We start from the raw sequence: 144,179 nt of genomic DNA, 5'->3' as shown, positions 1-144,179 counted from the left end.
AATGCAGTTTTCGGCATAGGAAATGGGTTAGACATGCATGGATGGATGAATACCATCCCTCACATTCGATGTGGAAGTCCTTATAAGCCGTCACATCAAGTTATTATGGATTTTTCCCATCCTCCTCTGAGTTACCAAACGGTGAAGACTATATCAACCTAAAGCCCAAATAAGCGTTAAGTCGTTGCTTCCACATTTGTGCACTATCATAATTAATGAAGCCCAACCCATACATTTGTGCAAAATCATAATTAATGAAGCCCAACCCATAAAGTAATGGGCCTTACAAGCAAGACCAAGCCCATACTAATCTAAAAGCGACGTGTATCTTGAAAAATCAGTCTGTTTATACTTGAAAGGACCCAGTTTCTCACTACCCATGGTGAAGAGAGAATCTCTCCACCCATCTAATTTGTGCTTTTGATTCGATGAGAGGAGGATATTTCAGACCATACATATGAACACTAGGGGGGAGTTGATGATGAACCCAAAGTTCAATCATCGTAGTGGCACATCATCATTGGTGGAGAGATTCTCTCTTCACCCTGAGTGATGGAAAACTTAATTGATATGTGAATGGACATTGTATTCATGGAAGATGATGTGTAAAAATAGAACGCTAAATGAATGGATTTGGGTTTGGAATTTGACAGATGGTCGATGTAAATCACCGTACCCCTTCGATATCTAATGGTTGGAATTAACACATCACTCTTCCATGTGGTAGACCTCGATGACTGTCTAAAGTTTCACTTATACGTATCTTCATCAAGGAAAGTGTTTATAATGTTTTAAATAGAAAAATAAAATTATAATAGCCTTCATACAATTTTATCTATTTTACTGAATAGTGACCATTCAATATGAGAACTTACTTTATCATTAAGACATACACTGTAAGCATAAATATTTCAAAAAATAATACATTTTTGTGATGTATTTAATCTAAATCAAAGTTTTTAGAGGTTAAGTAACATTAAATTCTCTAGGCTTTGCAAATGTGTAGAGGTTACATATCATTAAATTCTCTATCATCGCGCCTCTTGATATATTGGTGGCTGCCAATGCATCAGAGCATTGGCCTAATCCCAAGGAGAGGTCGCTTGTTCGACTCTCCCCCCCCCCCCCCCATCAAATGTGTTAAATATGTTATTCCCCCTGCTCCCCTCACACCCCCTGGCCGCCCTTCCTTGAGTTGGACGCCAACCCCTAGTGGCCCTCGATAGAATTTGACAAAAGAAAAAAAAATCTCTATCATCATTCAAAGAGTTTTTTCAATGAACGAATACATAATCTAGTAGATATGTACTCAAACTACTATGACAACAATACCTAATCTCTATTAATGATTCATGCTTTAAATTTTGTGGTATGCATTAATAGATGTATAAGGATAATGTTAACAATGATTTGTCAATCTTTATGCCTTTTTATACAAACCAACCTTTCTTCCTCTTCTCCATATCTTCTTTTATTTTTTAATGAACACTTTACAGACCTAGCTAGATAGATTGTAAATGCTTTTCCCATTCATTCTTGACATGGATTCTTGGACAAAGATTAGTTTCATTTCAACTTCAAATCCAAAATACTAAGAGAAAAAAAAAGGGGGGGTATTTGTCAAAATCTACAAATCATGTAGGTATGATGGCCACTACCTACTTAACCACGTACTTGTACATATTATTTAAGTAGATATATTACTCAAATAGTTGCTTGATTTGTCATAAGTCATTAGTGCAAAGCACTTTAATTAAGCTTCATTAATTAGTCTTTCATATCTTTATAACTTCACCTTTAAAATCTCTAAAGACCCTAAACTGATTGCTCTATAAACAGAAAAGTACTACTTATTGATATCTCTAGAGAAGTTAATAAGAATCTTGAATGGAGGAAATAGTTAGATTCTTCATTCTTGGTACCTGTGGATAGAGTGATAGACTCGATAGATCGATCCCTTTTGGATCATATTTCCTTATGAGGAATCCAAATTCTCACCAACCCATCAGGGACCGCCACATGTCCAAACCCAATAAGGAGGATCGATTCAGGACAAGAACCCAAAAATGAAGAGCCAAATAAGGATTGGACCCAACCCAGCATGGGCACCCGGGGTGCGGATCGTGGGCGCGGACCCGGACTCAGGCATGATGTCCCCGGCACATGTCATCTCCAAAGCACGAATTCCCTCGGATCGCCATCAACAAGACAACATCGCCAAGGACTCTAGTAAGGGTGTCAATCAGTTCGGTTTCTGGTATTCGGTCCGGTTTCGGTTCGGTTCCATGCATTGTAGGTGTGACCCGAAACCGAACCGATACCCGACTCGGTTTAGTACTTGCAACCGAATTCGAACCCCCCTCGGTTCGGTTCGGTCTCGGTTCTATTTCGGTTTCATAAAACGGTTTTCATTCGGGTCTCATTTGGTTTTTACTGCAATATAATTCTGTTCTTGTATATGGTTCTTTTTTTTTTATGGAATGACAACACCATCAAACCTTCAAATTGACAATACTACTTTGTTTTTAGTAAATTTCAAAATGCCTTGCCGATTAGATATTTGGATCGTTCGGACTTAGGAGAAAATGGAACGTTTGAATTTGAAAGAATTATAAGATTAACTTGAAGTAAAAGAGTAAGACTAAAATACAAGCAATAAAATAGGAAAGGGAATATGAAAAGCCAATCGGTTAGAGAATTAGAGTTATAGTGATAAACAATTACCAAAAAACAAATACGGTTTTGATTACTTACTTACTTTAAATCTTTAATTATTTAATTATCTTATTAAATATCATTTACCCAATTAAAAGAAATAGGGTTTGGGGATTAAATGGGTATTCGGTTCAAACCGATGGTTTTGGACATGGAACCGAAATCGAACCGCACTGAATTAATATATCCAATATTTGAACCGAAACCAAACCGAATTAATTCGGTTCGGCTCGGTTTCGGATTCGGTTTTCGGTTAGATATTGACACCCTTAGACTCTAGGCCACTGCCTATCGAGTCACGTAGTCTGAACGGACTCATTTACTAAGAACTTCATCTACCACGTAGATGAGGTCTATCTACCAAGGATGCCAAGTCTACCATAACACTACTTCTTATGAGAAGACAACTACCAAGTCTATCAAGGACACTACGTCTTACAGGAAGACGACTACCAAGTCTATCGTAACACCACGTCTCACGGGAAGACAACCTATCAAGGAGGAGCCCTGCTACTCAGGGACTCTATCACCTACGACAAATACTCTACATCAACGGGGACTCTCCACACCGCCATACACTACTATAAAAGGCAAGGTACACAACCCCATCAGGGGACATCTTAACTCATATTGAATACTATTATTCATTTGTTTGCTCAGAGAGATCTAACGTAGGCATCGGAGAGTCCTAGGCTGGAACCACACCGGTTCTCCTTTGTCACCCCAGGGTCTTTTGCAGGTTACGGCACTCGAAGGACCGCTGAGCGATTTCTTGACGCAACACCTTCTTATGGAGAATATCGGTGCTCATAAGTGGTAACCATATCTTCCATTATAAAACATATATGCTATCCCATAAATGGAGGTGTTTAAAGTAAGAAAAAGAGGAAAAACCCACCATGGATTTGGATTCTAGAAGCAGAAAGGATCTCTTCTCTCTCTTTCTCTCTCTCTCTTGACTCTCAATCTTCCATGAAACTTAGAGTTTGATATGTGAGGGGATGGAATGGCACCTTAGGATCCATTCCTTTTGATTTTGCACATGTAATCGAACTTGGGTTTTGGAGAATCTAAGGCCTTAACCACAAGGTTAAAGCAAAAGTAGAGACCCTCTTTGGCTCTTTTACCACAATAATAAAATAAATATTTTTTTTCCTCTTTGACAATGGTTGTTAAAGAACTATTAGCTAACTTATAACAATATTTTCTTCCAAAAATCATTGTGATTTGAATTATTAAAGGGTCATAAGATAAATGATTCTAAGGGGATCTACCTATCATTTCGAATCTTTTCATATACTTTTTCTTCCTTCTCCTCCAACCTACATTCTATTAGATCTTAGATAGCAGCCCATAGCATTACTCATTCTTGTCTAAGATTTGGATCTGAGAATCCTTTTACATGTAAAGAACCAATTGCAATAAAAGTAATGAAGTGGACCCAAGACTCCATTTCCCAGCTAGTTGGGACCGCTAAAGTCAAAAACCCATGTAGGTGAGACTTGCATAGGCCAAGTGTGTGTTGTGGGAAGGAGAAGAATCTCAACCTGACCTCAAAAGAACCCAAAAAAGGAAAAAAAAAAAAACTGTTTTTTTGGCTTGACTTGTAGGGGCTGATTGGATTCTGTGATGTGGAATTATTCTTCAACCATCCCCCTCCTTCCTCATATTTGGTTGTTCTTGAAAAATTCTAAAGCCACCATACAACCAATGGCTGCAATGTGCTATGCACTTTATCTAATTCAAAATTAAATCTAGGTTTGAATTGAAAGAATAGAATGAAATAATGCTTATGAGATGATCTAATGCCACCGGCCATACTAAACCAGTGGGTGATATCTGCTATATGTACTTGTAATTCAAAAAATCTTGGTTTGAATTCAATGGAATACTTGTAAGGCTTTAAGTAGAACCCAAGAACTACTTTTATATAATGGGAATGGTATAGTATTGTCCTTGTAAGTTGAAACCCTAAATACTTTATTTCCAGATGAAAGTTCTCCATTTTAAGGACCAATATTTTATGCCCATAGTAGGGTTGGAACCCTAACTAATTATGCTTGTAGAGAGGGAATGGCAGTGATGCCTCTGTAACCATAATGCAGATTCTTATGGGCCACAAGGGCATTGAGGGTGGTGTCCCATCTTTTGACATGGTACCCAAAAAATAAAGCTGATGATGGATGGATGTCAGTAGAGTAGTGAGCCCATCTCTCTCTCTCTCTCTCTCTGATTAGGGCTAGTTCATGTATCTAAGCATGAGGAATGATTCATGGAAGAGGTCACTTATAGTAACAACTAATATGTAGCTATGTCTTTTAATTGTCAATTCCTCTTGAGAACAAGCATACTACTTTTAATCTCATGATCAGACAAAAGTACATCCTTCCTGCTAGTGTTTTTGATTCAGTAGTTTCTGGTAGATTTTTGGAATTTTAGTTTATTGCATGAACATAAAATTGTAATTGAATTTGAAGGGAAGAAAATGCAAATAGCCCAAGATTTTTTTTTATTTATCATAATTGCAAATAATGAGCTGAGAGGGAAAAAAAAAAAAAAAAAAAGATCCAACAGCCAATATTTACTTATTATCTATGGTTACTAGATTCATTGTTGTAAAATTATTTTTATAATATTATGGGTGAAAATAATGGTGTCGGGAGCCTCTTGTTGGGATAGATGCTCAAAAATGAAAAAAGAAATCAAATAAATAATTACACATAAGTACAAGGATTTTAATGTGGTTCAGCATGAATGCATACATCAACTTGAAAGAACCAGAGAATTTCTATTAACCAAAAAACATTGCATCTCTCTTTACCAAGCTATGTTATATTCTTATACCTAGGTTTTTTTCCACATAAGCAATATATAGGCACCCTAGTTAAAAACCCTAATTCTCCCATAATTATAATTTTATTAGTGTACATATAATGAACCTAACATAGACCCAATAATAAGAATTGTGCGGGCTGATATACAACCTCAATAATAACTACGTGAGCACTGCAGAGTACGAGATATAAAATCCTAACACCATAATATGATAACAACATCAAAAAAAAATAAAATCCTCTGTAGTGCTCTAATCTAGCGGTGCACTACAGTGCGGGCTTGAGAGCTCGACACATAGAAAATGCGACAACCAACGGTGCCGAACTTGAGAAAAAAGAAAAGGAAAAAAAAACTGTCTTGCATCGAGCTTGCACAGTTGGATGTTGCATCTTCTTCGTGTCGAGCTCTTAGGGCCTCATTACAGTGCACCGCAGATGCCCGCACTGCAGAGGACATCACTTGCAACTGTACAACTTTTGTCAAAATGCATGAACCGAAATGATGAAGGTCCACGTTGATGTTACAACTTTGATGTGCCAACACCATGATTTTGCAGCTTGAAACTCCTTCATGTTCTGAGAGCAACCTTGCACTTCATGAAGTTAACTCCAATGTCCCAATGTATGGTGACTGATGCCATAGTCAAGCTCACTATTGTATGATACAGTTAATAGTTTGATATGCATGCATGAACCCAAAGTATGTTACTTAGTATATATATAGCTACAGTTACCCAAGGTTGAAGTAGGTAATTGGTTTCAAACTTCCATTACTTTGGTTGAGCTTGTGTTGGAAATAGGAATTAATGCAAACAATCCAATCCATCAAAGTCTCATGTACGGTCATGGTGACTATATATGCTTGGGTAGAACTCATCTTTAAAAGCTAGCCATTCAGAAACGGGTACCCAAGTTCTTATAAATTTTCACATTGAACTATTCACATCTGATGTGAAATAATTGATACAAAGGTTGTACATCCGTACATGAAAAATGTTACAAACCCAATCCTTGTTCCTTCCAAAGGAAGGGAGAGAAAAGGAAGGGAAAGGAAAAGAGCCCTAATTAAGAGAGAGAGAGGAACCTTTGAGGGATCAAATCAACATCATGGGCTTAGCTTTAGCATCTCATTGGATTTGCATTCATGGGCTTAGCTTTAGCATCTCAGTGGATTTGCATTCTTTTTTCAGGTTGGAAGGTATAGTAGGGGATGATTTGATTAATTGATGATTGTCTACGTGGGTTAATGGGTGGATTTTATATTTTCAGCTTTATCTCATTAGCACGTGGAAGTCCATCATGCTTACTTGGATTCTTCTAGGCAAGGTACCCATCAACTGTTTCGGTTAAATTATGGTTAAAAAAGGGGTGGAAAAAAAAAAGATTAAAAAGAAGGCTTTATCCTGTCCAATTCCGAATCCAAACTTATTCCTCATCTGCTCTTTTCTACTTGATAATAATGGTGGTTTTGATGATACATATGATCATATGATCTACACTTCTTTAAATCACAAACAAAAAAGTTCCCTGTCAAGAAAAAATGATTAAAAAGCAACCAAAAAAAATAAAAATAAAAAATCCTGGTGGGAGATTAATTGGAGATTGATACTCTCAAGGAACCCCACCAAGACTTTGAGTAGGACCAATTGGGTTGTGTGTGGGTCGTTTCATGTCTCATGAACCTCTTGTGCTTCCAAAGTTTCCTTTTTTCCTTCAAAGTTTTGAACTGCAATTAGGGCGGATGAACTAAAATCATATGGAGCTTTGAACATGCTTCTAAAACATCCCCTTGCAGGTGGGGCTACTAGCTTCCTTCCTTCCTTTACAAAGGCACAAATCATTTTAGAACCAAGAATCCAATGCGAATCCCTATACTGCTCTTCTTAATATCTTGTAAGTCTAATCTCATTTTTTTTTTTCAGAATTCAAGAATGTTGGGAGTCGGGTTGAATTCATCCTTAAAAGTTAGCCGTTAAAGAGAGGATGCCTAAGTCCTTATAAGTCTTCATATCAGTCTATTCACACCTGATGTGGAATTGATTGCTTTCATGTGGAACCCCAACAAAGAAATTCATGCCTGCCTTAGTCTTGAATTGCTTGCTAGGGTTGGGCCCAAAGAAATCCAATCCTACAAACATCATTTTTTAAGTTGTGTCTTCCACCTAAGGAATGGGTTCTTTATGGCTCTAAACAAGAATGAAAATGAGCACAAAGCATATAAAGCAAAAAAACATTGGCCATTACTGTGCTTTCTGTGATTTAATTAAAACCTAGTAGAGCATTTTGGCACCCTAACTTGATCCTCTATGGTTACACCCTCAACTCTATAACTATAGAGAATCAATTTCTTTGTCATTTACATACTAGGCTAGCCTATTCTATATTACAGAAATTAAATTAATGGCAAAGTTCAAGTTACAAGATCATGGAATAACCCAACAAAGATATTCCATGACCTTGTAGCTAGGTTTACTCCATGATCTTGTAGGTTTATATATATATACATAAATATCCAGGGAACTTCAACTTGAAGCATTAGGAATGAATCTAAGAATAAATCTTTGATGTCTCACTTTGCTTATGAGAAACTGCAACCATTCTCTATCAATGGTGGGACTTTATCAAATAGTGAGGCCATTCTCTTCCTTCTTAATTCCATCCAAGATTTAGTTTTGTACTTTTCACACAAGAACAACCTATCTATTCCTTTAGGGCTGTCCTGCATCACAAGGTCTCTACATCCATGTAGGTGGGCTAGTATGCATTGATCTGATTTTTTTTTTTTTCTCTCTTTTCTTGATTAACCCCAACATTTGGTTTAGGTGGAAGAAGAAACTTCACTATTTCATTGTGGAATGAATCTAAGAATAAATCTTTGATGTCTCACTTTGCTTATGAGAAACTGCAACCATTCTCTATCAATGGTGGGACTTTATCAAATAGTGAGGCCATTCTCTTCCTTCTTAATTCCATCCAAGATTTAGTTTTGTACTTTTCACACAAGAACAACCTATCTATTCCTTTAGGGCTGTCCTGCATCACAAGGTCTCTACATCCATGTAGGTGGGCTAGTATGCATTGATCTGATTTTTTTTTTCTCTTTTTCTTGATTAACCCCAACATTTGGTTTAGGTGGAAGAACAAACTTCACTATTTCATTGTGGGATATTATAATTCTTTTGGGGCCTAGCTATAGTTGAGTAAGATATGGTGTCCAAATGATCAAAGTACATGTAAGATCACACTTTATAGTGTAAATTCTTAAAAAGGTGGTTCTTTTCTGTTAAAAAAAATAAAATAAAAAAGAGAGACAAGGATTAAAGATGAAATGATAAAAAAGGAAAGGAAGATAAGGAATATAAATATGTGATTGAAAAAGCCATGAAAACTCAAACTTTAACTTGATTTTGATCTAGATATGGATTGCCCATTCTACAAATTTAAGGTTGAGAGAGAGAGGGAGAGATGTGCGTGGCGTGCATGCATAGAGAGCGCGCATTAGGAGGGAGGGAGGGGTGGGGGCAAGATGAGTCATCTTCCAATACAAATCGTCACATCAAGCCATGATATGGTGTGTGTGGTTAAGGGTAGTGGGCCTTGGGGGGGAGTTAGGTGTGGTGGAGGTTGTGCGTGGCGCTGCGGCTGCGCGAGTTCGTCTCTCTTTGGGACCAAAACCAAACCGAAAGTTCACTTACCCCATATAGTTAGCGTGGCAGTTTTCCGTTTTACCAAACTCTTTAAGTCCAACGCAACTAACACCACTAGTCTCTATGAAAAAAAAAGGTCAGAGTCAATACTCTTATGTGTCAAGAGCACGTGTCGTGACCTTGTTGACTAGGATTTCAAAATTAGGGTTTGGAAGGTATTCTCTGATTCTGTGAATAGAGTCTTCCTTTGGGTGTAATTATCAGTTCTATATGGTCTTTGCATGGAGGAGTCCATTGGATATCACGTGTTTGAAAAACTGCTTTTCCTTTTCTTCCTAAAAATCAAAGCTTTTGTTTGAATGAAAATTCAATTTTTTTTAAATCTTTTTATGATGTTTGGGACCAGTATTTTATTTTTATTTTTATTTTTATTTTACCTTTAATAATGTTTAGAAGAAAACAAACTAGTTCTTTAATAATGATAACAAAGAAAAGAAATGCATATAGACTGTTAGTTGAATGAAGTCCTTCCACAAATAAGAGACATTTTTAGTATCATTCCGGTGTAGGGTTGCTTTCATCTCTTTGTTTTTATGGAATTTTGTTTGATGGAAAGGGTTGCTTTCACACACACACACACACACATAAAAATAAAATGCTCCAAAAGCTGATGATCTTCTTCAAAGAAACATAAATCATTCATAAAAGGAATCAGTTTTATTTATGAAGCTCACTTTTTTAGCTGAGAAATTCCTTCTTCTCCCTTCTTAGTTTTGGTGGATTCGATCATCACTCTTCATATGCGTTCTCATATGCATGCTACCCTATTATAGTGGTTTTCGTTGCATCCTTATCAAGGTCTAAATTATTTGTTTCTTTTTCATAATGAAATTGCAAACAACAACCTCATAGACGCACACTAAGATTTGCGTGGTTTGGTAAGATTGCCTATGCCCACAGTAAATTGAGATCTATTTTACTATCAGTGGAGAATAGGTTTATAAACGCTCGTCCTCACACCTCTCTTAGCCTGCTTATAGAGAAAGAACCCTCACTACAAATATGCACCGAAATTCTATACATAAAATTTACTGAAATACCCATATAGTTTGATAATGTACCCCAACATGAGAAATCAGCCCACCTTTGCAAGCGACTGAATACAAGACATTTGAGAAATCAAGAAAAAATAAAAAAAGATCACCATTTCCAACCATAGGAAAAAACTTCGACATCAACGTACTATAGAAGACGTAGGAAAAACCAATGCAAAATCAATTCTGTCAAAACACTAAATAAAGTCATAATTTGGTTCATTTTCATAAAACAACTCAAATACTTAACTCAAGTCTTCTCACAGGAATATAATTGAAAATTAAAATAAAATAAAATAAAACTCTCCTTCCATGCAACTTTCAACTGGTTTTTACATAGTTGAATGAGTCTTTAGGTTTTGTTTTCAACCTCTATATCATTATTTTTTTTTTTTAAATTTAAGAGATTTGTGGTTGAAGGATTAGAAGAAGAACAGTGAAGGCATGAGTGGAAATCAAGACCTAGCCACAACAATCCAAGCTGCTCCTTATGTTGTTTTGGAGCTTTGTATTGTTGGGCTAGCTTCATTTTTCATTAATTGGCTTTGATTCTAATGATTTCCCTTCCTTTTCTTTATAAAAATCTAAAATACTACAAATTTAAATTATTAAGTAACCAACATTAGAATTTCTTTCCTTGTTGAGGCTAGTACTTGACAAATTGATCGACTATTCTTTAAAACATATATTTTGTTCCCACAAGCACTCAATTGAATAAGTCAAGTTTGATTTATTCCTCATTTTTATGTCAAATACGAAACAAAGGGTTCTATGAATAACTTAAGGGTGTTTATAACATCTTTGAAAAGAGTTTATACATTCAAAATGACAATTAATGTAGAAAGATGAGAAAATCTTTGGCGTGAACATACTAAGAACAAGGAAATGGGTGATCAAATATCATATTGTATGAATGATGTAAGTTGTGAGATCTATATGTGACAGACAAGAAACGTAAATGGGTGATCAGAACATTCGTAAAGGTAATTTTCTACCTAACAATGGAAAGAAATATTTTATTTCTCCTTCTAAGTACTCAAAAGATAAAGAGATTAAGAAAGTCAAAACATAAAAAGATATAAATAAGGGATCAGACTCCTCTACTTCCGCCTGCTCGGTACTGCCATGCGCCCCCACACACAAGTATGGCGGAAAGTACCGCTTTAAACCCGTTCGGGCAAGGCGCTCGGACAAAGGTAAGGCGGTACATTCCGCCTTGCTTGTGTGTAGGGCGCACACGGCAGTAGGGACAGACGAAAGTAGAGGAGTCAAATTAATAAATAAAAGGCCCCAATTAATCAATTTAGACACATTCAATTTATTTATTTATTTATTTATTTTTTAATATGGGGAATTTTGGTAACTCAACTGTCCAATCACATCTCACAAAAACAAAAAAAGTCCCCCTTTTTTAGCAAAACCCTTATTATATATAGCTAAATGAATCCATTAGTTTCTTGTTTGATCTTCAACAAATTTATGTTCCCCATTTTTTCTCTGATTTTGATAACAATTTCATTTCATTTCAAGAGAGAGAGAGAACACTATAGTACAATGTATGTGTGTCTGTGAGAGAGAATATAATAAAGCTTCCTTAATATTATCAAGTGTTTCTTGTTTCTAATAACTTTCCAAAAGTAGCAAATTAAGGATGGTTTCATGCCCATCTCTATTTTCTTATTACTTGCGATTCCATTCTGCTTAACCAGTCATTCAATCATGTCTAGATACCATGCTTCTGTATATATAATATCTATTCAAAATCTTAGATTATTTTTTTAATTTTTCTTCAAATCTACTTTATATGGGACAATTAATGATTATTGGTTGGTTGGACTAAGTAGTAGTATATACTTTTTTTAGTGTTTAATATCTATCTAAAATATATATATATATATATATATATATATTTTGTTTATATAACATTTTTATTTATATCTACTTTTAGCCTTGGATTTTCTCCTATATATCTTTAGCCATCAGATCATTGGAGTGAATTCTAACCAATGAATAACGGAAGGTTTGTGTGGATTGACCATTAGTCAATTTTGAAGCAAAATTCAAATATATAGCCCATTGGTGTATTCATGACTAGAGCTAGGAAGGGAATAAGCTTGTAGCTCAATGGGCACTGCTAGCTTTAGTCTGGTCGTAATTAAGATGCAGGAGGTCTGGTGTTCGATTCTCCGTTCTTCTCACCTTATCCCCTCCCACTCCCCCTGCCAACTTCATTATGAAGAGACCCTTCCAAGGTCATAAGCCAAACAGCGGTAAAAAAAAAAAAAAAAACCCTAGAGGCATGTCATCCATAGTTGAAGTGGTAAGTTTCCTTCCTAAAGCACAATACACCATGTGAGTAATTAACATTCATATATCAATTTTGTTCACAATGTAGTTAACTACGGGGTATTTTTTTTTTTGGTATTGTAAGTCAATATAATTAACAGGTCAATTCTCTGAACATACTGTTCATCTATCCCTAATTGTTTGGCAAGTTTCCTTCCAAAATCAACACCTAATATGATGTAACTAACATGTGAATTTAGCTCAAGAATTTTTTTTGGGATACGAGATAAGTACATTATACTACAAGACTATAGAGCGATAAAGAGATACAAAACTGTTGTATTATTATTTTATAGAAGCACTTTTTGGGTCAAAACACTTGTTTCAAAAAGCACTTTTTCAAGTGTGTGTCAAAGTTTCAAAATTGTGTTTTGTTTCATTTCCTCCTCTTTTGTTTCCCTCCTCTATTTTGTTTGAAATTGGTTGTACTCTCTTGTGTGCAAGAGGCTAGAATTGAGCTCAAGAATAGTCCCACATTGGTTGTGGGAGAGTTACTTGAGGGGTATATATATAGGATTGTTTCCTTAAGGTGTGAGCCTTTTGGAGAGGAAGACACCCTACTCTCTAGTGTGTGGGGGGTCCTTGGGGTGCTTTTGAATCGCGCGCGCGCGCCGAGCCGAGCCGGGCCTAGGCCGAGGTCTGGGTGTGGGTGTGGGCAAAACCTTATAGGAGTTTTAATGTTTTATTTAAAACTCGATTTGGTTCACCCGTGGTTCATCTATACGGTTGAACCACACTTGTCTATTCGTACATATATATGAATAGTTACACCCCCTCCCTGTACGTGGAGGTATACATACGGTCACACCTCCCATGTAAGGGTTACACCCCTGTACGTATATCACCTGTATTCATACGGATGTATCCCTTCATGAAAGGGTATTTAGGAGTTGTATTTATCTTGGAGGGTAAGGTGCAAGGTCAACCCCGTTGCAGAAGAGGGGGAATCTAATCCTTAATGAAAGTATCTTTCAGATACGACTCAATTCGGTTGTCCGTGCTTCTTCCTTTCCTTTCTGGTTCGTTTCACTCTGCAACTGGTGTGCAATAACAGGTATTTCTCTATTTCTGTATATCTACTTTGTCTTACAGTATATGCCTAGTATAACAAAAACTGTAGAGAAGCGGAGAAATAAAGGGTGAGAACAGAGCAACCAACTCTGATCAGAGGGGGAAAGGAAATGTTTTTTTTTAAACTTGACATAGGGTGGGGGGAGGCTTCGTGTAACCGGTATTTTCCTGAGGACCTGAACCATAAACCAAGGCAGGTTCAAGGGTTTCCTTGTTAGCAAAAAAACAAAGGGGGAAGGGAACAGCTGACTCCATCACACCGATCCATGTGGATTGGTCATTTATTAAAATTCCAAACCAAACTCTATGATATGGCTTATGATGTATAAAACATTTTCTCCAAACCTTCAAATGAGCTAAATTCTACTCTAGCACGATGATCGAAGTTGCTAACTAGCCAATGGTGTAAGGGTTTTCCTTAGGGCCTGAACCGTAAACCAAGGCAAGAATAAGGGTTTCCTCGTTAGCAAAAAAACAAAAGGGGAAGGGACTAGCTGACTCCATCGCATCAACCATTGGTTAGTTAGCAACTTCGATCATTGTGCTGGAGTAGAATTTAGCTCATTTGAAGGTCAGGGGAAAATGTTTTATACATCATAAGCCATATGATAGAGTTTGGTTTGGAAGTTTAATAAATGATCAATCCACATGGTCCCCTTTCATCTCATAAGAATTACTAAATTAGTATTTTAATTATCATTTTAATGATTAAAAAATTAAAACAATCTCTTGGATAGTGAGTCATATGGTTGAGATGGTAATGAATTTAAGCAGATAATCCGAGAAGTACCTTATGTATCTATCCACTACATCAATTAATTCAATCCTCTATATAACTTGGGCTAGTATATCTGAAAATTAAATATTTTTCTATCGAGCATCCCCACTTGAAAAAGATTAAAAAAATAAGTTTATGTACATGGGACCATTCTAACCAATTTATTCTCTTCATATTATTAATGAATAGTTATATTCAAATAAGATCTAATAATTGTAATTATGGGACCAAATGGAACACAAATACATCCAAATTGTGTCAGGCGGATCGAATCCAACTCGGATTCCGGATCGTGATACGATCCCCCAAACAAATAAAAAAAATTTGGTGGCGTTGAATTTGGCGGTTCTATTATCAAACCATGTAAGCAGAATCTATTTTGAGTTTGGACTGTAACAAAGACGTGCCACCAATAAAAGAGCAAAAAGGCAAGCAACGGTGATGATGTGTTTGGGTGTTCGGATTATTGACAGTTGAAGAAAGCAAAGTTTGATATCAATGACCCATGAGTCCATGACCCGACCCGCAACGGAACTTCAAATGTGTGAACTGATTTTGTCTTGGGGTTAAGTCTATCAAAAAGTGGTCCACACTAGTAGTCTTGACTTGAATCGGTTGGTCGAAGTCTAAGATTGGTTCAATTGATAAGTATTGACTTGAACCAGACGTTTTTAGTGTAAGGTAGCGGCGGATTGATGATCGCCTGATCATGACTGATTAATTAAATAGAAACGTGTTCATGCTTGACCTATGAGACCCGACTACCTAAATGGATGAAAAAATTGTGGGTCCTTAAATTAGTGGAAACCGAGTAGACCTGATCAATGGTCATACCTAACATTGTCAAAACCTATATGACAACAATTAAACCAACTCATTGAAAAAGATTGAAACAATTAAACCAAGATACATCTCTCTCTCTCTTCTTTTACACTATGAAGCAAAAACCAATTGCCTGACATCCTTAGACTAAGGCTACGTTTGGATGGCAAAAAAAGAAAAAATTCAAAAAAATTGAATTTGAGGAGAAAGATAAACACATAAAACAATCATTATAGCACCGTGATTTTTTTGTGTTTTTTTTTCTTGGCATCCAAATGTAGCCTTCAGTGTCCTGTTCGTCAACCAGCTCATTCTCCTATTTTAATACCAAAATAATAATAGAAAAAGGAATACCACCCGATTGTGCATTATGGTGAGCACCTGCACGTAAACATAAGAATGCGCAAAATGACTGACGACACCCTTGATGATTTTCACTAACACAACCTGCGCCGAGACACATGGGCCTGCCATTCAAGGGGCAGGATGATCATTTCGCTCATCCCATGTGTCTTGGCGCAACCTACGCTACCAGGCACAGAGAACATTTAACCATAATAATAATAAGAAAAACTTCCCAATTCCATGCTCCCGAGTACAACAAAAGTGAGAATGTGGGCCAAAGCAACTCTCCTCACACGTGGCGAGTACTCAGCTCGACACAGCAAAGACTAAGGTGACCCGACACAGTGACGTGTGGAGCGCGTTCATTCTGGAATCTGTCGACCACTTTTCTGACCCCTCGTGGTAATTGTTATTATAATCATCATATCTCCCACTTTCATGGCCCACCCTCATTCCCACATCACCAGACACGTGTCATGAAACAAGATTACCTACGCCGACTAAAGGGCAGCAACACAGAGGGGTCGGATTTGGGAATGCTCTGCACAAGTGTTGCCGACCCGACAAAGGTCCGTGTAGGCGTGTCTGTATGCGCGTGCAGAAGAGAAGAGAGTAGCCCCGTAGGTAACGTAGGGGTCACTTTTTTGACACGTGCAATAAAGTAGGTGCTTTGAATCCATGATGTTTCGTGCTGGGTGGCCGTCAAACACGTTACGAATGTACACTTGTTTTTTCATTTCTTTGACAAGTCAACAAAACCCCATTAATTAAACTATTAAAAAACTCACTAAACTGAGGTGTGGAGATCTCACTTCTCACTCCTCGACGTAGTTGGTTCATAGTCTTCAGAGTTTATATATATAATGGAAGTTTAATGGAGAGATCAAACTTCAGCGGAACTGGGAAAAAAGCTGCCAAAAAGGAGAGTTTAGTAGAATTAAACAAAAGATTAAGGACGATAACAGCGTAAATTTGGCCGTAGAAAAGGGGATTACTTTCTAACAAATAAATTAATTAATGTTCCTTTTTTTAAACTTCATTCTCTACGATCACTTCTTTTCTTTATGGATACGTATTTTATCTTTTCCAATAATTTGGCTTTTCTCTAAACCAAAGCCAGTCGTGTTTGGTTTAGAGAAAAAGAATCTCTCCAAGGCCTCCTGTTTTGACTATTGATAAAAACAAGAACAAATTCAATAAATTCTATTCTCTAAGATGAAAAGAATGGTAAAAAGAGAGAGAGAAGAAAATAGTTAAAAGGCAGGCTTGAAAGCATGTGAGGAATTTGGAATGTAAAGACTATTCTGTGATGAAGGAATCTCACGTTTTTTTCTTAAGACCCAAATACTGATTAACAAAGACTTTAAGACTCTGTTAAGCCAATGGGTTCGTTAATTGGTTGATTGGTCGGTGGAAGGATATTCTCTTTCTCTCTCATTAAATTTCTGGAAATCTTTCACTCACGTTCTTAGATGACAATTTATCTTTTTAATCAGATCCTTATTCGATTACGTTACCTTAATGTAAACACGCTTAGGTAACCTAAACAGTGAACATCTTAGCTCACACTTTTCTTAATAACTTCTAAACCTAAAGTTAAGTAGAGAGAGAAAAGTATAAAAGTAAACAAGAAAACTTGTTTAGTTTCAATGCAGGCTAGGTACAGACAGATTCACTGCACTCTCTGCAGAGACGACGAACCATGAACATAAAGACACACTTGCCCTGCCATTGTTTCTCTCTGGAAAGAAGAAGGAAAGAACCAAGAACCAATGTTCTTTGGACTTACTTGGGATTTTAAAAGTAGTGATGAAAGGAAAGAACTCAATCATGGGGAGTTAAGCCAGGTGGCAGCACATCCGGTGATGTGCGGTGCATATTCCCACAATCACGGGCATCTATATCAACACGTGTCCCATCTGATCAGAGGAATCTCTTTAATAACAACTACAGGTTAAAATTACCATTTCAGGCAAGGCAGACGAGTGAGGGATTGAGACCTAAGTGGTTGGCCGGCGATAATATGCTTTAAAAAGCAAAACTATCAACTCAGACTCGACAAAACACTCTGATGAGTAGCAGATGACTCAGATATGGAAAGAGATGGCAGAGCTTTTGAGCCAAAGGCCATAATGTGTATAATTGTAACCAATTAACCATACTCATTGACCAATGGTGAACTTACATCTGTACCTTACCTAAGCCTACCCAACTTATAACATGTATTATACATGGATGGATTTTGAATTATAAGCTTAAAAAAAAGATATGGAATGACAAAAGGTCAGACAGTTCTACTTCTTACGGACCTAAACTTTTCTGGCAAGGGAGTCTGTCAACCTGTATCCTTCTTTTAAAACAGAAATAAAATTTCATAATTCTAAATAGATGCAACAACCGTTCATAAAAACTTTTACCATAAGATACTGATTGATTAATGTATTTTTCTCTCTTATCAATTTCAAAATATCAAATTTTTTTTTCTTCTTCTTTTTCTTAGCTTTTCAAATTAGCTGAAACAAAAATGATTGAATTTTTGTGGGTCAATCTGAAAGTCACTGGTCATTAGGTCTTGGTGACTAGTTTTGATTCTTGGCCCTCTGGGATGGTTCAGCCCAGCTCGGTGCCACATTTGATTAGTCCTTTCAGATTATGCTTTAAAGGAAATTGAAAACAGAAAATAGAAAAGCAAAGAACAGAACGTGGTGAACAATTAAGCGTTTGGTATTAAAGCCTTCCCTTTTTTTTTTTTTCTTTCTTCGTTTGCTTTAGAAATGATGTAGCCTTCTTAAGTTGTTACTACTATCTTCTCAATCATTCTCAATGCACCCTTAAGTTGTATTCTATAGTTTTGTTTGCAAGACAGCAAAGGAAATAAAAATGAAAGAATAATTTCTCTAGGTTTTATGCATTGCGAAGACAATAAATAATATGTAACTTCTTTTTATGTTTTTAGTCTAACATATTTTTATTTTTCAATGAAGATAATCCTATTATTTCACATGCGTATTCAAAAAACGAAGGAAGTTTTCTTTCACGACGTGGTTAAAGTTCTCCATACCATCCTAGGGTTCACAAACCTTAAAGGGTTTTAGTATGTTCCTCAAAATATCCTCCCACGTGTTTCTAAAGTTTCGTGATGAATGGATTCTCATTCACTGTGGCTTGATATATAAAGAAAACTTGACAAAAAAAAAAATGCAAGATAGTGACAAATTTCAATAATGACTTAATAATGGGTCACTTTCAAATTATTTTGAAAACCATTGTTTATCTCTGGCTTAAAGAACTTTTAGAAATAAAACAAAGCACGATTAAAGAAGTTTACAAGTTTAAAATACATTTATAGAGGTGTCATTCAACAACCCTATAGTTAAACAACTAAATTTTGTGGTTCTGATTTGCTCTTGAGTCTGTTTTTTTGTGCACTTGCAAGCTTAAAATCTAATAGAGCACAACCACCACACGACAATTGTGCCACATTTAGTGAAAGTTGTTCATGTCAGCCATCATCTTCTCATGACTTAGTTTTCGAAGCAAATCTCACTCCTTACGGCTCAATGTATATAATTTTTTGTAAGTTATTAGGAAAAGTCAATTCTGTTTAGAACTGTTTGCAAAAAAAAATAAAAAATGGTGGGGGGGGGGGGGAGAATAATTATCACCTCCAATTCGCGGGCACCTCCAATTCCTCCAATTCCTCTAATAGGAGGGAATGGACCTCACCTTGGGCAGTGTTTTCGAACGTGATCATTTTTGCCCCCATGTGAGGAATTGAAGAAATTGGAGGGAGCAGCGAATTGGAAGGGACAACGATTGATGGTGGGGGGGGATCATTGAAAAAACATGGGAAAACCCTCATATATAATAGGGTATATAATTGATAGGTGACCAAATTTATCAAATGACGTATCCATAGAACTCCCCATTGGTAGACTAATTAACCAACACTCACTGTCTCTTGGAGGTTTTAATAGTTGTGTGTGATTAGGCTCTAGCCTTGTAGGTGAAAATTAAAAAAACTTTTTTTCCTTAATTTTATGACATTGAGTTACTTCTCAAGGCATAATCTTCCATATAGATGGTATTTTTGAAATGTTATTTCTAAGACAAATATTTATGCCATGTGAAGGTATACATTGTCATTGTAGTGGTTGGGTAGATGAAAAGTTCTCTATTGATCACATGTTTGAAGTTTTCATTGAATTGCCAACCATGCATGTGTGTTTTTTTAAGTAAACAATTCCTTTAATTACAATAAAGTTAGAAATCAACTATGTGATGCCTAGACAATGACATAGATCTGATGTATAAAGAGTTCCAATGGCAAACATGTAAAGGACATTTGGATTACTATCATTAAAAAAACAAAAAAAAAGCGGGAGGGGGTGGGGTGGTGATGTACCCAATGCATGAGATTTCTGTCACTGTGAGGTCTGGGGAAGGTCATAATGTATGCAGTCTTACCCTCGCTTTGTAGAGAGGTTTTTCAACTTGAACTTGCAACCGCTAGGTCGTAATGGAGCAATCTTACTGTTGCATTTGTTGTTGGTGAAGCCTGATTTGGCCCAGAAAGTGGGGTTGAGACCTTCGGAGGGCCGTTTCGGCCTCGAAACAATCTCAGAATGCCAAAAAATGGCGAGGCTCCACAAAATAGTGGAGTTGTGTCGGGCTCGTTGAGATCTTCGAAATGAGTACTTTTGAGCCATGTGTTATGTTTTGGTCTGGCCCATTTTTTTTGGTATTTTTTGGGTTAGGGGCATTTGTGTACTTTCTGGGGTTAGGATTTTCTTATATATATTGTTCTTATCTCTTTGAGATAGGGTTATGAGGGTTTGTAACATTTCCAGAGAAAATAGTGAAATCTGTTCTACTGCTCGGCCATGGACGTAGCTTCCATTTTGGAGGTGAACCACGTAAATCTTTGTGTTGTGTGTTGTGTGCTCTCTCTCTATTTTCGTTTTTCTTCTGCAAATCGCCATTCTGGGTGTTGTTTTCGTAACAGCATTGAGGTCCGCCCTCTATATTACTTGCGTCGTTGCTAGTTGCAAATTCAAACCTTTGGTTCTACGCCACCCCCACCCCACTCCATATATTCTCTGAATAGATTCTGCGTGCAAACGTATTTTGAAATCCGATTCTTTTCTATTTTCTCGCTTCAGAATGCGTTCTAGAATCATAAACTATTCCGTGAATCCATACCAAATACAACCTTAGTTTCCTCTCTCTCTCTCTCTCTCCTATGAGATAGAAAAGGAGGGTGGAAAGGAAGTGTCTATGTTCAACACCGGGGACATTTCCTCTACATTTTGCACATGATTGCTTTTGTTTTAGAAAACTCCACATGAGATACAGCTCAAAAATCATAATTTAAGATGTCAATTGTTAAAAGTATATTAATCATGTATAGGTAGCAAAGAATAAACATGCAAAATACATAATTGCTCAATTAGATACTAAACAATTAAGAATCTTTGACAAACCCCGTATAAGAATGGAACAATGGATACAGATGATCTAGTGACCAAATGTTCTTCCCAACTCCTTCAACTCTCATCTGATCTCCCACCACCACCACCCCCCTCCCTCCCCCAAGAAAAAAAAAAAAATAAAGGAAAAGAGTAGAAAAGCATAATTAAGGGCGGCAAAGTTGGAGAATAACATCTTTTAATCCATGGGTGTTGAACGTACCAAACTAGGAACTCTCTTTTAACTGTTCCACTAAATTCAATTCAAGTAACCCTTTAATTAGCTCATGCTATAGTCAGCTAGTTGACATAGAGAGAATCACATAAGTTTCAAGCAACCCCTCGATCTCTTGCGATCTCTACCAATCAATTAAATCCCCAATACGAATCCAACAAAGTTTGAATACAAAATGATAAAAAAAGGCTCTATTGTGACATTAAGAAGAAGAAGAAGAAGAAGAAGAAGAAGAAAATGCAAAGTAAGACGGGATCAAAATTCAACCAGAAGATCCACAACGACGTTTAGATTTAAGTCATTTTCAATCGGAGAAAATTAGCATAAGTTATTCCAAACTAAAGATTTTTTTTTTGTTTAATTCAATTGATTTTTATAAAATTAGTTAGAGGGTTCTCTAAGCAAGCGACACAGGAAAACAACACCAATGAGATGCGACAAAACAATATCATACATGAAAAGGCAACGAGATTGTTTTATGTGTGAAGAGAGAGAGAGAGAGAGAGGGAGAGATCCACAGAGATGTTAATATACCCTCCTGGCGGCTTAGACAACCTTTTTCCTTTCTATAATACCTACTTATTTATAATGTATTTTTTTTAAAAAAAATTTGGTATTATAAGGGTGCATATAGGACGATGAATGTGAAAAAGAATCTAAATAATGGATTTAAACCTTGAAACAAACTTGAGAAAGGATAAAAGATAGAAGAAACTAAAATTAAATGAGACAACATTCACTAAATTAATTTTGCTTCTCAATTATTTAATTTTGTAAATAAATAAAGAACACTCGAAATGAGACTAAGCATTTATATATGATATAATATTAGTACAGAGTGAGAGTTTTGGACCATCCAATAAATTATTTCTTTGGAACAATGTAAGAGGTGGACATGGAAGAGCCACATTATTCCACATAGTTCATCAAGGGATGTTAATGGGCCAGGGCTAAATTGGACCCCACTTTGCTCTACTTGGTTTAAACTACAAAATTTATATTAGTAATTTCACATTAAAAAAAAAGTATTATTCTATGGGGGACCCTATCCGACCCCAACCCTCCTTGGTGGCCTTAAGTCTTGCAGACCCTAAAAGTCCCTTGAACACTTCATGGGACAGGACAAGGTAAGGTTGATCATCAATATTTAATATATAGGGTCTAGGGTTTGGCATCCCTACTAGTCTACAAACAAGGGGAGGGCCCTTTGAATTAGGGAAAACTATTCCTTTTATGACTTACAGCTTCTCATGTAACTGCCACATGATAGGTGGTTGGGTCCAAAGTCCAAATACTTTCATATAGGGAGAGAGAAGTCATGGAGAAAACTTAGAACCACATGGATTAATTAGGATACATTTTAGCTTACCATTTACGTACTTATGTTTTAAAACTTCAAGTGTTAAAACTAAAACTTGGATTAAGGAATGCATAATCCAAGGGCAACTTCTAGATCAAACACTTGTTAAACCTTCATTAGGTGTTACTTATGTGTTTAAAACCTCTTGTGTTACATGAATGATTGAAGGGTAGTTTCTAGACCAAACACTTGTTAAAGCTTGATTAGGTAGGTTTAAGTGAATAGAACCCCTTTTGTCTAGAAGTCTTTCACTCATTTCCTAGTAATTTCTGGCCGTCCAAGAAAGGAACTAAAGTGCATATTATTTGGTCTAAATGTTCACTTTGGATTGGTGGGAAGGGTCTTCAGATTCAGACCCTTTTTGTAAAACCTCCATTATCAAAGTTTCAAAACCATGTGAAACCAAACCCCTTTTTTTTTTATTATTATTATTAATTTATTTTTCTTTTAAAATTTAAAATTTAAAATTTTAATGTCCCTTTAAATTTGCCGAAAAAGAAGGAATTAATACATTAAAAGTGGGATTATCGCTGCTGGTTTTGTAGTTTGGGGAGCTCCTTGTTTACACTTAACAAGGGGCGGTTCAGTCCCTCCTGTGATACATGACCCGATCCAATTCCATACATCCAAACCCGACTCCATTTGGTGTGTGTCGATCCGACCCGACTGATTACATTTTTAACTAATTTGGGAAACTTTTTCATGTTTTCACGTGGAAGGGGCGAAGCCATTACTAATGGCTTTGAGAGTACTGCGAAGACGGCGGAGGAAGAAGAAGGAGAAAAGTCTACTTCGTGTACGTGGGGTCCACGTGGACACTTCACACTCAGGATTTTCGTGGACCAGCTGGTGTGGGCCCCCACTCGGTAAAGTTAAAGAGATAGAAAGAGAGAGAGAGAAAGAGCGAGAGCGGGAGTTTTTCGTCCGTAGTGTCTTTAGAAACAACTATAAATTGACTACACGCGGTTGTGTTTCTCACTCTCGATCGACACCTCGTTTGCTCTCTTTCATCATTTCTGTGTCTTCGTATCTCTCTCTCTCTTTCAAATTTGTGTTTAGGTCGGTTTGACCACTGAGTTGAGTTGGGTTCCTGAGCTTGAGTCTTCAGTCCAAGAAGCTGCAGAACAGAAAGCCAGAAAACAGAGCTTTCTTCCTCGTCTTCTCTGTTGCTTCTTTATCTTCTTCGTCGGCCATTGTACCAATCTCGATCCTATTCATTTTTGTCTGAATAGATACCACAATAACTCAGGTACAGCTAAAAATCCTCAATGGGTTCCTTTTTAATTCTTGTTGGGTGTTTCTAATTATTTGAGAAGCTGAAAATCTGCTACAGGCTCTGTTTTCTTTTTGGGGTTTTACTGAAATTGTAAATTCGGGCTCTTGCATTTCAGTTCTAAAGTAAAGATGACGAACCAGAATGTGGTAGTCTCGGACGCTAGCTCTGCAATTAACATGTCCATTCCTGTCGCCAACTCCTCCCTGTTTTCGTCGTCTGCGGGACAGAAACCACCACCAGTTCCGGGGACTTCCCTCAGCATTTCAAAGAAGAAGAAGCTTCTCAAGAAGCTTGAATTAGGAACTACACCCAGAATCAATGCTTGGGTTGATTCCATGAGAGCTTCATCTCCCACTCATACCAAGTCCACGGCTTCTTTATCTGGGCCTGAAGAGCTTGGTTCTTGGATCCTTAATCACCCATCTGCTTTAAACATGTTCGAGCAAATTACAAGCGCTTCAAAGGGAAAGCAAATGGTTATGTTTCTCGATTACGATGGTACCCTTTCGCCTATCGTTGAAGACCCAGATCTAGCTTTCATGTCTGAGTCGGTTCGTTACTGTGCTCTGTTTTCTACTGCTCTACTTTTCTTTCCTGAGTCCTTTCACATCTGGGTTCCTGCTCCTTTCTGAGACTTATTTTGTTTTTCTTCTTTTTTTGTGATTGTGGAAAGCAGATGAGGGCAGCTGTTAGAGACGTCGCTAGATATTTTCCCACTGCGATCGTGAGCGGGCGATGCAGAGACAATGTACATTTTTTTTCTTGAAAAATTTTTAGTTTTTTTTCACTATCTGGGTTTTATTTAACAGTTTATCAAAGTTAGTTTCTTTTCCTTCTTTTATACTAAAATTTTTCTTTGTTTTGCCATTTAGGTCTATAACTTTGTACGATTAGCAGAGCTGTACTATGCTGGTAGCCATGGAATGGATATTAAAGGACCAGCCAAAGGTCACAAATATAAGAAAGTGAGTTGTACTCTGACAAGTACAATTTAACCCTTTCTCCTGCACTTTTCCTTTTTTTTCTTCTTCTTTCTCATAATTTGAAACTCTTCCTTTCAGAGTAATCAAGCAGTTCTGTTCCAGCCTGCAAGTGAATTTTTACCCATGATCGATGAGGTTAGTTTTCTTTAATCTTCTTTCAAAATTGCCAATCTTGACTCAATTAGAGAGAATAATCCCTCAAACATGTTACTAATTCAAATATTTTCAGGTTTACAAAGAATTAGATGAGAAAACAAAATCCATACCAGGAGTAAAAGTTGAGAACCACAAGTTCTGTGCATCGGTGCACTTTCGCTGTGTTGACGAAAAGGTAGATAGAAACCCAAAACACAGGTTTTAATTTATTTTTAAAATTAAGCCCAATTATTATATTTAATTAGTTCTAACTTGAAGAACTTGATTCCAGAGATGGAGTGCTCTTGCAGAACTGGTTGGGTCAGTTCTCAAGGACTACCCAAAGCTTCGACTTACTCAAGGAAGGAAGGTAGGACATATGGCACTCTCTCTCTGTCTCTCTCTCTCTCTCCCACACACACACAAACACATATACACATATGGAAAGTGGGAGAAAAAAAAAATATAAGAAAAAAACCCTTATTATATTTGAGTATATGAGAAGGTGTCTAACCATTGTTTTGTTGTTATTTGGTGCTTTAAAACAGGTTCTAGAGATCCGTCCTACCATTAAGTGGGACAAGGGGAAGGCACTTGAATTTTTATTAGAGTCACTTGGTAAGTTTTTATTTATTTATTTATTTTAAATTTATTAAAACATAAGACACATTCCATCACAAGTCACAAGATATTAAGCAAATTAAGCTTAAATAAAAGCAAACCCATATGGCCCCTACCCCCTCTTTTCTTTTTGTCTTTAAAAAAATTAATTAAAAGAAGATATTGTTGTATTTTATTTTACTATAATAAGATTAAAACAAATGTAATGGTGACATAGACCTTTTACTGAATTTGTTATTTTATTCTCTTTTAATTTTCATAGGTTTTGCCAATTGCAAAGATGTTTTGCCAGTTTATATTGGTGATGATAAAACAGATGAAGATGCATTCAAGGTATCCAATGTTTTTCTTAATTTTATTTTATTTTTTATTTAAAAATTGTAATTTTTTTTTCATTTAATAAACTTTTATAAAAATGCTTTTTTTTGTACTTGTGTTTCTATGTAGGTTTTGAAGGACAGAGGACAAGGTTTTGGCATTCTTGTCTCTAAATTCCCAAAGGACACAAATGCCTCTTATTCTCTTCAGGAACCCTCAGAGGCAAGTATTTTCTATATATACCCATGAATTTCTTCTGTCTTATTTCTGTCTTAAGCTTTTATTGATAATCAGTTTTTCTTTTGTTTTTCAGGTTATGGACTTTTTGCAACGTTTGGTAGAGTGGAAGAGAGACTCCCTACCAGGAAGAAACTCAAAGGTGTAAATAAATACAAGAAGATTGGCCACCCCAAGAGAGAAAAAAAAAAAAAAAAGAAGAAGAAGAAGAGAACCAGGGTGATATGAGAAAGTAGATAATTAAAGACAGTAAATAATTAATATGTAATTTTCTTTGTTCATAGAAAGAAAGAGAAGAGATTAGGAAACTGTTTTCTTCTAGGCCTTGAAGTTATTGTAAGTACTTCTATGTACAAGGTAGAGATGAAGATGTGATTTAGCAATATCTCTCTCCCCTCTTGTGGACCTTTGTTTTAAGAAATTAATGAAAGTCAACTTATACTGCAAATATAACTTATTTCTTTGTTTGGTATGGCCATACAACTCTACAATTGTCCCTTGACCCTCAAGCTTACCAGTTCCCACCACCCTCCCTCATTCACATCACTTGTTTATATTATAATTCATGAACAGAGAAGCAAGCATATGATCTCAGCTCTTCAAGCTTTGATATCTTTGGGTTCACCACTACCATGCACAGCATGCATGGGCTTGCACATGTCCACAGGCCTTTGTTTCTGTGTGCGTGTGTGTGTGTGTGTGTGTGTGTGAGAGAGAGAGAGAGAATCTTGAAAAAATGAGGATTAGAAAAGATTCTTTTGAAACAATATTAATTCATTTTAAATACGTGGCACACCAACATCAATTAATAAAGCAAATAGGTAGCAGACTGACACATTTATTTTCCCCAAATTTTATGAGTTCTTAGAGATGCACATCTCTTGCATCATAGATGATTGGACAGTAAAGATATGTAGATAATGTAATGGACCCATATACAACAAATTAAATTAAAATCCTTTTTTTCAATCTGTATAGTCTTCTTTATCTGCATTTCTTGTTGCAGTGATGTTGAACTGGATAAAGTTCTCAGTAGAGATAGATTGAAGTAAACAAACTAATTAAAGAAGAAACAGCCAAAGGTTCTGAAGAGGGGCCACAATCAGAAGCTTTTTTTTTTTTAAAGTTTGTGATGAATCCTTGCATTGAAATTTTCCAAAACTAAAGCTGCTCCATCCATCTTATTCCAAATTAGAAATTTCAAAAGCTACTTACCTGAACCTGTCAAGCTTTTTTTTTTAACTTTTCAAGCATGGAGGGAAACAAGTTCCAGCCATCAACCACGTGTATCTATTATAAATGCCCTTAGACTCACACCCCTGTGTCCCTTTGTCAGGTAACCCTCTATATCAAAACTGACTGTGGTCAATAATTGGTTCTACTGAGATAGATTGAAAAAAAAAAAAAAAAAAAAATTTAAAAGAAGGCATCAAATTCTGATTCCCACAATAAGCTATAATGAGACATTGACCCGCAAATGAAGTAGTTCTTCACAATAATATGATTTAAATGCTTTTGTTTTTTTTTTTTGTTTTGGGTGAATTATGTTTAAATGCACTGGTACTGAGTTTCTTAAGGACAGATGTCTATTTATCTATTCTTTTTCTTTTGTCTCATCTATTCTTGTCTTTTCCTCCTATCACACCACACGTGCCATGGATCTTCTCCCTCTTCCTCAGACAAAGGTGGAAAAATTTAAATTTAATATTAGCTAGAGAGATCATGTGTAATTGAGAATGAGTTGGCACTGTAATAGGATAGGACACAAAAGAGAGAGAGAGAGAGAGAGAGAGAGAGAGAGAGACATTAATATAAAACATAGTTCTAGGTATTTAATTTACACATCAACATATACTTATAACTCATTGGATGATAGAGGATCTCTTTGATAACCCCACAAACAAACAAGAGAGATCAAGTACTTAGACTACTAGACCCCTTCTCCCCTTCTCTTCTATAACTACCCCCAAAATGGTGGAAACAAACCTATTGTTCTCAAAGTGAATAATGAAACTGCTCCATTGGGTACTAACAGATTTGAGATTGGCCCACCATAAGAGATGTATTGAATCTCAAATATTTTTCTATTGTTTTTATTCCTTTTTTTTTTTTTTAGGAAAAAAAAAAAAAAAAGGGAGAATGAACTCAAGGGTGATTGCCTTTTGGGTAGGTCATGAAAGGGAAAACCCACTACTTGAAGGAATCTATGGTTGAAGAGGAGTTGGATTCCACTAAAGGGTTTGATGTGAGAAACATAAATGGATCTTGAATAGGGACATGATGAACATGACTCCAAGCTTTGACAACCCCCTGGGCTCTTTTCAGATGTGGAAAGAGGGAGTCCACTATTTTCATATTATGATTGGTGACTAAACTGAAATAAACTAAGTTGAGTAAGCTTCAATAATTGGTTGAAGAAGAAGGGGAAGGGGGGGGGGGGGGGGCAGGAAGGGGAAGAGAAAGAGAGAGAGGTACTCATGGCGCGCTCCCAAGGCAATCAACTCGCCCTCACTGAAAAAGCACTAACAGCCCTGTTTCAAATCAGTCATTCATGAATCATGACATGGGTTTGAAAATAAAAACCTAATTGAGATCTCGGTTACTGGGTTCAATCTCCTTTTTAACTTTAAAGAAATGGAGTTGTTCGAGGCAATTTAGATATGGTCTCATTTGAATCCCTCTCTTGCTTCCACCAAACCAGACCTACTAAAGAAAATAAATGGAAAATAAATCTCACCCATCATGTGAAGAAGTTTCAATACTTAAAAGACCAACCATATATATATATATATATGATATGCTCTCATCTCCTCTTCTCCAAACTCAAGATCATATGTTCTAATAGACATTATAACTTGAAAAGGAGGAAGCCTTTGCAATTATAATAATGGTCCTTCCTGTAATAGCACACTTGTCGAGACACCACCCGGCAGATACAGTCCTATAGATTCTATACACGTGTGCATCATCCAAAACCCCGGTCCCACATAACGGGTAGTGTCACTGCCACAATGCCACAGTGACACATTTGCCAGTTGTCACCAATGATGTCTTGTCTTGGTATAAAACTTAGTACTATTATTGCATATATATATATATATATATATATATATATATATATATATATATATATATATATATATATATATATATATATATATATATATATAAAGAGAGAGAGAGAGAGAGAGAGAGAGAGAGAGAGAGAGAGAGAGAGAGAGAGAGGTGGGTTGTCGCTTATGACTGATCATTGGGCAGGGTGTGTTCAAACCCCTTCACATGTACTAACTTGTGATTCAGAGGCTCTTATTATGAGGAACAAATTAATAATAATAGGAATGTGTAATTGGGTTATTTGTCAGATCTTCATGTGTTCCTTCACTTTTAACATTTGCTTAAGTTGATGATGATCCGATCCAGGTGATGTAGAGAAGGAGTTGAATGCATCTATAAACAAGAAAATCTCCAAAAACAAATAGAATAAAATCTATTAAGTCTCTCAAGGTATGCACATGAAGATAAGTAAGTGATTAGGCATGGCTGTATGTATTGGGGGAAACAAAGAGGGAGACCCCAAGATATTCCAAAAACTCTATAAACTTTTAAACAAAAGATCGATGATCCTAAAATGGCAAAGCCAAACTGAAACTGAATTCTCTCTCCTTCAGTTTTAAGACTAGGTTATAATAATTATACACCATTGAATACATGTACTTGCCTTCTGGTTCTGAAACAAAATTAGTATACTATAAATAAACTACTTTGATTTGGATTGGGTTTGGTTGGGCTTAGATGCAAATATAGCCCATGGGTCAATTTTGTCTCAAGAACACTAGCTGGCTAAAATATACAGTACTTGAGGTCCTCATATAAATTACCAAAAAAAAAAAAAAGGCCCTCATATTTAATAATTTGTGTAGAAAATAATGTCTTTATGTCTAATAATATTTTTGGGAAAATAAATTGATCAATTAACAAATTACTCATTTTAATTATATTTTTGAAAAAACCAGCAATGATTAGACCATGAGGCCATTATTTCACATTTCTAAACCAAGAAATAATACCTTCCAAATCCCTTTCCCTTGAGCTTCAGACTATCACATCTATCCTTCACATCCAGTTGAATCTCTAGAAGCATTGCAGGGATGACTTTGGATCTTTGGCATTGTATCCTAGCATTCCTTTCATTCGATAAACCATCTTTCTTAGAAGCAATCCACCAAATCTGCTTCATAATCGTAGCCAAGTTCATATCTTTATTTTTTTTAATGCTCACTTCAGAGTATATACCTTTTCCCAAGCAATGTAGTGGATTTTTCGCTAAAGAGAAGGACCGGGACGCTTAAGAAATTTCAAAAGATGGATTCCAACTTCCTCATAACCTTATCTAACCCCCTTAAGCACAAAATTAATGAGATGTAGGCGCCCAACATGATAAAGAAATCTACACTTTCAATCTTCTCTTCACTAACTCAAAAAAAGGGTTAGTAGTCGATCACAATCAATTTACTGTTTATTTTGTTACCCTCCCGCCTCCCCACGTTGATGGGCTGAACTTATTTCATTACATCCTTTTGAGCCCAGCCCAAGGTTGTGTTGTAATGTTAATTCTATTGGGCTGGATTGGGTCAGCTCACCTCAGTTCGGCCCACTTTTATTCATACGTTGGAGAGTTGCCTGATTTTAAAGAGTCTGGATGGGTTCCGGTGGCGGTTGGCAATGGCCGCCCCTTCTCTCAATCCAGAATTGGCAGTTCCAGGGAGTTGGGTTTGCTGGTTACTTTGGAGGTGAAGCACGGGACCGGCCGGACTATTGATATTCTCCCTTTTCTGCTGCAATCTTCCAAGTCTCACCTTTCCAAGTGCACTATGAGCTTAGCCCTCATACAGGGCTACTCTTCTGCGGAGGAAGAAGAAGAGCCGTTTCAAGACCTCAACTCCTCAGATGAAGAAGAAGATAAAGTCAGCCGGAGTCGTTACAGCGACGATAATGGTTTGTTTGATCTTCCGAAAAAATCAGGCGACTCTTTGCTTCCATCAGCTTTCGAAGCATTCTCCGAAGTACCTATCCGTTGCCCCAATCCTCCACCCTAGAATAATACTGTAGTAATTTTGATTTTTCGCTTTCGAGTGAGAATTTGAATCTAATTTAATTGGTCTATATTAGATTTTCTCCATCTTATCTCTCTCTCTTTTGGCTTTAATGGAGGTTGCAGGACCACCGGAGTTCCTCAACAATTCCGTTGCCGATTATGTTTCCACGGAGGACATCAACCCCAGAGGTAAACATGGTGGCCGTGCGGCATTTGGCAGAGAGAAGAAAGATCTGCCTGCTGGTAATATTTCGAAACCCTCAACCGAAGATAGATTAGGGGGAAAATAAAAGTTCAAAAATTGAAAATAATATTTTCGAAGGACTGATATGTTCTTGTTTTCCACACGAATCTTGCAATCTTTGGACCTGTATGAAAGATTTTTTCTTTTATTTGTTTTTTTTTTATTTTTGGTTTTACAATCTACTGTTGAAGTATTATTGCATCTTAGTTTGGCAGTAATGGGGTGTTGGTGCAATAGATATATGTAGAGGTCATTGAAGAAAGAGCTCATAATTTTCTTGAACTTTTCCAGCTTACTTGGTGTTATTGGGGCTTGCTGGCTATCTTTAACACCCCCCAAGCCAAGCAAGAACTAATTTATTTCGCCTATTTGCACTTCTGTTAGATTAGTAACAGAAAAGTGTGTTGCACTATTGTTATTGTTGCTATTTTTTAGTTTGGGGGTGGGGTGGAATTGGAAACCAGGCCTTAGAGAGAAGCTTTAACTCCATAATTACAACTTGTGCGAGGTGTACAATATGTTTATATAATAAGAAGTGCTAATTCTTATTCCAGAGAAAAAAGGAGCAGCAATGCTTTGATTTTTATTTTTAAGTCCCCGAAAGTTACAAAACTTACTTGGGAGCTTTGCAGATGCCTGTATGACACAGGATGAGTTCATATTGATAACTCTAATATAATTGGAAGAAATTTGATGCAGCTACTTGTTTCGTTAGGGTTAAGTAGGGGTTATTTTTGTCTATTTGCATTTTTTTAAATTTAACATCATCTCGTTGTTAGCTACGTAGGAGTGAGAGTCCAAATTAACTTTGACTTCTGTTTTAGATGTTGATTACAACTGGTAATGGCCTTTATTTATACATGAAATCCTTCATTAGTTTGGGAGATTTGGTTTTGAAATGTTACCTCTCATGGCTGAGAGTGGGGCAACTGTTCTGTTCTTCGTTCTAATCCTTCTTCCTTACATCTCAGGCACCACCTGCCTCCTCTCTCCCTTTAATATTATTCTGGTTCTTTTTGTTCCTTTCCCCAGCTGCAAACGACAAAGTTGGGCTGGAAGGGATTTGATCGAATTCCTCATCCCCAACTCGTTCCCTTCTGTATTTGGTATGTTTTTATACATCCCAGGGGCGATCCTATCTATACAATCTGGTTGCAAGCACTCATGTGGACGACTTGGACCCATCACAAATTAGGAGGCTATGAAGCAGATTTGATAGTCTGCATTACTGAGATACGTTTCTAAATTATATTTAATATCAGTTTCTGTCTCTTAATCTGTTATGTGATATTCTGATTCATACTTGCTGCTTTAGAATTAGTACTCATTGGATTCAAACCTGATTCCTTGAGTAGTTATCTGATTCAGAATTGGAGATCCTGTTAAATCTGGCCCTTATCTAGCCTTCAAATTAGAATCTTATTAATCCAATCCTTAAGTGAACCCATCACTTGTAGATCCACCATTTAATCCACAAGGAAAGTGGGATTTTGAGGGAGACACCAATATGATGTTGAACGAGATGGTGAGTTGTATTAAGAGGGTTGCCAAAGAAATCCTTGGGGAAATGAAGGGTAATCGTCAGGCACCTAGGGAGACTTGGCGGTGGGATGATGAGGTCCAAGTAGCCATCAAGACCAAGAAAGAGAGTTTTAAGACTTGGTAGCGAACTAAAGAAATAGAAGATAAAAAGAGGTATAATGAGGCCAAAAATGATAGAAGGAAGGGGAAACAGTTGTCTATAAGATATCTAAAATGAGAGAAAGGAAGAGTAGAGATTTCGACCTTTTGAGATGTATCAAAGGTGAGGATGGAAGAGTGTTGGTAAGGGATGCAGACATTGTGAGGAGATGGGATGAGTATATTTTTGAACTACTAAATGGAGATATTTCGAGTATGATTGACCTAGATGATTACATTATTCATCAAGACACCACACGTCATGGATATGTATGAAAGGTTGGTGTGGTGGAAGTTAAAGAAGCCTTACGAAAGATGAAAGTAGGTAAGACACCAGGCCCAGATGAGATCCAGATAGAAGTGTGGAAGGCCCTAGGAGTATGTGGGGTATATTGGTTAATCAAGTTGTTTAACATGATTATGAACACGAGAAAAATGCCAGATTAATGAAGGAGAAGCATTGTAGTTCCGATCTACAAAAATAAAGGTGATATTCAGAGCTGCAATAACTATAGAAGCATAAACTAATGAGTCATACTGTGAAACTTTGGGAGAAGATAATTGAAGTCCGTCTGAGAAGTGAGACTCATATCTCGAAGAACCAATTTGGTTTTATGCCAGGTAGATCCACGACAGAAGCTATTTACCTATTGAGGAGGATCATGGAGAGATGTAGAGCTAGCAAAAATGGATCTCCATATGGTCTTTATTGATTTGGAAAAATCCTATGACAGATTCTTTAAAGACTTAATCTAGTATGTTCTTATGAAGAGAGGGTGTCGAGTAAATATATAGATGTAATTAAAGATATGTTTGAAGGCATGGTGACTAGGGTAAGATCTGTGGGAGGCCAGGGCAAGGAATTCCCAATTACGATTGGATTACTTCAGGGATCAGCCCTAAGCCCTTATTTGTTTGCGCTTATCATGGATGAATTAACCAAGAACATTCAAGACGAGATCCTGTGGTATATGATCTTTGTCAATGATATCATTTTGGTGGATGAGACAAAAGCAGGGATTAACGCTAAGTTAGAGATGTGGAGATCAACCCTGGAAACAAGAGGCTTTAAGATTTGTAGATCTAAGACAGAGTATATGATGTGTAACTTTAGTCACATTATGATGGATAATGAGATGGTGAAAATTGAGGAGAGAGAGATACCGCAAAGTGACTATTTTAGATATATAGGGTTAACCATAAATAAAGAAGTTGACATAGATGATGATGTCTCACAGAGAAATTAAAGTGGGATTGATGAAGCGGAGAGGTGCGACCGGAGTACAATATGACCACGTATTTCTTTAAAGCTTAAAGGAAAGTTCTGTAGGACTGTTATCCGACCGGCTATGATGTATGGGCTAGAATGTTGGGCAGTTAAGAAGTGTCATACAAAGAAGTTATGTGTAGCAGAGATGAGGATGTTAAGATGGATGTGCGGAAAAACTAGGAAGGATAAAGTAAGGAATGAATGTATTAGAGCTGATTTGAGTGTTGCTCCGATCAATGACAAGCTCCGAGAATGTCGTTTGAGGTGGTTTTTCCATTTACAAAGGAGGCCTGGGGACGCCCCCAATAAGGAGAAGTGATCCGATCCCGATTGAAGGCGCTAAAAGAGCTAGGGGTAGGCCTAAAATGACTATAGGAGAGGTTGTGAGGGAGGACATGCATAGTCTGGGTCTTGTACCAAGTATGACCTCGGATAGAGCCTATTGGAGGTCCAGGATCCATGTTGCCGACCCCATTTAGCTGAGATTTTCCTGACTTCTTGGGCTGTCCCTCTTGGGCTGTCCCTCTTTCCTCTTACTTTCATTTCTGATTTCTCACTTCTCTTCTCTCATTTCTTCATTTTTGTATTCCTCTTAGTTTCATTTCTTTAATTATGTGTTGACCTTAGTTTTCCCTACTTTGTTCTGCAAGGATCCATGTAGCCGACACCATTTAGTTGGGATAAGGCTGAGTTTGTTGTTGTTGTCATTATTATCCTTATCCAAATAATGACCCCAATTATGGTCTTGATGGTGAGGTCGAAGGTAACTCAAGGTAATCTTCCAATGGACTAGTAGAGAAAGCTTTCCTCTTCCGACAGTAGAGTACTCTACTGCATGATGAGGATTCTCAACATAGAAGCAAAAGCCAACCACATCTCTGCAGAATTAATTCAAGCACTGAACATCCTGTAAAAGTAGCCTTTTCAAGAAAATTTATGTGCGAAGTTTTGGGCCTAATGCTAGAGAAGAGGCCGGTGCAGTCATACGAATTGACCTACAGTTTGGGCCACTTCACTACCAGGTGCCTTGCCTAGTCAGTCCTTTAGCGCACTGTGACGTTCTCTTAGGGCGACCTTAGCAACGAAAGCTGCTATTCTCTACAATGGTGCATGGAACACCATCAAGGTGAAACAAGGAGGGCGAATGTTTCTGATGTTGTCTCACACGTTGACAGAGTTGCGTCGACGGCGACAATTCTCTCCTTCTATGCGCTAGTCTATCCTCCCAACTCACGGAGTTGTGGTACAACCACCCTCCCGGAGATACGTGTCACCCTAACGTCGAGATAACTACAAGTGCATCTTGGGTTCGCGACCTAACTCGATGGAGTCGAGTCTTTAAAAAGTGGGAGAGCTGATTTAGCTACTTGGTCCATTAGAGTTAATTAGGGGCTATTTTTGTCATTGCATTTTTTTATTATTTAACATTATCTCTTTGTTATCTCCGTAAGAGTGAGAGTCCAAATTAACTTTGAACTCTTTTTTAGATGTCGATGACAACTGAGAATAGCCTTTATATATGATTATATTCGTGTAACCCTTCATTATTTTAGAGATTTGGTTTTGGAATGAAATTTAGTTTTGGTTTACATCTCATGGCTGTGGAGTGGTGCTGTTCTGTTTTTCCTCTTAATCCTTCCTTCTTCCTTACTTCTCAGGTACAACCTTCCTCCTTTCTCCTCTATCCTTCTTCTCTCCCTTTAATATTATTATGGTTCTTTTTATTCCTTTCCCCATCTGCAAACAAACAAGTTGGGCTGGAAGAAATTTTGATCAGAATTATTGCTCTTCAAATATTATGCTATTTTTCTTCTTGAACACACTGTGAGTATCCTTAAAAAAGAAATCAACATTACTATATATCATTGGGAAAGAACTACCCCTGAACAAATCTTTTGCTGTTCTTCTCCATTCATAATCCCCAAGCAGCGGTGCAAACAATGTTCCCTTGAATCCTTCCTCATGTGATGGGCCATTTTACTAAGAGTGGAATACATCCTTTTATCAAGGCTGGTGGGGACAGTTTCAGTTTAAAAGGGATCAACAACAATTGCACAATTTTCTAGCAAGAGGTCAATGATAGATGGTTAGTGTTCTCCTGTGATGGGATATATAGACCTCTAAAATCTATTTGTCCACCTTGACTATTTACCCATCACTGCAGTCCAACGGAGCCTGCTATTCAGAGAGGTTTTATTGAAACAAACTATGCGTAACTGAGATCTTCCTTTGGACCTAATCATTCGTAATCTGCAGTATTCTCCATGTGGGTGAATTTAGTGCTGACCTAACTGATCAATACGGAGTTAACTTTAAATGGGGTTAAAATAATGTTTCAATGTCAGCCACTGGTTATTTGATAGTAATTAATTTCATCTGACCACAAAGGAGAGGGAGGGGATTTAGATGACCCTGCATGGCCTACACTAGCTAGGGTTGTTTGTTTTGGTTCTGGAGTAGTTTGATAATATTTATGTGCCTTGCAGCAAGGGACATTTGGTTATTTCAGCAGCAGAGGTTGCCATTCGGTGGCTTGCTGAAAGGAACTGCTTTTGCAGCTAATGTCCAAGCCTGTAGACTATGTTTGGAAGGTGTTATTTGACCCATGTTGGACAGCTGTTGCCGAAGTTGCTGACGAAAAATCTGAGGGTTTGTATCTTCTCTTCAAGCCCCATGCTTGTAGCTAAAGTGTATCCAATTGGTATGAAGCCATGGAGCTTTATGTTTCAAGGTCTTGTGGCTGATTGGACTTCTCTGGGGTTTTCATTGTTTGTAGCCATGGGAAGCTCGTGGGACAGCTTCTTTTCATGTGTTGAGTTGTAGTATAGATAAGTCACATGTGGTTTGATTATGGTGTTTTGCCTGTACATTTTTTGATGAATCATTTTTTCTGTGAAATTGCTTCTGTTATTTAATTTCTTCCTTCCTTAGTTACTGGAGTAAGAAGCCAGAAGTAATAGCTTCCCAATATTGTACCTCTGCCCAGAAACTATAGTTCTATCCAACCCAGCATACTCAATTGCCATAAATATTGATGATAGATCAATCAGCTACTGTTATTAGTTATTAGAAGAGGTCACTGGGGTTAATATCCCTCCCCAGTCCCCCTCCCCCCAGAGAAGAGTTTCTAATTATCCCATTCCTTGTGTTAGTCTAGGAGTGAAAGGAATTTTATTAGGTCTAGCCAGGTGGATTGGTGTGGAATTGGTTTGGGTTTTTTATTTTATGGGTTTAAGTTGTATTGGGGTGGTTTTAAAGCCCAATACTGGGATCAAGAAGTCTATGCAAATTTAGTGTTATGTTGGCTTTATTTGTTTCATTTTTTTCTAATGTGAAATCCATATAGGAATTGATAAGCTAGAGTTGTAATTGAAATTATGTGTTCTCTTAAGAGTCATAGGGAGTAAAGGTCTATATAAAGAGGTCTGCATATTGGAATTAGTGGTGGTTATTGGATGTTTGGACTTAAGAACTGAATTCAATTGAGTTTTGGGTTAAACGTCGGGTGATGGTTATGATGGTTTGAGCTGTACTTTTGCTGCTGTTGGTGATTGTTAGTGCTGCTACTTTTGTTTATATGATGCAGTTGCGTTAGCATGGTTACACCAGAGCAACCAACTTTGGAGACCCAAGCTGAGGCGCAACTGGAAAATCAGGTTTTCTGGTCAAAGGGTGGGGGGGGGGGGGGAGGGAGGGGCTGGTAGACCGTATAGGAGTAATCTTTTTGTTTGGGTTGATTACATAGGAGATAGCTACCGGAGGGCCTCTGGTGCAACGGTAAGGTTGCTCCATTGTGACTAAGTGGTCACGGGTTCGAGTCTGGAAACAGCCTCTCTACAAAAGCAAGGGGTAAGGCTCCCTTCTTCCTTCTATCTCGGTAACATCTTTCTTCCCTCATCTCTTATTCTTCTTCTCTTATTTTGTTCTGTGATTTCCCTTTCTTTATTAAGTTAATGTTCATTATCACCTACTTGATACTGCCTTGCATTTAGCGTTACTGGCAGCGCCGTACTCTTTCATTGAACTCCCTCATTCCGCATCCTTTCACCCCCAAAATTAATGAGTTACTACTTACCCTAGAGGTCCCAACCCCTTGGGATTTGGTGTCCAATCGTTGTAGGGATTATGAGTTACAAGTCTGTTTTCAGATCTCTCCAGTTCCTCTTCTGCTGGTTTCTTCCAACTGATTGCTTGTGCATTCGAGAGGCATTGGGGTATGGTTTCTACCCCGAGAATTTCAGATTGAAATACCTTTAAATGAGAGAGTTCTCTCAAGAGAACTGAAACCTGTCTTCCGCCTCTCCCTTTGTTGAGAGGTAGAAGATATATTCCCCTTATCATGGCTGTTGAGACATTTTTATTTCTAGTCCCAAAATTACCCCTGCTTTTGTTTCTTATTCAACTTTCTGTCCTTTAGTTGATTAGTTCCAAGTTTGTTCTCTCTCATTAATTCTGATTTCCCATATCACCCTGATGGGTCAAAATACCCTATTTGGTTCGCCTATGGGTTCATCCAATTTAACACACGGCTCAACAATTGAAAGGAATGACAGAACTGTAAATATTTAAAGTTGCAAGGGGAATGGTAGCACGGTAAATAACCAAATAGAGGAGGGGACTTGATGGACTAAGGCAAGGACAGAAGGGAAATTAGCATTTATTATATAGGGTTAAACTTGGTAGTGAATCAAAAGAAAGGGTAAGATGTAATAAAAGTGAGGAGGGGTATTTTGGAAAGTGAGGAAATAAAGTTAAAGACCTAGCATATCGTTATCTTCTACAAAGGGAAAAGAGGATTAGACAAAATGAATGAATTATGACTAATGAATAGTTTCATACTGGTAGAAGTTTCAGTGGGATTCGATGGTAAATTACAGTTTAAGTGGATTTGGTGTATCTTTTGGGGTGTAGATGAATATTTGTTCCTTCATTATTTAAGTAATAGTTGTAATGCTTTAGCAGAAACTTAAAAGAAAAGTTTCTTTGTTGCTCAAGAGTGTTGTTTATTATGTTTTTTCTGGAATTTAAATATTTATACTCAATTTGCATGTTTCTTGCCCTGGTTGTAACTTGTTAGAAAATAACTCAGAAATTTGATGTTTTTTTCAGGTGCTGTAATGGAGTCTAAAGCTCAGTTGGTAGGAATTCGTGAGCGAGTAAGAAGTGATGTTGAAGGAAACTTGCCTCCTGCATCATCAGCTCAGCCTCACAAAGGTTCTGTAAGCACAACCCTTGGGGAAGGCAAGCGTGTAATGACTGCAACCAATCCTGATATGAAGGATGCTTCAGATCTTCTTAGGTAAATTCTTATTTTATATTCCTCTCTTGTATAATTTAAGGGAATATTTGGTCACAATCTTTATAACCAGAATTTTTTTTTTTTTTGGGGGGGGGGGGGTGGTGGTGTGGCATGAGGATGCAAACATATAATGAGAATTTCACAGTTTGGACTGGATATTCACCAAATCCACACTCCATAATTAGGAATAGCATTTACTAAAACAAATCTCTTGTCTTCATCTCCTATTAATAGTGAGATCTCTGTATCTCTTTCCACCCCAACATAATATATACATAAAACCCTTTGTCTTATTTTCTTCTGATGACAATTGTACATTATAAGCTACAATGTTTAGTTTTGTCCTTCCAGATACTCTCTCTTACCAAACACATGCTTAGTGTTCATATGTAAATGCTTTTGGACCTTGTCAAGTTTGGTGTCCAACACTCCTCGTGTTCTATTTTCTCAAGTCATATCCTCCTTATTTTCTCCCCCAACTCGGAACCTAGCACACATGTAGGGGGGATGTTCCCTTTTATTTTTTGGGTTAGTCGAAAGAACTAGTTTATACTGATTGAGCCATTGAGGGGGGGAGGGGAGGAATGTTCCTTTTTATGTTACCTTCTGTTTCCTGTGACGTCCTTGTGTCTTCATCTAATTGAAAACTGTTTTTTCTGTTCCAGGATGTGCTTGCAATGTGGGATACCAAAGACCTACTCTAATACACGAGGAATAGTTTGCCCTGTATGTGGTGATCGCCCTCCTGTAGACCCGAATCAAGTGCCTGAAAAGAAGAAAGGGTCCACCGTTAAAGACAAGGAGAAGAGCAAGAGAATGAAGGGTCAATCTACTCACTCAGCTTGGAAGAGTGAAACTGAGATGCAGCTTCGGCAGCAGTTCGATTAGAAGGCATGTACACCGGAGAGAGAAAGATGTGTAAAATGTCTTATGACAGAGAGTTAGATTCCTAAAATCACATGATTTTGGAGAGGAAAACCTGCAATAGATGGTCTAAAGTGCACTCTATTTATACATACAAAACCCTAATGGATTTTAGAATCTGTGCATGCGTGTAGAAATCTGCAATTCACTCAACACGTGTTTTTTGTTGGCTGTGTTATAGGTCACAGGTATGGATGAGTTTATTGCTATAAAAAAGGCTACCTCCAATGCCTGTGGATGAAATGGTTTTGATTACTGGCACTTATATTTGCAATGTGTACCACTGATTTGGTCATTTCATTACTTGGTGTGCCCGTTTCAAAGTTTGTTCCGTTCTGACAGTTTTTATGGTAAACCAAATGAGATTTTATTTTTGAGGTCTCGATCCGACTTGATGGATCTACCAGATTTGGAGGAGTATTTATATGTTTTTATTGTAGCAAGAAAAACAAGTGAGATTTGGGGGTTTTTGAGTTAGAGTTTTGATAGCAATTTTGGTGTTTGTGAGAGATTTTCAATTAGGGATTTTCGGTGAGTGCATTTTTCTTTCATTACATAGTGATTCATCTTTAGTTTCGTCCACGAATGTAGCACATCATATTAGTGTGTGAACTTTGTTACATCAGTGTCAGTTCTGCTCTGCTTTGCTTTTATTTTCTTCGTGTTTGAGTTAATAGTGGTCATGATTCCAAATTCCAATTTTGAGATCGTGTGATCAATGTATCTTGTCCTGTTGCATTCATGGTCATGGTGTCATACTGCAATTTTTCCATTTTCATGTTTGATATGCATTTGTGGAATAGATTTTTAGACATCGTGGGCTACCCTTGGAATGCGGGTTTAAGAGGACACACACAGACCACGCTTCCCCATTTCTCAGGATGTCCGGTGCTTTCCAGATGATAATGGACCATTCTTCAAACACTTTTCTATTTCCCAGGAATTCAGGAGTTATGAGGCTAAAGTCAAATGAAGAAATGCTGGGTCCGGATCAACTCTCCGTACATAAAGGCTCTACGTTTGATTCATGTCCTTTTGCTTCATCAGTAAATAGGATATCCCTCCATGCTGTCATTACTAATTAGGGTGTTTAGACTTTAAAGGGGCACTTATGGAAAACAAAAAATGATGTGTCATTCCGAAAATCATATGTAAAAAGACCCATTATATTATATTCTCCATGTACAGGAAACTCAGCCAGGACTCAAGAAAAGCTCCATCTTCTCACGGACAACTCATCCAACTTCTTTGAAGAGGTGCGGGGGAAAATATTTGGTTCGTTGAAGAAATGCAGGAAGTAGTTAAACGTTTTCCATGCAGAAGAAATACGGAAAAAATTTGAAGCTTCTCTATCAAGGTGCACTTCTCTCTCTCTCTCTCTCCAGAGAACCTATATGCGATTCCTATTTCCCTGCCGTTTCTCCAGTCCTTCCACATTCCATTTCATTTATGAAAAACAGGGGAGATAAGATATCTGATCAAAGTCAAAAACTAAAGTTGGCTGGGTTCAGCATCGGATACCCAAGTCTTCTAAAGAACCAAATGGCAAAAGTCCTTGCAGAGACAACAATTTCTGATGCCTTATTATTCCATTTCCTCCTCCTCCTCTCTTGATAAAACTAAGGACCATCTCCACCAAGACAAATTGCTAAACTCACATAAATGTGAGTCTCATAACCAAATAGTCGTCCAATTAGTCATTGGTCATCCCCCTATTTTGATGGGGCTCCTGATGTGAAGTCCATACCAAAAAAATGTGGTTACCTCATATAACAAATGAAATTGCATTGATCATATAAGATGGATTGGAATGAGTCATTCCATATATGACTCAATCTAGATATTGATTTATAGATAAAATCAGGTTGAGTGTGGTTAATTCTAATATTGTGTCACTAGAATTTTCCCCCTTCACGTGAAATGATCTTCAAGTTGCCATCAATGGTTTGAAAGGGTTTTTTTTTTGGCAGAAAGGCTATTGTATGTCAACATTTAATAGTTCTATTCATATGGATATTATGTTGTAGATATTTTTTCTATGGTTACACTATTTGGAAGTTCATATATGGGTTTGGTATTTTGGAAGTTCTCTATCAATCTTCTTCATTGAACATGGACTAAATCATACGAAACTGCACCTTCTTCCATTCTTGGTATCTATGAAAATGTTAATAATTTACTTGCAGTACTTTACATATTTTCAAACATTTTTCTATTTTGTCTATTCATTAACAGGTTCAACTACATCAAATGGTGATATAGAGATTCCAATATTGGTCTCAGTCTTTCTGGAACTCATAAGAAGATGAAAGTGGCTGATGTTTAAATGCTAGACTTTCCACACCGTTTTTGCAAATAGACCTGCATCAATTCAAAATGTGGTAAAGCTAATAAGATTTGTATTGGATCTGCTTAATTGAACTACAAAATTACGAACACAAGAAAAGAAAAATTACAACATGGATGCTTCTGAAGAATCAAAAAGTGATATAAATATTTGGATATTCTTTTCGCAATCTTCTACAACCATTTTCATGCACGGGTTTTCTGCTTCTTCGCACCTAATTTTGTTATTAGTCTTATCCATTTCTTTAGTTTGCAAGAGACACACAATGCCTACTCTTGAAAATTCAAAACCAAGGTTAAAGAATACATACTTGTACTATTTGTCAGTACTTATATCTTGCATGGGTTTGTCTTTCTGTGGTCTCATCCTATTCGTGTTAAATTACCTCTCTGGGTATAGACATGGCTGGTCTGATCTAAAGGTTGTTGCTCAGTTGGATTTTACATTCAGAATACTCTCTTGGTTTTTGATCTCCGCTTACTTGCACATCAAGTTTTCCCATTCAAATGAGCAAAGGTTCCCGATTCTACTTAGGGTTTGGTGTGTCTTCTACTTCCTAATGTCTTGTTCCTATCTTGTTATACATATTAGTTTGTATTGGAAACATTCGTCTTTACCTTTCCAGATATTTGTCTCAGATGTTGTATCCATTGTTGGTGGTCTATTATTTTGTTATGTTGGGTTGTTTGGCAAGGGTCGAGAAGATGAAGATATCCATCTTTCGGAGCCTTTTTTGAAAATTACTTACAATCGAAACAACAATGATGAGAGTGTCGGTGATGAGAGTGTAACTCCTTATGCAAATGCCAATCTTCTTAGTATTTTTACTTTTGGTTGGATGGGTCCTTTGCTTTCACTTGCATATAAGAAAACATTGGACCTTGAAGATGTTCCTCAACTAGACAAATGTGATAGTGCTAGCTTGGTCTTTGCTCATTTCAGAAGTAAACTTGAATATGATGGTAATGGTGGTCAAATAAGCACACTCAAGTTGGTGAAAGCATTGATTCTCTCAACATGGAAAGAAATTTTATAGACGGCTCTACTCTCCATTGTATGCACACTGGCTTCTTATATTGGACCATACCTTATTGACACCTTTGTTCAATATCTTAATAGCCCTCACCAACAAAAGAATAAAGGCTATTCGCTAGTGTTTATTTTCTTTCTTTCAAAACTCATAAGGGGCTTCTCAGATAGACACTTGTTCTTTCAATTGCGAAAGATGGCACTTAGAATCCATGCTGCCTTGTTCTCAACAATTTATAAGAAGGGTCTTAGCCTTTCAAACCAATCAAAGCAAGGCAGCAATAGTGGGGAGAACATTAATTTAATGAGTGTTGATGTTGAGACGATTGGCCTTTTCAGTTGGTACTTACATGATATATGGATGGTTCCTATTCAAGTTGTTCTAGCACTATTAATTTTGTACAAGAGCCTTGGGGTCGCTTCACTTGCAGCTTTTGCTACCACAATAATTTTGATGTTAGCAAATTTTCCACTCGGAAAATTACAGAATAAATTTCAAGGGGGATTGATGGATTCAAAGGATCAAAGGATGAAGGTGACATCTGAAGCCCTAAGAAATATGAGGATTCTCAAGCTCCAGGGTTGGGAGATGAAATTATTGGGTAAGATAATTGAGCTCAGGAACTTTGAAACAAGATGGTTAAAATAGTTAGTTTATACGTCAGCTATTACTGCTTTTGTCTACTCTTCTGCTCCCATGTTTGTATCCATGGTTACTTTTGGGGTTTGTATACTTATGAGAATTCCATTAGACTCGGGGAAAATTCTATCTGCAATTGCAATGTTTGAAATATTGCGAGGACCCATTTATAATCTCCCAGACACAATCTCTATGGTAGTTCGAACTAAAGTTTCTCTTGATAGAATAACCACTTTCCTCCATCTCGATGATCTTCATCCGAATATAGTTCAAAACCTTCCAAGAGATGGTGTTGAGGTTGCAGTTGAGATAGTCCAGGGAAATTTCTCTTGGGACATTAATCACCTTAATCTCACATTAAAAGACCTCAATTTTCGAGTATATCATGGGATGAAGGTTACTGTTTGTGGTTCTGTTGGGTCAGGCAAATCAAGCCTACTTTCATGCATATTGGGAGAAATGCCAAAGGTTTCTGGAGCCATTAAGTTGAATGGGACGAAGGCCTATGTTGCACAATCACCTTGGATACAAAGTGGAAAGATAGTAGATAATATATTGTTTGGTAAAGAGATGGATAAGAAAAGGTACGAGATGATCCTTGAAGCATGTTCACTAAAGAAAGACCTAAAATTTTGTGCCTTTGGGGATCAGACTATAATAGGGGAGAGGGGGATCAACTTGAGTGGTGGGCAGAAGCAAAGAATCCAGATTGCACGCGCTTTGTACCATGATGCTGATATTTATTTACTTGATGATCCTTTTAGTGCTGTGGATGCTCACACAGGAACTCACCTATTTAAGGTAAATGCTCTTTGACCTCTACTTCCAAAGCATTCCTTGATGAATTTAGCTTGATGCTACACATCTCATTACTTACATCATAATTGTGTTTAGTAGAAACTAAATTTGATCTAAGAAGGAAGAAATAATGGTTGTCTAAACGAACAAGACGTATAGACACATAATATTGTTCTTGCATAAAACCTATAATTTGATATTACTTATCATTTAAAAAAATAAATTATATTAATTATGTATCCTATTTAGATCTCTTAGGAACCAAATTCTTTTTTAGCGCCTGTATATGAACAACTGAATTTCTATAACAGGAGTGTTTGCTGGGAATTTTGGGCTCAAAAACAGTAATTTATGTTACCCACCAAGTAGATTTTTTATCCTCTGCTGATCTTATCCTGGTAAGAACATGCCACATTTCTTTCCCGACTTCAAGTCGTCCCTCAACCTTGTTAGAGAGTAATTATTTTCCTTCTCTTGTTTGACAGGTTATGAGAGATGGAAAGATTACTCAAGCAGAAAAGTACAAAGATATTCTTAGTTCAGGAACTGACTTTATAGAATTAGTAGGTGCACATAAGAAAGCTTTGGCAAACCTTAATTTCATTGAACATGGGGCTGCTTTGGATAATTTAGTTAATGATGAGAAAAATGGCAATATGTTGTGTAATGAGAAGTCTATTCAAGATGATGAGGAAAGGGAACCTAAAAACAACAAAACAGAAAAATTGGTTGGCCAAGAAGGGCAGCTTGTCCAAGAAGAAAAGAGAGAAAAGAATGGAGTTAGTCTTTCAGTCTACTGGAATTATGTTACCACTTCATATAAAGGGGCGTTTGTACCTTTGATATTACTGTCACAAATTCTTTCTCAGATTCTCCTAATAGTCAGTAGTTACTGGATGGTGTTGGCTACTCCTTTTTCAATGGATGTGAGAGGATTCACTCTCATTTTTGTTTTTGTCGCTTTAATCCTTGGAAGCTCTTTTTGTGCACTTATAAGGTCTATACTAGTTGTAACGGCTGGATACAAGACATCCACTCTCCTCTTCAACAAAATGCATTTATGCATTTTTTGTGCTCCCCTGTCATTTTTCGATTCTACTCCGAGTGGAAGGATTTTAAATCGGGTCAGTAAATATGCTTATTTATTCTTGGGATCCAAATGATATTGTTTTATCACCATAAAAGTTAATATAAATTTAATTTTTAAATGAACTATATTTTTCTATACAGGTATCCATTGATCAAAGTGCACTTGATACCTTTATTCCACGTCAAATTGAAGAATTTCTTATCTCAGTCATAACATTCTTGGGAACTACTATAGTAATGTCACAAGTTGCATGGAAAATGTTATTAGTTTTTATTCCAATGACTATGACATGCATCTGATACTAGGTAATTAATTCTATATTCAATTCCACTTTTAGTAATAGAATTTCAAATCAAGCTTAGCTACTTTCTCCCCATAATTAATAGCCATAGTACAAGTTGGTTCAAGCTTTGTTTGATCAATGAATTCTAGATTTGTTTTGTTTAAAATAAATTTATTTTAAATTTATAAAGGACATGTAAGAAATCTGTCTTTTCAATCACACATTTTCGTGTAATTAAACTAATACAAAGTGTAGGCTTTCACCTACTAAAATTGTATGAGAAGAAAGGACCAAACAAGACCAATGTCATCATAGTGAAAAACGCAACTAAAGCAATGGGGCAGTGCTTTTGATATGTATGGTTAAGAATATAATTTGGCCTACTAACTCTATTGGTAGCTTCGTCAATTGGAGCTCATACTAAAAATAAGTAAATAATTCACAGAAATTGGCAATTAATAAAGGGAGAAGGTTTTCTAGTCTATCCCTCCACATAAACAAGCCATAGTCGGGTACTTAGTCTTGCCATGTGGCAAATCGGATTAGGCTGAACTTTTGTAGACAGGTAGCCCTAAAGTCCCTTGTTGACATATAAAGTTTCAGCCCAAATGGAGTTGGCCATGCAACGAGATAGATCATTTAAAAATCTACGGATTTGACACCAATTCAAGGGACCATAGAGTGGTGCATAGACATACATGGGAGGGTATGATATTACAGAGGTAAATGATTGATTTTGGCTCTGAAATTTAAATTCTAGTATCTCTAGACCATCTTTTATGTATCCAATTGTCAGATTTACTATATGATCCTTCCACATGATGGAATTAGGTGTCCCAACCAAGGATGTCTTTACCTAGTTTGCCGAATAGGGCAACTTGTGTCAATAATAAATTAATAAATAATCTCATTTTTTGCAGTAGACAAATAATAATCCAATTAATAACAATGAAAATAAGCTAGTAGATAATTTTAATAATAAAGTGGTAAAAATTACAAAATTATTAAAATAAATTAACAAAAAATTAAAAAAATAAATATTAAGGATTTTACAAAAATGTCCACTTCAAGGACTAACTAAGAGCCTTGTCTTAGTAGTCCAACAATTTTGGATCATGTGGAGGTGTGCTTTAGTAAAACTGATCATTATATAGTTGTTCCCCTTTAGGTTTAGTCATGCAACCCAATCTCTATTTTATGACCCGCCATGTTTGGCCCAATATTTTCAATGGTTAAATTGAAGTTTTCCAAAGATACAAAAGTTGAATTTTCAACCAATCAGAACAATGGATATATGGTGATTTGGACAACCCACATCAACAAAATTTGAGCCACAATGGAATTGCCATGTGGCTGATATCTAGCCTTTCAAGGGACACATATCTAGGAACTGGTGGTGCAACATTATTACTTAGATGATAACTTTCATTGGAAATCTTCTTCTTCCTCCATTCCTTTACATCTTTCTTTCCACTTTCCTTCTTTCTATCCTAAGTGAAGCCCATGGGCTAGGCTTTATGCTAAGCATGGAAAAAAAAATTATATTTAGCTTTTGTGAAGTACCTAAGATACACTAGGCTGCAATTTTTTTTTCTCTATATTGCACATTCGGGTGCTTTGGGCGAAAATTAATAAGGCCTTACTATCCAATCTATCATTAGAAAATTTAGAACTGGAAAAAAAATTGGTATAGACACATGTGGTTAATAATTGAATTTGAAATCTAATAAAATAATTAAAAATTTGGTTAAAAATTTGTCTACCATAATTGAGTTCAATAATTTTTTTATTAAGAATTTTGCAATAGAAATTTTGGGATGTAGTCAACATACAAGTAATCTATATAATAAAATAAATTTATAATAAAAATAGAAAATAGTAATCATTCAAAAGAGAATAGTTGAAGTAGATCAAATAGAATGAAAAAATTTCCTTCAATTGCGTCCATATCAACCATCTAAATGTAAGCAGCTCAAATAATCTCTCTCTCTCTCTCTCTCTCTCTCTCTCTCTCTCTCTCTCTCTCTCTATTACACATTTGTTTACCTCTTATACATAAAATTATTCATTCATTACACATTTGTTTACCTTGTACATAATTTTTGTTATGATCCTTGTCTTGTAGCAATATTACACACCTGCAGCGCGAGAATTATCACGATTGTTCGGAGTATGTCAGGCTCCAATTATACAACATTTTATTGAATCTAATTTAGGTTCAACAACAATTAGGTGCTTCAATCAAGAAGAGAGGTTTATGGATACAAACTTCAAGCTTGTAGATGGATATTCCCGACCCAAATTTCATTTCTCTGGTGTGATGGAGTGGTTATGTTTTCGTATGGATATGTTGGCATCCATCACATATGCCATCTCTTTGGTTTTGTTGATCTCAGTACCAAAGGGAGTCCTCACTCCTGGTAAAAAGTTGATCTTGATATCTTATAAAATCATCCTTTAGGACAATCATGATTGATTGTTCACATAAAAGATTGATTTTAAATTTATTTAATTTACTTTTTTGTCTTGAAGGAATTATGGGTTTAGCAGTCACATATGGGCTTGGTTTTAGTATGCATGGTGGGTTGTATGGGATCTTAACAAGTTAGAGACTAAAATCATATCTGTTGAGAGAATACTACAATATTCTTGCATCCCAAGCGAACCACCTTTGTTGTTCAAAGAAAATAGGCCAAGTCACGATTGGCCATCACAGGGGAAAATTGATATTCTTGATCTACAGGTAGTCTCAAATCTAGATTCCTCAAGTCTTTATCTCATTATTATTATTTTTTGTTTTATGGAATGACCCTCAAAGCCCACTGTTAAAAAAATAATTCTTCTTACTCTTGTAGAATTCTATTAACCTTCATGATTTGATTATTTAATATGTATCTAGGTTCAGTATGCCCCACACCTTCCTCTTGTCTCGCGAGGTCTCACATGCTCTTTCCTGGGAGGGCAGAAGATTGGCATCGTTGGGCGAACAGGAAGTGGTAAATCAACTCTCGTACAGGCTCTCTTTCGCATGCTTGAACCTACAGCTGGTCAAATTTGGATAGATAGTATCAATATCTCTACGATTGGCCTTCATGACTTACGGTCAAGATTGAGTATCATCCCACAAGACCCAACAATGTTTGAGGGGATTCTAAGGAGCAATCTTGACCCGCTTGAAGAGTACAGTGATGAACAAATTTGGGAGGTTGTTTTTTTTATCCATAATGAAATTTTTAATCAATGAAAAAGATAGGATGGACATATCTTATGCTACTAATGATTCACACCTAAAACAAACATATCATAATTGATTGGTTAGGACATGCATCTCTTTGAACTCAATTATCGTGGCCACCTTCTTTTTATTTTTTGTTTAATTTTGAAATCCTTTTGGTTGAGATATTAAAGTCATTTCATTGGCTGCATTGGATTATCTTTGTGTTAAGTTTGGATTAATATATTCTCTAATTTGGACATGGAAGTGCATTGATTTAACTGTCTTGTTTTCTATAGGCACTTGGCCTCCCCTTCTTGTTCATTTCACCTTTTGCTTAGTTCATATTTAATAATAAATACTATGCCATTTTGAATAATCAAGCGAGGTGCTAAATTGACATGGGTTTCTGTTGTCTTAGGCTTTAGACAGAGTTCAACTTGGTGATGAAATTAGAAAGAAGGAAGGGAAGCTTATTTCTGCAGGTTCGTTTTTTCTCATCTTCACTCTATACCAATGATTCTCAACATCAACTTATCAACATACAAGTGCAATCCTTCCAAAATCCTTATTATATGATATATCTAACTTCTAGTGCACAAGCCATTTTCTTAGCCCCTCCCTAACCCCTTTTTCAATAAGGAGGAGAAGAAAAGTTAATGAAAATAAGATTCTAAGTAGCTAACCCATTTTTGTATGTGTTTATCATAGTGACAGAGAGTGGAGGGAATTGGAGCATGGGTCAAAGGCAACTAGTCTGTTTAGGACGGGCACTATTGAAGAGGAGTAAAGTGTTAGTACTCGATGAAGCTACTGCATCGGTAGATACTGCAACTGACTATCTAATTCAGCAAACACTTAGGCAATACTTCTCAAGGTCTACTGTCATCACAATTGCACATAGGGTAACATCAATTCTTGATATCGACATGGTCCTCCTTCTCGATAATGGTTAGTGGCTAGTAATTATACACATCAAATCAAATGGGCTCAGTTGAATTTGGTAATGTATCTTTTCATCCTCTTTTGGTGCTTGTCTAATCAGATTGACATGTTTTCTTATCTTTAAATAGGCGTTGTATTAGAATATGATTCCCCCGCCAAATTGTTAGCAACCAAGTCATCATTTGCAAGGCTTGTTAAGGAATATACACGAAGATGTAGTTCCTAGTTTTTGAAAGAATAAATAGATGATTTCGAATGTTCAAATGTAAGCATGCCACATTAGAGTGAGCTGCATTGCTATTTTGGGTGAGACAAAATTTTGTTCGGAGAAGATAGTGGTATAGATATGGAGGCTACCTGTAGTCATTTGAGTTGGCACTAGCATTCAGTTGAAAATTTGGGGGTGGAAAAGAAGATGAGAGGGGGAAGAAAGAAATATTTCATGCTATAAACCTTTAGAGAAGTTTTAGTAGTTCAGCAGTATCTTTTGCCTGTTACAAATATATACAACATGACATTTTGGATAGATTTAAAATTTTGTGGAGAAGTAAAGCTCAAGGTTCCTTTGTTCCCATGTTAATTTTTAGCTAAAGTGAAGTTGGTCAAATGGCAAAAAAACGCTTTGAAAATCCAGAGATAAAAATGCAATCTTTATTTTAAAAATAAATAGATAATTGAAAATACAAGTGAATATGCCAAAACATGAGACGATATATGCTTGAATCTTAGTTTAAAATTTGACATGTGCCCAACCCACAATATGACATCTTGGATAGATTTAAAATTTTGTGGAGAAGTAGAGCTCAAGGTTCCTTTGTTCCCATGTTAATTTTTAGCTAAAGTGAAGTTGGTCAAATGCCAAAAAAAAACTATCCAGAGATAAAAATGCAATCTTTATTTTAAAAATAAATAGATAATTGAAAATACAAGTGAATATGCCAAAACATAAGACGATATATGCTTGAATCTTAGTTTAAAATTTGAACGTGCCCAACCCACAATATGACATCTTGGATAGATTTAAAATTTTGTGGAGAAGTAGAGCTCAAGGTTCCTTTGTTCCCATGTTAATTTTTAGCTAAAGTGAAGTTGGTCAAATGCCAAAAAAAAACTATCCAGAGATAAAAATGCAATCTTTATTTTAAAAATAAATAGATAATTGAAAATACAAGTGAATATGCCAAAACATGAGACGATATATGCTTGAATCTTAGTTTAAAATTTGACATGTGCTCAACCCTACACCTTTTTCTAAATACTTATAAGATCAGAATTTCCACATCATCCTTCCATGTGATAAAACTTGGAGCTGATCTAAACCCTCTAGAGCCTATCATTCAAAAAACTTTGCATGCATAAAGCTTTTAAGAACAAAAATTGGCTTCTTGATACATTAGACATTAATTTATCTACTGCCAACGCATTTCCTTGAATTAACATGTTATTTTTTCTATGCCAAAATTGTTCATATTAATTCTAGCTTTGATTAAATTTCTGAATGTCCCACCTCACAAAGTTTTCTTTCTATGATCATGCATTCTGACACAAAAGTCTTAAATTGATTCCTAGAGTGGCAATTTGAATTGTTTCTAGAACCAACCATATGGGATGTTATTCTGACCTAAAAAACAAATGGCTTAGGTTCTTCACAAAAAGATATTGTAATTAAATAAAGGGTGAGAGATAGGCACACCACCCGTGTGCGGTAAACTAGCTGGAGCACCAATGGAGGAGCGGGATGGGGTATCATACAAGAAGGGCAGGGTGGTCATTTCAAAAATGAGAAGAGAGAGATAGACACAATGGGCACTAGCTTACAGTGCACCAGCAGTGTGCCCAGTCTTTTCCCTCAAATAAAACTAGTACATGGCATCGACGTTTTTGATTGATGTGTTTTGTTTCGAAAAATTTTTGACAATACAATTTTTGGTAAGTTAGAAAAGTCAGACAAATTAAGTGATTTATATAACCTTTTGAAAAGGGAAGATTTAGGTACCTTTCGTTGAACACGTTTTTCTTTGTTGCTTTTTAATATTTTTGTTTTCAAATTACATTTTTAGGTAGAAAATACTTGTTGAGTTCACAATATTTTAGATGTTATTGTTTTAGTGGATGTAATTATAAAATGAATCTCAACCAAAAAAAATCATAAAGTGAAATTAATAATTTGGCTGCTATCTATATCTTCCTCAACAGATTTTTTGGACAGTAAATTCCCACTTTTGGGTGCATTGGGTAATCCAGTAGTTGAAGTAAAATGTGACTTTTATTGTGGGAGGACAAAGAGTTGAGATTCCTTGGGGAAGGGTAAGGGATACTAGCCCCGCCTCACCCTACCTATATAGTAATGCCTACTTAACACAAAAAATTTAAACTTACAGGATTGAAAAGGTCATACAAAACAAGTGCGAGTTCTAGTGGTTTACACCCAACCGACTTAGATGAAAAGAAATATTGTATGGTTCGCTTTTTAATAAAATCCTCCAATTATCTACCACTTGGAAAGCTCCTCTATTGAAAATGATTGTTTGGATGGAAAAATTCCATTTCGAATTAGGCAAATGTAAAAAACCAAATCTAGTGTGGGCAAGGTTTGGCGCAACGGTTAAGTTGTGCTATTACCATCCTGTTAGTTGTCAATTCAAAACTTGAAAACAACTTCTCCTGTGAAGTAGTTGGTAAGCTTGTATTCCTTTTCCCCTGCCATACTCTAATTTTTCAATTCGTTTTCACGTGGCAAAAAATAGTTTGGTTATATACGACCCACCCATGTGTCTGTGCCCAAGCACATGGGCAGTCTGTGAGGGGGATAGGTTGGTCATTGCGCTCACCCCCATGTATCTGGGCGCAGGCTGCACTGTGGCATGGAGAACAGCACCCCTTTGCTTTATTAGAACTTCGAAGATTGTTTGAGAAACTAAGGTTAGCTCTGTAGCTGAATAATAACTTAGGCATACCATGCGTCAAATTACCTCCCTTACTCCCCGCAAGCTTTTGAATACCAAACAACCCCTTAAATCCGATTCTTCTTATTTTTTTCCTCCTCCCTTCACTTCTGCTATTTACTAATCAAGGGTTGAAAGTTTGCTTTAATAAATTTGAGGGCTAAAGGGGGCGGGTGGAAGTTTGCTTTAACGGTAACCATAAAAATTTTTCTCACTTTTTCACAAGAGAAATTAGGAAATTACAGAATATGTGTTTTTAGGGGATTGACAAAAACTTTTCCCCTTTTTTTATTTGTTGGTACTTCATAATTTTCCCCCAATATAAATCCAAACGCCCCATCTCCTCCCTGCAACAAAACCCTTTCCACAAAGGTGACTTCACTCCGTTCTTTGTTTCAGCTGCACCATGAAGTATCATATTCAGTTGCTTGGACTTCTTGTTGTAGCATACTTTAGTGTAAGAAAAATTATCCATTCATTTCAATGTGGTTATTTTTTGTTTCTATTTTTTATTTTTTTTCTCTTATATATTATTTTTTTTCCCAATAAAGTTGCAGGGTTCTCAAGCTGAAAATGCATTCTTACAATACTGGGAAAAGCATATTAGTTTTCCACACCCACCACAGTGGTTTGCTGGAAAGACTTCTCCATTAAGCCACCATCAAATGACAATGTTTAAGAAACTTATGGAGGAAAATGAATTAACTTCCCACCTGCATTCATTCTGTAAGCAAGCTAACATTGCTTGTTCTACAAATGCATTGGTGAAGAAGACAGTAGATGACACAACTCTACCACCTATAGCCCAATGGAATAAAGCCAAACTCAAATATGAAGGCCTTCCAAATGAAACACCACTGTCGATTGCCAGTCAAGGGGGATTGCCATATTTTCGAGAGTCAATGGTAAAAGAAGGAGGTTTCATATCTGTCCCTGATTTAAGGGACCCAATGTCCTATAAATCATTCTTACCACGACCTCTAGCATCAAAAATCCCATTTTCCTTTGCCCAGATCAAGGAACTGAAGAAGATTTTTGGTGTGGTTGATAAATCAAACATGGATGAGTATATTCGAGATACCCTCGAGATATGTGAGAAAAGCCCCATTCGAGGCGAACAATGCACATGTGCAACTTCTGCCGAGGATCTCATCGATTTTGTTGTCAAGAAATTAGGGTTTCATGTACGCGTATGGAGTACTAAGAGCATCGTAGGATCTTATGAGAATGTCACAATTGGTGATGTGAAACTCATCTATGGAAACCTCTCCCAACCACCAGTCTTATGTCATAGTCAACCATTCCTATTTCAAGTCTATTATTGTCATATTTTTCATAAAGTAAAAATATATAAAATTGATATACATGCTCAGAAGAAAGTGAATCATGCGATCATGGCATGCCACTATGACACATCAACTTGGGATACAAACCATCTTGCTTTTAAGCTTCTAGGTTTTGGTCCAGGCCTAATTGAAGTCTGTCATTGGATAAACGAGAATGGAATGGTGTGGACAAAGACTCTAAGTTGAGTAGCATTTGAAGATTTTATAATCTTCCAGTTCTCTTGTTTGTGTTACATGTTACTGCTTTTGCTATTTGAAGGATAAATAATAGCATATTTTTTTCTTGCTGACCATGTCCTTCAAACTTCAATATAAATTTGTTTGTAAATTGTCCACCACAACAAATGACAATCCCATAAATTTTTAGCAAGTCATGCTCAGTCCATTATGAAAAAATCCCACATAAAAGAAGGCCATAGTGACCCGTTGGATAGATAGTCAAACTTGTCTGAACAGTCCACCTAAGTCTGCCATGTGGCAGATTATTGTGGCAATATTGACCGTTGGATAAATAGGATGGCCACAGTGTAAAATTTTATAGCGAAAATCAATCTACAACCAAACACCGAGAACAATCGATCCATAATTGAGTTAGGCCTGACATCAGGCTGTTTACTAACCATTCGATCTGGTGTTGGGCTTTAACCAATCAGTTTGTCATATCTACTCGAGCAAACATTTGACACCCTTAATTCAATGTAGATCCTGATAGAAAATAAGTAGGTACTCATCTGGAAAATTATCTCCTGTAATTCTCTGCTTGGTACAGTTTTTCTAGTGCCTCTAATAAGAGAGGGATGGATCCCACTGTCCCAGGTAGTGTGTTCGAACAGGGGATAATGTGGTCATTTTCACCCCTTGTGAGAGGAATTATAGGAATTGTACCAACAGCAGGGAACGACAGGAGATAAAGATCCGTACTCATCTACCCAAGGATTTAGTTCATGATATCATCACCGGTAATAGTTACCGTCGATACCAAAATCAGTATGAATCAATTGTATCAGATTGAATTAGATGATTTTGCTCCCAAGATTTCAATACATTTCTTTTTTACTATTTTCCGTTCCTAATTTTTATGTCATCGATCCAATATCAGGCTTGGATCGAGGGATTCGATCCCAATTCCCTAAACCATGAATTAGCTGTTTATGCATAGACTTTTTATTTATTTATTTTTTTTCCTGTAATATTTAAGTAGACGTGCGAAGAAGAAAAACTTGTGATCCTTTTTAATTTTCTTCCATTTCTTTTTTTTTTTTATCCGGTTTACTTTCTGTAGAATCAAAATAATCAGAAGAAATGGCTTCAGAAAGCATATTCTGGTTTTCTCAACTGTTAAAAAAAGGGAATCAAATTATTCCAATCCCACTATCACAAGAATAACACTAATTTCTTATTCACTTCCTAGGAAACCTGTACACGTGATACTTGTTTATTTATTATCCCATTAAGGTCGTTGACAGCTTTCTCCAATAAAATAAAAATTTTAAAACAAGACGTGCTTGTGCTCGTCACTGTTATATAATGAACAGATCCCAAACAAACCCAAAATCCAGAAGAAAACAAAGTAGTAGAAAGGGTAGTAAAAGCAGGTGAACATGACAGGATCAAGGGTCAAACCCAAAGATCATCATCTCTTCTTCTTCGTCTTCACTCTTGTTCTCTCCTCTGCCATTGTTGCTCAATCTGTAAGTAGTAATCTCGAATCCTCATCTCCACGGATCCACTTGATAGATCTTCTTCTCTGCCCTGCTCTGCTCTGCTCTTAACTTCTCTTATGAATTGATGAGATTTGGGTATACATTATGCAGGATGATTGCGTCTACACGGCTTACGTGAGGACTGGATCGATTTTCAAGGGAGGAACGGACTCGATCATTAGCCTAACCCTGTACGATACGGATGGGAATTTTGTGGAGATCCCTAATATGGAAACTTGGGGAGGTTTAATGGGGGATGACCACGATTACTTCGAGAGGGGAAACCTTGACATCTTCAGCGGCAGAGCAAAGTGCTTGGAGACACCTGTGTGCGCAATGAATCTCACATCGGATGGATCGGGGCCTCACCATGGCTGGTACTGCAACTATGTTGAGGTTACATCGACGGGAGCTCACGTCTCCTGTGCACAGAAGCTCTTCACGGTAGAGCAGTGGATCGCTCGTGATGCACCTCCTTATGAGCTCACCGCTATCAGGAATTACTGTCCTTACGATCTTGGCCTCCTCCGAACCACTTGAAGCATCTGCACCTGCAGATCCCTTCGGACTTGACTGTTGTGCAGTTGTTCATCTTCTTTTAGTTTTTACTTCTAAACTGTAAAAGAATTTTCTGGATAGATTATTGGGTGGCTCTTCATTCTGCCATCATTTGCTTCATCATTCATCCCCTTGTCTATATTGAAGAACAGAGATCTTAGAAATAAACAGTATCCGGACCGTTAATTTTGTAGTTTTAAAGGTAGGGGTGTCAACCGGTCCGGCCTAGCCAAGCCTCACGGTGCCTGCACTGTCCCCAGTTTAAGTATTCAGGCCGGGCTTGATTGGGCTAGGTGGAGCTGCGTGCTATAATCGGATCTTAATCGAGCCTTAAACGGTTTCGAATCGGGCTATGGATCTGTTTAAATATAAACGGTATTTAAACGGTGTAGTCCATTAATCTGAACATTTTAATTTTACAAAGATGTATACCATCTTGCACCTCTTTTCGATCTTTTCCCATTAAAATTGAATATTTCAACCGTTTGAACATGACCAATTCCTTAGAAATAAGCTGAAATTGTGCAATGTTGGCCCATGTCCACTGATATAAATTTATACTAAAAACAATCATATAAAATATACCTAATACATTAGGCCCAGCCCAACAAAAAGTTAATATTATACAGATTTGAGCCAATAAATCAAACAGAACCCAAGCCCATGGTAAAGTTTACAAGTTAAAGGGTTAGGCAATAACCGATCATGCTAATCAAAGCCTGAAATTGATCAGTCCGGCCAAGCGCCCAATGGGCTAGGAGCCTACACCGGTATCACCCGATTAGTAAACATGTCGGGCCGAGCTTGGTCGGGTCTGCCAGGCCTAGAATTGATACCCCTAATTTTAATGAACAATGAGAGATGTACGAATCATGTGTAAAATTTCGAGTTTTTCTCTATTTATGCGTAATTCCCCTTTGTTTTTGGAAGGTGTTTTCCTTCAGTCATGGCGGGAGGTTTAGAAGTGAGCTGGGGTCATAGAAAGGGTATTTTGAAGAACATATTAAAATCCATCATTTTCTGTATAGCTAAAACAATCTAAAGAAAAAGGCTTCAGAATTCAGAAAGCATATTCTTCAAAGATAACCAATCTAATCAGGAAAATTATCTTCTGGAGTTCCCTGCCCCTGCCTAACCCAGTTCTTTTAGTGCCTGTAATAAGGAGAGGTGGATCCCACCCGGGTATAGTGTTCAGGCAGGGATAGGGTGGTCATTATGCCCCCATATTACAGGCACTGGGGACCTAGGCCGAACACGTTCTAAGTTCTAACCCCCATCCCACTCCGAAAAAAAAAAAAAATCTATTCAAAATATTCCAATCCGACGCTCGTATCAAACACTAAATTCTTGTTCACTTTCCCTGTACTGGTGAAACATGTTTATAATCCATTTTAAGGTCTACTCTACAACTTAATCCCAATAATAAAAATTAAAAGGGGCAATAAAGTAAATGGGATCTCCAGAGTATTCAGACGTGTTTGTGGTTTGTCGAGTGGTGCGGTGTCCTCCCTCTCCTCCACTCTAGAAAAAATCTTTGCTCATCCGTCAGTCATCACTGTTATATAATGACCACATCACAGTTCACAAACCCAAATCCAGTTAGTAGAGCGGAGAAAACCAGGGACTACGATGGGAATGAGGGTCAAGGATCATCATCTTTCCTTCTTTTTCTTCATTTTTGTCCTTTCCTTCGCCATTGTCGCTCAATCCGTAAGTAGTAATCTCCATCGATTTCCATTCTTCACGGATCTTCTCTGTTCTTAAACTCTCTCTTACTGTTGTTGATGAATGAATGAATCGATTAGATTTTTGTGTATGGAATTTTTTACAGGATGATTGTGTATATACGGCGTACGTGAGAACGGGATCGATCTTCAAGGGAGGAACTGACTCGATCATCGGCCTAAAGCTGTACGATGCGGAAGGGGATTATGTGGAGATTCCGAATCTGGAAGCTTGGGGAGGTTTAATGGAAGATGGCTACAACTACTTCGAGAGGGGAAACCTTGACATCTTCAGCGGCAGGGGGAAGTGCTTGGCGACGCCTGTGTGCGCAATGAACCTCACATCCGACGGATCGGGACCTCACCATGGCTGGTACTGCAACTATGTTGAGGTTACATCGACGGGGGCTCATATCGACTGCGCACAGCAGCTCTTCACGGTGGAGCAGTGGATCTCTCTTGACGCACCTCCTTATGATCTCACCGCTATCAGAAATTCCTGCCCTTACAATAATCTTGGCCGCCTCCGCAGCACCACCGATCCCAAGAACCACAGGAAGCGGCATCAGCACCAGATCCCGTCGGTGGAGGACTTGATGACTGTTGTGTAATTTTCTTTTCCGTCCTCTTTAGCTTCATCAGTCATCATCAGTGGATCTCTCTTGACGCACCTCCTTTGTGTTGCTTAATTCTAATCTTAACTTTTTTAAGAATAAAAATGAGGTATTTTCAGGCTATATCTCTGGCAGTGTCTCGCTTCTCTTTCTTTCATCTCTACCTCATTTACCAAATCAAATTTGGCTATTGATCTCAATTTGGTTCCCACCAATTTTCAGTTGATTTTGTGTTACTGTGTTTTAATATTTTGAAAGAAATCGGTATCAGAAGGGACTGAGTCGGTGAGTTGTATGGTCGGTGGGATAATAGTACTTACTTAGGGCTCTATCACCACCATCATTAGTTTGTCGTTGCCTTTTTAATTGCCATTAATTCAATCGAGTGGCTAAGGACGAATAGATGGGGAACCAGCGCTCACTGATATTTACTTTTACATAATTGCCCTTTGAATTTTCAGATAATGGCACCATGGCATTCATTAATAAAGACAAAATGTCATGTCAGTCTCATGTTTCTTGGAGCCTGTGAATGTATAGTGCTTGAGTGGGTGGGGTTTTATTTCAAAGCCCAACCCCTCGATGGATGGACCTCTAAACTAAGGTCCAAGAAAAAATTTGGCCCAGATTTTGATTCCTACAAGAATATCTGAAAACATAAGAACGGAAAATTTGGCCCAAGTTTTGATCCTACAAGAATATCTGAAAACATAAGAACGGAAAATTTGGCCCAAGTTTTGATCCTACAAGAATACCTAAAAACGAAAGGCAAACAAAATTCGTGAAAGTTTTCCTTCACCCGTGTAGAACCAAAGACTTCTTTCCTTACTATTGAAGTGACCGCATGATTAGAATCCCACAGAGATACCCAGCCAAAATAAATAAATAAATAAATAAATAAGGCCTGTTTAAAAAAAATTCCCATTCCAAGCTTGTGACTAAACTGATACTGAATTTTAATAAGTATGAAAGCTTCCATACTTTCCATTCTGGGATTAAGGTGGTATAATTGCATAGCCAATTGAGGATTAGACCTTATCATTGGCCCAAATAAAGGTCAGTACAAATAGTTGAGGATAGCTACTTAGCATAGTTGGATTGAGGTTAGTGCATTAGAGTCTAGTCACTAGGAGGTTTTGAAGGAGTAAAATGTTGTGAAGCACGTATAGAATAGATTTCAAGTTGGAGACCTCCTGTTCCTCATCTAGTCTAAGAGTAAGAAGTAAAATGTTCTGAAGCACGTGTAGAATTTTGTAGCCCATGTCATTTGTATGGGAGGGATGAGAACAAGTGTCTAGGGCACTTGGTAGAAATATATTTTCACTTGTAGATCACAATTTGGAATAACTATTGATATTATGGTGATTTTTTGAGACAAAAAGAACAATTATAGATATTAATTATTTTTTAACTATAGCTAATTTGCAATTATATATACATGCCCCACCTGTTTATTTCTAATTATAACTCAAGCAACATCAAGGGGTTCAAATTGGGTTTCAAAAGTTGCTTTTATTGAAGAACTTTATCATTAGCAGAAGTAATGTGCTGACGTGTAAGATGTATATAGCAATTCAATTTTTGGTTAACTTTATTAATTTATTTAAATTCAGTGTTCAAATGGTTTTAAGACTAGGAATAGGATAGAATAATCGAATCAAACTCATGAAATTACCTAGGTTAGCTTAGGGCCCAAGAAAGGATTTTCTTATGGTTTCATGTTCTATTTCACTTCCGGATGGGGAGTTCTTTTTACTCTTCCATCATTCTCTATTACTATGTCTATTGAAGCATAACGCTTCACTATTTGCCACATGACAGTACTTGAGTTAACCAATGTGATAGAGGATCAGACAAGCATATCTCATTAGTATAATTTCATCTTTAATGAGTGGATGAAATAGCTAAATTACAAAAAAAATACCATTATGTATTTTTATATTCCTCTCCATATAGCATTTTGGTAAGGAGAAAATTTTACTCCATCCATAGAGGACAGTCTTTCACCCTCCATCCTAGGATTCATAAACCCCTATAGGGTTTTAGAATGTTCACAAAATGCCTTCACGATGCCCTTTCTCGCCCTCTCTCGTCTCGTGGATCCCATTCTCTACGGGTGGGGAAAAAAAAACATAGGTTGATAATTTTTCTAAAACTTTGAATCAAAGTTTAAAGTTTGAACAACTTTCTTTGCTTACTTTGGATAATTATGCATGTGGGATCCTCTATCACATTGACTAACTCATGTACTGCTAAGTAGCAAATAGTTAAGTGTTATACCTTCCCAAGGCATAGTGTGTCGCCTAGAAGGACTCATTTTTAAAATTTTGAATTGTTCAATTAAATTGAATTTTTTTTTTTTTTTTTGGGTGGATAAAAAAACATAAAAAAGGTGAAGTTTTCATTTTATCCAATTACTCTTAACCTATAAAACATAGAAATTCAAGGATTGAGTATTCTCTCACATGAAGAGCATCAATTTGAGGATTGACAGCAGAGTTCCATCCCTATGAGAAGGATTTGGTCTCTAAGGTTGTGCCTGATGGTTAAATAGAGAAAGGACAATTTAAACATATTCGATCTCCATCTTAACCATGATTATAGGCTTTATTGCCACCTAGCTTATATATATTTTCCATCTAAACCATGATTATAGGCTTTATTACTTATTTTAAAATTAGTTTCTATTACGAGGGCTCACCCAGTTTTCCATCTTGTCAAGGGTTCGTAGAAAGAGGAACTCATTAATGTCCTCAATTGTGCCCCAAACATTTAGTCCAAGGCATTGAATAACAAAGAAGGCCCTACCATCATCACATTATTCCTTAAAAAATAAGAATTTGTGGTGGGTATCTTAATCATTTCTCACAGGACCTTCATAGAATTTTATTTCATCTAAAATTTTAGAAGAACAGATTTTTGAATTTTCTAAGTTGCTATAATAGCCTTCAATTTAAATTTGGAGTAAATGATGCCTCTCATCAAGGGAAGAATCTTTCCTTTGTCATATGCTCTCTCTCCCCCAATCTTCCATATTGTATGAGACGGGAATCTTTATTGCCCCCAGTACTGGTGGGGGTGCTGTTGTGCGCATCGTGTAGCGGTCATGTGTGTACAGTGAGCTCCACCGTGCATACATGACCGCTACTGCACCACAGGATGCGCATAACAGTGCCCCCAGTACTGGGGGCGATAATTTTGCATTTAAAAACAGCACACACACTATGATTAGATGCTATATTCTATTTTATTTATAGCCAATTTTAGACCACCTCTTTTGCTAGGCCGCATGCCTTTCAAGCTTTTCTTAAAGCATAAATGAAAATAAAGACTTTAAAGAGTTAAAAAGCTTTTTGTCATTCCTTAAGAAGACAACTTCTTAAGAAGACAACTTCTTTGCTGATTGGATGATCAGTTTGTGAAAAAGCCTAATAAACCCTATATGACTTCCAAGAGATCACTCTCATACCCATATCTTATAATGGACCAATCTCAGTAGCTAGGGACCTTAGTCTTAAAATACGCCATTGACATTCTATTATTTCTCAGACTATACTACTCTGTTTTATAATTAATGAGAAGTGAGTAGAGAGTAGACCCTCTTCATAGAATGTCCCAAACAAAGCTAAGAAGTCTAATCCACCGCATGGGGTAGTGGGGAAGGGGCCATCCTCTCATGCTCTCAATTGCATTGCCATCAGCTTTCATTATGGCTTCATTGCTTTAATCAATCACAATTTTTTTTAAAAAAATACCCACATAGAATCCACTCCTCTTGTGGGTCTCACAGTAGATTCAATGTGTTATTAGACTTTTGCATTTTCAACCTCATCCAACAATTGAAAGGCACGATCATATATGTACACGGCCGTGCATAAAAACTAGATCATTACATATTTGGTGAACTTTGCTCAGTGGTGGAACTGGAACTGGTTGCCAATTGTAAAGGAGACGATTTAGTTGGTTTGGCAGGCTTGCAAAATTGAACCATATAAATATAGGATATAGGTACCATTTATAGAGTAGCTTAAGGGCCTATATACATATATATATAAGGGATATGATTGGATCATGAAACAGTGAGAAAAGGGGTCGTGGGCTTTAGCTTTTCTTTAGTTTATTACTTTATGGGAAGCTCTCTCGTGACAACTCTCCAACTAAACTCCAAAGGCTAGAAAAGGAGAGAAAGCTGAAAATATAACCAAATACATAAACCGAAGGAAAAGAGACCGTGAAGGCAAAAGCAAGAGCAAGGGAAAGCTGTGAATCTCTCCCTCTTTTAATACATAAGCAAACACATTCTCCAAGGACTCAAGAGCTCAAAAGCCATACTGGCCGGAGCAAGAAAGTGAAGCTTGAAACAGAGAAGAAGAAGAAGAAGGAGGTGGAGGAACGAGATGAAAGGAAAAGGAGGTAAAGGGGCTCCTCACACAGACCTCTTGGTATGTTTTCCTTCCCGAGCCCATCTAGCCCTTATGCCCAAGCCCATCTGCAGCCCAGCTCGTTCCTCTGAGTCTACCAAGCGCCGCCACCAGCACCACCTCTACAGCCACCATACCCCCGTCTCAAGATCGAACAACAGAGGAGGCCAAGCAAGCCCTCTTATATGGGCCAAAACCAAGCCTATGGCCTCGGAGATCTCCGAACCAACCTCCCCCAAGGTCACTTGCGCCGGCCAGATCAAAGTCAAGCAGAAGCACAGTTCCGGCAAGAATTGGCAATCAGTCATGGAAGAGATCGAAAGACTCCACAACCATAGAAAGCACAAGAAGAGACCCTCTTGGGTTGAAAGTACTCTTGGATTCAAGAAAGATATAATGCAGTTCTTGACTTGTTTAAGAAGCATTCGATTCGATTTACGGTGTTTCGGCTCTTTCCGTGGATCCGATATCATTTCCGATGAAGAGGTGGATGAAGAAGAATTCGAAGAAGAAAACCAGGTGGGCGTTGAGGAAAGTGATAATTGTACCTCAAGAACCGTCTTTTCTAAGTGGTTTATGGTACTACAGGAAAATCAGAGTAATGGGTTAAGTAAAGAAGAGAAATTTGGGGAAAGAAGAGATGATAAAGATGGGTCTTGTCATGGAGGTTCGGTGGTGGTCGATCCTTCTGTTCCTCCTAAGAATGCTCTGTTGCTGATGCGTTGCAGGTCTGCCCCAGCAAAAGGGTGGATAGAAAAGAAAGAAAGAGAAGAAGAAGAAGAAGAAGAAGAAGAAGAAGCAGAGAAGAAGACAAAGCCAGCTTCGGAAGAAGAGAAAAAGAAAGAGAGCTTGGTGTTGATGAGCTATGCCCCTGATTTCTTCAAAGTCTCTACTGATATTGCTAAGGAGACTTGGGTTGTTGGTGGAAGTAGAGATCCACTATCGAGAAGTCGAAGCTGGAAGAGATGAGGATGATCGTGGTAAATTGCCCCTTGTTTTTTTAATTTTAATTTCAATTTCATGAATAATGTTATTTTTGTTTTCTCATTGTTTTTCATTACCCCATTACCTTTGTTTTGGGGATGTTTGCGTTAATTTGGAGAACTGTGACAAAATATGTACAGAGTACAGACTTTCTTTCCTTCTCTTGTTAAAAGAGTTTGGTGCCATTAGCATGTCTTTCTTTCTTAAGAGTTAATGGTGGCACTAGCATGTAATGTATACAGGTTAATGACAAATTTCTGGAAGATTTTCTTTCCATTCTTAAAGTTAATTGCTGCAAGAAGATTCTCTCTCTCTCCCCGTTCATACCTTGAATTGATCCGAAAATAAACCAATTAACTCCAATATTTATGGCATGGTTACTGCATAACCTTATGGGTAAATTACGCGTCACCCCTAGTTTTGGAAAATTATCGTTTCCATTTATCTATCCCTCCATTACATCTAATAGGGGGGAGTGGATCCCACCTGGGCAATGTGTTTGGATAGGGGGTAGGGTGGTCATTTATGCCCCCTATTAGATGTAATGGAAGAAATGGAGACGATAAAGATCCCTGGTTTTCAAACGAAACTCAAATCACTCATTGGTTTTTGAAAATACTCACCCGTACCTTTCTACAGAAACGGAGTTAGTCGGTGTGAAAGAATTATTTTACCCTTGCACTAAAACATTAGAATTAAATCATCACTTAACAGCATAAAACACTGGTCAAGGGTAGTTTAGGGATTTTAGTTTATTTAACTAGATGACATCATCACTTAACAACATAAAACTAACAGTATGGACTAATTTGTCATATTGGTGTCTAATACAGGGGTGATTTGAGTATTTTCAAAAACCAGGGGATGATTTGAGTTTTGTTTGAAAACTAGGGGGTGACATGTAATTTATCCTAACCTTATTGATGGAATTATGAAGTGGTTGCGCTTAGACACAGTCCAAAGCGAAAAGACTGGCGCACCCCTTGGAAAGGCGGAAATGACCAACGGTGCACAAAGATTTTTTCGCATTAAGCTGTGTCTGAGCACAAGTACATGCCAAGATTACCAAGGCACAGCACAGATTAGTGTTCTTTGTCCCATCTTTTTTATAGGGGTGTGGTTCCAAGAAGTATCATCATTTGTATCAAAGCTCAAAACCTGTTATAATTATAATAGACAGTACCAAGTTTCTGGTTTTGAACTTTGAACTTTGAACTTTGAACTTTAAACATAGAGAGAGAGGGGGGGGGGGGGGGGGGGATAACTTTGGGTTTGAATATGTTTGGATCAAATTATAATGTGTCTATTAGGATTTTTAGGGGTTATTCTATATATTATCTCAATAAGAAAAACCCTAGACACAAGCAAGAAATGTCATATTGTGCAGTCGAGAGTGGTGTAAGGTGTTTTTCTAGTTTAGTGAAAAAAAACTCTGGTTCTCTAGGGTAGGTATATGTATTCGTGTTGAACCACATTAAATTTCTCATGTTATGTATAATTATTTGCCTCGGTTTTTTTTTCCCTGTAATTGCTTGAGTGAAATTAGATCCAGGTTCGGCAGATCGTTGTAAATCATTTTTTTAACTATAGAGTATAGACCTAGTTTTTCTTACTACATCTAAGGAGTTGTCGGAGGAAAGAGAGAAATAGTGAAAAAAAAGTTGTGTGCAGAGCTCATATGTGAAGAAGAGGAATTCCAAGATACGATTCTAATACGTGAGAAGCAGAGAAGACTCTTCATGTAAGTGATTGAAAGAAAAAGGTGAAGGATGTTGCCCGCAGCCTGACAATAGACCATTACTCTTAGAGTAATGAGTAGAAAATAAAGGAAATACTAAATGGTATATCCAATAATCTTTGGAAGGATCATTTAGCTTTCTCGATGGCCTCATGTTTATTTATGTAATGTTGTGGATCCTATCCCCCCTCCCCCCTTTTTTTTGATTAGGTAACTAAGGTATTATGTGGTAGAACATGGAATATTTCTCTAATTACATCAATTATTCTAACTGGCATTGCATCTCTTATTGTCTACGTGCTGCTCATAGCGGTCTGAGCAGCGCAGACACAGCGCAATGCAATGATCGCCTTACCCCCGCTCCCTATACCTAAAACATATCTCAATGTTCTAACTAGATAAACTTGAGCTTACTTAATCTGATCGATCACTATGGTTTGTGACAGGTGTTTTATAGCTAATACTAGTGAAGCCATGCTTCAATTGTTATTGTTAATGTAAGGGTTTTTTTTTATTAAAGGGGAGGGGAGGGGGGGAAGGAGGTAACGGCCAAGAGACTTGAACTTGAGAATTACTTGTGAGCATGGGCATAACGCGCACTACACTACAGCTCACCAACTGCGCTAGGCAGCTGTTGCTACCATGAGAACTGTTTACAGTTCTTTTTAATAGCCTCTTATTAAACGTTTTGTGAAACTTTGTATTGTTAAGAAGGATAGGAAGTTTGTTCACTTAAGTCAAACTTGGCTAATAGTGCTAGGATATCTAAAACTAAATCTGTTATATGTGACACTGTGGACACCTTCATAGTTTTTAATCTATTTTGTTTCTTATAAAAAAAATATAAGGGGAAAAAACGCTAGTTGGTCACGTGGCCTGTGTGGCTCCTATAACTTAACGCAGAAGTGCACGAAAGTACTACGCTATCCCCATAGAAAGGCAGAAACCTCGCTCAGGGAGATGCTTGCATACACACTCCCATTGCCCAGCGCGCACGTGAAGGCTCTAGAGGCCCAAGCAGCGATATCTTTTTACAAAAAATAATAATAAAACTTATATCTTAAAGCTATAACTACTTAAGGAAAAAGTTTTCCTTCATCGCACGGTGACGGTTCACAATCCCATCCTCGAGATCACAAACCCCTATAGGATTTTAATATAAATTCTGAAATACCCTCGTGATACACTCTCACGACCATCCTTCAATACGCGGCAAATGAATTCTCATTCACTGTCCCTGAACGAACACTCGGGGCCATTAGTAAATGGGAAAAAAATTTATGTTGTCATAAACCATATATTTAATGAGAAGAGAAAGGGGGGCTGCAAATTTAATGAGTTGAAAGAGGGGAGAGATTGTGAGAGAGAGGGACTTCCTTTTTCCATTACTAAATTTAATTAGGTTATACAATCATACTAAATAAATTTTAACCAAAAAAAAAATCGTATCAAATAATTATTACCAAAACATTCTCCTTATTTAAATCAATTTTACATTCTCTTTATTTTTGTTTTACTTGCAACCACATGAGTAAAAATAATATAACAAAATATGAACGCAAGTAAAATGAAGAATCTTAAACATTGGATCCAAATCCATTTATAATTGTTTTAGGTTGTGAATTGTGAGTGATCCACGGAAAAGAACGCAAAAGATTTGAAATTAAAACTTGCAAGAACATTGGATTCTCCCGCAGAGACAATCCGTCAAAATTACCATGGATAAATGGAGTAACTTCCACAGGCCACAGCAATGTGATTAGAGATAATACTGTAGCTAATCATGTGGTAAGTAAAACATGTTTTATATACCTTCATAATTAACTTCTCCCTGATCCAACAATTGTGGCTGTTCAAGTCATAATATATGTTCATGCCAACATGGGCCTTCAATTGCAGACACAAAACATACACCCAAGCTTGGGCCTGTAGTCCTTACAAAGAATGGGCCGGGTTCAACCATAATTAGTTAAATTTAAGAGGAATGATAAAAAATAAAAGACAAAAAATAACTTCGTGTGGTATGGCGTGTTTAAAACGATTTGAGTGTGGGGGGAATCTCGCATGTCACACCAATGACAACAAGTAGAATGGTATATCATATGTGGCATATATAATCAGGTTGGTATAGAGAAAAAATAAAAATAAAACAGTTAAACCCATGTGAGAGGACAATTGTACATTGGCATCGTGAGAAAGATTTTTACATTCTTTTTAAGTTCAAGACTTCATAAATGCGTTAGTTGAAACTTGAAATTCAATCGCTTTCAAACCCTAATCTGCCCAAGAAATGATCTATTATGATGCAATTTGTGTTCACTCATTGCAAGTTGAAGTAGCATTCTTAATTTTATGATTAGATGAATTAACTAACTATGGATGACTTTATTGCTTACCTTTATTTTTACCACTTCATCTATTATTATGCAATTTGGTATTAAATGGGCCTACAAAAGCCCAGTTATTTTTTTTTTTGGTAGGAAAAAGGGGGGAAGAACTAGCTCTTCTTAAAGTTATTATAGTTTGATGCACACAGGGTGTTGCAGTTTTCAAATCTTGGAAACCCAAATTAGAATGTTGAACTCCATACCTTTTGACAAGAGAAGGAGTTGGGCCTAGTGGATTTGTTGGTTTGCTGCAATTAAAATCATATTAGATGTGATGGGTGTTGATATCTTTTTTTTTTGTTCCCTTGGCTTTCTTATTGATATGTATAACCAACCTTTACAGTGTTTAGCCTAATCATAACCGGTAATAAAGCTGGATGGATTGGTACTTGGTAGGTAGAACTTATCTTTTTCTTAATTAAGATCTTTAAACCATATTATGACATATTAGGATCCCTCCTCCTCAAGAAATCACCATTACAAACCTAGCTGGTTTGATACTTGAATGAGTTGTATGTTGGGCTGGGCCAGCATAAGCCCAAGTCAATAATAGAACAGACGAATATTAGTGAGCCCACACAGGGATTCACTGGCCCCAAAAAGAAAAGGTTAATTGCCCTAATCATTATTGGCTTAATAAATAATCCCCAGGGTAGGAGAGAAGCAGATGAGATGAGATGAGAAATTTTTTTTTTGGGGTAAAGAAGAGAAGAGAAAGGAAGTTATGTGATAGTGTGATGGGCTAATCTTGTTTGTTTAATAGAACAAGTTGTCACGTATTACTTTACTAAATGACTTTTGCTGTCAGAGTAAGCCATGGTCTGGCTGTAGGGCACACAAATGCATATCATTAGGAGGTCCTCTTTTTCTCCACTTGCATTTCGTATTGGTTGTTAAGCACATAAAGTTAATTGATACTTTATTAATTTAAGCAAGACCTTCTTTGAGATTGGTAATCACTTCAAAAGAAATGTTAAGAGAGAGAGAGAGAGAGAAGAAATGTATGAAGGAAGAAAGATAATGGGGTTTTTTTTGTTTTTTTCAACCCAAAAGAAAGGGAAGTTTTCCTTCACCTTGCATGACTGTCTTCCACCACTTCAACTGCACCATCCAAAGACTCACCAGTCGAAGACTTAAAACAAAAAAAAAGGGGAAATTTCAACTTCCAACGGTATCATTGAATTACATTGCGGAGGATTAATTTCGACTTCGTCTATTGAGGGTGAAGTGTAATGATAAACCAGAATACAATCACATGATCACTTCACGGGTGAAAAAGAAATTCTCTCCTCCCAGTGGTGAAGAAAGTTTTTGTCTAATACGTAAAGGAGAGAAAACAAAGAGACGATGTGTACTGGATTATCCAAATCCTGCCACATCAACCTTTAATTTCTTTTTACCAAAAAAAACTTTCATTTCATCATGGGCATTCTATGATATCCTTTGGACGGTGCAATATAGGAATATTATTTTGGGCAAAAGATTGTTGCCTTATTGCATTGCCCATAATGAGAATGCGCATAGGAACATCAACAAGGATGAGATTTTTATTTGACAGAAAAAGGTAGGGGCAAGTGATAATTTTGCATGCTCCTATGTGTATGCATTGTTTCAAGAATTGGGAATTGGATCAACAAATTGACCCAATTCAAATCAAATCGATCGGAACAGATCCTGAGTCCACAAAACTTAGAATCGTCGAGTTTTTAGATATGAGGGTCTATTCTGGGGTTCTTCCTAGTGATTGATGCCAAAACAAATCGCTGAGTTTTCAGATCTGAGGTCCAAATTCTAGAATTCTTGAGACCGATTCCTGGTTTAAAAACCTTGGGTGTGTGGGTTTTGGTCACCCCTCTCAAGAAGCTCCGATCTCCTAAGACTGAGAAGATAAGCAAGTTATCTCAACTTCTATTTATGTTTACAGTTCACACTTCCATATATAAATACATTTCTCAAAGAAAAACTAAAATTAGGGGAAAAAAAGAGTAGAACAAATTACAAAACGATCCTACCCTCCAATTTGTCTTCCTTCAATTTTACAATCACAAACTCGATCAAAAGCCGCTCTACTCTGATTTAGTCTTGCTTTCTTCTAACTTTCTGCCGCTCTCCCCGATGGCTATGCCAACAGCAGGTTCATTAGCATTAGAGGTAATCAGGCAAATGCACAATCAATCGATCGATCGACCTTTCTCTAATTTTTATTTTTTCTTTTTCTTTTTACATGTCACATTGTTCTGTTCTTCGATCTCTGTCTGCAACCTGAACCTCTCTCTCTCTCTCTCTCTTGCTATGTCTTTCTCTTTCATTTGTGAGTTGTTCATTTGAAAGAAGGAAGGAGGGATTGGGAAAATGGTAAATTGGTTGAGGGATTCTTTTCTTATCGTCTTTGTCCCCTGTTTGTTTACGTCAACTGATAAAATATTTAACAGAGCTCTCTAACAGCTCGAGATCGTTGCAGGGAATGTCTTTGACCCTTGATCCATTCCTGTATATCTTAATAGTTGGTTCCGCCGAACTCCCAACAACTCCTTCTGATTTGGCTAGGCTTCGTTGCTCCTCAACATCCACCTAATCAAAATCAAATTTTGATTATCTTTCATTAGTTTTTTACTATTAAAAATTTAATTAAGCAAGTCAAATTGTTCATTAAAAACACAGCCGGCGTTTTAATTAAAAGAATAGAAGGGTTTGGGTAGGGACCTTGAGGAAGTTGACCGACGGGTATCTTTTGCAGAGATGCTTCATGGTTTGTAAGATTTGCTCGTCGCAGGAGTTGTTGCAGAAGAGCCCCACAGACGTTCCTGTTAATACATGGAAAAACCAGGGGCTTTATGGTCATTCTATTGAATAATTAGTACAGTAATCTCAGTTTATTTTTAAGTACTTACCAGGCGACATTACGAAGTGTCTGAAACGCTCGTCACTGGTAACGACGATGATGTCAACATGGGATTCGACGGCCCGCCGATTCTTGAGCTGCAATTGGGCCTCCAACAAGGCCCGGCCGACTTCCTCGTCCGCTGGCATTTCTCTTTTCAACTTCTCGTAGTCTTGTACGGCTGCCTCCCACCGCTCCAACTAACCGGGAAAAAAAAAAAAAAAAAAAAAGAAAGGTAAAAATATTTAGTGCATGATTTGTTAAGTAACACGGACAGTAGTGAATGATGAGTCTCACGCGTACCTTGGTGTAACAGTCGGCTCGGCGTAGTCTGGCTTTGCTGTAAGAAGGGCGCAAGTTGAGAGCAGTGGTGCAGTCCTCGATCGCCTTCTCAAACTGACCTAGTTTGGATCGGCACGCGGCTCGGTTGCATAACAAGACCGAGTTGAGCGGGTCGTTCTCTAACCCTTCACCGTACGCCGCACACGCCTCCAAGAACTTAGAAGCTTTGAACAACTCGTTCCCACCGTTCCTTGCCGCCGACACCGCTCTTGCCCTCCTCACCACTGCATTCACCTCTCTGTTACTCGAATCCAATCGAGTCGCTCGCTGAGCTGCCGCTACCGCGTCGTCAAACCTATTAGAAAAACCAAAAATTACTTTATCATAATTCATAACCAGCAGCAGCATTATACAAAATTGTTGGGTTTCACACAAAAACAATAATTCCCTTCAAAATAATTATAGAAAGAAAGAAAAAAAACCCAAATTGAGAAAATGTAAGAACCTGCCGGCGGCCATGTCAACTTGGGATCGTATTTGCAATATATAAGAGTAGGTAGTGGTGCCGAAGAACTTATTGCAGTCGTCCATGTCGAAGACCGGCCCGTGCGTTAACGTGTTATCCGCATCTTCATGTTTCTGAAGCTTCAGTAATGACTCAGCTTGCATTGCCAAGACCTTTACCCAATAATGTCCCCCACCTTTCACGTTAGTATTTATTATTATTCAAAAAAATTTTGTAATGAGGATCGTTGGTGGGGTTCAGTTATTGACCTGAAGAGCTGAATCGGCGCCGGAGGATATCGCACTTCTGCTCTCTTTCAGCAATGTCTGCCAGTCCTTCATTCTCCGAGCTTCGTTGCATCTGTTCACATGTTTCTGCACTTGTTGAACTTTCGCATAATCGTCAAAGCTGGCCTCGGGTCCCGACTGCTTATACTGATTCAAAGCTTTCTCTGGCTCTCCCAATCTGAGAAAACACAGATCCTTCGTTATACACTTAACTTGGCTATCAGAAAAAAAGACTAATAATAATAATAATCAATAACAATAAACAGTAGTAGTACCTCAGATACAATGTGGCCAAACGTTGATGAGCTCTTTGGTAAGAAGGATCGATTCTGATTGCTTCCCTGCATTCGAAAACAGCTTCAAGAAGCCTACCCATACCCGTCAAGGCCGCGCTCTTGTTGCTCCGATACGCAGCTTTATCTGGATCCAACACCATTGCTCGATCGTACAATGCCAATGCCTCTGCAAAATTACCCTTCTTGTACTCCTCGTTACCAATCACCTTCAATTCCTCTGGATCTAATCTCCTCGACAGAGCTCGACAAAGGGATTTCTGCTGTTCTTGGCTCTCTTCATTACTACCTCTCCTCACTATATTTCCCATTACACCACCATTGTTACCGTTTGTCTTTCTTCCATTGGCATTCTCTCGAGCAGTCTTGGGGAGGTATTCCAGAACATTGTCGGCGGTGGAATTGGAAGTGGGTTGTTGTTGGTTTGCTCCTCCTCCTCCTGGTTGCCTAATGTTACCCAAATGACCAAAGAGGTACACATTGCTTGACGAAGCTCGAACCAGATTGCTGCTTCCCTTGGATCTCTGATGATCAGCGATCATGATTTCAAGCTCCCCTGAAATGCCTATCGCCTCCTTTGGCACTCTTCTTCCTTGCCCAATTTGTTTTGTCGTTGGCACTACCTTTGCTGTTAATGCCGTGGATGTGTTTGAAGGAACCACCAATGCCCCTCCATCGCCGCCATCGGAGGGTTTTCTGGGTTGATGATTCTGATAAGCCTTGGGGTTACGAGGGGCAGCTTTGACAAGGGGCTTATCAGGTAGCTTTGGCGGAGATTCAGTCAAGGTGTAGGAGTCGATGACGGCAGAATCATCGAATCCGCCACGCCTCCGCTTCGAATTAGAGCTGGGGAGCTTCAGAATGGTCTTGCTAGTTGCTAAGGGTAAATCGCTCGCAGATTGTGTTCTTCTGGGCCAGAAGCTTCGGCCTCGGAAACCGTATAGAAGCATGGCACCACAACCCGATTTCTTGTCCGGCGAAAGATCCCCCATTTCTCTCTCTTTCTCTGTCTGTAACACACCTTTATGATAATTTCCTTTCTATGGAGAACGGATCATTTCTAATTAACAGGAGAATTGAAATCGAAACTGAGCACAAGAAGAAAAAAATGTTTAATTGAAAACCAAAGACTGTAAACTGCCGGGGAAATCGGGCGTCCCGGCAGCTGTATCCACCAGAGAAAAATTCAAACCATCTCAAGTTTTTGAATCAAATCGAGGAGATAAATCTACAAAGGACCTACCAACCAACTAAACAGAGACGAGAACAGATTCGACAAATGACAATTTTTTTTAAAAGGTGAGAACCCACTTTATATATTAAAATTAAAAAAATGTAAATAAAGGTTAAAAGATTGCTTGAACAAGAATCACGATCAAAGTCTACCACCACCCCAGGAAGAGTGTGTATTTTCTGAACCCACGACCTCCTGGAGTGGCTACCAAGAAACCTTCTTTTCTTTCTCTGTCAATTTGATTTTCTTTTCTCTGAACAAGAGAATTTGGGAATGGCAATATCGAAGATTTTGGGGGAAAGGGAAAATTAGGAAAAGAAAGAGGAGATTAGTATTAGAAATTCAGTTTTATTTGAGATGATGTTCTGTGATCGTGCAATGAGGACAAAGTATGGAGAACCGGAATATCCGGTGCTTGGACAAATATGGATCTCTAGAATTAAGAGGACAGAAAAGCAAAAAAAATTAAATTAAATTAAAAGAGAAAGATAGAAAATTTCCATTTTTTTTTTCTTTTAGGGATTTAGACTTTTTACAGCTAAGGGATGGAAAAAAAAAGTCGTGGGCTATGAGCGGCCCCCACGTATCACCGCCAGCTGTATTTGATACTTTAAGACCGTTTCCTTTCCAATTCCCTCTTACCATTTTTTTTTTTTTAAATTTTATTCTCTATACATTATTAGGAGTTCCGACTTCCTGGGGCGTATTTCACCAACTAGCCCCAGCGATTTATTAATCGGCATGACTTATGAGTATCGGTCTATGGATCGGTATCGTTATCTACCGATATTTGATCCGATACCAATCGAGATTGGTCATGTTTTCTTCAAAAAAACTTGATTTTTTTACATTTGTATGTTGTCCGTATTGATCCACTGATATGAGATATTGGTCTTCGATATCAAGACAAATTGGCTGATTCCATACGAATTCCTCAAACCATGATTAGTCCTATAAGATCGACGGTCAAGATCGAACAACCCAAACTAAAGCCCACTAGACGTCTACACTCTAGAGGAGCAGTTAGAAATTGGAATCCATTCAGTAATTTAAAAATCGGATTGATCTATTTTGGCTAAGTGTTTAAATAGATTTGATTCGGGGTATTTGGTTTGGTTTCGATTTTTTTTTTTGGGTAAAACTTTGGATTTGATTTTTATTAAGTTTTGACATTCGATTTTCATACAATTTGATTTCGGTTCATGCACTCAGTTTTTGTTTTGGGTAATGTTCATGTACTCAGTTGGAATATTCTCTGTGGAGGAGCATAAGAGCCACACATGCACGGTAGCCAATGAGAATGCGCAAGCTGACATCTTGGGGGTGTTGGGGTGATCATTTGCCCCCCCCCCCATTAAGTTTGGGATTGGCCTACGCCCTCAAAGAACCATTTTCCCTATATTAATATATTCTATATATAGAATAATATATTATCTACCAAAAAAAATTAATATGTTAAACTATAATATCAGTAATATATACTAATATTATAAAACTCTTATAAAAATATTTTAAAATTTAAAAGTAATATTAGAAATATGAGAAAAAATATTAATTGATCGTGTGATTCTTATGCCCAGACACAAGACCGCATGAATTTATCATTCAACCCCAATGAAATAAAAAAATCACATTGAGACATGCGTGAACTCTCATTGGACCCTGCACTGGGTAGGTGATACATGACCATACAACTACTTCTTGCCTTAATAATTCATACTATAATATATTAATGGACTAGAGATCATTGCTTAGTCGTGTAACCCCTGCACCAGTGTTGGGACCAATGAGAATGCATACGGGGCATCAACACAATTGAGATTTTTTACTTCCGGAAGAATTGGGTAGTAATTTCATGCACTCAGATTAAAAGTGGTAAGAGGCGGAATTCAATTTCTATTGATTCATGTACAAAACTAGGGTTATACATCTACACACCAATTCTAGATTCGATGTCGTCCAATCCAGATCAAGGTTTTTAAAAAATGGAATTAGGAAACGAATAAGAGTGGATTTCGATCCAAATCAACCGGAATCGGTTTCAATCGGCCAAAAAGTGAAGTAGATTTGATAAGAATCGATTGGAATTAGCTGGATTGGTCACAATAAATTATGATTCAAATCCCGCCGATTCACCGATCCAACCCGCCTCTCAAAACTGTGATATGGATCCCGTATTTATGATATGAGCTACAATTCCCAAGAAAAAGAAAAGGGAATTACAATTGCATATGATGAGATTCTTACTTAACATAAATACATTCATTCCATCAAGATACCGCCAAAGCTTCTTGGGAGACGTGGATGCCGTTGGATTGCCAGCTGGGACAGAACAAATGCCAGTTGGCAGTTGAAATGAAGTTCCGCAAAAAATGCTTTAGAGAAGCTGTTTTCAGGACTTGAACCCCTGATCAAGCATTCAACAAATCAGCACTTGACCAATACGCCAAACACTACCTTCTCCATGATTTACACATCTTTTGTACTCTCTGAAAAATCAGAATTCAGAAAAAACAGAGTTTTAGTGCACTGGTATCAGTCGCCACCACCGATACCAACACAGTAGAGTATATTGGTTTTAAATAGCCAAGAATTCAAAAAACAATTTCTTTTTTACCATTACCACCGATCTGTATCGATATCAATTGTAACGGTTACAATTGATATCAATACAGATCAATCAATACGACCAATACAAAAACCATTCAAGAAACGCTTCTCTATTGAGAGGAGCTTGCTCAGAATATAAAAAATATAAGTTAACAGAGAATTTTCTTGTATCTAGTCCATCCTTATATTAATCTGTAGATCTTCAGCACCTAGGCATCTAAAATCTAAAATGAAGACAAAAGGAAGAGGAAATCCAACTTTAGAACCAGAGTTCTGGCTGTCTCGCATTCTGCTTGACAGTGTGACTCAAGGCTCAAGGTGAAAAGTAGTGAAACCAGCTGAGACTACAGACTACAAAGAGAGAGAGAGACGTATTAGCCGCACGTGCTCTCTACGTAAAGTAATAACAACCCACCACGTGATTCAAAAGCCTTCAAACTTACCCAACAACAAAATTTCTCATAATCAATCAATCTCTCTCTCTCTCTCTCTCTCTCCTCCTTGCTTGATTTGCATCAAGTCACAGGGTGTTAGAGATTTCAAAAGTTATAATCCTCCAACGTTTATATGAAACTTTGTATGTGTTTAAATAATACCCTTCAAGCTTGAACCATCTCCATACTGCTGTCTTAAAGTTTTGGGTTGGAGCCCTAAGTGGTAAAAATGAAACCATTCTCAGATTTTTTTTTTTAACCTGAATATTATCTGGGACCTGGGGAAGCCCCTAAATTTTATTAAAATTTAAAGCCAATAAGAACAGGGGACATAACTCGCCTTACCTCAACCCATAGAGAAATAATCACCATTCTCACATTCATTACCCGTATATTAATCTTTAGATCTACTATTTTAAACTCAGTTAAATGGAAAAGAAAACTATTTGACCCCTAGGATGAAACGAACACTGGATTACTAATGAACAATAGCAGTATTTTGCTACTAAAAAGCTAAATAACTTAATTGATCCATCATCCACAGGAACTTTATTCTAATCTTGAGTTACAGATCCTGCATGATATCTAGTCTAACAAGAGACTGTCCCTCAATAAATTAAATCATGTTCCATAGGTAAAAAACAAATTACAGTTAAAGTAAATGAAAAAATTCACTCTACTCTTTCTATTCTTATTTCTCATTCTGTATTCCATTTGGAACTAATTGCACCTGATGCATAGAAACGGTAAAGAATCACAATATCTAACTACATCTAGAACCTCAAGTGATTATGTCCCCTATCATGCTGAGTAACAGTGCATTCGAAGAAATGTTGAGTTTCATACCATGTGGTCCGTGTCAGAGAGGACTCCTTGAAAATCAATGAAGTAATCAACTTATTTGGAGGCTCTTTTCACTTGAGTTTTGCTTCAGACAGTTGTTCTGCGTCATACCCTACATCCAAGCATCATGCAATTTCCAAGTTTGGGTCATTAAAGTACCTGTTTGTTTCAATATAGATTACAAAATCAAAGCTACAATTCATGCATGGGGTTAACTATGAGAAATAAAATTTTAGTCATGCTTCAGCTTACATGTTTCGCAAAGACTCGATTAGATAATCATCTCCATCTTCTTCAACCTTCTTAAAATAAATGCAGTACTCCTGAGCCATCTCTTTATAGAAGAAACTGGTCCTGTTAACCCCACTATTCTTGGGTCAAATTCTGCAGTTTGGGGGGAAGAACAAGGAAAGAGTGTTTGAGTTTCAAAATGTTGGACTAGGAAATGGTTGCAAATCAGCATTCAAGAACAAAAACAACCTTTCAGGTAAGCCCAGAGTTGCGAAGGAGAATCCCATTGAGAATCAATTGTTACAAAAAGAGGCATCACCTTCACATACTGTTTGGACTCAGAGCAGGTAAAGTATAAATATCATTCATTACACAGACATAGAAGGCCAAAATATCAAAAAGAAGAAACTTGTCAAATATAAGATGAACCAGACCTAATATGTCAATGGCCTTTAACGGTACCTCTGCCATGCTCAGAGCCCTAGTTATCCCGCAAACATAAAAGCAATTAACCAACAAAACATATATGAGAAAAACACAATCTTGGATGCATGGGTAGTTGATTCCACCAAAACTCGAGGATCATAAAAAGACATGTCAAATAAACTTCTGGATGAAGTGGAGGAACTAGTTATAATACAGGATTTTTTTTTTCTTTTGAAAAAAGTTGATTTTATTAGAAGAAAGAAAAGGGAGACGTACAGAGAAGAGGCTCATCACACCCCCTCAACCAAAGCAAGAGAAAGGCAAAAGAATCAAAATGAAGCTACATCCTCATTGAGTTGAAGTGCCCCCTATACATAATCTTGGTAATGTAGTCTTAGGTTTGGAAAGTCAAACTAGGAGCCAGGCAACCAGGATCTGTTATGAACACCAATCAAATAGGCCAAAATTATGGTTTTTGGTCAGTTTAGGGTTAGGTTTGAGGGTACATTGGCAACAATAGCTGATTCCATACTATCCCATAGGCCATTACCACACTAGAAGTGTGTTGTTTTCACGCATCCAGTCATCATACTCTGTATCAGTAGTGGTAGGTGAATACTCCAATTTTCCTTTGGCATTTTTATATACCATAACAGCTTGAGCCCAAAGTAAATAATTAAAGGCTCCATTGAGCTTAATAGTAGTAATTTGGGCATTAACAGAGTCCCTAGGAGGTTTAGAATCACCCATGGTAACAAACGAAAAGGACAGCAGCAACCAATATGAGAGGAACCAACCAAACACCAATATAGGATCTCAGAAAAGTGCACAGAAGAATGTAGATAACAAATATCCAGTCAGGGAGCCACAATTAACACATAACAGCAAGTCAGCAACAACATATCACCTCCAGATAATAAACAGATGACTAGTAGAAGGAGAGATAAAACAGCCACCAAGGGTCAATACCGCAAGTGGTAACCAACAACCAGACCAGGAGAAAACTTGTGGCAATAAAGCAGGGGACCAGGTCGAGTTGTGGGTAGAAGTAGGAGAAAATAACCTCAAACATGAAGTCAATCCAATGGCTGGATGTGGAGAATAGATAGATGCACCAAAATAAAAACTTCAAAATTGCAGAATTTATAACTCTTTAAGATTCAACAATATACTCATCTGATCAGAATCAAATTTGGACTAATAGAAGACCCTTGGCGGCTTGGCCACATGAATGAACCCCAAAAAGGCCCAACCAGTTGATGGATTAGATGGGGAGATATCCTCAATCCAAAAGTTCAGCTAAATGGCCAAACAACAGAGTTCCGACAGTTATAGGGATCAGCAGCAAGATAAAGACTTCATGTGCATGGATGAGACATCCTTGTATTAGTATTGAAAAACGTACGAAACCCTAGTTATCACGTGTAATAAATTAGGGTTAACTGGTTAAGACAAAGCAAAAACAGCATAGGTTGCCGTAAACCATAAGGAAGACCACCGTAAGAAGACCCTTAAGAAAAAAGGTAGGGATCAAAGCTATTAATTGTCTAATGCTATGATATGATGTAGCAATAGCAGATCAGCAAACAACCAATAGAAGAAGAGTATGAGAGAAGAAAAGAGAAGTCGATTGAGGAGAGGAGAAGAACAAGACGCACAGTATGTTGGAATAATGAAAGAACAAGAGCATAACAGCTTGATGGGGAAAGAAGAATGACCATAGGGACCCGACAACAAGGACAAGACATATACAAATCAAGTTCATCAACTCAACGAAGTCTTAACCCAACTGAATAGTACCACTAGGAATCATGTTTGCCATTCATCTCTATCTCAGGTCATATCAGTTGTTAACCCAAAAGGAATCCATATCTCCTTATACTATTTCTCACAAGGTGTGTTTCAGCCTACCCCTTCGTTAAATAAATATAAAAATAAAATAACTATGCATTACAAGACTCAGCCATGATATTATTATTATTTTTAATAATGCAAGTAAAGAAGATATATTAATGGGAAGTGAGGAACTTCAAAGCATGAGGCCAAAGAGAAAATTATCTATACAAAACCTACCAAGAATGTAACAGCAACAAGAAGGTATCCAATTTCTTCTCAAACAGAAGATGAAATCTATATGCTCATTGATTGGTTTGATGCCTAGCGCTGTTAGCCATCTGAAAAAGGACTTGGATTAATTCTGAAAACCCAAAAATATACACTGGTGACATACTGAGCAAGGGAACAACACAAGCATCAACATAGAAGCAATATCAAGTGTATAGACAATGAGGTTGAAAGACAACATGGACCCTAAAATCTAGTGCAAACCAGCCAATCACAGACTCACAGTGGTGGTGTCCCTTTATCTCAGACTAAGAAATCTAAATAGGAAAAAAAATAAGTGCGACAATTGCGTCTCTGATAGAACCCCTGTAACTCTGACCCAGAGAATCTGCATTATCTGTAAATGCCACTGCTTCCCCAGAACACTCATCAAATGGAACTTAAAGGAGGTTCCTTTGGGGCTGGGGGACCCTTGGGGAAGACCGTAGAAATTCAACTCACTCTTGAATAATGCATTCATGGAGAACACCCCTCATATCTCTATAGTGGGAGATTCGTAGCACAAAGGCATCCCCAATGATAATCAAATCAATAATCTCCCACAAAAAACAGCTATGGTCCTGAACTAAGGTCGCTCCTCCCATTATCCCCATACTCTCTACACAAGAACAAACCATAGGGGTTTGCCTAGTTACCCAAAAAGGGTAAGCTACCATACCACAATAGTTTGACAATAGCATTCACAATAACCCAGTCAAAGCTAACGTGAGATTCAGCATTTCAATGCACCCTAACACCCGAAAAGCTCCTCCACACTCCCAAGTCCCAACCTGCTATGCACTAAATTCCTCACCCCCACGGGATATCTTCCGCACACTAAAATTGAGATTGAATTTGATGGCATCTCAGCAATACATGGAGAAGCCCCAAGTCCCTAAACTAAATCCTGGATCCAGTGAAGCTGCCTATGCCCATGGTTTTCCCCCCCTCCTCTCCCTTTTGTTTTTTGGTTCAAAATCCCTCGTCAGATTGGCAGCTCTCAGTGAGAGTTTCCATACAATCGGCCATTTTGTTTACCCTTTCAACCTTGCATTCAAAGGATTCACAGTTTTCACTTACACAACTAATAATTTCCCACGATACGATAAAGCTTTTCACATCCTTCCTCCAACCCACACAAATAAACATTTTAGGGGAGTACAGAGAAACGGGCAAGGCAGTTCGTATCAAAATACAAAACCCCATTTGAATTCAATCATAATCCTCTCCTCAGCAGGAACTGGAGAAGGGCTGACATACAAGTAAGGAGATTAACTCACCTACGAAGAAGATTCAGAGCGTCCTTTGAACAAGAGACCCTCGCTATGCAGATTGACAGGTATATCAGAAATCGAATCTCCGATCCAAAAGACATCCTTGAAGAGAATTCAGATCGATTTTTGAAGGGGAAAACTTCGAGAAATGCAGTAAAAACCCGATAAATTTCCATACCTTCCTACTGCTTGATAACCAGTTCAGCAATAGAGTACGAATCATTCTCCTCTGTTTCCCACTAATTTTAAATCTGTAAATTAAAAGACATGGCGGAATTTCAAATTTCAAATTCCAAATTCATGATAATAACAAGTCACACTAAAAATGCTGCAAACCATTCAGTAACAAGAAAAAGAAATAAGCTGCATGTCAAGTGAAGTGATTCGAGCCATTAATTTTGTTAATTCATTTGTGAATAAAGAACTATAGGCTGACAAACCGTTGTAGGCGGTGGGCTTATTTTGAAGACATAAGGAACTCAGCCCATAGCCCATCTTCCAGAATTTGGAAAACCAGGCCCAAATCACAAATTGCCCACTTAAAACAAACCGTGAGCGGAGAATCTTCACGTACGTGTGTGTACGTGAACGACTCACAGCCATTCAGATGGAATCCAATCCGTGAGAATATTCCATCTGAATAAATGTAAGTCATTCACATACGCTCACCTATATGAAGAGTCACCGGACTCAAACAAACCCCATTTGACAGGAGCTTCTTTTCCCTTTTGCCCAAGTACGATTAGGCTCCAACCAATGGCAGCGCGGGAAATAATGCATTCCATTCCACTCTTTGATCCCTAGACCTGACTACAACAATCAGTTTTACTCAAAAAAATAAGCTGCATTGGGTGCGTGGGTTTAATCACACGTCTGAGGTATACTTGTGGTATGTTGCATATATCCACCATTCCACGGTCCTAAAAATTGGTCAACCTTTTAGGATTGCTTTGTGGTTACACTTTCATAAAAATAAAAAAAACAATCAATTTGGCACTTGGGATCCCAAACGAAACTCTCGTTTTTATTTAATCTATATAACAACGAAGGTGATGTTTCCAAAATTCACAAAACAATCTGAGCCATCCATTTTTATGTTTTTTCGCATAGTAATATCTAGGGTATACATGCATTGATATACATTAATCTGCGTCAATACAAAAAGGGATATTTGATTGAATCAGACTCTGAAAATTTAACATGTGACTAATTTAGACCATGTTTTCGCTATCCAATGGCCGGAATGGACAATATCATCTATCCATACATTACATAATAGATGTTTTACGATATTTAAAAAAAATAAGAGACTTTTGTAACAATAATCTGCATAGCAAGGGTCTCTGTTCCACCCCCAACACTCCCGGTCATACATATACAAACATATCATCACTTCCTACAGTTACACTTTGTAAGAAGTCAATTAATAAAGACTTAATGGTCCATAGTTGAAGGCCATGTGAAAGTAAAGAAACAACCACAACATTTAACAGTGAGCTATTGGTTTCCAACCATCTCAACAGGCAGTGAGAGAAGATGCCTAGTCTTCATCTTGTGAATGGCAGTTGCAGGGTCGAGGTTCTTTGGACAAGTGATGGTGCAATTCTTTATGGTTCTACACCTATACACCCTCTTCTCATCTTCCGTCAAAGCTTGCAACCTCTCCTCCGCAAAATCGTCTCGGCTATCAGAGATCCATCGGTAAGCATGAAGCAATGCAGCTGGTCCCGGAAACTCTTCTGGGTTCCACCAATAGGAAGGGTTGGAAGTGGTACAACAAGCACACAATATACACTCATATAACCCATCTAGCTTCTTCCTGTCTGCCGGTGATTGCCTGAATTCTCTCCCATCCTCCGGTGTCTTCCTTGTCTTAAGCCATGGCTCAATCAACCTGTTTCACACCAGTAAGGTCTAATTAAACAGTTTGATTTGATTTCGATTTGATTTTGACATCAACAAACCGATAAAAAAACCTGAAACTAAAATCGAAGCTTTCCTTATTGGTTTGGTTTGAATTCACTATTACCGCACCAAAACCAATTCATTCGGACCAAAACCGGCCTGAACCAACCGATTGACATCCCTACCATTTTAAACACTATGACATTAAAAGTGGGAAGTGAGAGATGTGGGCTAGTTAGTCTTACTTGTATTGTTGATAGAAGTTGGTGAGATCAACAAGAAGGTCTTTAACGACGAACATATGAGGAAGGGGAGTGACTGTGGAGGACTTGGAGGTGTCGGTGTCGATAGGTCTAATGCAGGCCACGGTGTTGGTACCGTCTATGTTCATGGCGCATGAGCCGCAGATGCCTTCCCTGCAAGACCTCCTGTAGGTTAATGTGGAATCCTCCTCGGCTTTGATCTTCTGCAATGCATTCAACACCATGGGACCACAAGTGCTGAGATCTACGAAGAAGGATTGAAGATACGTAGGGCTTGTTGTTGGGATGNTNANGNTNCNANCNGNANANCNTNANCNCCTTCTTTAACCACTTGGCGGCCTTCGTCTTCTCTTGTAACTCTAATAAATCTTGAGCTTCCACCGTTAATTCTGCAAGCTCTTGTGACACAGGTTGTTCCTCTAAGATTGGGAAGTTTTCAGCCTTTTTAGCCCCTCCTCCATGCCTCAATAAACCTGCAACCTTATCGTATCCATGGCGAAACTAGCTTCTTGTGTTTGTCACCCCTTGTCTTCTCCACATCTCTCTCTCTCTCTCTCTCTCTCTCTCTCTGTCTCTCTGTCTCTCTTTGTGACTGTGGGAAGTCTCTTAGAGGAACAAAGCTAGGCTGCTTTGGGCACTAGGGAATTTAGAAGTTCAAACCGGTTGGCGCATGCAATATAAGCCACATGTCTATATGGACGAAACGTGTTAGAGAGTCATGTAAGGCTTTGTCCAAAGCTCATGCATGGGCTGGGTCCTGTACTTCCCCACTTTGGATCCATATATATGAGGCCCATTAGCCCAATAAATAATCACTCGGGATGCTAGGTTTGGGTTTAGAGACCTACTTGTTATGCAAGTTTGTGTTTAGAGGCCTTGGGCTGAGCCTGGCCCAAAAAGGCCCATTTACACCCTTGAACACTGTTACGTGGTGATTTGATAAAGATTTTTCATTTTTTTTTTATTGTAAAACAAGAAAACTGTTTTTGATTGTTTTTGTCGTTATCTTAAAAAAATATTAATGGTGCATAATCATAAACTGAATACAATTTCTTCAAAACCCTGTCCAATCCAAGACAAGGATTTTCTTCTTTTTTTTTGGCACAAAAAACCCCTCAAGCGGGGCAATATATTAGGCCTCGGAGGGCTAAAAGGAAGTTACAATATTGAGGAGGTCCTCTGGAAAGGAAGACTTCCACAAACCCAGATAAGGGTAGCACAACGCCCACTTAGAGATAGCGTGGGCACAAGCATTGTCATCTCTGCCAACAAAAGAGAAAGAGATAGACTAAAAGCATGAAGAGAGAAGCCTTAAATCCATCATAATGATGGAGACTTCAATCGGGGGGTGGAGTAAGGGGTCCAGCAGACACTTTACACAAACCTGATAGTCGGAATGGAGAACAACTTGACGAAGCCCATCATTAACTGCTGCTTGCAACCCCAGACGGATTGCTCTAGCTTCCCCAATAATAGCTGAGCTGGGGAAGTCGTGCTCAGTAGATACCATGTACAGGCGTCCAAGATCAATAGTGATAACCACCCCCATACCCATAGCCCTAGGCCTATCGGATAGGGAGGCGTCAGTAAAAATGTGAGAAGGCCCCACCACTAGGCAATGAGAGAGCCGGGGAAAAGGGGGGTAGCGAGGGAGCAAGGGGGATTAAGGATCAATAATGATTCAGCCACACACTTGTTAACAGAAGTCACCCAAGATCGAAAAGCCGGGACACTCTTCTGAAAGGCCATAGCATTCCGGCGCTTCCATATCTCCCAAAGGATGATCGCATGAGCAGAGAAGCATTCCCGTTGTTCTTTTTTCGAAAGGCCAGGAAGGCGGCCCCAATGCACTACCCAATCTGAAACTGACCAACTAGGGTGAGTCGATGCCCGCAGAGAGACACAAGAAGCTAACCACGCTTAAAGAGCTTGGGGGCATTATAGGAGAGTATGCACAACAGTTTTTTAGCCTTCACCATAGCCCGAACATAAGTCAGAAGCAACAATGTTCCTACGATGGAGGTTAGCCAAAACCCCCAACAACATTAACACATGCTTTCCAAACAAAGGTTTGGACTTTTAGAGGGATACTAGATGACCAAATAATCTTCCAGACAATCTTTGGAATAAAGGAAATCCTAGTTCCAGAGGAAGAAGAAGGCGGAGAGAGAGAAGCTCCCAAACGGTAAGCAGACTTTACAAAGAAGAGTCCCTTAGTGTGGGGACCCCAGCAAACCCACAGAGAGTCATGGTTATGAATCAGTTGCCAGCCCAGCTTTGCCAACAAAGCCAAATTCTGAGTACGAAGGTCGTGAATCCCAGGCCCACCCTCCAACTTTGGCAAACGGAGACAATCCCAGGCAACCCAATGGATTTTTCTCTCATCCTTCTTCTGCCCCCATAAGAATATGCAACCCTCTTTGTTAATCTCATCTAGCATTCCATCTGGCAACTTGAAGTGAGACATAGAGTAGGTAGGGGTAGCTGTGGCAATGGCTTTCAAGAGGACCTCCCTACCAGAAGGAAACAACATCTTACTCTTCCAACCTGCAATCTTGCCAAGGGTTCTATCTTTGATATCCTAGAAAGGCGTCATCTTCCCCATGCCCACAATAGAAGGGAGCCCCAGGTAGGTCCCTGGAGAAGAAATAATATCAACCCCAATAATCCTCAAAAAAATTCGCCGAAGTCTGATAGGAGTATTCGGACTAAAGAAAGCTGAAGATTTCTGCAAGTTTATAGCTTGGCCAGATGCCTCACAGTAGAGGCTCAACAAACTCTTGAGACCCTGAAGAGAGCTTGATGAAGGCTGAATGAAGAGCAAGCTATCATCAGTAAAGAGGGAGTGAGTAATCTGTGGACTGCTTTTGCGGACCCCAATACCTCGAATGGTTCCCTGGGGAACTGCTGTTGAGATAAGGGATGTGAGGCACTCAGTGCACAAAATAAATAAGCTGGGAGAAAGAAGATTGCCCTGCCTCAAACGTCTAGATGGAATCAAATAACCTTTCTGCATTTCATTAATAAGGAAAGAGTAAGAAACAGTGCTAACACATTGCTCAATAAGCCTGATCCACTTCTCACAGAGTCCTAACTTTGACAACATAGTAAGGAGGAACTGTCACTCAATCCTATCGTATGTCTTTCGCATATCCAGCTTGAACGCTGCCAGAAACTCCATGCCAGAGGTCCTACCTTTCGTGTGGTGGAAGATCTCATGAGCAATCAGCACATTTTCAGAGATACTCCTTCCTTCCACGAAGGCAGTCTGCTCGGGAGCAATGATGTGATCAAGAACCTTCTTCAATCTGGAAGCAAGCACCTTAGAGAAAATTCTGTAACTCACATTGCATAAGCTGATTGGTCTAAACTGCTCCACTCTTTCTGCCAACTTTCCTTTAGGAATGAGGAGGATTTGGGTGTTGTTCATCTCTTTAAGAAGATGCCCAGTGTGAAAAAATGATCTCATAGCCTGGCAGATATCTGGCCCAACAGAATCCCAGTAGGATTGGAAGAAGATTGGGGACATCCCATCTGGGCCCGGCGACTTTAAAGGCTTCACGCTAAAAGCCGCAGCTTTATCCTCTTCATCTGAGATAGGCAAGCACAACTCCCTATTCATGGCTTCTGTTATCTTGGGGGAAATGTACTGAGTAGCTAGGTCAATGTTTGATTGGGGCTCAGAGGTGTAAAACATTTGGAAAATTTGGAAAATCTCCCTATCAACATCCTCCTCCTTCTCAAGCCATCTGTCATATTGGGTCTTCAACTTCAAAATCTTGTTTCTACTTCGCCTCTCAAGAGTAGCGGCATGGAAAAACCTTGTGTTTCTATCGCCTTCTTGTAGCCATTGGATACGGGATTTTTGATGCCATAAGCTCTCTTGTTACTCTAAAAGGGGCCTTAACTCATCTTGAGTCTTTTTCTCTAGATCCGCAAGCTGATGGTGCCAATTCATAGCCTGAATTTTTTTAAGCTCTTCCTCTCAAGGCTTCGTCTAGTTGTTCTCCATTCCGACTGTCAGATTCTTGTAAAGTGTCTGCTGGACCCCTTACTCCACCCCCCGATTGAAGTCTCCATCATTATGATGGATTTAAGCCTTCCTGTAGACAAGGATTATTTATCCTCTAGAGCGTGTGAAGAGAGAGAATAAAGTTTTTGAAGTTGAAAAATTAATTGGGGTAGTTTTATATTTTAGAATGAAATAACACAAGGAGAAGGGGTTCATGCACGGTCGCATAGGGCGATTGAAAGCTTCTTTAAAAAAATCTCCCGTGTTCAAATACGTACCCTTAAAAAAATCATTGTGGACTTAAATTGTGGCCCTTACGCTCAGACATAGAAGGGGCAAAATAACTACCCCACGCCCAAGAAAGGTGGAAACGTTCGACCTATTGATGCTTCTGCATGCATTCTCATTGGACCCAACACATGCAAGGGTAACGCTCTTCCACAAACTACTCTTCCCAAAATAACAATAGTAACAAAAAAGTTAAAAGTTTTCATGCATGTGTTACACGATCAGCATTAAATGCAGTTGGATTGACATAAATACTCATATGAAATTACATAAAAACCTTTTGCCTCTCTATTTGATGGAATTGATGAACCTAAATTGAACCTAAGATTGTGGCTGGAGATATGGATGGTCCAGAATGAAACCTAAAATTTTTGTTGAAACTGTAAATGCGGCTAAAGGTCTCTCTGTTCTATGAAGAACTAGGGGTTTCTCCTCTTGAAGATGATTTTAGTATTCTCATCGGTCACTACGAAAAGTTGGTTCATCAATCGCTTTCTAAGCTGAATCTGCTTAAGGAGTAGGAGTAGGGGTTTCTCTATCACTTTCTCAGTCACTTTCGTTGTCTACAAACAGCAGTGAGATATGTTTATTTTTCTTCTTTCTTTTCATTAATTTGCTTTTATCTCTTCATCCTTTTCTTTGCTGACCAAATTAATTGGATTCATCTAACCCCACCCACCCAGAAATGAACACAATTAAAATACGATTCCTTTATTGGTTGTGGTAATACTAACAAAAAAACCGGTCAAAGGTGCTTAAAAGAAAAGGCATAACCAAGTGACTGGAAGGGGGGATATACAAGAAAAATTAAAAGGCTTTTATTAAGCCCATTTATATTTATATTGTGTGCGATGTTATAATATAAACAGTGTTAATGGATATTTATTGTAATATCTTATAGGAAAAAAGAAGACTGACATGCTGCGTGGTGTCTGCGCCAAGACACAGGGAGGGTCAAATGATCCCCCGCCTCTCATGAAATGAAAATTCTTATCTCGAACAAAGAAGTGACAATATTAATTGGGGGAGAATTTCCTACAAGGTAGTGAAAGAAGGAAATTTGTATGCTACATTGCTACATCAATGAGAGGTTGGAAAATGGTATTATCATATAGATTTATATAAGGCCCACATGGTTAAAATAGAAGAGAATCTCAATGTAGGTCCATTAATTGTTTATTTTGTGAGAAGGATATCAAGGAACCTGTACAAGGATAGCGTAGCAATCTTTTTTTCATATTAATTATGGACAGAATGTACAAAATCAAAGGCAATTACATGAAATCGAACAAAAGGGAAATCATATGGCCAGTCTCTAGAGGACTTGAGATAAATTGGTATCTTGGCCAACAAATTGACGAGCCGCCAGGTTAGGACCAGGTTTCTCTTCACTAATGGTGAAGCGATTCTTTGTTTTTATTGACATCGGATGAGACTTTAGAAGCAAAGAATGAAGGACTTGTGGGTGAAGGAAGTGGAAAGATGTCCCTCAATTCTCTATGCCATGAGTTAAGTGAAAGTTCGTTTATCCAAAAAAATAAAAAAAGACTTTGATGTCATGTGGCAATGATGGATTAAATGTGATATATCGTTATGTCATTATCAAAAAATGTATTTATCAATGAGTTTTTCTTCGATCCATATACTCTACTTTCAAGCTGCCTCCATTGTCGTGCACCCCAAACATAGTAAGGTAGTAAAGACCACCTTACCCCAACTCGAGCAAGGCACTCGGGTAGGGGTAAGATGGTCTTTTTGCTGCCTTGTTGTGTTTGGGGCTCACACAGCAATAGGGGCAAGAGAGGACCCCGACACTTTCCGTCCCCACTTGTAGGCTTCAAGATACGGGATATGCCAATATGAAATTGGGACTGGGAATTTGTGTTGCCATGACAGCCATGGTTTTAGTGTACGGTTTCGATCAATGCAAAAATCGATACTATATCAGATCGGTGCTGGCAAGGATACATTTGCCCCTTGTATATACCGGGGTATCGACACAGTATCAGAATCGGCAAAGTGCAAAACCAATACGGATCACCGGATACAGATTATCAACGTCACAGATCACCAGCCTTTGGTGGGACCCATCTCCAAAAGCACTCTTCCTAAAACCCTGATCCTCCCCCTTATTTAATAGAATAATAGCCTAGAGATTATAGAGTCAGGCAATCGCTCTCATCGATCATAGCCCACTAGTTCGGTTGGTTTGGCCCGCCTAGACCGTCTCCTGTCCTCTACACGTCCACGGATCTACTAATCATATGTTTTCGTATACGTGGCACATGTGGGCCTTAATTCTTCCCAGTTTTAGGTTTGGGTTGGGGCATGGGAAGTGGGAACCACTTCCAAGTTCCAATGGTAATCCCGCAGCGCACGAGGTTTCTCTGTTGTCTATTCCATCTCTCCCGTACGCATGACATCAGCATGACAATTTCTATCCGTCACTGTTGTTAAAGTGGTGTAGATCGTAGATTGGTACACGTAATTCTTATAATTTGTCCCCTTAACTCCAAAACACTCCCAATCCACCATATTCCATCTTAATCTCGGCCCAATAGCCCACCACATTGTTGCAAGGGTGTAAACTCAGCCCCGTACGGCTGTTTTAATACATAATTATGTCTTACAACCGTTGGATAGGGGTAGGCACAGAAGTGTAACCTCTCTCCTCAATCTAATGGTTGTAAAGCACGATCAAGGATCCACTCACAGTGGGAATCCAAGAATCTTTTCAGAATCTAATTGAATTGCCATTTCCAGTTTGTCTATACACCATCATCTTAATTAAGGAGTCATCGATCATCACGCCAAGGCTTATCATTATCCATTAAAGTTAAGATGCTCGTGATACACCAGTGGGTCACAATGTGGAGATGGTGAAAGTACAACACTGCAAGCCAGAGCCCTCTTAAAGATAATATCACCAGTGTCACAAGATAGCTAAAATAGAAGAGGTAGCATGCCATTGGGATATTTATTAATAATATAATATTATCAAATATTAATAAAAAAATTTACTAATATATACATCTAAGAAAAATATAATTGGTATCTTCCAAAGTGATAGTTAATTAGGCTTATGTTTCTCTATTTATTATCGAGTGTCTCTTTCATTCACAACCATACCCAATGAATTCAACACACTGATAAATTATCAATGAAATATTAATTATTGGTACACATGAACCCATAATACCTAATTGCAATGATAAGAGCATCTCATATCTAAGAACCAATCGTAAGCTACCAATAATAATGTGATTTTTAAAGATAATTTTGTTTTTCAAACAATTTACATTACTCTATTCAAGATTCACATGTGATCTTAAGGGCACACAATGTGACAACCATATTAGCAAAATGGTCGATTATGTCCCTAACTATGAACAATTCTAGGTTAAGACCTATGAACAACCAAAGTCCGTCTATATCATATAACATAAATGTAAGAGAAAAAGAATAGTGCTTGGTCGTGCCCCCTATGTCCTGTCATATAGATGTGTGAAAGACCATTGCACCCCTGCTGATCGATTCCCATGTGATTGTTGCCATTGACAACATTGCTTGCACACCGTCCGCCACTGGAAATACCACTTCCCGTCCGACGTGCATGTGTTAAGCATGCCGTCAGCGTTCATCCTGAGCCAGGATCGAACTCTCCATGAGATTCATAGTTGCATTACTTATAGCTTCCTTGTTCGTAGACAAAGCAGATTCGGAATTATCGTTCATTCCAAGGCATAACTTGTATCCATGCGCTTCATATTCGCCAAATGTAAATAACAATTTAGAGTAAAGACATGGTCATGCGGCCATGCAAGGTTCTTTTTCCAGCATTGTGTATGACACTCTCTCTCTCTCTCTCTCTCATCGAGATCTTCTATGGTGCACATTGATCGCCTTACCCCTGCCTGAGTAGGGGTAAGGCAGTCATTGCATGTGCCCCTGTGTCTGTGCAGCACAGGCAGAATAGGACACCACGCAGTAGAAGATCTATGTTGCTATCTCTCTCTCCTCCCCCCCACAAAAAAAGTCCCCTTCCTTCCCATCCCAGTCCTCCCATTGATTGAGCCGTTAATTCCAAGAAAGCTAGTGGCGTGCCCATCCTCCACGGAATAATTTATTAATCAATTTGATGGATACAATTACAACGAAAGAACCCACGAATACCACATTTGTGATAATGGGATCTTGAAAGAGAAAGGAGATCCTGGAGTTGGGTGGTAGACCTACAGTACTCTTCCCCTAACATCATTCTTAATCAATTTAAGTTGATTTCAATCACCGAAGAATACATACCATAGAGCCTCCGGATTTCCATCCGTTGTAAAAAATAGACTACAGAGGAAAGGATCTTATAGGTAGATCGTGCAAGATCCCTTGTCTCGCGCTAGAATGGAATCTATTTGAACGGAGATTGTCTACAAGTACCTACCTACCAGAGAGCAGAGCTGTTGTAACAGAGGCAGACGTGTCTACTCTCCATCACATCCCCAATATGTTAAAATGATTAGCTGATGCGTCGGTGTCATCAGATATGATACCAGATTCGGACGGTACCGATACCATATCCATCATCTCTTCGGTCCCAATATTCCGAATGGACCCCACCATCTTTCCATAATGATCCTATTCTTCATGCCCTTGCATTATTTTTGGGAAGCCGTTTTCTGTACGGTAGTGTGGCTTACGCCAGCATTTTCGTGTGTCTATCTCTCTCCTCCTTAAAACAAGAAAGTAAAGGTGTCTTTTCACATGAAGAGAAGAGAGATAGACTCATGGGAGTGTGGCCTATGCCACACTCCAAGACAAAGAACTTTTTCTCATTATTTTTTTAGGGGCACTATTCTCTGTGCCACCGCAGCTGAACCTAGGCACTTGGGGGTGGGTGCAATGGCCACCCTGCCCCCTGCACAGGCTTCCTATATGCCTAGGTATAGCCTGCATTGCGGCACAGAGAACATTCTCTTTTTTTTTTATTTTTTATTTAAGAGAGAAAAGGAAGGCAGCTGATTAGGAAAAAGATCATGTCAATCCGAGTAGCGTACAACAGTATGCAGTGCCTGGGATTGATAGGGCTCTTTGACCGCCTTACCCCTTGCCCAACACCCTGCCCAAGCAGGGGTAAGGCGGTCAAAGCACCCTGTCAATCCCAGGCGTTGCACAAGTGCTGCACGTTGCCCGGATTGACAGGATCCAAGTTCAGCTGATTATGGGCATGGTTCTTCACCAACACGGCCAATGGGAGCGTACGGAGGCATCCAATCCACGAATGACAATTTTGCAGAAGAAAGCAAAGAGGAAGAGAAAACAAAGTATACAAGACAAAGATTTTTCAAAGTATACAAGACAAAGATTTTACGTGGTTCACCCCCACAAAAGAAGACTACATCTATGGCCGAGTGATAGTCTGAATCCACTAATTTTGTGACGAAAATACAAACTCTCTAACACATCTCTTCAAAAGAAAACCATAATATATATGAAAATCCTAACCCTAGAAAGTACAAAATTGTTCCCGAAAACCCACATGGACTAGTCCAGACTCCGAACCAATATAGGGTAAAATACATATCAAATATCGAAACTCTCGATGAGCTCTTCAAGGGTCTGAGCCTATGGTGTTGTTGCATGCACTTTTTGGCCCTCTAACACGTTTAGAAAGCGAAATAGCCCACCAAAAAAACACCAAGTACTTTATGGATTAGAACTGAGATCATGCTTCACCAATAACAAGAACCTCACTGATTCTAACTTCTAAGGTTCCTTGGCATGAATTGGCAGTAACAGATCTGCCAGAATTGAGATCGATCCTTACTAATTCCCATTTTATAAACTGTACTGTACACTCTCTCATAGTCTTGGATTTTTCGAAACTTTTATTTGATTCACTAAAAAAATTCGGATTCAGTCATTGTCTACTAGGCCCCACCTAGATTACCAAGTAATGGATATTCAGGCGCATGCACCTAGCTTGAAGATCACATTTCAAGCCAGCTTAGAGAACCCCAAATGGGTTCATACCCTAAGCTTCTATAAGCTCCAAAACCTCAAACAGTTTTACATCTTTAATCTACAACAGTTGCAGACATGAAGATGAAGCTGTTTGTAATTTGGGTAGAGAGTACTACTCACCGAAAGGCAAAAGCTGGTTCGTTCTATCTCTGTCAAGTCCTCAAAGGCATATCCCTTTCTTCGAAATGGGAAACTCATTTAACTCAGTGAAAGCTTAAAGCTAATCAAAGGTACCCCCACAATTGAAATCACAGTACTAATTGTCTTATTCATCAACTTTGAGAAAGGTGGTCGGCTGCGAATGTGATGATGATGAGTTTACAACTTAAGAGATTGGATTTGGATGAATTGGGGAAGGGGAGTGTAATTATTAAGTTAATCTAGATGTTTGAAGTTAACCTCTGTTTTATTTGGGTCAAATGTGTAAGATTAAGGTGATAATGATGATGATGATGGTGTGGGACCAGAAGAGACCCATATATGGTAGGGTCAGAGAAATCCTTTGGATGACTCAGATGCCATATGTTCATCATAATCATGACATCAACCCACCATCATTGCATTAATATGGGTCGCTGAAGTGAGGTATGGATTGGATTATATATGGAATCATAATGAGAGAGACACAATGGTTGGCTTTGATCGCGGCCTCCCAACCCTCTCTGTTTTGTCTCATGTTCTTCCTTTGCTGTGTCTCCTCCTTTATCTTTTGTCTTTCTGCTGAGAGAGAGAGGAACCCACCCAAGGAATAAGATTGGATTAGGAAGTTTGGGGTTTTGAGTGATACAACCCAACTTGGGTTCTATGTTGCAGCAAAAAATTAGTCTCTGTTTTAGCTACTTAATTATCTTCCAGTATTTATGCAGATTTGATCACCTTACGTAGCTAACCTTAATTGATTGGGGGCCAGGGGGGCGCAGTTTTGAGGTTTGCTGGCTCTTCACAGACAGGGCTGGACCCGGTTATTAGGCTATTAATAAGTCTTATTGCTTATCAGAAACCCAAGTGTAAAATGTAATTAAATCAATTAGTACATTCATAAATCATGCACCAAGGCCCTCTCTCTCTCTCTCTCTCTCTCACAGCCACACACACACACACACAACCCTTTTTGCCTGAAAACCTTGGAAACTAGAGAGGTTTAATTAAACTTTATCTTAGGCTTTATCCATGGAGCTAGGGTTGTGGGAAAGGAGAAGTATAGTATTAGTTAGTATTATTTGTGTCTCGAATTCTTGGATCTGTTTCGAAGAATGATTCGTTTCGATATTTTTGGTGACGACCTGAATGGAGGAGTATTTATATTCTTTACCCACTTTATTGTAAAGATAGTGAGATTTGGGGTTTTTACATTTTAGGATTTCAGGGAGAAGAGCAGTGCCGTTTTGGGTGTTTATGAGGATTCTGCATTGTAACTTGCTTCGATTTACATAGTGAAACAGCTTCACCTTCGCCCATGAATGTAACACACTATACTGGTGTATGAACCATGTTAAAAGCTCTGTGTCATCTTGCTCTATTTTTATTTCTTTTCGTATTTTGATTGATGTTTTGCTCTACCAGTTAGATTATTAAGAGAAGTATAATATTGTTTATGAAAGACTCAAAGAGACGATGCTACTATATTAAACTGCTCAGAAATTTAATATTTTGAGGATATATAGATAGTGGGGGACATGTGGGGCTCATGAAATTCAACCCCAAAACCCGGTGAGGCAGACAAATAAAATGCGGGGATCTAAGTACGCATCATAATCAGATCGATATTGCCATTACCAGAAAGGAACCCACTCACCTTAATTCTCTTTCAATTTATAGCCAATTTACCATAAATTTGTGTTCTACAATTTTCCTACCAGCAGAACCAGAGATTTATTGGTTTAAAATTTCATACATATATAATTGAAATTGACTTCTTATAATATAAAAAACTTCAAGATCGAGAGTGAAGGAAGGACATATATTTCTATTGCTACGAGGAATATTAATTTATATGAAGTTTTACGTTCCTTCTGTTCCAGTTTGGGGGGGGGGGGGTGTTAGGGTGGTAGCACGAAACACAACTGTATTGTCCAATCTTCTTTCTATATATTTGGGGGAAAAAGAGAATAAAGGGAGAGGTATAGGTAGCTTCTACTCCTTCTAGCCTAGCTATGGCTTTTGAGTCAGAATAAGAAATCGATCTAGAAAAAGGTACAAGAAGATTTGGTGGTATTAGGATTAGACAACCAATGGAATCCGAGAACTAGAGGAGGAGGAGGAGTTTAGTCAAACATGCACTAAATAGTAGCAATTATGTTTTCTTAAATGCTGTCAGCAAGGGAAATTTTCAAGAGTTCTTAAGTCCAACCTCATTAGATTGCCTTGCTATGGATAACTGTGTCCGTGGATTTACCATCTAGCCAGGAAGCTTCAATGGATGGGTGGTCCATATGTCCACCATTTAACAATTTAGTAAGCATAGGATCTTGTGGGCATTGATCCTACACGCTTGAGGGGGTTGAAATGAATGTGCAATCACAAGGAAGAAATCAAACAAACAATCACATACGGTATAAGAAATGTAACGTGGTTTGGCATGAATGATTAAATACATCTAAAAGAATGAGAGAATTTTTCAATAACTCAAAAAAACACTAGCCACCACTCTCCATCTCACAATGTGATGATCTCCCTTGTGTCTAGGGTTTTCCCACAAAGATTCTATCTTTGTATATGTAATGAATCGAAAAAAAACTCGCACCAAATATATATAAGACCAAAAAATTTATATGGACCAAAACATAATACAATACATAAAAACCCAACAATCACCATCTTGGCTTGGATTTTGCAACTCAACCTAAAGAAGAGCAGTGTTTTTTTATGTTGATTCAACAAACTCCATCATTGTCTCTGTTTGTCCATCATACTTAAACTAGAATAGCCCAAACTCCCGCCTAAGGTACCCCGCATAGCTCACCACTCACACCACATGACATGGGTCCACCACTGCTACCCTCCAATCTGATTGGAGAGATCACTACCACTTACAAGATTTGAAGCAAAAGTGACAAGTTTCTTTCTAGACTTGTATGTGTTCATAGTCTGAACTATCTGAAACCTTTGTCGTCCACGTATACAATACTTCTTATTTGACTTCCAACAGTATAGTTTCACATGTTTCAACACTCCTTACAAGTCTACTAATCTTTTAATCATCTGTCGTTGAATCACCACATGGCTCCTCTCGATACCTTGAGACTCAACCTTGATATGAGAATATGAAACCTCTTGAATCCAATGCTACTAATGGAATCAGATTTTTCCTTAAATCCAACACATGTCTAACCCCAATCAAAGTTTGTACAATTTGATCGAACTTGTGACTTCATGTGATCCCAATCCTAACAATGTTACTTTCAGCATTGTATCATTTTGACCGTACCACTATCACTTGCATGATTTGTAGCAATCTCACTGGTGAGTCATGACTGAACATATATGAAAAATCTCTTAATAATGTAGGATTTTCCTATAATATTGTTTTACTTTTATTTTTTGCATTCGGTGGCATTTTTTAGAGGATAATTAATTGAGAGAGGTGAATGTTCACATACGTGAGTGTATGTAAACAACTCACAATCGTTCAAATGGAACATTCCCACAAAATATATTTCATCTAAACTATTGTGAGTTGTTCAAGTACGCTCATGTATGTGAACATTCCTTGCACTTTAATTAATTATCATCCACTCAAAAACAAATGAATATTTAAAAACTTTAAAACACAAAAAAAGGAGAGAATTTTGAACGTGTGTCGCTGTTGAGTGTGTCGGGAGTTGCGTAGAATTTTATATAATTCCGTGCAGCAGTCAGTTTAGGCTGCCTGCCTCCTTCACTGGGATTCGAATCTCACGGACGTTGACTGGGATTCGAATCGCACGGATAGGTTGCCGCCATCGGCTTCATGCGTTTCTACAGTTCCACACTTCTACGTCGCCTCAAAATCCACGAATCTCTATGCTAAGATTCCCCCCCCCCCCCCTCATACCTACCATGCTTATACTTCTCGTATCATACCGGTAATACCAATACATATCGGATACGATACCAATACCTTCTTCAATCACGGGTGGGTGGGAGTGGGACCGCGTTGATTCTAAAATTAAGGGCCTTCTAAAATTAAGGGCCAGGAATCGTTTTCAGAGATTATGGTGGTCTTCCCTATTTTGCCTAATAGCTAACAAAAGAGATATATGGGCAGTAAACCTGGACCACCACACGAGGCAAAGACCATATCACAAGTCACAGACTCACAGGTCACAAATGGGGTTTCCAATTCCAATTCCAATTCCAATTCCAATTCCATTAATTAATAAAATCATCAAAAGGGTTTATTTATATAAATCAAGTATTGTTTGTTACTGAAGGATCTTTCTTGGAGAAGGGAATGTGCTTTTATATATATTTTTTGATAGATAATCAGACTATTCATTAAAAAAGGCTTTTATATAAAAACTCTGTTGTCAAATTGAATCTACTTTTTTTCATTTCTGTATAGTATTAAATTAAGTATTTATATAAAACCCTTCTCCCATTCCTCTTCTTACTTAATAAACATATGGTCTATAAGTTTAAGTTAAAAGAACTGCATGACTTGTAGGGGGATTAAAGGAAATGGAGGGGGAAGAGGCTAGCTGGAGGGGTTCAACTTTGACCTACTTAAATAGACAATAACAGATGCAGTTGGGGCCTTTGAGTATTGTTTTCAATGGAGGACTTTCCCCCTAGTGGGCTACCTAACCACACTAACCACACTTGGACAGGGACTTCACTAACCTGTTGTAGCTTTTGCAAACCCTCCACCCTTATCAAAAAATTAGGGCTAGCTATTTTTAGGATTCCGGGGGGGGGGGGGGGCGCTTGGAGCCATACCTAGTGTTTGTGACACATGTGTTGCAACAGTTGGGGGTTACATGATGGTATTAGTAAACCCTTTATTGGGTTATTAACCACACAACTTAATTACCCTAAACCAAGCAAAATCAAATGTATTTGTTGACTACTAATTAATATCTGTTTAGTTTATCTTTTCTACTCTTTGTTTTTTTTGGGAGGCCAATAAAATTAACCTCCTTTAATCAGGTCAAGGAAACAAATATTGTCCTCTAATCCTAACCCAGGGGCATTTTGCATGTGTTATTGTTGAAGCCTAATTTCAATTTAATTCATGAAGTATTGATCATCTTTTCCCCAACATCGGTGGTCCTGCTGTTCAAGGGCATCTTGCATGTGTTAGGGCCAGGAGCCCTTGACCCGAACATTTGGTGACAATTTATTTGGGACAGTTTTGTACTTTTGGGATTTAGGATTTCGATCCCTATATTATAATGCGTCTTAAAACTATATGTAGAAAATGACCTAGTAAGGAAATGACCTAGTAAGGAAATGTGTGTGAGGGTTTGTAATTTTTTTATCGGAATGGTGAAAGCTCTGGGTTATTGCTCGGACTTGAACGTTACCTAGGTGAACAACGTAAAATCGTAGCATTCTATGTATATGTCTGTGGTTTGTTTCTTGTTTTTCTTTTACTATCATTATTCTTAGGGACATCAATATAGATGTGTTTTTTTATTTCATGGAGGGCAGGGTAGTACTTTCAGTCGCTCATGTGGGTACAGGAACGTTCTTTGTCTGATTTCTTACTTTGTTTCTAGATTATAGTTAATTTTGAATGTTAATTGCTCATGTAGAACTTGGTTAATGACTAAAACTTAATTGAAAAGTGAAGGAGGGAGAGGCCATGGTAGACAAGTTTTGGATATGAAAAGCTCTTCCTACGAGTTGGCTCGAAAGTGCAGGGCCTTTTATGGTTTACGACTTTATACATAGAGTGAGAGTTGGAGAAAAGTGAGAGAGTGACAGACCAAGGGAGAGGGAGAGGGAGAGAGACAGAGAAAGAACCTGCCTTGGTTCCATTTGCCTTTTCTTCTTTCTTTCTTTTTTTCAGATTAATTTGAGCCTTATTGGGGCTTTGAGACCTGTCTTACTCGCAGCATGACACTGAAACACTCAGATTGGGGCGGGGGAGCGAACATAAGATGTTGAGAGAGAGGGAGAGAGAGAAAGAAAGAAGCCATCATTGCTAAAAACCAGATAATTCACTGGCATGGGCCACCATGATTCCAAAAAAGAGTATCAAATGTCACTAATAACATCTCCCTAAGAAAAGACCCTCCTTACATCTCCCAAATTCCCATGGCTGATCATCTCTTACTTTTGCAGTTTCCACTTTGCTCCCTTCCTTCTTCCTCTTCAAATTCTGCTGAAATGCAGAAAGTAATGAAACCAGAAGAACAAATTATACTTTACAGAAGAAACTTGGGAAAAAGCCATTTTCCCTTTTACAATGCAATCTCCCAAAATCCTATGTTAATCATATCCCCCCTTTCCCAAAAATCTATCATTCTCAAGGAAAAGATCTCTCTCTCTCTCTCTCTCTCTCTCTCCCACCAACTACTTATAAGAAGAGTAAGCAATCAGAACCAGACCCACAAACTTTCTTACATGATAATGTTACTGGTTAAATTCAGTTTCACGTTCACAGATACAAGTTTTCATTCAAAAAAAAGAAAAGAATAGCGTGTGTGGATCACAAGCTCAAAGCTTCTTCCTCAACTTAATTCACTTGTTTATTAATTAAGTTCTTGCATTGTTCCTTCTTTAAAGAACACAATTCATTTTATTAATTGATTCTTTATCCATTACTCCTACTTCGATCAATTCCTTCTTTCTTTCTTTTTTTTTTTTAAAAAAAAAGTTGAAGTTGAGGTCCATTTGAACTCGGCAATGGCCATATCTCTCGTTCATAAGCAAAAAGTTAAATAAAAAAAATAGTTTAATTATACATAGACTTGATAGGGTACTTAAAATCCTAGTTAGAAGATTGCGGCTGGTAGTAAGTACCGATTACCCAACTCTCGCCACCAATCACTCCTCCACATTATTCCTCAAAAACTTATTAAAACATTTATAGAGAAGAGAAAGAGACCAAAGCACGTCAATGGAGGTTATAAGGGAAAAGAACAATAGAGAATTAATAAGCAAAAAGGCGAAAGAAATTAATTTAAGATATGAGAATTAATCTATCTATATCGATTGTATATGATATGAGAATTATGGAGAAGCTAATAAGATCGATAATAAACCCATTATGTACATAAATATATATAATTAAGAAATAATTAATAAACTCGATCGATCTCGTGGTTGTTACAAGATTGGAGAAAGACAAAGCTTTCTCCTTCTTTTCCTTACCCTCATCATTATCTTCTTCAATCACTCCCCCCCCCCCCCTCCACCTTCTCTTTTTCTTTTTCTTTTTTCTTTCAATATTACTACTGCAAATTATTAATAATATTTGCTAATCTGAAGAACAAATCCATGAATCAACCATACCTTCACCTCTAGAAGAAGAAACATTCTCTGAACCCGCCTTCTCTATCGTGAAATCTTCCAAACCAGTTGTTGTTCCCATTCTAAGCTGTGATGAATCCATGGATGGAAGCATTAACGACCCTTGAGATTTACCACCAAAAACTGGTACATTGGTTAATGGGTACCTTGGAGGTGTCACAGCAGGAGGAGAGCCTGAAGCTTGTAACAGAGATTGGAACGTGAAGATCGGGTTCTGCATGCTTAGTAGACTTTGCTGGTGGTTATTACTAGAACCCAGTGCCGACGAAATGGCGGCGCCGCTGGTGGTGACAGTTGGGTTAGTAGTAGAAGCAATAGAAGAAGAAGAAACCGAAGAAGCAGCAAATGAAGGTGGGTAAAACTTCTGTGCAAATGGGCGTAAAAGGTAGTTCGGTAGTGGAGATTCCAAATGAGTGGACCTCATGGCAGTAGAAGCTGTACTACTGAAGAGATCAAACCTACTCCGAGGAAACGGCGAAGCCGAAAAGGGCGGTGCAGGGATTCCTGTAAACTCCTGCACCATCGCTCTGAAATTCGACGTGTCGGTGGTGAGAACAGTGGTGGGTGCCCTTCTAGAAGCTCTGGATCGTTTCTTCGAGTTACGTATTGCGTTTGTCTGCTGCTCTGAAGAAGATGAAGCCGAAGGCTTTGCGCCATTCTTGGTCGACGTATGTAATGGCACCGTCGATGATGATAAGAAGCCTTGGAAAGGACCAACTTGACCAACTGAGACCGGTTGGGCCGAAGAAGAAGAAGAAGAACCCATCAGGCCGGTTATTGGGGTCTCGGTGCAAGTGGGTTCAGATCTTAGGGCTCTGGACCATACCATGTCGAGATTTACCAGATTCGGTGGTGGTGGCCCCGCCGCCGGCGGTCGAGAGAAGGAGTCTAGATAATTCGATAGAGGATCGAATAGAGAAGAGGAAGTGACGTGAGCGGTTGGGTTCAGGAAAGGGGAGTCGTATTCTTCATCGCCACCGCTTGAGGACTGCAAGCTCCCACTGTTACCAGAATCCATGGCTGGTTATTCTCTTTCCAACTTCTAAATGGTTGGGTCGGTGGAGGAGAAGTGATGGAGAGAGAGAGAGAGAGAAAGAGAGAGATCAATTAAAGGAAGAAAAAGATAGAAACTGACAAAGACAGAACGTTTTGAAGGAGAGGATTTTTTGCAGAGATGTAGAAAGATTTACATAACCCACAAAATTTAAGATTGTTCTGCAAAAGAAGTTATGAAGGAAATGAAAATCGAGTAAGATCTTCTAGAAGTGGTTTTCCTTTTCAGAAAGTACCCATCTCTTTAAAAGCTCTGATCTACCACCTATGGAGGAGAGACTCATTTCTGTTCTTCCATTTCGTTCCTCCCCTGTGAATTCTAAGGGAGTAGAGGGAAGGGTATGAAATGAAACTATGGGGAGGATGAGGGAGGGAATAAGATACCCTAGTACAATCCGTGAGATCTTGAGCTAAGGTAGCGTAGAGAGAGGGGAAGAAAGAAAAGAAGAGTTTTATGGGAGTGACGAAAAAAGCCTTTCTCATTAGTTTCCTCATTTCATTTCGTCTCAAATAACTTGTTTTAGGGCAGAGGGAGAGAGAGTCTTGAATTTTTTTATTTTTTTTTTCTCTTTGATTTTACTCTTTTTTTTTAATTCTTTTTTATTTTCTTTCTCTTGGAAGATTCTGTCGTCTCTTACTTAAATTATATATATCCAAACTCAATTTAATTATAATTATTCAAATACTCTTGTGGAAGAATTCTTTTTAAGATTTTTCAAATAAAACTAATTTTCTGCTCTCATTGTCCATAGATATTTAAAGTACCTAGATTACTCTTCATCCACACATTTTTTCATTTGGTTTTTTTTGTTTTCACTTCATTATTAAATTTGTTTCCTAAGTACATATTGAGATGATTTAACTATATATTATATAGTTGTTAATTTATTTATTTTTTTGTTCAATTTCATGAGAAGTTGCCATATAGAGAACATATAGATAGACTCAGTGTAAAAGAGATGATGATGTTGGGATGGATGAGTGGCAAAACTAGCTAGAAAGGGTAAAATGAGGAATTATCATATTAGAGCTGATTTGAGAGTAGCTCTAATACATGATAAACTATATATGAGAAAGTCGTTCAAAGTGGCATGGCCACCTTTGAAAGTCGTTCATATTAGACTCTTGGTAGTACATATTTAAGTTAAATTAATACGTAAATAGAAAATCTACATAAAATTAGTCAATTTGCATCACATACATCAAATACCATACCATACCATACCTTGTTAGATTAAGGATGACCATGTGGGCATTAGAATAGAATATAGACACTAAAGGGATACTATACTATTAATAATTATATCATCCATAGAACAAAAAAAAATATCTAAGCATTTTATAAAAAAAATCAAAGAAAATAAATAAATGAAATTTTATGAGGATACGGTTCTTTGAACTAATAGCATAGGAAATGTATCAATGAAAAACGATTTCGTACATAAGGGATTGAGAGGTCATTTCATATGAAGAGTAGAGAGACGGAAGAAAGGTTGCTAGAAAAAATCTTTTTCCAAAATTATTATATGAGAAATAAGAAATGCTAAGAACATTTGAGTAAATATAGATTAAGTTTAGGAGATTGAAAGAAATTCCCCTTTCTCTTAAGGAGAGGCGGCTTTTTATCTAGTCACGTTTCCACTTGAAAAGATCCTCTACAGTTTGGAGGGTACCAGCGTGGGGTCGCCATGAATGAGAGAGAGAGGCCCGTGTGAAAGGAATGACGAAAGGGATAAAAGAGCAAATGGTAATAAGTAAAGGAAGATTTACGATTAATAAATTACCTACGACCTATGAAATACTTAAAAGTTATGAGAAAAACTTATAAAAAGAAATTAAAATTTGAGGATGAAGTGGGCAAACAACCAAAGCAGGAGAAAAAGGGTGGTGGTTCGAAGGACAGGAAGATGGTAGAACCACCGTCGGTCACTCCAGAGTACAGACAACACCACCACCACCGCCGTCGCTGTTCAAAGCCCTTCAAATATTTTCTTATAAACACACACGAAAACCTAAAACAGGAAAAAGTGATAATTTTAAATAAAATTTATATTTATTTCTCTTTAGCTAAGGTTCTTTGGTAGGGGATGTGTGAAGTTGTAGATCGAGTAGAATATGGTCCATAATAGATTAAAAAATAAATTGAATAAATAAAGCTAAGCAATGAAGAAAAACAATTCTACTCTTATCTACCAGACTATCACAGCCTTTGACCAAGTCAGAAAATCAGAATATGCAAAGTTTGAAAAGAAAACAATCAGAAGAAAATTCAAAGTTATAATTGAGGAACATCAAGAGAATCTTTTCACTGTCTTTTTCCTCTCTGAAGCTAAGAGAGAGAGAGAGAGATCATTGTATTTCCTTCATTATTATACCCACCATAAAGATTGGAAATTTGCATCTTATGCTTCTTTCTTTTTTCAAAATTTATATACATTTTGGGAGAGGCTTCTCTTCTTTGGACAAGCGGCATAGAGGAGCACATCAATGAGACGTGATAAAACAGTATTGTTCATTAAGTATAACGAGGCCATTTCGTGTGAGGAGAAAGATATACATAGAGGTGCTACCATATCCTACTCTAGTGGCTCAGAGAATCTTTTTCCATATATTTTATAAAAAAATATTCTTAGTCTGGGAATATGGTTTACACCAACAATCTTTCGTGTTTCTCTCTCTCGTTTCCCAATGAAATGAGATCTCTACCTATGCTCTCGGACAGAAAACTTCATCCCCCATATAAAGGAAAGAGAATGTTAATTGGACTCGTGCGGTGCACTGCCCCTATGCCTAGACACAAGGGCGCGTGAAATGACTTTCGTGCCCCCAAGAAATTCCCTCTTTCCATGGGGTGCGGCAGTCATTTTGCGTGCCCCTGTGTCTAGGCACAAGGACAACACACCGCACATGCCTAATCAGTGCTCTTTCTCCCTATATATATTCTGAGAAAAAAATATCGTTGTCTGGTCGTGTGGCCTCTATACCCAAACGCAGCCCCTGAAATGACTGCCTTACCCTCCTACAAAATGATAAATTCCCAAGCGTCCCTTCCTCATTGGCCCACACATTGGTGTAAAGACCATGCGACCATGCATCATTTTTGCTGATCATTGAAAGTTGAAAACTCTATATTATGGGAGAGGCTTTCCTTAAAGCCAGCGTGGAATCTACACTAGTGTGGGGGCTAATGGGAGCATGTGCAAAAGCATCAAAATGGGCAACATTTTTGTCTTTCATGGAGGATGGGTCTGTGTTTGGGTGTAGGGGCCACGTTGCTTTTCTTGGTTTTTTTCCCCTATGTTATATATATGGGAGAGGAATTAGTAAAACGCAATCGTTTCGTCCAGTAAAAAATGGATTTTAATGATGAGAGAGCTATCGTGTGGGATCCATGAGTGGGATGTGGAAGAGCGTGCACATGAATTTGTATACAAGCATCGTGACAATCTTTTTCCCATTATATATAATATCACCTCCTTTTTAATCTGAAAAAGAAAACAAAAACAAAAACAAAAACAAAAAAAACACTAAAAGGCTACTTATAAAAGAAAGCTTGGAATGGATAGATCAGTTCAACCACACCCATGTTTGCTGCAACCATCCAAACCAGAAACCTATAAAAACCATTCTTTTTCTTCAAATAAGCCAAAAAAAAAAGTTTTTTTATCGTTAAACTAATGCAAAGGATCTTAAAACTTTTATAATTATTTTTCTTTCTTTTTCTCTGATTCATATATAATAACAACTAGATTACAATTTAGAAGATCTAAGGCAGAGATAAAAGATACATGATGTCTTTATCAATGATGATACGTGTAATATTTATAGCTAATTGGTGCTTGTATGCACAGTATATTAGATTAGATTAGATTAGATTAGATTAGATTAGATTAGATTAGATCAGATCAGATTAGATTAGATTAGACTAGACTATATTAAAATAGTCCCCACTTGGCCACTTTTGATCTAAATTCTCACGTCTCCCAAGTCTGCACGGAATGTGAAAAGGGTTTAAGAGGATATTGACCATTCATATGACAGTTAATAACTCACACTGGGGACCGTTAAAGACCTGTTACATTCCATAGAAATATATATATATATATATATGGGAGAATGTTCTCTCCGCTGTAGCTGTGCCACTCAGAGGGTAGGGTGATCATTGCGTCTATTTTCATGTGTTTGGGAGCAGTCTGTGCTACAGCACAGAGAACAGCGCCCCAAAATATATATATATAAGAATGGGAAAGCAGTTTTCTGTTAGGCCACACTCCCATGAGTCTATCTCTCTCCTCCTTAAAACAAGGTGGCAGAGGTGTCTTTTCATATGAGGAAGAGAGAGATAGACTCATGGGAGTGCTGGCATAGGCCACACTCCGGACAGAGATCTTTTTCCCATAAGAATGGAATGAAATTTTCTCATTTTCTCTCTGCATTGCCCGTCTAGGTGTTCAGTGATCTAAGTCATATATAACATGGCGTGTTACATTTTTACACCTCATCTTTTATTTATTTGTCATATGTGTCCCAACTCTCAAATAGGCTCTCATAATTGATGAATGTCCATTGGAATTGGGCCATCACATTGTACAATGGACAGTATGAAAATTAGGAGGCCCATGAACGCTCATTGGCCTTTGGTTTGTAGTAACAGTATGTGGTGGGCTTCTCTAAATCTGGGTGGTTTTACTTTTATATGCCACATGAGAGCTTAACTGGAGCCCACTGGAGCCCACTGGAGCCCAGATTTTTGGACATATATATTGTTATTCTCTTCACTGACTAAATCGTACTATCCATTAGCTTGTATCACTGAAATATGACTACATCAGGTCTGCTTTAAACTGAGAGAGTTCAAAATACAAGAAAATTCGAAGAAGAATCGAAACCCTAACATCATGAGAATCTTGACGGAGAATTATATATGACAGCTAATGAGTTGTCTCAAAATTTATTTTTATTCTCACCCTCACTTTATTTTAAGGGAGGGGTTTCCTATAAACTTTGTTTGTTTTTAGCCTAAAATTTTACCTGCTTGAAAATTTTCATTTCAAAAATTTGACTTGCAAAATTTTACATGTATAAAAGTTTTCTAATGTTTGTTTTTTTATGGAAATAAACATTGAAAAAATTTCCAACATGTACAATTTTACATTTACGAAGTAAAATTTACCGCGAAAAATTTTCTAGGTAAATTCTTACATCGAAACAAATGGAGGCATAAGGAAACTGTGAGAAGGAATTTGCACACTATAACCAATGAGCGATTGGGAAATGGTATCATTCATGTGAGACCCATATTGTTTGAATAGAAAAGAGAAATGTTAGTGTGGGTCCTATTGTTTATTATTTGAAGAAAGTATATAGGAATATGTACAAGGGCATTGTAGTAATATTTAATAACGATGCCTCTAGATGTGTTGGTATTGAAGCTGTGATATTCCACCTCTGTGCAAGGACTTAAATATCAGAATGGATTGGCCGATTCAGACGGATCCTTCTACGGAAACTAGGATTATAGATTTACATACCAATTCTACCAATTCTGGGGCCGATCCAGATCGATTCTAATCCATTCCCAATTGCTTGTGTTTAAACCCTATCATCAAGACTCATTCTCATGATACTAGCAAAACCCAGATAAAAATTCACTAGAAAGTGAGCCATGCAAGAGCGAGATATATAGGCAATTCATGGATTATCAAGTTAATTGATGGCTAGATTGGCCACATCATCTCCTCACGTAACAAAATTAACCATTTGTCTAGACAAACCCTCTAAATGTGTCCAAATGCTCACAGTCGTTGGGATGCTCACAGTGTAGCATTTCTCATCAGAAAATTAAAAAAAAAAAAAAAAAAAAACTAATTTAGCATCAATTCGCCACCAAATGGAGAAAGAGAATCCTCAATTTATATTTTTATGGCTTTATCGCCAGCAAGATTGTTCATGATTCATGACAAATGTCGTTGTAAGAAGGAATCTGCACACTACAACTAATGACGGGTCTACATGTGACCCATATAGTCAGAATAGAAAAGAGAAATATTAATATGGATCCCACTGTTTATTATATGAAGATGGTATAAAGGAATTTGTACTAGGGCATTGTAGCCATCTTTTTTCCAAAACTAAATAACAAAGGTGCAAGTATAAATGAGAAATGGGATCAACCTCCACTGATTATGACCTGCATAACGACTCTGATATGAATGAATCAAATGGATTTGACCGAAACCTTAGAAACTGAAAATCGAGAAGAAGAAATAAAGATTTTTCAAATTTTTGTGATTTAAATTTTTTTTTTTTTAATTCAATAATCTTTGGGATCTTGCTACTATAAGTAAGTTTCATTGATTTTTTTTGTTGTTTTATTGACTAAAAAAATGAATCAATAACTAAAAATGAAGGTCAAATATGAACAACCGTTATTTTTGGTTTTATTTGCTAACGTATGTTACTTTCAAATATAGGAGTACAATGGGCCACACAACGACAAAGGTAAAAGCCCATTGGGAAGTGAGGCTCACTGTTACACAAGGGAGAAGGCTTACACAAGGGAGAAGGCGTTTCTGGCGAAATCGATGAGCTTCTTTAAAAATGAGGGTGGGGGAAGGAAGGAGTTCACATCGTCTACGGTTTCCTGACCTGTGCGTTTCCCTAGTGCCTCTCACAAGAGGGGGTGGGACCCACCCAGGATACCTGACCCAACACTCTGTTCAGGTGGGGTCCACCTTCCTCTTATGAGAGGCACTAGGGAACCGCACCGGTCAGGGAACCGTACATGAAAAAAATTCTGGGGGAAGGGAAAGTGCGAGGGCACCGGAGGTACTTGTCGTAGGTTGGAGCTTGGAGAGGAGGCGGAGGGAAAATTAGCTCCTCCAGTTCCCTGCCCGTCCCAATTCCTCAGTTTTTCTAATAGGAGGTGGTGGACCCCACTCGGGCAGAGTGTTTGGGCAAAGGTAGGGTGATCATTCCAACCCCCTATGTTAGGGAAACTAGGAAACTAGGCAAGGCAAGGTACTGGAGGAGATAAAGATCCGAATGGGATCAAGGGTAATTTAAGGATTTTGAATTATCAAGGGAGAGAGAGAGGTGAATGTGTACTTTTATGGGGGAATCAACAAAGAAGTTTGTGGTAGGGGAAGTTTGAGTAAGTACACAATAAATATAATTATAAGAGAGAGGGAGAGAGGGAGAGAGGGAGAGAGAGAGAGAGCTTTTCCAAAAAAAACTTAAGATGAGTTTTGTTGTTACATTTCTATAATAAAGAGTTGGGCACGGCTGTATGAGGGGAAGGGGTTAAGAATTTGTCAAGTATGATGTTTTTTTGTAATTTCGATCCCTCCTTGTGAGAGGGGAGACAGGACCATGCATAGAACCTTTGCCTAAAGAGTTTAAGACATAGTTGGAAAATCAGGTTTTCTAACTCGAATCACCTTTCAGAAAATTTGGTGACTCGGCCTAGTCAAACCTAGTTAGGGGTGAATCAACTTATTTATTTTTTTTAAATACAATAAATATGTATAAATTAATAAAAATATGAAAACTTAGAAAAATGAGGGAATTCCATATCGCTGAATTCTTAGCTTATAACATTACAAACATGTTCATTAATATAAGAACATGTGATTAAATGACCCATTTCACAAATTATAACATAACTTGTCTATTCAAAGCAAACATATCATCTATAAACAAAATTGTTTTGCCCTTTGCAAGGGATCTTATACTGGGGGCGATAATTTTCCCTTTGCAAGACAAGAGTTTTTACGATTTTACAGTTTACACTTTTACTTTTCATTTATTGATTATTTACTCGACTGTCAACTCAGTTGCACAAGTAACTGAACCGGTTAAAAGAACGAGTAGTGTTTGACTCATACGACTCATGACCTAGTTTTACTATTTTTAGCAAATTATAAGCACTCCCCTCGTGTTTGAAACAATAACAGAACACCTCTGTAGTTTCAACAATTACATCTTTACTCATGAAGATTGATGGTGTTAGTGAAGTGTTAGTTTTTCAAATTTAAAAGACATTTTTACCCTTATTATTTCTTAAACTAAAATGATAAAATGGAAATACCAATTTTACCCTGTTGACATCCCAAAACCTAAAATCCCCAAATCATCTTCTTCCTCCTCCTGCAATCCCACTCGCCCCGTTTTCACTTATTTTTAAGAAATCCAAAAATTAGTTAAAAAATCTACAAATAAAAAACATCCACCACGCATCATCTCTTGGGTTGCTAATTCGATTTTCTGTGGAACACAAATTTCTGTAGGGAGATCGAGCTTGTTTTACCATTATATTGGAGAATTTCTAAATACTTCGTTCGAATTGAGATGGCAATTGGGTTTCATCATTCATGTCAACCATGCCAAGAACAGTAACATTGGATCACATTAGCTTAAAACTCCAACTTTAAGATTCAAATTTGGGTACCTATCGTGTTCGATGGCGATAGATTCACTTGTTTTGAAGAAAAGTATTTCTGGGAGAGACAAGGACAAGGAAAATTTAAGACGGAATTTCTGGTACATATTATTATTCACTATATTGAACAAGAGAAGGGGAAGTCACAAAGTAGAGGTCTTGATGTCAACGGGGAGAAAGCGACGTCGAGGGACTTAAGAATGGAGTAGTTGTGGCTTCGCGGACCGAGTGCTAGGGTTTGAGGATGTGAGCGGCAGCAGCATCTCGAGTCAAGCAGGAAAGTCTTGTCCGCCTCTTTGATGGGGTTCTTGGGCTAGGCGTAGAAGATGCTGGTGACATGAATCATTAACCGGAGTGGAAGCGAAACAGATTGACACGAAGTCATTTATACTGTTTAATGAGCTGTTTCAGCCACACCTGAGTTAAAGGGAAGAAGGGGGCGGGTGGGGTTGCAGGAGGAGGAGGAAGAAGAAGATGATTTGAGGATTTTAGGTTTGGGAATTTAAAAGGCTAAAATTGGTATTTCCATTTTATCAATTTAATTTAAGAAATAATAAGGGTAAAAGTATCTTTAACATTTCAAAAACTAACACTTCATTAACACCGTTAACATTCATGGGTACGGATGTAATTGTTGAAACTACAAGAGGCGTTCTATTATTGTTTCAAACACAAGGGGGGGTCCATGTAATTTTTTTTACTATTTTTTATCTTGACCGAATCTACATGACTCTTGACTTGGTTTTCCAAGATTTTGACTCAATTCGAAGTAACACGTCCATATCAAAACCTGATTTTTCAAGTATGATTTAAGACGAAAGACGAATTCTGAAGTAGGGTCTTGGAGTGAGACCGGATCATGTCCTTGTAAAAATACCATCCAAGGCCCTCCAGGGCTACTCACGTGGAATCCACTCCTCTTATGTGTCCCACGAAAGATTCCATGTGACTAGCCCTAGAGGTCCTTGGATGGTACTTGTACAAGAACATGATCTGCGCTCCTATGGAACACTCTAATGAACACCCCCAGGAGTTTTCTAAGAGATGTATCATCATCAATTCCTCAGTATCCTAATTTATAAGGGGGGTGGTACCTAACGTCTAAGGTGACGCAAAAACGTGGGACCATTAAAGATAATTGTAGACACTGAATTTTGTCACCCCCCGTCGATGATGACAACAGGACACAGATAGACATCGGTATCTCTCTCAAGAAGGACTCTTATCTCTACATCTAAACCAAATCACCCTAACATCCTTAAAATGACTTATAAAATGCTAAAGGAGGTACTGCTCACCCTCCCCCACCACGGCGGTCCATGTGTACCGGATTTCCACGGCGCCATGAGGGGGTATGACATCAGCCTGCTGACGTCACCCACGGCGTCGTGGAGGACTTATCTAGTCAGGAGAGAGAGGGGACCCCTCCCTATAAATAGGAGGGTCTCCCCCCCTCATTTCTCAAGCTTTTCTCGGGTAAAGAGACCCTCCAGAGCTCATTTTCCTCCATTTTTCGCCCTCTTTTCCTCCGTCTTTTCTTCGTGAGTATGTGAGTGAATGGAGTTCTTCGACGTGGGTAGATCATTCGGTTACCCATCCAAGCATAGAGCGATTCCGCTCTTGGGTATTGTTATCCCGTCAGTGTACGGATAACGAAAAACCCCCTTTACAGCTGTTACTCTGCTCGAAGTCTGAGTGACAAAACTCATCTCGCATAGCCTCATTCTGTCCGACAAGAGAAAGAGAAGCCGATCGTCCATCTCCACCTGAGCCGTGGGACATCACATATTTCGCCCTCGATGCGCTTTCATTTATTTCTTGCATTTCTAGACAGGTATCTGTCTCTTTCCCTTTCATTATTTTTGGCATAATGTAGACAATTAAAGCAACTCGTTTAGTGTACATATTAAATGATTTTCTCTTCATTTGTCAAGATTAGTGTATCATAATTTAGCCTTACATGCTAGTATAAGATATATTATCAAGGGAGAATATTCAAAAACCAGCATCTAGTAGAAAGACCGGTTTATCCGGGCGAGGTGGGTGCCTAACACCTTCCCACCCTCGTAACCTGACTACTTACCTTGAATCTCTGACCAGACCATATGGAATCACGTAGCCCTTTACGCTAACCCCGGATGGGGCTATACCCATTGGGTCCTAGGCCCTAATCCTAGGTGGCGACTCCATTCCTTTATAAAGCATGATCCCAATCCCCATGATGATATATCGGAACGATACACCATTATTCATCGAACCCAATCCTTGTCGCCATAAGACTGAGGAACCCTCGTCCCGAGGACCACGATAATTACAATAATATTATAATAAACTAAAAATGTATACAATTGGAATCCTAAAAAAAAAGAATATATAATGCTCTTTGTAATTTGTATTCCTTAAAAAAAAAACAAATTAAGACTTCGACTATTATATATATTTGCCATTCCATGGTCCTAAAAGTCAATTAACCTTTTGAGATTAATGTATTGTTTGATTACACTTTCATCAAAAAATAAATAATAAATAAATAAATAAAAAACATGTCCAATTCCATGTTAATAGGATAAAGATATTTTAAAATTAAAACTGAAAAAGTTTTATAGAAAAAAGTTTTGTACTATGCTAACTTAAAAATGAAATTGCACATCCCCTTCATCACTATTCATGTAAAGGGATGATATGTCATAAAAACCTCTCTTTTTCCATTTATTCATCCAAAACTGCACTCAGACAGTATAGGGCCTGTAGGTTGTAGAGCAACCTCTGCCAAGTTTTATGTATGGATGGATGGATGATCAAACAGTATCAGGTGAAGAAGATTAAAGATAGGCCCACAAATTGAAGCTTTGAATATTTGTTGGGATTAGGAAACTTCTAAGAACCTATTCCCACAATAACGACCACAAAACAGAGGTTCGAAGTAAGAACCACCGTCTTATCATATTCCGAACCATTTTTGGATAATCAATGAAGCCATGAAGGTCGAAGGACTCCTACCGAAAGCGAAGCGAGAAAGAGTGTGTTCCAGGTTTCCAGGGATCTGTTATGTCCTTTTCTCTACATCTGTAATATATTTCCCTTCCAACACGCAAAACAAAGTGGTTAGGCCACGTTTGGCGACACTCCGTGAAGTGTTTTTGGGGTTTTTTTTTTTTTGGAGGGGGGGGGGGGGAGGAGATCTTTGTATGGTCGAGTAGTCCGTACACCAGCATAGGGGCCAATGAGAATTACATAAGAACATCAATATAGATGGGATTTTTTATTTTATGAGGGACTAAATGGAAATTTTACGTACTCCCATGATTGGATGAACCACATGACCAAGTACTGTTATTTTCCCCTTTTTTATTTTAACATGGATGGAGCCAATTTTACTCTATTTTCAACCAATTTTGACCAATTCCAACTAATTTCAATCGATTGACATTGAAATCGACACTAATCGATTAACTCTTGATTATGATTTTTTTAAACCTTCAGAGATAGAAGAATAATATCATGTAAAGAGAGAGATAAGAAGCAAAAGTGCTAATATATCCTACATAGCTGTCTCAAAGAACCTCTTCTTTAATGTGTTTTTTCATAGGGGTAGGATGGTCATTTCTCCCTATGAAAACGTACACACTAGCATCTTGGGGTGAAATTTCAGCCTTTCATCGGGATGGGGCGGTCATTCCCTCCCACTGTCTGGGCGTAGCCTGCGCCATCGCCCGCCACAGAGAAAATAGAGAAATACATGATAAGGGAGAAGGTATATACTTTCGAATTTCAATATCCCTAGACACTTCCTCAGACAAGAAATTTGTGGTTGACCAGTTGACCGTGGACCATTTGTCACAATTGATGACATTGGTACAATTAAGAAATACCTTCATCACGATTTAGAAATACTTCTTACTTTCAGTTTCCAAACACGGAATTATCTCGCTAAACTACTATTCAAGAACTGAAACGCCCATCGGTGGTACTTTCGGAGAGACACGCCAACTACAGCCCAGACATCCAGAGAAACGACCGGCACGGTGAGGAGGGAGATCCTGTGTTCGTACTGGTTCTCGTTCTCTTTCTTTCTTTCCTTCTCCCTGCGAGGAAGAAGGGAGAACAGAGCAAGGCAAGTAGAGTCTGTGTGTCCTCATGAGTTGAATAAGGAGAGATGGTGATGATGATGATGATGAAGATGAAGATGAACATTAAACCCGAGACGGTGACGTTGATACTAGTGTACATGGCTGGGATCATGGAGAGGGCCGATGAGTCGCTGCTGCCTGGTGTGTACAAGGAGGTTGGGGCAGCCCTCCACACCGACCCAACGGGTTTAGGCTCCCTCACCCTCTTCAGATCTATTGTGCAGTCTTCGTTCTACCCATTAGCCGCCTATCTCGCCATCAACCATAACAGAGCCCATGTCATCGCCCTGGGTGCCTTCCTCTGGGCCGCCGCCACCTTCCTGGTCGCCTTCTCCTCCACCTTCTTTCAGGTGCTCCTTCCTCGAATCCATTCTTTCAAAATATGCGAACTGCTTTTGTTTCATTACTTAAAACTGATTACGGATCGTCAATTGAACCATGTCTCTCACACATGATTGTATTTTTGGAATTAAATCTGCATGATTTGTTTCTCCTTGTTTCTTCACCATAATTCATTATTATTTCGTGCAATTTCCATCTCTGCAATTCATAATTTATTAGGCGGATTAACAATTGTACCGATGCCCTAGAACTTCATAACTGTAAGCGTGACATTAGATTTGTACGATTTTGATCTCTCTGTGAATATGCATCCATTTATTAATTCTTAAAGCCTCCATTTTTTCCCCCAATCCGAACACCCCTCTTCGCCTGCCCTCCCGCCCCTTTCTCTTTCGCATTGATCTTTGGCTTCTTCTTTTATTTAGTGCCCGATATTAGTCTATCCGATGGATTCAGCTGAATTGCTCGGCTTACTTGAATGGGCTACTTGTTCATTTTCTATGGACTTTGCTTCTCCATTAGTTTGACACCTAGACTGTTTCATAACCAACTACTAAGAAAGAATTACCAGGTAAACGGTCAAAGGCAAGAACAATTCAAAGAGATTATTAAATCCTAAAGCAAAAAACTTGATAGATCTGACTTTTTGTCGTAATTCCTACTCCATCAAAATACTATCCTACCCCTACTGCAAACGCTTGATAGTTGCAGAACTGGAGCCTTCCATGTCTTTAGGGAGATCTTATATTTTGTTAATCCTCAAGCACATAAGGAACATCACTATACATCATCAAAGATTAGACAAGGAAGAGGTGTTGATGTCAATCTCTCAGATACAGCTGCAAACACTTGGTTATCCATGTCTCTTGCTTGAATTTTACTGCTACTTTATTGTAAATTATTTCACAAACATGTTCTGATGTCTTGGCCAAAAACTCAAAAGTCCTTAAAGCCTTTTTCTCTTTTAATAATCAAGCACAAAAATGCCTAAACTTATTGAAGGCTAGAGCACTAAATTCCAATGACCGGAAACAGGAAGAACTATGTTCTGCTTATTGATTCAAATGTCAACTATAGAGTGGGAATTAATGCAGAATGTTGTTTGGGGGAATATGACTTGTATCAATGAGACACAGGCCAACTTTATTTATAATAGAATAGAAGATGGGTACAAGTACAGAAATAGCCTTAGATTCTGGCAGAAGATCCAAGGATGGGACATTACAGATGCACAATGACTACCGAATAGAATACTTGAACATGCAAGGTTGGAATCAGAAGTGACTAGGTGATGAAGATTCATCACCAAAATAAACTTGTTTTATTAGGAATAAGTCTTGGGTTAGGTTATATACATGTTGGGCCTTTGATCCCATGGGTTTTCTATGTAATAGGTCACTTTTATGGACCTAAAGTATAGTAATAGGGTTGTATACGGGATTAGTTGTTTTAATTCCATACTTGGTTTTATTTTGGTGCGCTTTTGTTCATAAATTCAACCGGTTCAACCAATGGTTCAATTTAAGTGATTTTAGTAGGTTTTTTTTAAGTATTTAGTGGAGCTGGATTAGGACTTTGCTTTTGAGTCTATTTTAGTTTCCTAAACAGCATAAGTTACCTAATAGGTTAAGGATTGGGTTAGGCCTTTCCTTTTTAGTGTAGGAGTCTATTTTTGAGTCTTTTATATAAGGTTGTAAGGGGGCAAGTATTGGACACGAATTTTGATATTAATGAAAAACTTTTTGCTGCTCTTCTTCTCCATTGAAGATTTTTGTCTTGTGTTTGATCAAGGCTGGTGGGATTGGTGTTTGATCCAATAGACACCTTGCGGTGTGAAGCCCGGGTGGATTGTTTGAAGGAATCAATGTTTGATCCAATTGACACCTTGCGGTGGGAAGCCCGGGTGGTTCTTTTGAAGCTCTACATTCAAGTTCTAGTTCAAGTTTTGATTTTTATTCAAGATCCACAATCAAGCAAGTTGCTGCCCAAGAATTCTGCAACTACAATGAGTTGAATCATCCCCAACCCCAACCTTTCTTCTTCTAATCTTCTAAACCACTAAACTCTAGATTCTCTCATCTTCTTCTTTTCAAAAACCTAAAACCCTAAACCTAACCTGCTGCCCATATAAGTTTACATACCTAACTCTACCAAAACATCTCCAGACCTTCACTGATAGACTCCCCTACCTCAACTTGACATAATCTACACATCAAACCCTAACCCTAATTTCACCAAAACACCTATTTTAGCCTAACTGATTTAGTGTTCATAGCAAATCCTGGTTTATTGGCTTCTAGTTGGTCTCCTACCAATCTAGAACTACATTACTAGGGTTGCTGCAGAACTGGCAGAAACAGACTGAGACGGCTCTAGCTTGGTCATCAGGTTCCGAAGTGTAAGAAGCTCATGCTGGGAAAGAGAAGAAACAGTACTGAAAGGGGCAGGATCAGATGCCTCAATGTGGTGAGCATGTGCTTGGTTGGAACAACCACAACCACGTCCACCGGAATTGGTATGCTGGCCATGAAGCTTCCAACAAGATTCCCTAGTGTGACACTCCTTACCACACTAATCACACTTGACAGGTTCCTCATCAAAGGAGGATCGATCAGCAGAACTTGTAAGGCCATCCTGAGACTGTGAGCCTGAACCAAAATAGAGGGCTGAGCGTTCCTGAGAAGTGAAGCTGCAACATATCAGTGCGACGACTGTTCTCCAATTGAATCAGGGAGTATGACTGCTCCAACAGGGAAAAGGATCACAACTCAGGACTTGAGCAAGAATCTGATCATACTCAATGTTAAGGCTAGCCAAGAAATCATAAACCCGGAGTTTATCTTCACACTTGTTGAAGTTGATAGCATCGGTAGAACAGGTGGCCTAAAAATCCTCATAAAAGTCTAATTCCTGCCACAGATTACATAACTCAGAATAATACTGTGACAGTGTGAGTTCTTTCTGCTTCGTTTCATGAGTCTTCTTGCGCAACTCATAGACCTGAGCATCATTCCCTACCTGGGAATAGGTGTCCTGGGCAGTCTTTCATATTTTGGCAGTAGTATCTAAGAGGAGATAGCCCTTAGCAATATGAGGCTGCATAGAGTTGATGAGAAATGAAATCGCCAATGAATTGTCTGAGCTCCACTTCAGAACCAAAAGTGGTAGGCTTCATAGTCTCTCCAATAAGGTACCCGACGTAACCATGGGAATCCATGGACAAGTAACATGAACGTGACCACATCAAATAAGTGAAGGAAATTCATCACGAGCCATTCCTTCAGTTCCAGTCGATGCAGTGGTAAGGTCTAACATGGTTTTTAATCCAGGAGATGATAAAAAAACTGCCAAAGTCATAAAAAGATTGAGAACCATTGGACAATCACCATTCACCAAAGCATTTAAATCAACTTTCAGGGATTGGTCCGTGTGTAAAATCATCAAACAAGAATCAGGGATTGGCCTTGTAAAAATCCGGCAAGTCAAGGATTGGCCCTGAGAGGAAACCAATAAGTCTTGGTTTTGCCTGATGTGAGATCGATAGTAGGGTTTTGCCTTATGAGATCGATGGTTAGGGTTGGCTCTGTGTGATCCAAAAAAAGGGGGATTGGCCCTAGGTAAGATCAGCAAGCAAGCAGGGATTGTCCCTGTAAGATCAACATTCGGGGTTTTGCCCTGTGAGAATCGACAACACAAAAAGCAGGGATTGGTCCTTGTGAAGATCTCGAGATGTCTCTCAAATCATAAGATCAATAACTTAGGTTGTATAGAACCTGAGAGACATCAATGAAGCAAGGATCAAGGACCCTAGTGGTCTAGAGAAGCACCACCGAGGGCTGCAGTGATAGAGAGGCTTATGATATCAGGGTTTGGATCCCAAGCTCTGATACTATATTGTTAGGGAGAGAGAGAGATCTGATACTATGTTGTTTGGGGAAATATGACTTGTGTCAGTGAGACACGGGCCAGCTTTATTAATAATAGTATAGAAGATGGGTACAAGTACAGAAATAGCCCTATGGACAATTCTACCGATATTACAACACATAAATATAACAGTAATCACATATTCAGAAAAGTGAGCACTAAGCAGAAGAAATGAAGGACATAATTACTAGTAAAACAAAGCTGTAATTAATTTTTTTATGCAACTGATTGAAACTAAAACAAAATCCTGGAGAATAGAACAGCAAGAGGAAAACATATTTCTTCCAAGTATTGAAGTTTTCAATTACAAAGAATGAATTTCCCCATCATATTGTTAAATACCTACGTTTTCCATTCTAACTAAAGTTTTCTCCTGTTTCTTTTTCAGGTGGCATTCTCCAGAGCGTTAAATGGGATTGGGCTGGCAATAGTAACACCCGCCATTCAGTCCCTTATCGCCGACTCAACCGACGACAACAACCGTGGTATGGCTTTTGGATGGCTACAGCTGACAGGAAACTTTGGCTCAATTATTGGTGGCCTATTCTCAGTTCTGATAGCTTCATCTTCATTCATGGGGATTCCTGGTTGGAGAATCTCCTTCCATCTGGTTGGAATGGTGAGTGTTGTTGTAGGTATTTTGGTCCGCCTGTTTGCCAATGATCCACGTTTTTTAGAGGGTGGTACTAAAGCTAATGATCCAGGTTCACGAAAGCCCATAATGTTAGAAGTGAAGAACCTAATCCACGAAGCCAAGTCGGTGATGAAAGTTCCATCTTTCCAGATACTTGTAGCTCAGGGCGTGACCGGATCATTCCCATGGTCAGCTTTGTCATTTGCACCCATGTGGTTTGAGCTTATTGGCTTTTCCCACAAACAAACAGCTTTCCTTATCAGCATGTTTGTGGTTGCTGCTTCTCTTGGTGGGCTGTTTGGAGGGAAATTGGGGGATATCCTTTCCAAGCATTTCCCCAACTCTGGCAGGATACTTCTATCACAAATAAGCTCAGGATCGGCTATCCCACTGGCAGCAGTGCTAATGTTGGTTCTACCTGATGACCCCTCCACAGTTTTCAAGCATGGTTTTGTCTTGTTCGTCATGGGCTTGTCCATATCGTGGAATGCTCCGGCTACAAACAAGTAAGGCTCTCTTCCATGTTGAACCCATCTTTTTCTTCCTCCATTTCTTTCTGCAAATTTAAAAAAGAAGAGAGTGGGGGGGGGGAATTAAGAAAAGATTACACTTGCAGTAGATGAAACTTTTTCATTAATAACCAAATGCAGAATTTGATATGATGATGGAGCAATCACTCAATTAGTCTTGCTTTTTGTTATATGATCTCACCTACATGCAGCTTGGAATATTTAGAAAAATATGTGGCATAGTCTAGAAAATGTCTATAGACGAGGTCATAGCGCTTCCAATTGAGTCAAATTTTCAGTAGGGCCAGGAGATAGCATAGGCTAGAGCAGAATGGTTGCCCCTCTTTCAATGCTAGCAACACCGTGTTGGTAGAACTATCCGTCCATGAATCCTTATATGCCTGAAATGCAGAACCACCATACTGAACAAATAGATTGAACAATGTACAATTTCATTTATTGATACTTGTAATTTTCTTCCATCTGATATTTTGGATGTTTATGTTTATATACATGTGCCCTTTTTTCTTTGAGATAGAAACTGATATATAATACCATTTCTGTAGTCCTATACTTGCAGAGATAGTCCCTGAAAAGTCACGTACAAGTATTTATGCTCTGGATCGATCTTTTGAGTCCATATTGTCATCATTTGCTCCCCCTGTAGTTGGGTTTCTGGCTCAGCATGCTTATGGTTATAAACCAGTTCCCGAGGGAGCCAGCGCTTCAGTTGAAGTCAAAACTGATAGAGAAAATGCTGCATCATTAGCCAAGGCACTTTACACGGCAATAGGAATTCCAATGACTCTATGTTGTATAATCTACTCCTTTCTCTATTGCACCTATCCAAGAGACAGGGAACGAGCACGGATGCATGCATTAATAGAATCAGAAATGCAGTATATAGAATCAGAGAATCCTCCTGCTGGAGGGGAATATACCGAAGTTCACTTCTCTGAATCAGACGGGTTATATGAGAAGGAAAGAATTGTGATTGATATGGTTTATGGTATAGAGGATAGTGATGTTGATGACAGTGATGAGAAGACACTTCTTGCTCGCCAGCTCACATTCGCAAATTTAGGAGAATAATAATCCATCAACCAGAAGCTGGTTGGATGGCTTGGAGGTGTTCTCCATTTTTCTAATCCATGTATCAGAAACTTCATCCAACCTGTTGACCCAGTTTTTTTTTTTTTTTTTTTAAAGGTGGTCTTCAGAAGGCTTGTATAAAATTTTGGTGAGGGTACATTGCTGGGTTTTGCCTCATGTAAAATTTGGGAGAAGGCAAATTGGTGATTTCCATATCTTAATCGACCACCTTAAATTCTTTTAACTGTTGTAGAGTTTTCTGTTTTGACTGATGGAGAGAACAAAATATATTTCAGCCACACCCTTGTTCATGTTCTTGTCTGGTATTTAATTTATGATTATTGTATGAAGTGAAAATCCTTAGCATTTTCTGAGCGATGGAAAAAGAAAAGAAAAATCCCAAGTATCATTCAATAGGAAAAGACCCATTTTTGTCTGTGCTCTTACCACAGGGAGTTATAAGTTTCCTAACATCAAGCCTTTGTATTTTTGCACATATTTCTATCAAAACCAAACTGCCCATATGGGTATTCAACCACTCCTTTAATGAGCTGTTGTTTGTATCCACTAAAGTCTAATGAAGCAGCCAAAAATTTGGCTTAAATGGAATTCAATTGTTCTTTGTGCATCTTTTGTTTTTATCTGATCTGAATCGCTCACCAAATGGAATTTTCAGGCTTTCTCAGCAGTAGAGACTGGGGGAGCTTCATCTTAGTGATTAGCGTACATATAAGGACTTGACCAGTTCAAATTAATGGATTGGTAGTTGGTGGTACCTCGGTAGAACATCTAAGAAGAAGAAAAAGACCATCTAATTAAGTACAGTGGACCAAAATATGCAAATTGAAATCCTATAAATGTATGTGATGCTCTTGGGTTGGCGGGGAGATCATTCTTGAGGTGAGAAGCTACAGTTTTGTTTCTTGGGTGGTGATAATATTGCTAATGATACTTTGAGGGAATTAATTGCTAGATATAAGTGTGTCATGAGTTGGGTTTACACCCTAAAATATGCACCTTGTGGTGGGTTTTCCTTCCCCATTTGCCTAATTCCCCAATTTGGATCCTCTAGTGCCGAGCTGCCCGGCAGGACCGTGCTGCCCAGACATGGTGCTGCGTGCAATGTCCGCCTTACCCTTCCCCAAACACTTTGCCCGAATGGGGTAAGATGGTCATTGGACGCAGCATCGTGTCCAGGCAGCACGGTCCTACCGGGCAGCTCGGCATTAGAGGATCTGGATCCTTGTGGGACCCACAATACAATGGTCCTTTTAATCTTGGTTGGTGCCCTCTTTAAGGGGATTTATACCAATCCAGATCCTCTACTGCCGAGCTGGCCGGTAGGACCGTGCAGCCCAGACACAGTGAGGCGTGCAGTGACCGCCTTTCCCCTACCCAAAGGCCTTGCCCTAGTGGGGGTAAGGCAGTCATTGTGTGCCTCACTGTGTCTGGGCTGCACGGTCCTGCCGGGCAGCTCGGTAGTAGAGGATCACGATCTGATTTATACACTGTGAGAGTGTGAGACCCACACTGCCACACTGCAGTACCTTATTGAATCCCACATTTTTATTGCCCCATGTCTTAAAAAGGAAACCTCAAAAGATGCATCTAGTGGAGGTTTCCTTCCCCATTTGCCTAAGACACGCTACAGCCTACAAGGGGTAGCCAATCTGGATTTTGTTTTTCTTTTGTGGGGGTAAGGGCAGAGTTTTGTGAATTTAGCTCGTCTCCAGGGAGCCCAGCACGTCCAGGGTGCTGCGAGCCATTCGGTTGTGCCACACGCATCCCTAGGCATGCATCGAGATGTGTGCAGCATAGTTCAACTGTTGGATGCCCCCTGGCATCCCCTAGGTGCTGAGTTTCCCGGAGACGATCCTGATCCAAGTTTTGTGAGGCCATGGTACAAGGTTATAAGAGAAGGGGAATCGGTGTGAGAGAAGTTCACCCAAAAAACAAAAAGTGAGAGAAGAAGAAACACAAAGAGATTGCTCGGAAAAAATGTTGGGTTTTTTAGTTAACCTGCTCTAATGTGTAAAGATTGTTTCATATATGGGTCTATTAACAATTGAGTCTGTTATGAGGCGACATCATTTGTTCAATATAATAGGGTTGGTCTCTACTCCACGTCTATATAATGTTAGCCATTTGTTCAATATAATAGGGTTGGTCTCTACTCCGCGTCTATATAATATTAGCAATGCTTATAGAGAAAATCTTTGACAAATGATATGGATCAGGATATGATTTTAATCAAATATATTATTATTGTTATTATTATTATATTCAATTATCCGTCATATTGATCCTATGGAAATTTTCTAAAAAACCTGCATATTTAAAGGCGGTAAAATGGAAGTTTGGCGACGGTGGGTAAGTTGGTCTCTAAAAAATAAACCATAATTACTACCATTAGAACTATGTTTGGGAAAAATGTTAAAGGAAAGTGGGCCTGTTCTGGCAGCGATGGTGCTGGTTCGGGCTTGATACTTGATTCATGGTTGAGGAGCAATTTAGTAAACTCAAGGCACCAGGGGAGAACGAGAGAGAAAGAGAGAAAGAGAAAGAAGTTTAAAATAGTTTGGTTAATTATAATTTTTAGGGAAAATTTCACAGACACCCCCTAAAAGTATCTAATATCTCATACACTTATCAAACTTGGTCAAAATGTTACAGACACACCTTATTTTTATCAATTTATTTCAACTTAGTCCACTCCGTTAGTCTCTGCAGATAAATGTCTGTTAATTCTTTTTAAATGACAATATTACCCTTACTTGTGAAATCTCCATAATACCCTTAAAGAATACAAACCATTCTCTTCATGGGACCCACCATTTCTTCTTCTTCTTCGTTTCTTTCTGCTCCATCGCTGCAACCTCCAAATACAAACCATTCGTCCTGAGGTGTGCCATTTGTGGACTAGGAGTTCTCGCTGCCGCTCTTCTGGCTTCAGATTCACAGGTCAGGGTGATCTTCTCAATCCAAAAGAAGACCAAATACACCGACATGAAAGCTCGTGTAAGTCCATCTCTCTCTCTCTCTCTCGATTAATCGAAAGTGAAAGGTTTTCTTGCTTTCTATTGGAGTTTTTAATCTTCTACTTGCTCTTCTCCTAAAGCTATCTTTAGATGTCAAGAAATGTGGAGTTTTCCCTAATTCTAGGTCACCTCAGAGTCATTTTTCCAACAGAATACTCACTGATTCCCGTGTTTTTCATCGTAACTAAAACCTTCTGGATAACCAGATGTAACTTTAACAAGGAAAATGATTTGTTTTACTTTCTTATGTTTGAATCAAAACATTCAATTCAAGCCTTTGCTGACAGGAGATTCCATAGAAGAAGAAGAAATCCCATGGCCCCCTTTCCCTGTTCTTGCTTCTTCCGCTGTCAATCAAAGAGAAAATGAAAAGGGTTTCAGATGTTGGATTTGGATTTGATTGAGTGGGAGAGATAAAGAAATAAAAGAGGTTTAAATGGGGTGTTAGAGAAGAAAATGGGACCGGTAAAGTTACATCTGGTTATCCAGATGCTTCTCCAGGAGTCTTTATCGCAGTTCTTCCATACCCATTTCGAGCACCTCCGAGTTGAGAAACCAACAACAACATGAAACGGAGGTTCTGTTCTTCGCGCTCCAACGGGAAGAATCAATAAAAATAAATAAACAAGAGAAGGAGATAAAAAGCTCACAAAAATAGAAAATCCCTGCATTCTAAAGAACAACTCCACTAAAACCTTAAAAAAGTCAGATCTTCCATGGTTTCAAAAGAAAACAAGAAAAACGATGTCAGGTAACTACAGGTTCGGGAAATTTTCAGGGAGAAGCCAACCTTGGAGTGCTCAGATGGAGGAAAAGTAGCAGATCCAACTGAAAAAAATTGTTGTATTAGGGCAAAAGTCGCCGGAAAATTGAACGATGAAGGAAATAGGGACGAAGAAGAAGAAGAGGAGGAAAAAGGAAAATCTTGTCCTAGTAATTTTTTCAAGAGGGCAAAATCGACATTTTATCTTGTGGGTCACCCTGCTTAACGTCAGGGGGAAGTTTGCCATTTTGACCAAGTTTGATAAATTTATGAGATATTGGATACTTTCAGGGGGTGTCTGTGAAATTTTCCCTAACTTTTATGTGAAATGCAATGTATGTAAGCAATTCTTTTATTTCTTTTCATGACTCGGCATCTTTCGATGAGAAAATCAATTCTCTTATAAATTGGAGAAAAGTTCTTTTTACGGGCAATCCAAAAAAAGTATTTTCATTGCCTGAAATCATTCATTCTGGAGAAAGTATAAATACTTTTGGATTTTCATCCTCTCAAGAGCTGTGCACTGATTAGTGTAAAACACTTAAGAATCTAACCCTAAAAATATGGGTAGTAGTATTTTTTTATCTTTTCAAATGTTGGGTGGATGGTTGAATAAAAGTATAAATTTCCAAATACTTTTTCTACTTGTCATCCATTAAATGAAATTAGTGAAATATTCTCTTTTATGGTTTTATACATATATTATTTTTTTTTTTTAAAACCCAAATAAGAGTAGCACAACGCCCACTCGAAATAGGGTGGGCACAAACATTGTCATCTCTACCAACAAAAGAGAAAGAGGCAGCAAAGACCGATTCTTATTTCACGAAAAAAACAAACGAGTCCGAACCTCTCAAACACACATCCAATGGCTGGACAGGCTGGCATGCACCCCAAGGCCAGCACCACGCTGAAGGAGATTTATACACGAAAAAAGACTCTATAAGACACCCACCATATAAGAGATCCCAATACCACCAATAATTAATGAGTCTCGATCATCTTCAATGACATTTTCAATGACATTTAACCATCAAAGTCGATCTCCCATCTTCCATGGGATGTGGTCCATGTCACTTCTGTGGCATCCGTTCGTCTGTCCTTTTGACCACTTCATTCATATTGTTCATAAGCTTTTAAGGGGGGGAAAAAAAATCAAGTTACAACCTTGCTTCTTTACTCGGACCATGTTTCTATAAAAATATCAATCAAAATAGTGAGTGGTCAAGAAGCTTACAACGTAGCTTCTTCACTTGGACCACCATGCACGTGGACCAACCGCTGGTTCACGTGGTCCTAATGGTTCTTGGCTCTCACTTGGTACCACTCTCTCTATATAATCTGATCTATCTCTTCCTTCATTTTCATATCTCATTCCATCACCTTCTCCATTCTTCGGCAACCAAACCCATTTTCCGGCATGGCATCTTCTTCTTTAGTGTTTGAGGTTCGAAGGTGTGAACCGGAGCTGATCACACCGGCTAAACCCACACCCCATGAATTCAAGTATCTCTCAGATAATGACGACCAAGAGTCTCTACGGTTCCAAGTTCCTTTTATACAAGTTTACAGAAACGAGCCATCGATGAGAGAGAAAGACCCAGTGAAGGTCATAAGGAAGGCATTAGCAGAAGCTCTAGTGTTTTACTATCCATTGGCTGGTAGACTTAGGGAAGTGCATGGCCGGAAGCTGGTGGTGGAGTGCACCGGCGAGGGTGCTGTGTTCATGGAGGCCGACGCTGATGTGAGTCTTGAGCAGTTCAATGATGAGGCATTGCAACCACCTTTCCCATGCTTGAAGGAGCTCCTCTACGACGTCCCTGGATGGGGTGATATCCTTGGCTGCCCTCTATTGCTGATTCAGGTGAGAGGACCTTTTCCTCGAGGGGAGTGAATGTTCCACATACGTGAGCGTATGTGAACAACTCACAATCGTTCAGATGGAACATTCTTACAGAATAAATTTCATCTGAACGGTTGTGAGTTGTTCACGTACGTGAACATTCCCTGCCCGCCTTTTCCTCTTGGTATAGAGAAGTTAAAGATAAGTCAAGATTTTATCGTTTTTTGTACTTCTCTTTCCATCTTTGAGGCTCAATTCAGAGCCATGGAATTGAAATCTTTCAAGCTTATTAGTTCTTTTTATTTTTTTAAGCTTCACTAAGTTAGTGATGTTTAACCTTTGTTGACACAATATGTTCTAAGCAGTTTGGATTCCGATCCTCTACGGCTGGGCTGCCGGCATGCGGCCTCATACACGCAGGATGTTTGGGCACTAGGTGGGGCAGTCATTTTGCCTCTGCCTGTGTGAGGCCGCATGCTGACCGCTCGGCTGCCAGCCGTAAAGGATCCAAATTCAATCAGTTCCACATCCATCTCATTAACTGTTTCTATCGTTGAGTTCCAAGGGTGAGATGGATCTAGGAGATCTGGGATAAATTTTGGTTGCAAACCGGGTAACGGGAATTTTCGGCCTATCTGTTCGTGGTCCAATCCTGGCCCATCGGGCCATCACTCGTACTGAACAATTATGCAGCACTTTTGTGTTTTGATAGGGTAGAAGAGCAACAAATGGTCCCGTTGTTCGTGGTCCAATCCTGGCCCATCGGGCCATCACTCGTACTGAACAATTATGCAGCACTTTTGTGTTTTGATAGGGTAGAAGAGCAACAGATGGTCCCGTCGTACATAAGCTGGTGGGTTGGGATTCAACTACAATTTATAACAAAACGTTATCCAGTTTTGTATTTTTCAATAAAAAAAAAAAAAAAAATTTAGCCGCATCATTGCACCTGCATGTACGACAAGGCTTCATGGACTGGGATCCGGATCCTGTACTTTCAAGTTGCTCCTACTTTCGTGTGCCTCACACACAGCAAGAGGTTAAAAAGACCAGTTTATCCCCACTTAGACAGGAGTAAGGTGATCTTTTTACTGCCTTGCTATGTCTAGGTGCACATAGTAGTACAGCAGTTGGGCAGTGGAGAAGCCCGACGCCCATGGACTGTGCACAAATCGTTGTTATACAAAAAAATAAAACTGTGCACAAATCGATATCGGTGTTCCGATTCCTTCAATCATGCCCTGCAGGTAACCCGTGGGATGGTTGGAGTGGTTAGCTGCAGGGGAGGGGATCTAGACTCTAGAGTCCAAATTTTAAGCAAGCTAGTAAGGCCATACTAGTATTATTATCATATAACGTTTCAAAAATCTTGGTTAAATTGGATGCAGGTGACCCGTCTGATGTGTGGTGGATTCATCTTCGCTCTCCGGTGGAACCACACCTTGGGTGACGCAGCTGGCTTGGTCCAGTTCATGTCAACCGTGGCTGAAATGGCACGTGGCGCAACAGTTCCTTCTGTGCCACCCGTGTGGAAGAGGGAGCACCTCAACGCAAGGGACCTTCACCCATCAGGTGTGACCTTCTTGCACCGTGAGTACGATCAAGTGCCTGACACCAAGGGCACACACACCGTCCCTCTCGACGACATGGCCCACCACTCTTTCTTCTTCGGCCCCTCTGAGCTGGCAGCGTTCCGTAAGCATCTCCCTTCGCACCTACGCTCGTGTACCACGTTTGAGTTGCTGACGGCATGCATTTGGCGATGCCGCACAATCGCTATCCAACCCGACCCGGACGAGGACTCGCGTATGATTATCGTCGTCAACACACGTGCCAGGTTCCAACCACCATTGCCTGTCGGATTCTATGGCAATGCGTTGGCTTTCCCGGTGGCATTGTCGACGGCAGAAAAACTCTGTGAAAATCCGATAGAGTACGCATTGGAATTGGTGAAGAAAGCGAAAGCCGAGGTCACTGAGGAGTACATGAGATCAACGGCAAATCTAGTGGTGATGAAGGGCCAGCCCCACCTTACATCGGTGAGGACCTTAGCAATTTCCGATTTGACACGTGCGCGTTTCAGCGACGTAGATTTCGGGTGGGGGAAAGCGGTATACGGTGGGCCAGCCAAGGCGGGTGTAGGAATATGTCCTGGGCTGCTAGGCTTTTACATAACCTTTAGCAACCATAAAGGGGAGGTTGGAATTTTGGCATCGATTTGCTTGCCTGGGCCGGCGATGGAGAGGTTTGTGATTGAGATTGAAAGCATGATAAGGAACCAGCCAGCTGATCACTAAATGATAATACTTAAAAGGCTTCCCTTATCAAATCACCTCGCTATGTGAATCAATGGTTTAGGCCTCTGAAGTAGAAAAAAAAGGCAAATTGAGGGCTATTCTTCTTCCTAGGGTGGAATAACATGTATGGTTTAGTACGATGTTTATCTTTACGATTATGATTAGGGTCTCTTTTATTATCACCCCCTTGGCTATGTAGGGAATTGCTTTGGTGATTATATTTCTTAGTAAGTGAAATTAAATAGTGGTGTTCAACCTTGATACATCCAATATTCACCGGGCCAATCAACGACCGCCATGTGTCACAGGCGACCCGTTCCATAGCCAAGGAGAACGAACCGGGTCCCAGCACCCGGGCGCGGCCTCACCCAGGCGCAGCCACCACTCGGGCGCGGCCTCACCTAGGCGCGGCCTCACCCAGGGGCGGCCACCCCTCGGGCGCGGCCACCCAGGCATGGCCACCCCTCGGGCGCGGCCACACATCCGGGGCGCGGCCTCACCCAGGAGCGGCCACCACTTGGGCGTGGCCTCACCTAGGCGCAGCCACACATTCAGGCGGGCGCGGCCTCACCTAGGCGCGGCCACACATCCAGGCACGGCCTGCACCCAGGCACAGCATCGTGGGCACGTGAGGTGGGGGCTACCCATCTACGATCCGATCGTATCGCTAAGACTCATGTCACTATCAGGACTTTAGACCGCCGCTTAGAGGTCACGGTCACCCAGACGGATTCAAGCACCAAGGACGTTATCACCACACGCGGGTATCTATCCACCAAGGATCCTGATGCCACCAGGACACTCCCTCCCACGGGGAGATGACCAATCAGGATAGAGCCCCGTTACCCAGGGCCTCTATCCACTCAACGGCACAATCGCCATCAAACTGGGACTCTCCACACCGCCATATGCTACTATAAAAGGCAAGGTACACAACCCCATCAAGGACATCTAATCTCATATTGAATAATCACTATTCATCTATTTGCGCCAGGAGATCTAACTTTGGCATCGAAGAGCCCTAGGCCGGGACCACACCGGTTCTCTCTGTTGACCCCTTTGGTCCACTTGCAGGTGATGGCACTCGCAGGACCGCTCGACGATTTCTTGACGCAACAAACTTTATTCCTGTCATTATATCTCTTAATTAGTTTATCAAAAAAATTTCTTCCTCTCAAGTCTTATAATTAGAAATAATGAATTTGTTTCCGAATCCATCCCCCCAAAAAAAAATTGAATTGGTTGTTGGGAGCTTCATCCCACATCTCCTATTAACTAGCCTATAGCCCCCTATACACCTAAGAATCTCTTCATCTACAAGTTTTAATTTTTAGAATCAAAACTTTGTGGGTTTTCGGTTTTCACCATGTCCATGTGTTGGTAATATGAACTCTCCCACATGTGCAAAGAAGTGTTAGGAGTTCAGCCCCACATAGGCTACTACTTAACCCATGTTTTAGTGCACGATATTGAAATACTATTGATCAATCCAGAAATTAATATGGTATCGACACGAATCAGTTGTATCAAACAAATTTATCATTGATACTCCTTTAAAAATGAGTTTTTTGACCATTTTACTCATTGTCAGTACCATGTCACTAATATGATATGGATACAATATCAGGATTGGTCACTTACTGGTTACCATGAACTAACCGCCTTATACAGCTAAGAATCTCTAAACCTACAACTAGAGAGCAACACACTAAGTCACTAACGAGCCAAAAAAGGAGTTATATCCGTGCCCAAAAATCTGGGCTAATTTGAAATTTTGATATTAAGTGTTGCAATACCGACGACTGACGACATTGTTGACCTTGGACTATAGCAGTCAAGGATAAAATTATTGACAGAAAAGATGAAAAATACTTTTACCATAATAGAACTGTCGACTACCCTCTGTGCACCTGTTGTGGCACGGAGTCAGTCGGGAGGGAAACCCGAACCCCCCACTCGGATGATTAGTGATAAGTGGCTAACCGTGAATAATTAAATTCAACCATGCATGGTAGCTAATGACATTTGATGCGTATGATCCATAGTATTTATGCCCTTGAAGGTGTGCGAGTGAACTAGGGTAAGTCTCAGCTCGATCCGAGTCAAAAATAGGCCATTTAAGCTTTAAAACTGGATTAAAGGAATGTGGGCCCCACCTAGCCCTAAGTGAGACCTACCCCTACTTAATGTTAACTTAGTCTAGGGGTATTAAAGTCAACTCACCCCAAGTGGTGCTTGTAATGAAGGTTTATAGGAGTTATTGATCAGAGCGTATGTATGTATGCTACCTAGATCGGGTGGGACCTACCTACCCCTATATGACATTAAATTGGGCTAGAGACATTAGCCCACTTTACTCTTTTATATGGACTGTGGGCCTAAGTTGGTTAGAGGGCCCAATAACTTAAAAAGGGACCTAAGTTGTTAGTGATTAGCCAAACATACCCTAGGAAACTAAGTATAATGTCTAACCAAACATGCCCTAGTGGCCATGTGTGTTAAATAGAGACCATTGCACTATTCACCCAATTCTCCCCCCAAATTAGAAACCTAAATCGATTTGGAGAAGAAGAAGGAGGGGGAAGAGAAGAAGAAGAAGAAGAAAAAGAAAAAGAAAGAGAAAGGGAAGAAGAAGGTGAGAGGAGCACACCCTTTACCTTGCCTCACCATTGTAGGTACACTCCTCTCCATTTCATTTTCCTCTCTCTCTATGCAATCTTTGGAAGAAATCATGGAAGAACCATGTCCTACCATTGATGGAGCTCTACCTAGCAAGTGGGGAGTGCCATCAATAAGGGATGTTAATGCTTTGATGCTTGTACTAAGTGAGCTGTTATGGCTTCCATGCTTCCATAAATGTTATTCTAAGACCATTAGGTAAACCCTAACCCAAGAGCTTGTGATTTTAAGTTTCTCCTTGGAACCTTGGGTTAAACCTCCATGGTTATGTATCAAACAATTCATGGAGGTTTGATTGAGCACATCTACCCCTCTTATGCACTTCCATGTACCAAAAAAACCCCTACTATTATGAGATAGTCTATCAATGCCAACTCTAGCACAAGAATGTATAAGCTAGGGTTCATTGATTTTAAATCTATCACCCATCTCATGTGTAAGCTTGGGTTTATAAACCCTCTTGGTGATAAGACCTAAAACTCTAGATTTGGGTAATAGTTCTAACTAAAATTGCATGGTATAACCCTAGGATATACCTATTTAAGCCATGAAACCAAAGCCCAAGCCAAGTATTCAATGTAAATCTTTTCTGTAAAAAGGTAGATGCAGTCGGCTGAAAACGGTAGAAGCAACCCAGGTGCCCTTCTACCTTTTTCAGATCTGCCTTTCTACCTTTTTCTCTCTGCCTAAAAAGGGTAGAATGAAAACGGTAGAAGCAACCCAGGTGCCCTTCTACCTTTTTCAGATATTCCTTTCTACCTTTTTCTCTCTGCCCAAAAAAGGTAGAATGAAAACAGTAGAAGCAACCCAGAACCCTTCTACCATTTTCAGAAATTGCTTCTACCATTTTTCTGACCTTTCCCCATTGTTTTGATTATAACTTCGTCGATGCATACTCAATCGATACAATTCGAATTGCGTTATAAACTAGACTTGAAGGGCTACATTTCATATGAAGATACCTTTAGCCAAATATGAGGGAAAGGTCCTATAAATTGGGTTCAAAGATGACTAATGTGCATTGATAGCTTTACCACAATCGAATTTACTTCAGTGACCTCGCCTACTTCGACAGTGCTTAAGTAGGGGTTTTAAGGGATTTTAATAAGGGTTATCTACAAATGTTAATGCCTTCTAAAATATATTAAATTAGGTAACTACAACCGTCTGGAGGAGCCGTACGGATACACGCAAGGATTAGAATTTTGGTTAGCATAATTGATTCGAAGAACAAAGTGAGGAAATCGGATACCCGACCCTATTTTGGAATGTTTTATATCTCGTTGTGTGACTGTCTTACATGTATCTATTTGTTTAATGGTCTAGAGTGTATAACTAATAACGCCTATTTGTTAGAGATAAATTGGTATAAATTCTTCCATGTTTAATGTAGATGCTAGGATGTATTTTATATTCGAATTACTATTGTGATGAGATTTTGAATGAAAACATAGTTGTGTGATGAGACTGAGAATGCGAATGTGATTGAATGATGATATGGACATATGTGATGAGGATGGTTATGGTTATATATGTTGAGATTGAATATGGTTATGGGTGTTGCGATTGAATATGGTTATGTGTGTTGAGAACGGATATGGCCGTGTGTTGAGAACGGATATGGCCATGTGTTAGAATATGGAAATATGTGGTGAATGTGAAATATGTGAGATTGAGGTGATCCAAGTGTCGTAGTGTGCGCCGGACTTGGGATTTGAGATATGAGAATGTGTGATGAGTACGAGATTGATGTGATCTAAGTGCCGTAGTGTGCATCGGACTTGGGATCAAAGATTGAAAATAATTATATGTATACGTGTAGGCTAGAGGACGCGAGAGGATAGCGAGCCCGACATGGAGGGACTATGAACTCGACCTCTGGCCTATACGTATGCATGCACCTTTACTCATTTAGAAGCATATGGTTAGGATCACACTCCCCAGTGCTACACCCCTTACCAACAGGGGGTAAGGTGTTGGGTAACCGGTGGTGACTTTCGACGGACTGGGGGCACCATTCTCAATAGATCAGTTCCATAGTGGGCGCCGGGATCGGGTGAGAGCTAGGGTTATATCGGGGGTTTGCCGTACAGGACGTACACGTGTATGGCAGGCTTCCAACCGCAACTCGGGTGGACATCATCGGATAGGCCATCCGCGTGTGAGAGATGGAGAGCCGGGGATGCTACCTAGGGTGTTGCAGTAGCACTAGACCCGACTTAGGCATTTCTTTGGTAAGTGGATAATATGCACATGTAAGTTAGAGGGCGCGAGAAGCTAGCGAGCCCGACGTGGAGGGACTATGGACTCGACCTCTGGCCTACGCGTGTACGTACCTTAATATGCATTAGATGTATGCTGGTTAGGATAACACTATACCCGGTGCTACGACCCTTGCCAACAGGGGTTTATGTATTGGATAATCCCCCCATGGGGACACCAGTGTGTATCGATTGAGGTGCTGGGAGCGGCGATTCCAATGCGAGGATCGGAACCGTGGCAATGGGGTTATATCGGGGGTTTGCCGTACATGATGTACACGTGTATGGCAGGCTTCCAACCGCAACTCGGGTTGACATCGCCGGATAGGCCATCCGCGTGTGAGAGATGGAGGGCCGGGGATGCTACCTAGGGTGTTGCAGTAGCACTAGACCAGACTTAGGCATCTGTTTGTTAGGTGGATAATAATAAAAATTGAATTCATGTAGCATTACTGTAAATTAGACCTGATGTACGAATTGTCCTGGTGGTATGGGACACTGTGGGATTCGTTTATCATGTTTGATTTGCACGCTTGTGATTGCATTTATGAATATTGTAGCCATTTGCATGATTCGATTTGCTCATTGGGCTCAGTGGAGCTCATTCCTCGTGGAAACCTCTTTTTAGATGATGGTGCAGGTATGGTGGAGTTGGTCGGCTCAACATATGATGTCCCTGAGGGCATTAGCGATGGCTGGTGTGCTCCCAAGGTTGGGGAGCATGGATCGGACTGCTACTGCGAGGCTCACTACCAGGGGGAGTAGTAGCTTGGGTCGTAGGCCGCATTTTTATACTTTATGTTTTGCTACATTGATACCTTGCTACCTTATTATTTTGACTCATGTCATGAGTGAGGTGTTATCGAAATATTATGTAATACATAAGTCCTGATGGGAATGATCTATAACTGTTGACATCTTGATGTGATGAAATGATAACTTTGGATAAACTGCCACAGTCAATATATCTATGTTATCACATAGTCATCACTACTCTGATTATGATTATTTATATTTCATCTAGTCGTTTAAATTAACGCGTGTGGTGTGGGTGAGTTAGCTTAAATACTGCATCAGTGATCCTGGTGGATGTGTGGAGCATATTTGTATACTCCAGTCACGGATTCCAATGGTACAAGAATCTGGGCATGACAAAAAGTATGCTATTGGCCACTCCTATCATAGGATGTAAAAATTCCTCTTTTCCTCTACTGTAAGTATAATTTTTCGTATGCAAAAATCGCGTTAGGTTTTCTCTCGCGGTAGAAACTTTCAAAACCCTAACGAAACCTGCCGTCACCACCTCTGTTTGTTTTCTCCGCTCGTGTGGAGTGTTCTCTCTTCGTCTATGTGACGTGCTACCTTCAGCCATGACGCTTGGAGGTTCATCGGAAGCCGATGCCGACGCTGATGCCGACGACGACGATGATGACTCGTGTGTGCAACTCCACCCCTCCTGTGCCCTTCTCCCTCACCCTCACCGGCGTCACCGCCTCCCCCTTCCTCACCGACGTCACCGGCGCCACCGCCATCCCCTCCCTCTTCGGCGTCATCTCCCTCACCCTCACCGGCGTCGCCACCCTCACCACCACCCCCTGCCCCTCCCCCTCACCTATTCCATCTTCCCTTCTCCCCATCCCTTCTCCCCTCACCATATCTCTCCCCTTTTCCCGGTCCATGTCCCCTCCCCCTTCCACCCTTTCTCGGCCATGTTATGTGTCCTTTTTTATTTTCTTTTTCTTTTTTAGTTTTTAGTTTTGTAGGTTACGCCAGTTCTGGTGTTGGTGTCGCCGTGGAAATGGCCGGCTCCGTTACCCCTCTCGTCGTTCAGATCTTGTAGCACTGTCTCCGTTCACCGAAGCTCCTCTCGGTGCGGTAGCGTATCGGCTCACGTGGGCATGATGGTGCAAATCTTCTCGGCACTTATAGGGTCCTTTCTTTTGGCACGAGAGTACATGCGCTTATCAGTTGCCGTGTTGACAGCACTTTATCTAGGGCAATGGCTTTCACCCATTCCCCTCTCCGGAGGACTCCGTCTATGGCATGCGAGACCAGGTCACTTTCAGGTTTGTCAGTCTGGGTTCTATATACCCAAACCTTCTGTTGGTCATGCTATCTATCTTTTTTCAGTATCGTTTTATATATCCTGTTTTTCTGTTGGCATTGGGCGAGCGTGAATGAATAGCCCGATTATCTACCAAAAAAACAAAGAAGTATAATTTTCCCTCAGTTCAGAATAAATAAATAAAAACCTTAATTGCACAACACAGGAGCCAGTGCCTAACCTAGGCTCATTGGTTTTAATTCTCACCTCTAGCTTTATTATGGAATCTAGAGCCCCAAACCCCCTTGTTATAAGCTTTGACTTCGATTCTGTCCTTCTACGACTAAAAAAAACCAAGACTTCAATTCTGTCCAGAGTCAAGACCCCACTCCCAGTTCTCAGTTCTGAAATTTTTTCAGTAAGGAGGAGGTTTGGGTCCCACATCAGTCAACCATTTCAACTAAAATAGTAATGTTAGACTCTCATATCTGACGGTGGGAATAAAACGAAGCATCCCCGCGTTGTTGTGAGTAAAAAACGATTTTGTTTAGAGTCAAACGGGAATCTCTATAATTCGACGACAGTGATGAATTAGATTACACTGCATAACAATTCCAAATCCATAGAAGAGATTCCGAAATCAAGAACTACAGCTGTCAACCTAATTCTGCCTCCTGATTCCTATTATTTGAATATTATTGGCTCCCTTCTATACTCAGGGTCAAGGTCAACAAGTGAACGACAACTAATTGCTTGGTTTAGCTTAGCCTAATTTATTATCAGTATAATTTTACATACTAGAGGATACGGTATCAGTCTCGGCCGATATCGATTGGGATTAACTTTTATCGGATGGATTTGTCTCAAAATTCATTTAAAAATCAATTTTTTTTTTACCATTTAACATTTAATTCATTCTTATCCATTAATATGAGATCAGTCAAGAATCAATATCGACCACTGCATATACCGATACGAACCAACGGATCTGGCCTATCCGAAACCTATTCCTCAAAACCATGAATTGGAGGAGTGTGTGAAGTGTGAACCAGTGACTAGTGGGGAGGGATTCGAAGGAATAGCTACATGGGACCGGTTAAACCGCGTCAAAGTCTCCTCTTCCTAATAGCCACCCCACCACTTAAGCTTCACTAATCTCATTATCTTTGTTTTTTTCCCCGGTAATCTCACTCATTAAATTACCCCATTGCTTCACCTTCACAGCTTCATTTCACATACAACTAAAATAAAATAAAATAAAAACTCTAGATCTCTTCCACTCCTACTTCCCTTCCCTGCTCAACTCTCTCTCTCTCTCTCTCTCTCTCTCCACGCCACTCTACTCCACTCCACCAAGGAGGGGAGAACCCAGATCCAGTTCTAGCCGTATAAATATCCTATAGTTTCTCATCAGATCTAAAAGACAAAACCCAGTATCCGTATCCCAAATGGCTTCACTTCAGTACTTCAGCTTCAGAAATCTGCTTCTTCTTTACCTTGTTTTCTTCTTCTTCTCTGGCATTCTAGTGAGTACCCTGTCAGAAACTGATCCTCAAAATAAAAGCTTTCTGGGTGGAAGGCGAATGCTAGAGATGGAGGAAGAACAAGAAGAAGACCAGACTAAGAAGAAGTTCGATCTATCCACCAAAAAAAAAACCAAACTCATCAAACCCAAAATCGCCACGAATTCGACAAAGAATACCCTCAAGAAATCCTCAGATCTACTCAAACCCAGTGCTCACAAGAACAAAACTTCCCAACTCATTGTCACCAAGAAATCCAGCGAGTCTAAATCCAAAACCTCGGACAAGAAGCAATCCATCATTGAGCCCAAATCCGAAAGCTCTTCTTCTTCTTCTTCTTCTTCTTCAAAGAAACAAACCAGTGAATCCAAATCCAAGAGCCAGCAGCAGAAGAAGATTCAGAAACCCACGAAATCCTATTGGATGGATCAAGAAGACGAGGAGGAGGATATAATCTCAGAATTGAGAGACTTGCCCTCGAAATTCCATCAAGCATTAATACCAGATCTGCAGAGGATCTCAACAATTTCCAAAGCTTATCTCACTAAAGGGTTCAAACCCTTTGTGGGAAACAAATACGCACCCACGATAGCTTCGATACTGGCCTGTATCTTCATTATAGTCCCTTTCCTTCTCGTATCTCTCGTATTTAATCGAATCAAAGCTTACTTCTCTCTCCAGAAGTTACTGATCTTCATTCAGGTCTACTTGTCGATCTACTTCTTGACCCTTTCCTTGTCTTCTCTGGTGACGGGGTTGGAGCCATTGAAGTTCTTCTACGCAACTTCTCTGTCGAGCTATGTGTGCTTGCAGGTGTTGCAGACGCTAGGGTACGTGTTGTATGTGCTTCTGCTGCTCATGTACCTGGTGGTCGTGTTTTCGACTGAGAATGGGCTGGGCTCGAAGTTGCTGGGCCTGGGCCAGACAATGGTAGGGTTCGCAGTGGGCTTCCATTATTACGTGACTGTTTTTCATAGGGCGGTGCTGCATCAACCTCCCAAGACTAACTGGAAAGTTCAGGGAATCTATGCGGTCTGCTTCTTTGTGATCTGTTTATTTGTCAACGCCGACGAGAGAAGAAAGAAGACTTACTTACACGGTGGCGGTGACGGAAAGAAAAGCTAATAAGAGGAAGCCATCATTTTCAATTTCGTATTTTATTCGAGGTTTCAGCATCAACCATAAGCGGCCGGCACAGCAAAACTTGGGGGGAGAGCGAGAAAATTTCGATTTTTCTCACCCCAATTAAATCTTGTCTCTTACTTTCTTTGGTTTCATACGTTTACCGTTGCACCAAAAGTTATAGCTGTTAGTGAAGGCGTAATTTTTTACTTAAAATAGTTAAACCGTAAACCCCACACCCCCCCCCCCCCCCATCATGCCACAGAGACTGCCGAGCCGGGATCTGGGGCAGGACCAACAATTATGTACCTATGTTATGGAAGGATTTTCGAGTGCTAGTTAGATTGGATTGGAAATTGAGACATGACTATTAGATGATTACATTCACATGTTACTTCTTTAGAGCATAAACCAAGCTTCTGCGCATGCCCGGTAGATATAGCCAACAAGCTAGCACTATTTCCAGCACCTTAGATGTCCCATAAGGGAGAAACCTGCCCCAGTTTCAGGCCTTCACATGAAGCTGGCCCAAGTTAATCCACAAGCATGGGCCGTATTTTGGGTTTTAAAATGAGGCCCAAATGTTTGGAACTGATAGGATAGACATCACTCTAATCACTCTACATAAAAAATAGTGTATTTCCGTGGATCGACGAGCAGATCAGCATCTTTTACCTCCGTTGCGGACATGGTTTATGTTCACGATATTGGATCTCGGATTGGTCACCCCGAAACCAATATGGGATCGGATGCAAATCACGGTATTGACATGGTATCGGATGGTTTTGCCCATGATTTTCTTAATAGATTTTTTTTTTCTTTTTTTTTAAATCTTTTTACGTCCATATTGTTGCACAAATATAGAATCGATCAGGATACTGATACAGATCGACCAATATAGTTGATCCCAAACTTGGGTTACAACATAGTCGGGTTGAGTCAGGCCTTTTAAAACCCCAGCTCAACCCCAAGTCCTCGTAGGTGGGCCTAGGCCCAACCCAGTCATGACTTACGGCTAAAAAAATCCAACCCTAACCCACCCTCAAGGTCGGGCCGGGCTAAACCTAATTGGTCCTGACTATTGTGGGGAGGGGGGGGGGGGAGATGCGTGGGCTGGCCAAGCTAAGAATGGGACATGCATGGGTTGGCCAGACTAGATGTGTGGGTTGGGCAAGCTAGGAAGAAGAAGAAGAAGAAAGCAAGGTCGGGTTGGGTCGGGACGAGCTGGGCTCAGCCGAGGCCTCAGCCCTGATCCGACCTAACCCTGACTGACTAGAAATTTCATACCCTGACCCGCCCTCAAGGCTAGGATATTTCAACCTAGGCCCTGTTCGAGCTCACGACAAACCAGGATTGGTTCAGGCCGTCAGGGCCAAACTTGCATTCCCATCCCAATCCAATCCCTAAAACCATTAATTGCACAAACAACGCGTAGACTTTAAGTCTCAATCAGTTGTCTCGGTTCTGCTTTTCTAAAGATACCAAAGCAGTGGCCATGACTTGCGATCGATGGGTCTCTGAATTGACGTGTTAACTGTAACGTCATGGAAAAGAGGACAGAGTGGAATTGATACATCAAACACGTAGCAAAGTCGTGTGGAGTTTTAACTGAGTGACGAGGATAGTGATCTCTAATGAGCTGTCGTTTTAAAACTGAGGGCCCACCATCATCATCAGCCACATTTTACTTGCGAGAGTTAAGCCCGACAAGCCGTTCAACATCTAATCTTTCCTCTGATCCCACACGACCACGAGTTCGGCTCTCATTCTCGTACGCTGATAGGCGCACATGGAATCCACTCAAGTGGGTCCTCATACGAGAATGAGATCCCGCAACCGTCCAGTGCGTTTAAGGTTAATCGGTTCCCATCAATTAAAAAGCTACACAATTTTTTTTTTTATGAAATAAAAAACCAAATGGTTTTCATCTGTTTAGGTAATCAGGCCTCTCGTATGTGTCTTGGCATGAGACTCAAGGTAATCCGGTTGTAATCAGGTTTTTAATGTGCTAATTTACTAATCAAGGTATGAATTATCCTTAGATGGGCTAATCGGGCTACAAACGATCAATTATCGTTCAATTTTGGGCACATGATGGTAGTGCCACTACCTTGCACTAAGAAACAGCCGATAGCCGATTGATGCTTGAGCCCGATATGTTTAGTAATCGATCGATTTGGTCTCAAGCTTCAATCGGTTAGTTCAGATTAGGTCTAATAGTGTAGGCCAAGTTTTAACACCCCTAACTTTGACTCCCTAGCTCCTCTCTACTACATACCCGTGCTTGGAATCAAATCATACTCTGGTGGAATTAGATTATAATTTGTTGATCTCGATTATTATTCTGATTGTTTTGAATTGATCAATTATACTTGATTTCTAGAGTTCAAATCAATTCTAGTTGATTTTGATTCACTCGGAGTCAAAATCAATAGAGGTCGATTCCATTTACTGAATAATGCTTGTAGGTCCTAATCAAGATTTAGGTATGGACTGAGTTTCCCTCCACTCATGGTGAATGGGATCTCATTCATCGAGGGGTGGGAGGGGGTGGGAGAGGGTGGGAATGGGTATCGGAGTGTATTTTGGAACGTACAAAAACCCTAGGAGGGGTTTGTGAACCCTAAGATGATGGGTGAACTATCTCTACGAGTGGAGGAAACTTTGTCCTTTAGGTTTTATTGGATGATATGTATCAGTATTGTTAGTGATCGATATCGATAGAGCTATATCATATTTATCGATCAATATGGCTCCGATAGATATCGACTGATATAATAAAAAAAAAAATTTTAATTAAAATCGATTGAAATGGTTAATCCGTATCAGTATCAATGACGTTCCATACCATCGTGGCACCCGTACTATGAACTAAAAAGTTTGGTCTAATCGGCATTTGAATATTTAGTAACTGATCTAATCAACCTATTGTCAAATTCAGTCAAATTTAATAATTTACCCTCCATCCATGTCTATGCACCCCTGAGACGTTCCATACACTCTTTTTGTAGTCTCAAAGTTTCAACGCTTTGGTTTACCCAAAAAAAAAAAAAAAGTTTCAACGCTTTGTTTTGCCACTTGGTAGATTTCATTATAATAAGATTTGACACAAGTTCACAAACAAAACGGACTTGACATATGAGCAGTGGATCTTGATGTCTACTTTTTCGTAAAGTTTCAGCCTCAACCAACTGATCATAAGTCAAATTTGCATTCAAACCAAGTAACATTGCATGGTCAAAAACCAACTATCCACAACTCAAAATGGTGGACTAACCCGAGAAGCTTATTATGACGTATCATTCTAAATAAATTTTTACCATCGAGGAACATCACATTTACTTTTTGGAATGCATTCTAAGTCAATAATGTATTCTAAGTAATCATACTCAACACAATCTTAGTTTTTCACCCATGGTCTTAAACATCTGGACCCATTATTTATTTAACATATATTTGTCATCTCATCTTAATCTCAACATTTTGTGGCTCCCGAGCAGCCCACCCCCCTAAAGATCTCAACTCTAAATCGTGATTAAAAAAAAAAATCTATTCAACAAATTATTTTTTTT

The 144,179-nt window shown here is 38.8% G+C and overlaps 10 protein-coding genes and 2 pseudogenes across 11 annotated transcripts; 9 read left to right on the top strand and 3 right to left on the bottom strand.

Annotated features, from left to right (window-relative positions):
• Positions 1-24,044: 24,044 nt before the first annotated feature.
• LOC122660201 (probable trehalose-phosphate phosphatase J) lies at positions 24,045-26,483 on the top strand. The gene is made up of 10 exons (XM_043855418.1): positions 24,045-24,542; positions 24,668-24,739; positions 24,864-24,956; positions 25,053-25,109; positions 25,204-25,305; positions 25,402-25,479; positions 25,658-25,727; positions 25,993-26,063; positions 26,178-26,270; positions 26,362-26,483. Exons 1-10 carry the CDS (start codon positions 24,120-24,122, stop codon positions 26,431-26,433), a joined length of 1,131 nt encoding a protein of 376 aa, XP_043711353.1. The 5' UTR covers positions 24,045-24,119; the 3' UTR covers positions 26,434-26,483.
• A 4,520-nt stretch (positions 26,484-31,003) lies between these two features.
• On the top strand, positions 31,004-44,687 carry LOC122648633. Of its 2 annotated transcripts, XM_043841845.1 has the most exons (6): positions 31,004-31,348; positions 31,497-31,623; positions 39,684-39,873; positions 40,539-40,773; positions 41,229-41,233; positions 44,674-44,687. In XM_043841845.1, exons 1-4 carry the CDS (start codon positions 31,157-31,159, stop codon positions 40,759-40,761), a joined length of 732 nt encoding a protein of 243 aa, XP_043697780.1. In that variant the 5' UTR covers positions 31,004-31,156; the 3' UTR covers positions 40,762-40,773; positions 41,229-41,233; positions 44,674-44,687. The 2 variants fall into 2 exon arrangements, with proteins under 2 accessions (XP_043697780.1, XP_043697779.1); XM_043841844.1 differs by lacking the exons at positions 41,229-41,233; positions 44,674-44,687 and having other exon boundaries at positions 31,005-31,348; positions 40,539-40,889.
• On the top strand, positions 43,669-55,620 carry LOC122648497 (annotated as a pseudogene).
• Positions 55,621-57,035: 1,415 nt separating this feature from the next.
• Positions 57,036-60,030, top strand: LOC122648493 (PLAT domain-containing protein 3-like). Its single transcript, XM_043841697.1, has 3 exons — positions 57,036-57,125; positions 57,249-57,656; positions 59,965-60,030. Exons 1-3 carry the CDS (start codon positions 57,036-57,038, stop codon positions 60,028-60,030), a joined length of 564 nt encoding a protein of 187 aa, XP_043697632.1.
• On the top strand, positions 59,313-59,958 carry LOC122671067 (PLAT domain-containing protein 3-like; the record flags this gene model as incomplete). Its single annotated transcript, XM_043868160.1, has 2 exons — positions 59,313-59,405; positions 59,527-59,958. Coding segments are annotated over exons 1-2 (513 nt in total), but the record flags the coding sequence as incomplete, so codon positions are not given.
• Positions 60,031-64,378: 4,348 nt separating the features above from the next.
• LOC122644171 lies at positions 64,379-65,507 on the top strand. Its single transcript, XM_043837789.1, has one exon. It carries the CDS (start codon positions 64,431-64,433, stop codon positions 65,421-65,423), a length of 993 nt encoding a protein of 330 aa, XP_043693724.1. The 5' UTR covers positions 64,379-64,430; the 3' UTR covers positions 65,424-65,507.
• A 6,419-nt stretch (positions 65,508-71,926) lies between these two features.
• On the bottom strand, positions 71,927-74,861 carry LOC122659659 (inactive TPR repeat-containing thioredoxin TTL3-like). Its single transcript, XM_043854762.1, has 7 exons — positions 73,794-74,861; positions 73,501-73,696; positions 73,232-73,404; positions 72,748-73,081; positions 72,455-72,644; positions 72,267-72,367; positions 71,927-72,134 (listed from the first exon to the last, which is right to left on the bottom strand). The coding sequence occupies exons 1-7, from the start codon at positions 74,801-74,803 to the stop codon at positions 71,973-71,975; spliced, it is 2,166 nt and encodes a 721-aa protein (XP_043710697.1). The 5' UTR covers positions 74,804-74,861; the 3' UTR covers positions 71,927-71,972.
• Positions 74,862-84,463: 9,602 nt separating this feature from the next.
• LOC122648487 lies at positions 84,464-85,674 on the bottom strand (annotated as a pseudogene).
• Positions 85,675-102,749: 17,075 nt separating this feature from the next.
• On the bottom strand, positions 102,750-103,928 carry LOC122648477 (putative protein TPRXL). Its single transcript, XM_043841681.1, has one exon. The coding sequence runs from the start codon at positions 103,926-103,928 to the stop codon at positions 102,858-102,860; it is 1,071 nt and encodes a 356-aa protein (XP_043697616.1). The 3' UTR covers positions 102,750-102,857.
• Positions 103,929-116,427: 12,499 nt separating this feature from the next.
• On the top strand, positions 116,428-123,348 carry LOC122649126. Its single transcript, XM_043842491.1, has 3 exons — positions 116,428-116,883; positions 121,191-121,942; positions 122,512-123,348. The coding sequence occupies exons 1-3, from the start codon at positions 116,560-116,562 to the stop codon at positions 123,035-123,037; spliced, it is 1,602 nt and encodes a 533-aa protein (XP_043698426.1). The 5' UTR covers positions 116,428-116,559; the 3' UTR covers positions 123,038-123,348.
• A 4,834-nt stretch (positions 123,349-128,182) lies between these two features.
• On the top strand, positions 128,183-130,978 carry LOC122659087 (benzyl alcohol O-benzoyltransferase-like). The gene is made up of 2 exons (XM_043854241.1): positions 128,183-128,702; positions 130,070-130,978. Exons 1-2 carry the CDS (start codon positions 128,259-128,261, stop codon positions 130,976-130,978), a joined length of 1,353 nt encoding a protein of 450 aa, XP_043710176.1. The 5' UTR covers positions 128,183-128,258.
• Positions 130,979-139,379: 8,401 nt separating this feature from the next.
• On the top strand, positions 139,380-140,610 carry LOC122648469. Its single transcript, XM_043841675.1, has one exon. It carries the CDS (start codon positions 139,411-139,413, stop codon positions 140,608-140,610), a length of 1,200 nt encoding a protein of 399 aa, XP_043697610.1. The 5' UTR covers positions 139,380-139,410.
• The last annotated feature ends 3,569 nt before the right edge of the window (positions 140,611-144,179 follow it).

The sequence above is a fragment of the Telopea speciosissima genome, chromosome 1, assembly GCF_018873765.1.
Source record: "Telopea speciosissima isolate NSW1024214 ecotype Mountain lineage chromosome 1, Tspe_v1, whole genome shotgun sequence".
Lineage (NCBI taxonomy): Eukaryota > Viridiplantae > Streptophyta > Magnoliopsida > Proteales > Proteaceae > Telopea > Telopea speciosissima.
The sequence above is the reverse complement of the archived record's forward strand: the minus strand, read 5'-3'. Positions and strand labels throughout refer to the sequence as shown.

Coding starts and splice junctions, on each gene's coding strand:
- LOC122660201 (XM_043855418.1), top strand. CDS start 24,120: ATGACGAACCAGAATGTGGTAGTCTCGGACGCTAGCTCTGCAATTAAC. Junction 24,543..24,667: donor TAGCTTTCATGTCTGAGTCG/GTTCGTTACTGT, acceptor TGTGGAAAGCAG/ATGAGGGCAGCTGTTAGAGA. Junction 24,740..24,863: donor GCGGGCGATGCAGAGACAAT/GTACATTTTTTT, acceptor TTTGCCATTTAG/GTCTATAACTTTGTACGATT.
- LOC122648633 (XM_043841845.1), top strand. CDS start 31,157: ATGAGCTTAGCCCTCATACAGGGCTACTCTTCTGCGGAGGAAGAAGAA. Junction 31,349..31,496: donor CTTTCGAAGCATTCTCCGAA/GTACCTATCCGT, acceptor GCTTTAATGGAG/GTTGCAGGACCACCGGAGTT. Junction 39,874..40,538: donor GATGCTTCAGATCTTCTTAG/GTAAATTCTTAT, acceptor TTTCTGTTCCAG/GATGTGCTTGCAATGTGGGA.
- LOC122648493 (XM_043841697.1), top strand. CDS start 57,036: ATGACAGGATCAAGGGTCAAACCCAAAGATCATCATCTCTTCTTCTTC. Junction 57,126..57,248: donor CTGCCATTGTTGCTCAATCT/GTAAGTAGTAAT, acceptor TACATTATGCAG/GATGATTGCGTCTACACGGC. Junction 57,657..59,964: donor ATTACTGTCCTTACGATCTT/GGCCTCCTCCGA, acceptor ACCACCGATCCC/AAGAACCACAGGAAGCGGCA.
- LOC122644171 (XM_043837789.1), top strand. CDS start 64,431: ATGAAAGGAAAAGGAGGTAAAGGGGCTCCTCACACAGACCTCTTGGTA.
- LOC122659659 (XM_043854762.1), bottom strand. CDS start 74,803: ATGGGGGATCTTTCGCCGGACAAGAAATCGGGTTGTGGTGCCATGCTT. Junction 72,645..72,747: donor GAGCCGACTGTTACACCAAG/GTACGCGTGAGA, acceptor TTTCCCGGTTAG/TTGGAGCGGTGGGAGGCAGC. Junction 72,135..72,266: donor CGTCGGTCAACTTCCTCAAG/GTCCCTACCCAA, acceptor GATTTTGATTAG/GTGGATGTTGAGGAGCAACG.
- LOC122648477 (XM_043841681.1), bottom strand. CDS start 103,928: ATGGATTCTGGTAACAGTGGGAGCTTGCAGTCCTCAAGCGGTGGCGAT.
- LOC122649126 (XM_043842491.1), top strand. CDS start 116,560: ATGGTGATGATGATGATGATGAAGATGAAGATGAACATTAAACCCGAG. Junction 116,884..121,190: donor TCTCCTCCACCTTCTTTCAG/GTGCTCCTTCCT, acceptor TTTCTTTTTCAG/GTGGCATTCTCCAGAGCGTT. Junction 121,943..122,511: donor AATGCTCCGGCTACAAACAA/GTAAGGCTCTCT, acceptor CCATTTCTGTAG/TCCTATACTTGCAGAGATAG.
- LOC122659087 (XM_043854241.1), top strand. CDS start 128,259: ATGGCATCTTCTTCTTTAGTGTTTGAGGTTCGAAGGTGTGAACCGGAG. Junction 128,703..130,069: donor GCCCTCTATTGCTGATTCAG/GTGAGAGGACCT, acceptor AATTGGATGCAG/GTGACCCGTCTGATGTGTGG.
- LOC122648469 (XM_043841675.1), top strand. CDS start 139,411: ATGGCTTCACTTCAGTACTTCAGCTTCAGAAATCTGCTTCTTCTTTAC.